Genomic DNA, 144,179 nt, shown 5'->3' with positions numbered 1-144,179 from the left:
TCTGGATTCGTAGGGGATCGCGAGGCCGCCGATTTTGCTGATACTGTCGTATGGGCAGAGAGGTCTGGGTTCGTATGGGACCGCGAGGCCGCCACTAGTGATACTGTCGTATGGGCAGAGAGGTCTGGATTCGTAGGGGATCGCGAGGCCGCCGATTGTGCTGATACTGTCGTATGGGCAGAGAGGTCTGGGTTCGTATGGGACCGCGAGGCCGCCACTTGTGATACTGTCGTATGGGCAGAGAGGTCTGGGTTCGTATGGGACCGCGAGGCCACCACTTGTGATACTGTCGTATGGGCAGAGAGGTCTGGATTCGTAGGGGATCGCGAGGCCGCCGATTGTGCTGATACTGTTGTATGGGCAGAGAGGTCTGGGTTCGTATGGGACCGCGAGGCCGCCACTTGTGATACTGTCGTATGGGCAGAAAGGTCTGGATCCGTATGGGATCGCGAGGCCGCCGATTGTGAGATCTTGGTATGCATAGTAGGAATCCCCTGTCCTTAGGTGATAGATTTATGTGGTTGTAGGATTGTAAATAGGTTCTAGGGAGGGGGTAACGTTCTGGCTGGGTTAGTGAGGCTCTGATGAGCGAGTTCTATCTGATCCGAAAACCCAAGCAGAACAGTACCCTAGGTACATAACCAATTGGTAAGGATCACCTTATTGGACCCTGTACAGTGTACCCTAGGTACCCAGGGCATAGGTGTACCCTAGGCCTCCCAGGGGCTGCAGCATGTATTATGCCACCCCTGGTCTGGCCTTCCAATCAGACACAACTGGCTGATCACTCAGCTGGGGCAAGGTCGTGTAATCACCCCTTGCTTAGATATAGTATATCTATATCTACCCTATATATAGACACATGTGTACCTATCAGTCACTCCTATGGCAGGCCTTAACAATCCTGGAGGCAGAGTGCTTGGTAACATGTGAGATGGTGCTCTAGCATGAGCTGAGCCTGTCTGCAGCTTTCGGAACCATGTCCTTATAGCTGTTCTATGATATAGCCTACCATATACTCTTAAAGTGCCTTATAATCTTAAACGGTTATGGTAACTATGGTTGGGCTGTATCAAAACATGTCGTGTAAGGTGTCTAACACTTTGGAATAATACCCCCATACCATTTCTGGTGATGAGGATATTATTCCTCCCTTCTAGAGGGAGAGACATGTTAAAATCCTACTTTGCTGTGTAACCTCTGACCAAAGCCTCAGCATCACAAAATGGATGCTGCTGCCACGACACAAGTCTGACCTCCTGCAGCTGGGAGTGATCCCAGCCAGGGAGGCCTGGACAATAGGTTTCCTGCTTGGGGAGGTGCTAGCACCTCCCCAGACAGCCTTTAGTGTATTGGGGCAGGGTGGGCTGAAAGGAATGAGACATGCCTGGGGCACACAAGGTGTTCCTTGCATAGTCCAGTTCAAACCGGTGCTGGGGCACTCCAGCCCCAGCTCTGGCGCGAAACTGGACAAAGGGAAGTGGGTGTAACCACCCCCTCCCAGGTCCCACCCATAAGGCGTGACCTAGCAGGTATCCCAGCCCCCCAGATTAGTATAAGAGTGGGAGTTGGGCCTCAAGACTGAACCTGCAATCTTGAACAGAAACTCTGGACCTTCGACATTCGACGAAAGAAGAAGACTGAAGAATCTCCCTTGTGGCCAAGGAGTGGCTACCCTGTGCAAACAGGCACCATCAAGAGACTACCCTTTGCTTTGTGAACGTTCCACGAGGAACCGACTGCAGAGCCCGACCAGAGCCTTGACTCTCAGACTTCTCCGACCCTCATCCACATCGTACTTAAACAAAGGGATCCACCCGCATGTATAACATACCAAGAGATTCCCATTCATACCATGTGTGTCCCACGGTCGTGGAGAATACACATCTGTTGTTAAAATACCCCTCACACACCAAAAGGGCCCTTGGTGTCATGCTTCATCATAGGGGTCTTCCCGCCCCTCTACGGGACGGGGCGTGCTACGACCAGCGTGTACGTGGGAGCACTGTTCTTGGTAGGACTACTATGTGTAGTGCAGGGGTGTGCAAGGAAGGGTCAGGAGTGAGTGGAGAGTGATGTTAAAAAATACCTGGCTTACTGGACTAGGAAAAAATTTTTATTCTGCCATCTAAGCTGGTATTAGTAAAAATGTGGGGATGGAGGGTGTATGCCTCAATGAGCTTGACCTCCTGATGTCGACATGTTTCGAAGCTTACCCCAAGCTTCTTCGTCAGGACCTAAGAAGATCCCTTCCAACAATGCACTGTGATGTGGTGAGAAATAGTGGGTGTAAAAATAAACATAGGAGGTAAATGGCCTCCAAAAGTTGGTACCGCCCCACTGGGTCTTACGTACTCCTTGTGACCTAAATGGAGAAAATGGTATGATATGAGAGACATACAGGACATTATATCATATCATTATATATGTCTCTCATATCATACCATTTTCTCCATTTAGGTCACAAGGAGTACGTAAGACCCAGTGGGGCGGTACCAACTTTTGGAGGCCATTTACCTCCTATGTTTATTTTTACACCCACTATTTCTCACCACATCACAGTGCATTGTTGGAAGGGATCTTCTTAGGTCCTGACGAAGAAGCTTGGGGTAAGCTTCGAAACATGTCGACATCAGGAGGTCAAGCTCATTGAGGCATACACCCTCCATCCCCACATTTTTACTAATACCAGCTTAGATGGCAGAATAAAAATTTTTTCCTAGTCCAGTAAGCCAGGTATTTTTTAACATCACTCTCCACTCACTCCTGACCCTTCCTTGCACACCCCTGCACTACACATAGTAGTCCTACCAAGAACAGTGCTCCCACGTACACGCTGGTCGTAGCACGCCCCGTCCCGTAGAGGGGCGGGAAGACCCCTATGATGAAGCATGACACCAAGGGCCCTTTTGGTGTGTGAGGGGTATTTTAACAACAGATGTGTATTCTCCACGACCGTGGGACACACATGGTATGAATGGGAATCTCTTGGTATGTTATACATGCGGGTGGATCCCTTTGTTTAAGTACGCTTGGTTGGGAGGAAGTATCCACCTCCACCACTCGTTGAGTGGAACCTCTCTACTCCCCCCCTTGTTTCTCTTCCCTCATCCACATCTACAGCAGAGCTGAGATCCGTGGAGGCGACGAGCGACGTGGGACCGGCTACCTGGGAAAAGTGGCTAGTATCTTCAAGCGCAGCTTCTGAGGCACCCTCGAAGTTGTGCACCGGGGATTGAGAAGCCCCACCCCCAAGCACCATCTGCACCGAAGACCAGCCCCCACACTCCACGAGTCCTACGTGGGGCCCTTCAGCATTTTCCTGCTTGCCGCATCTGTCCGGTTGCTTGCCCGCTGGCTAGTGGCCTTTGTGACGACGCACCCTGAAATCTTCTGCACTGGTTTGGCTCCTCCAGACTGGCTCCCGCTTCTCTGCAAAGAAGAAGCACCCCAGACCTTCCTGGTCTGCACAAGAAGCAAGTCCTCCGTTCTTCGTGGGTTCCGCTTGCCAAGGCTTGGTGAGTCCTAGTCCAACTTCGACGCCGCCGACAGCAAGAGCCTTCGTGGGACAGCTCGCCTCCTGGTCCTGGTTGTCCTCGACGCTTCCTGGTCCTCCTGGCTGCAGCGACAAGCTTCACCTTCGCCTGCAACTCTTCACGACATCGTCTGGTTCCTTCCTGGTTCCACGTGGTCACTGGCTAGTGACCTTGACTCTGTCCCCTCTGCTTGCAGGTCTCTTCTCTTCTTGATCCCAGCCTTGGGATCCACCGGACACTCTTCACTGACTGCCTGTCAGCATCTTTCTTCAGGCATCCATAGGAGTCGACGACGAAACCCGACGCAACTTCAACCCTATGCACCCGCAGCCTGTGGGCTAGGTAACTTGGGTACTCCGGTGCTCATCAGGATAGTGACTATCCTAGTGTCTAAGTTTCAAGTCTCAACTTCCTAGCTACTCCGGAAGTGTCCTAAATCTATCTATTTCTAAACTGTACTATTGCTAGTAACTTTTACGCATTACGCGTGAGTGTTTCCACTCTGCATACGAATCCCGTGGGCCTCCCACTTCCTAACTGTTGCTAGTACAGTGTAGCCCCAGCGATTCCCTAGGCCTAGGCCTACTCTATTTCCGTGACAGTGGTCCTTATACCACTTACTTAGTATATGGTTTGCGTGGCCCCTAGGGCCTAACTGTATTACTTACCTGTGTGACTTACTGTATGCATAAATAAGACTGTGTTGTACTTACCTCTAATCTCATAAAGAGTGCTGAGGGTTTGCTTAGAATAAATACACTTTATTTTATATATATATCTGTTGTGGTGTCCTTTCATTTGGTATTCAAGGGATTATATATGGTATCACAGCTGGCTTCACATGCCATTCAGAGTTTAGCCTAAGACTGCTCTTGTCCATGCTACCACTAGGATAGCTGGTCTATAAGGTTGACTTTACAACCAATCACCATAAGGGTATTTGGACTGATATAAGGTGTACACTATAACTAGTGACATCATACATCAGGCCAACTTCTCACATTGGTGAGCAGCGGTTGGGATCTGAGCTTGCTGTTGTAATACCATTGTAATCTTGAGATACTAAATTGAAAGATCACAAAGATATTGTCTAGGTACATATAACATAGTTTATTATACTTAAGTCCTACTGGACTTAGTAGTTGTAGGTTGAAGGGAGTAACACACCCTGACTACAACTACTAGAGAGGTTTAGTAGAAACAACTAGTGTAGGTAGGTGCACACACCACACCCTCACTAGATCATGCCTCTGGGAGGAGATCAAGTAGATGCTCTCTCAGGAGGGGCAGGTCTGCAGCAGACCCCCTCTAGGTATGATACCTTAACATTCCAGGAGATGAGACATTTGTGTACCTCCAGAGGAATAAAACAGGGTGCAAACCCTACCCTTAGACAGCTAGTGGAGCTTCTGGAGGCCTATGATGCTGAAAGAGCTGCCAGGGATGGTGCCATAGCTGTAGATAAGGGTCTACCCACCACAGATGAGTCAGAGGAAGAGGTAGACAGCCAGGGCCAAGTAGGAAGGCTTAGCCAGGCTAACCTAAGCTTACATGGGAGTTTGCATGGGGTCCCCCCATACAGACCCCCAAGTAGGCTTTCACAGAGAAGCAGGAGGGACAGATCCCCTTCAAGGGAATCCATCCACTCCCATGTCTCTAGCATCTCTAATGCTTCCTCTCACAGGGGAATGACTTCACCTGAGAGAAAGGAGCATGAAGCCAGAATGAGGGAAGCTAATCTGAGGATTCAGAGAGAAGAACTTGCCCTTGCCAAGGAGAAGCTTGCTCTGGCTAGAGAGCAAAAATTGTGTGGGTCAGAACCCACTGGTGGCAGCAACATTCCTAGAGATAGGGATAGGTCTTATGACCATAGAAACCTAAGCAAGATAGTCCCCCCATATCAGAATGGGGATGACATCCACAAGTGGATGACTGCTTTGGAGAGGGCCTGCAAAGTACAGCAGGTACCCCAAAGTCAGTGGGCAGCTATCTTGTGGCTCTCCTTTTCTGACAAAGGTAGAGACAAGCTCCTCACAGTCAGTGATGAGGATGCAAGCAATTACAAAGTCCTGAAGAGTGCTCTGATAGATGGGTTTGGCTTAACCACTGAGCAATATAGGTTGTTGTTCAGAGACACCCAGAAGACACAGACACAGGACTGGTCTGATTTTGTGGATTGTGCCACTAAGGCTTTGGAAGGTTGGTTAAATGGCAGCAAGGTGCAGGACTATACAGGATTGTACAACTTGATTATGAGGGAGCAGATCCTTAGTAATTGTCAGAACCAGCTTCTCCATCAACACCTGGTAGACTCAGATTTGACCTCTCCCCAAGAATTGGGAAAGAGGGCAGATAAATGGGTCAGGACCAGGATTAGGCCTAAAAATCAGGGTGGTGACCAAAAGAAAGATACCACCAAGCCTCAAGAGAAGGGTGGGGATAAAGCAAAAGAGAAATCTTCCTCAGGGCCCCAAAACTCCACACAGGGTGGTGGGTCCCAAGCTCCCTCCTCTACCACAGTTAAAAAGCCTTACTGCCATGTGTGTAAAACTCCTGGGCATTGGAAAACTGACAGCAGTTGTCCACAGGCTAAAAACAAAACTGTTCCTCCAACTACTCCTGTCACACCACCTATTACTGTCAGCAGTAATCCCCCAGGTGGTGGGAGTGCCCCCACAAATTTGGTTGGGTTTTCTTGGGGAACACAGGGGGATCCTGGCTTAGCCAATTCCCCTACAGCAGCTACTCTTGTCTGTGATGGTGGCATGGGGTTTGCCAACTTCACTGCCTGTCCCAACACTTTGGGTAGGTACAGACAGGAGCCCTACATCAATGGTAGAAAAGCTGAGGCCTACAGAGACACTGGAGCTAGCATCACTATGGTGGCCCATAGGCTAGTTCCCTCTGAGCAGCTTTTCCTGGTTTCTCATACCAGGTAACTAACATTGATGGCAAACAGAACAGTCATCCCATGGCAGAGGTATGTCTCAGCTGGGGAGGTGTCACTGGCCCTAAAAGGGTGGCAGTGTCTCCAACCTTGCCTGTGGACTGCTTACTGGGGAATGACTTGGAACTCTCAGCTTGGGCTGGAGTTGAACAAGACACCCATTCTAAAATGGTAGGCCTTTCCAAAAAGGGCAGTGGGGTTGTGCCAGCCACAACCCCTGTCCAAGTAGATTTCCTCCCTGAAAAGGTTGGAAGGGCAGTGGTAGCCACAGCCCAGGCACAGACAGACTTCCCTGTAGAGATTGGCAGAGCTGTGACAGTCACAGCTCAAACACAAACTGAGTGCCTTCCTGAAAAGGTTGGCAGGGCTGTAATGGTCTCAGTCCATACTCAGACTGACCTAGGTGTAGTGAAGCCTGAAACTATGGATCACTCCACACAAACAGAGAGTAGTGGGGAGGAAGAAAAGTCTCCCTCTCCCCAGACATTAGGAAAAGGTCAGCCTCCTCAGGGATCTGACCTCACCCCTTGTGAAGGAACTGCCCCAGAGGTAGCCAGGCCTGGCCTGGCAGAGCCTCTGATGTCAGTGGCCCCTTCCAAGGTGGGACCCAGTCTGGTGCAGGTAGCCTGCCTCTCTCTACCCTGCCTCAGTCAGCCCAGGGCTGCAGAGGTCAGGGAGGCCAGTGGACCCCAAGAGGGCCCCTGTCCACAAGAACCCCCCCATCAAAAGAATGAGGATTGCCTGGCTAGTAGCCCTAGCCAGGTGATGGGTAAAAACATTCCTGAGGGATCCCCTTTACAGGTAGTTAGGGACCTCCCCCAGAGGGATTCTGTTGGGCACAGGCAAACATGGGACCTTAGGGCCCCAAACCTGACCTGTCCCTCCAGTAAGCCCACAAAAGGGACCCAGCCTCCAGCTTTAGGTAGCCAGAGGCTGACCCTGAGAGCACAGTGCAACTCAGTTAAAGAAAGAAAGGCATCCATGGTGGAGGATGATTGGAGGAAGCTGAGGCCTCACTTTGAGGACACTCACTTCAGTACTCCATCTCAACACCAGCCTTTTACTTTGCAAAGACACACCCAAGGTAGAGATTCCCTATGGTGGAGACCCTATGATACCTTTAGGATGAGGGATTGCTTAGTGGACCATGAGACAGGGGGTAACCATGCCAGTGCTGGTTCTTCCTTATATGGCCACTCAGGCAATAGAGGCTTACCTTGTCAAGGCCAGCCTTATCTCCTTTCGTTTGGGGGGGGGGGGGGGGTTGTGTAGGAAGGTGGATATCTGACTATGGTTACCCCCAACTTTTTGCCTAGTGTCTAGCTGGTTTTTCGACTTAGTTGGCCTGAGATCCTGCCATTCAGGGTCTCAGGCTGTCTGCTCTCTCTGTAAAATGGACTCCATGTACCCTAGGTACATAACCAATTGGTAAGGATCACCTTATTGGACCCTGTACAGTGTACCCTAGGTACCCAGGGCATAGGTGTACCCTAGGCCTCCCAGGGGCTGCAGCATGTATTATGCCACCCCTGGTCTGGCCTTCCAATCAGACACAACTGGCTGATCACTCAGCTGGGGCAAGGTTGTGTAATCACCCCTTGCTTAGATATAGTATATCTATATCTACCCTATATATAGACACATGTGTACCTATCAGTCACTCCTATGGCAGGCCTTAACAATCCTGGAGGCAGAGTGCTTGGTAACATGTGAGATGGTGCTCTAGCATGAGCTGAGCCTGTCTGCAGCTTTCGGAACCATGTCCTTATAGCTGTTCTATGATATAGCCTACCATATACTCTTAAAGTGCCTTATAATCTTAAACGGTTATGGTAACTATGGTTGGGCTGTATCAAAACATGTCGTGTAAGGTGTCTAACACTTTGGAATAATACCCCCATACCATTTCTGGTGATGAGGATATTATTCCTCCCTTCTAGAGGGAGAGACATGTTAAAATCCTACTTTGCTGTGTAACCTCTGACCAAAGCCTCAGCATCACAAAATGGATGCTGCTGCCACGACACAAGTCTGACCTCCTGCAGCTGGGAGTGATCCCAGCCAGGGAGGCCTGGACAATAGGTTTCCTGCTTGGGGAGGTGCTAGCACCTCCCCAGACAGCCTTTAGTGTATTGGGGCAGGGTGGGCTGAAAGGAATGAGACATGCCTGGGGCACACAAGGTGTTCCTTGCATAGTCCAGTTCAAACCGGTGCTGGGGCACTCCAGCCCCAGCTCTGGCGCGAAACTGGACAAAGGGAAGTGGGTGTAACCACCCCCTCCCAGGTCCCACCCATAAGGCGTGACCTAGCAGGTATCCCAGCCCCCCAGATTAGTATAAGAGTGGGAGTTGGGCCTCAAGACTTTAGATTATCCTGAACCTGCAATCTTGAACAGAAACTCTGGACCTTCGACATTCGACGAAAGAAGAAGACTGAAGAATCTCCCTTGTGGCCAAGGAGTGGCTACCCTGTGCAAACAGGCACCATCAAGAGACTACCCTTTGCTTTGTGAACGTTCCACGAGGAACCGACTGCAGAGCCCGACCAGAGCCTTGACTCTCAGACTTCTCCGACCCTCATCCACATCTACAGCAGAGCTGAGATCCGTGGAGGCGACGAGCGACGTGGGACCGGCTACCTGGGAAAAGTGGCTAGTATCTTCAAGCGCAGCTTCTGAGGCACCCTCGAAGTTGTGCACCGGGGATTGAGAAGCCCCACCCCCAAGCACCATCTGCACCGAAGACCAGCCCCCACACTCCACGAGTCCTGCGTGGGGCCCTTCAGCATTTTCCTGCTTGCCGCATCTGTCCGGTTGCTTGCCCGCTGGCTAGTGGCCTTTGTGACGACGCACCCTGAAATCTTCTGCACTGGTTTGGCTCCTCCAGACTGGCTCCCGCTTCTCTGCAAAGAAGAAGCACCCCAGACCTTCCTGGTCTGCACAAGAAGCAAGTCCTCCGTTCTTCGTGGGTTCCGCTTGCCAAGGCTTGGTGAGTCCTAGTCCAACTTCGACGCCGCCGACAGCAAGAGCCTTCGTGGGACAGCTCGCCTCCTGGTCCTGGTTGTCCTCGACGCTTCCTGGTCCTCCTGGCTGCAGCGACAAGCTTCACCTTCGCCTGCAACTCTTCACGACATCGTCTGGTTCCTTCCTGGTTCCACGTGGTCACTGGCTAGTGACCTTGACTCTGTCCCCTCTGCTTGCAGGTCTCTTCTCTTCTTGATCCCAGCCTTGGGATCCACCGGACACTCTTCACTGACTGCCTGTCAGCATCTTTCTTCAGGCATCCATAGGAGTCGACGACGAAACCCGACGCAACTTCAACCCTATGCACCCGCAGCCTGTGGGCTAGGTAACTTGGGTACTCCGGTGCTCATCAGAATAGTGACTATCCTAGTGTCTAAGTTTCAAGTCTCAACTTCCTAGCTACTCCGGAAGTGTCCTAAATCTATCTATTTCTAAACTGTACTATTGCTAGTAACTTTTACGCATTACGCGTGAGTGTTTCCACTCTGCATACGAATCCCGTGGGCCTCCCACTTCCTAACTGTTGCTAGTACAGTGTAGCCCCAGCGATTCCCTAGGCCTAGGCCTACTCTATTTCCGTGACAGTGGTCCTTATACCACTTACTTAGTATATGGTTTGCGTGGCCCCTAGGGCCTAACTGTATTACTTACCTGTGTGACTTACTGTATGCATAAATAAGACTGTGTTGTACTTACCTCTAATCTCATAAAGAGTGCTGAGGGTTTGCTTAGAATAAATACACTTTATTTTATATATATATCTGTTGTGGTGTCCTTTCATTTGGTATTCAAGGGATTATATATGGTATCACAGCTGGCTTCACATGCCATTCAGAGTTTAGCCTAAGACTGCTCTTGTCCATGCTACCACTAGGATAGCTGGTCTATAAGGTTGACTTTACAACCAATCACCATAAGGGTATTTGGACTGATATAAGGTGTACACTATAACTAGTGACATCATACATCAGGCCAACTTCTCACATTGGTGAGCAGCGGTTGGGATCTGAGCTTGCTGTTGTAATACCATTGTAATCTTGAGATACTAAATTGAAAGATCACACAGATATTGTCTAGGTACATATAACATAGTTTATTATACTTAAGTCCTACTGGACTTAGTAGTTGTAGGTTGAAGGGAGTAACACACCCTGACTACAACTACTAGAGAGGTTTAGTAGAAACAACTAGTGTAGGTAGGTGCACACACCACACCCTCACTAGATCATGCCTCTGGGAGGAGATCAAGTAGATGCTCTCTCAGGAGGGGCAGGTCTGCAGCAGACCCCCTCTAGGTATGATACCTTAACATTCCAGGAGATGAGACATTTGTGTACCTCCAGAGGAATAAAACAGGGTGCAAACCCTACCCTTAGACAGCTAGTGGAGCTTCTGGAGGCCTATGATGCTGAAAGAGCTGCCAGGGATGGTGCCATAGCTGTAGATAAGGGTCTACCCACCACAGATGAGTCAGAGGAAGAGGTAGACAGCCAGGGCCAAGTAGGAAGGCTTAGCCAGGCTAACCTAAGCTTACATGGGAGTTTGCATGGGGTCCCCCCATACAGACCCCCAAGTAGGCTTTCACAGAGAAGCAGGAGGGACAGATCCCCTTCAAGGGAATCCATCCACTCCCATGTCTCTAGCATCTCTAATGCTTCCTCTCACAGGGGAATGACTTCACCTGAGAGAAAGGAGCATGAAGCCAGAATGAGGGAAGCTAATCTGAGGATTCAGAGAGAAGAACTTGCCCTTGCCAAGGAGAAGCTTGCTCTGGCTAGAGAGCAAAAATTGTGTGGGTCAGAACCCACTGGTGGCAGCAACATTCCTAGAGATAGGGATAGGTCTTATGACCATAGAAACCTAAGCAAGATAGTCCCCCCATATCAGAATGGGGATGACATCCACAAGTGGATGACTGCTTTGGAGAGGGCCTGCAAAGTACAGCAGGTACCCCAAAGTCAGTGGGCAGCTATCTTGTGGCTCTCCTTTTCTGACAAAGGTAGAGACAAGCTCCTCACAGTCAGTGATGAGGATGCAAGCAATTACAAAGTCCTGAAGAGTGCTCTGATAGATGGGTTTGGCTTAACCACTGAGCAATATAGGTTGTTGTTCAGAGACACCCAGAAGACACAGACACAGGACTGGTCTGATTTTGTGGATTGTGCCACTAAGGCTTTGGAAGGTTGGTTAAATGGCAGCAAGGTGCAGGACTATACAGGATTGTACAACTTGATTATGAGGGAGCAGATCCTTAGTAATTGTCAGAACCAGCTTCTCCATCAACACCTGGTAGACTCAGATTTGACCTCTCCCCAAGAATTGGGAAAGAGGGCAGATAAATGGGTCAGGACCAGGATTAGGCCTAAAAATCAGGGTGGTGACCAAAAGAAAGATACCACCAAGCCTCAAGAGAAGGGTGGGGATAAAGCAAAAGAGAAATCTTCCTCAGGGCCCCAAAACTCCACACAGGGTGGTGGGTCCCAAGCTCCCTCCTCTACCACAGTTAAAAAGCCTTACTGCCATGTGTGTAAATGTAAATGTAAATGTAAATGTAAATGTGGGTGTACTTGTAAAGCGCACTGTGACTCCATGGAGTATCCTGGCGCTGAAGACCGCTGGGGAACCCATCCTGGTTTTCCCTGTAAGATGGTCCCTTTCTGGGTATCTCCAAGGTGAAACCAGGCATCCCTGGCGTCTGTGGGGGGCCGTTGTAGAGATGAGGCAAGCTTAATGCCCAGAGTTGCCGAGTGTGTTCCTGATTAGAGTAGGTACCGAGGCGAGAATTATCGAGTCCGTTTTGACCCTGGTCCACAAAACTCCTGGGCATTGGAAAACTGACAGCAGTTGTCCACAGGCTAAAAACAAAACTGTTCCTCCAACTACTCCTGTCACACCACCTATTACTGTCAGCAGTAATCCCCCAGGTGGTGGGAGTGCCCCCACAAATTTGGTTGGGTTTTCTTGGGGAACACAGGGGGATCCTGGCTTAGCCAATTCCCCTACAGCAGCTACTCTTGTCTGTGATGGTGGCATGGGGTTTGCCAACTTCACTGCCTGTCCCAACACTTTGGGTAGGTACAGACAGGAGCCCTACATCAATGGTAGAAAAGCTGAGGCCTACAGAGACACTGGAGCTAGCATCACTATGGTGGCCCATAGGCTAGTTCCCTCTGAGCAGCTTTTCCTGGTTTCTCATACCAGGTAACTAACATTGATGGCAAACAGAACAGTCATCCCATGGCAGAGGTATGTCTCAGCTGGGGAGGTGTCACTGGCCCTAAAAGGGTGGCAGTGTCTCCAACCTTGCCTGTGGACTGCTTACTGGGGAATGACTTGGAACTCTCAGCTTGGGCTGGAGTTGAACAAGACACCCATTCTAAAATGGTAGGCCTTTCCAAAAAGGGCAGTGGGGTTGTGCCAGCCACAACCCCTGTCCAAGTAGATTTCCTCCCTGAAAAGGTTGGAAGGGCAGTGGTAGCCACAGCCCAGGCACAGACAGACTTCCCTGTAGAGATTGGCAGAGCTGTGACAGTCACAGCTCAAACACAAACTGAGTGCCTTCCTGAAAAGGTTGGCAGGGCTGTAATGGTCTCAGTCCATACTCAGACTGACCTAGGTGTAGTGAAGCCTGAAACTATGGATCACTCCACACAAACAGAGAGTAGTGGGGAGGAAGAAAAGTCTCCCTCTCCCCAGACATTAGGAAAAGGTCAGCCTCCTCAGGGATCTGACCTCACCCCTTGTGAAGGAACTGCCCCAGAGGTAGCCAGGCCTGGCCTGGCAGAGCCTCTGATGTCAGTGGCCCCTTCCAAGGTGGGACCCAGTCTGGTGCAGGTAGCCTGCCTCTCTCTACCCTGCCTCAGTCAGCCCAGGGCTGCAGAGGTCAGGGAGGCCAGTGGACCCCAAGAGGGCCCCTGTCCACAAGAACCCCCCCATCAAAAGAATGAGGATTGCCTGGCTAGTAGCCCTAGCCAGGTGATGGGTAAAAACATTCCTGAGGGATCCCCTTTACAGGTAGTTAGGGACCTCCCCCAGAGGGATTCTGTTGGGCACAGGCAAACATGGGACCTTAGGGCCCCAAACCTGACCTGTCCCTCCAGTAAGCCCACAAAAGGGACCCAGCCTCCAGCTTTAGGTAGCCAGAGGCTGACCCTGAGAGCACAGTGCAACTCAGTTAAAGAAAGAAAGGCATCCATGGTGGAGGATGATTGGAGGAAGCTGAGGCCTCACTTTGAGGACACTCACTTCAGTACTCCATCTCAACACCAGCCTTTTACTTTGCAAAGACACACCCAAGGTAGAGATTCCCTATGGTGGAGACCCTATGATACCTTTAGGATGAGGGATTGCTTAGTGGACCATGAGACAGGGGGTAACCATGCCAGTGCTGGTTCTTCCTTATATGGCCACTCAGGCAATAGAGGCTTACCTTGTCAAGGCCAGCCTTATCTCCTTTCGTTTGGGGGGGGGGGGGGGTTGTGTAGGAAGGTGGATATCTGACTATGGTTACCCCCAACTTTTTGCCTAGTGTCTAGCTGGTTTTTCGACTTAGTTGGCCTGAGATCCTGCCATTCAGGGTCTCAGGCTGTCTGCTCTCTCTGTAAAATGGACTCCATGTACCCTAGGTACATAACCAATTGGTAAGGATCACCTTATTGGACCCTGTACAGTGTACCCTAGGTACCCAGGGCATAGGTGTACCCTAGGCCTCCCAGGGGCTGCAGCATGTATTATGCCACCCCTGGTCTGGCCTTCCAATCAGACACAACTGGCTGATCACTCAGCTGGGGCAAGGTCGTGTAATCACCCCTTGCTTAGATATAGTATATCTATATCTACCCTATATATAGACACATGTGTACCTATCAGTCACTCCTATGGCAGGCCTTAACAATCCTGGAGGCAGAGTGCTTGGTAACATGTGAGATGGTGCTCTAGCATGAGCTGAGCCTGTCTGCAGCTTTCGGAACCATGTCCTTATAGCTGTTCTATGATATAGCCTACCATATACTCTTAAAGTGCCTTATAATCTTAAACGGTTATGGTAACTATGGTTGGGCTGTATCAAAACATGTCGTGTAAGGTGTCTAACACTTTGGAATAATACCCCCATACCATTTCTGGTGATGAGGATATTATTCCTCCCTTCTAGAGGGAGAGACATGTTAAAATCCTACTTTGCTGTGTAACCTCTGACCAAAGCCTCAGCATCACAAAATGGATGCTGCTGCCACGACACAAGTCTGACCTCCTGCAGCTGGGAGTGATCCCAGCCAGGGAGGCCTGGACAATAGGTTTCCTGCTTGGGGAGGTGCTAGCACCTCCCCAGACAGCCTTTAGTGTATTGGGGCAGGGTGGGCTGAAAGGAATGAGACATGCCTGGGGCACACAAGGTGTTCCTTGCATAGTCCAGTTCAAACCGGTGCTGGGGCACTCCAGCCCCAGCTCTGGCGCGAAACTGGACAAAGGGAAGTGGGTGTAACCACCCCCTCCCAGGTCCCACCCATAAGGCGTGACCTAGCAGGTATCCCAGCCCCCCAGATTAGTATAAGAGTGGGAGTTGGGCCTCAAGACTTTAGATTATCCTGAACCTGCAATCTTGAACAGAAACTCTGGACCTTCGACATTCGACGAAAGAAGAAGACTGAAGAATCTCCCTTGTGGCCAAGGAGTGGCTACCCTGTGCAAACAGGCACCATCAAGAGACTACCCTTTGCTTTGTGAACGTTCCACGAGGAACCGACTGCAGAGCCCGACCAGAGCCTTGACTCTCAGACTTCTCCGACCCTCATCCACATCTACAGCAGAGCTGAGATCCGTGGAGGCGACGAGCGACGTGGGACCGGCTACCTGGGAAAAGTGGCTAGTATCTTCAAGCGCAGCTTCTGAGGCACCCTCGAAGTTGTGCACCGGGGATTGAGAAGCCCCACCCCCAAGCACCATCTGCACCGAAGACCAGCCCCCACACTCCACGAGTCCTGCGTGGGGCCCTTCAGCATTTTCCTGCTTGCCGCGTCTGTCCGGTTGCTTGCCCGCTGGCTAGTGGCCTTTGTGACGACGCACCCTGAAATCTTCTGCGCTGGTTTGGCTCCTCCAGACTGGCTCCCGCTTCTCTGCAAAGAAGAAGCACCCCAGACCTTCCTGGTCTGCACAAGAAGCAAGTCCTCCGTTCTTCGTAGGTTCCGCTTGCCAAGGCTTGGTGAGTCCTAGTCCAACTTCGACGCCGCCGACAGCAAGAGCCTTTGTGGGACAGCTCGCCTCCTGGTCCTGGTTGTCCTCGACGCTTCCTGGTCCTCCTGGCTGCAGCGACAAGCTTCACCTTCACCTGCAACTCTTCACGACATCGTCTGGTTCCTTCCTGGTTCCACGTGGTCACTGGCTAGTGACCTTGACTCTGTCCCCTCTGCTTGCAGGTCTCTTCTCTTCTTGATCCCAGCCTTGGGATCCACCGGACACTCTTCACTGACTGCCTGTCAGCATCTTTCTTCAGGCATCCATAGGAGTCGACGACGAAACCCGACGCAACTTCAACCCTATGCACCCGCAGCCTGTGGGCTAGGTAACTTGGGTACTCCGGTGCTCATCAGGATAGTGACTATCCTAGTGTCTAAGTTTCAAGTCTCAACTTCCTAGCTACTCCGGAAGTGTCCTAAATCTATCTATTTCTAAACTGTACTATTGCTAGTAACTTTTACGCATTACGCGTGAGTGTTTCCACTCTGCATACGAATCCCGTGGGCCTCCCACTTCCTAACTGTTGCTAGTACAGTGTAGCCCCAGCGATTCCCTAGGCCTAGGCCTACTCTATTTCCGTGACAGTGGTCCTTATACCACTTACTTAGTATATGGTTTGCGTGGCCCCTAGGGCCTAACTGTATTACTTACCTGTGTGACTTACTGTATGCATAAATAAGACTGTGTTGTACTTACCTCTAATCTCATAAAGAGTGCTGAGGGTTTGCTTAGAATAAATACACTTTATTTTATATATATATCTGTTGTGGTGTCCTTTCATTTGGTATTCAAGGGATTATATATGGTATCACAGCTGGCTTCACATGCCATTCAGAGTTTAGCCTAAGACTGCTCTTGTCCATGCTACCACTAGGATAGCTGGTCTATAAGGTTGACTTTACAACCAATCACCATAAGGGTATTTGGACTGATATAAGGTGTACACTATAACTAGTGACATCATACATCAGGCCAACTTCTCACAATCCCTTATCTTAAAAACCTTTTCCTGACACACCATACAGAAAAAAATATCTGGATACCGCAAAAACTATCGCATGGTGGGGGTCATATTTCAATATTCTAAGAGCCTTTTGATGGCTGGAGATTCACAGGTTTCTACAGATCTGTACTTTCCACTTATGGCTTTACCTTTTATATACTAGACAAAAAAAAGATTTCATGGGCCTCAGTTTCTTCTGCTACTCCACATGAAGGACATTTCCTATCAGATTCCCTTGACCAGGTACTAGTGATGATGCACAAGGGGAGCGAGCCATGCATAAACTGCAAATACAGTTTCCAAGCTAGAGCTGACTGGATCTCATCTAAGAAGGTCTCGTAAATATAGCTATCTTTAATCTGTATAAAATTCTTAGTTAAGGTGCCCAAGATAGCACCCATCAACAGAGAAGAAAGTTTGAAGCCCTACAACAGCCCACAAGTTTCTTCCTAGATATTACTGGTGAGGTTGCTAGAGGTTCATGCCATAGGAATGCTACTGCTATAGTTATCAGAGTATTCCTAAGGTAGGAAAACCAAGGTAATCCGTTGGCCCCAGGTATCTCCAAAAGTTCTTTTAAAGTTTGTCTATACTAAATCAGCTCTGGGGTGTACCAGATACTCCTCCAAAAGAGGAGAGGTCCCAGGCCAATAACTTCTGAGGCGACTGAGCCCTAAATCTAAGCGGAGCGGGATCAGGGAGGTGCTGGAAGGAAGATTCAGTAACTGCCTGATAAAATTGTTTTCTGTCAATACAATATCTTTAACAGGCTTTCGCCCCGATAGCTCTGCCCCGTAGGTGATAGCTCCCAAAGATTGGGTTTTATAAATTTCCATCAAAGGGCTGATGGGCTTAGAAATGGAGGACCTGTGTATCTTGGCCAAACCAACCGTACTCTGTGCTAGTTTCAGACTCTGTCTACCATTATGAAAAAAACAATCCATGTGGTCATTGAGTGTGAGCCCCAAATACTCAAAGATGGAGACCCTCTCCAATAGAATTCCATTAAGCACAGGATTAGCTCATGTGGAGCGCACAGGATTAAGATTTCGTTTTGGCGACGTTAACCTCAAGACCCCGCAAGATACAAAAGGAATTAAACCCAACTAGTATCCTTTGCAAGCTCATGGGAGATTTTGATAAAACTATGGTGTTGTTTGCAAACATCAAGGCTGGAATTTTGGAGGAGCAAATCTTGGCTGCATTATTGTCTCTGACCCCATTAAGAGTATCCACCAGCCAATTAATACACAAATACGAGCCAAGAGCACAGCCCTGGCGTACACCCCTGATCGCCAGAAAGTGTTCAGAGAACATTCCTAATTTCCCATATCAGAACTGAGCAAAGTTCTTCTCATGCAACCTCCTAATGATATTACAAATGCAGTTGGGAACCCCCATATTGCTCAGAACAGACCAGAGTTTGCAGCTGGGAACTAAACCAAAAGCAGACGTTAGGTCCACAAAGAGCAAATATAAATTGCCACCCCACAGCACCATATTTTGCATGTGTAGGAGTTGGAGGCAAAATACCTGATCAATAGTGGAAGTTTGATTTCTAAAGCCTGCTTGTAAAGTGCCAAGGACACTATGGACCTCTGCCTCAGGGTCTGCCGCTCTAATCATTGAGCCACACTTCTTCTGAGACTGAGACCCAACCCGATTATACACGGGGTGGCCATGTTTATCTGACTGCGTTCGCCCATTACAGGCCCGTATTGAGTGATCCAGTGTGAAAGCATACATTTGTAGAGCTAGAGAAGAACACTTCTTTAAGGGAGGTATTGTTATGGCTGGGATAGCCCACTGCCTATCTTCTTCTCTTAGAATGTCGCTCTGTCTAATATCCAGTGGCTCAAATTGGCTATTAAAATCACCCCGATAGGGGGGAGGAGCCAAGATGGCGACCGGAATGGCAGCGTAGGCTCCCGGCTCCGTGAACCTCCACATCCCGCACAGATATCCTGCATGAGATCCTTAGCCTGCGCTATATCCCCGTGTTGGTGAATGAGAGCGGCAACCGATCGTGTGACTCCGAAGTTTCTGGCGGCGGTACCGCCGGAGAAATGTCCATTTGAAGTTTGCGGCCTGTGCAGCCCTGGAACCGGGACCTCGAGTGGACAACATGGCCGGGCGGCAGTTCAACAACAGCGGCCTTTGGTGACTGGGTGGAGTCGGACTACCGGAGCGGTGCGAATATCGGCCTACATTTCGCCGTGGTCGTTCCTACCACTAAGCGTAGCGGAACGAGTGCATGCCCGAGGTGGCAATTTCAAGATTCTCCGGTGATTGCCTCAGCCTTCGCCGGTGAGCTGCCCGGACGCCGCCCGTAACTCGCCCTGATTCTTGCGGGCTGCTCCCGGATTTTCGCGGGCGCTGGTCCGTGGTGGGGATGACTGTTGCCCGTGACCACACACCGGATAAATTTTTGCCTGCCCCCGGAACCCTGTTCCCAGTGACATGGAACTTCGAGGCGCTTGTCCCTGAGTCCCGGTCCCACTCTGGGTTGGACCTACCCGGCGGCCATCTTGATAGGACGAGGTCTACCATCCTGTCCACTAGGTCGCAGCAAGATTGGGAGTGTGCAACTATGGGGAGCGTAGCGGAGCGAGCGCCGGGAGCTGTGCTGGGGTACGGTGACCTTCTCGAAGCTCTCGGTGCCCTTCATTCCACCTTGGTTCACGGCGCCTGGGTATTAGGGAGTAAGCTTGATGGGGTGGCATCAGCGTCGGAACAGTTGCGGCCTGCCTGTCCCCAGGTACACAGGGACTTCCTACACTGCACACAGGAGGATAGTGTCGTGGCCGCCCCTGTGAATAGCGAACAGCTGGAAACTCCGGACAGTGAACTAACGTGTGATCGGCCGGCTGTGGGTCTGGTCTGTTCCGGAGGTCTTGGACCTGAGTGGGGGGTGGTGGCCTTGTCCCGTGCGCGGCCTCCGGCGACCCTGGCAATATACAAGCAACGGTCGCCTGCCCTGGCTGATTCCGCCTTCCTGGACCTTGTGTGCAGTTCAGATCCTGGGGCAGCACTGGGAAAGACGACCCTCCATAATGCTGACTGTGTTGGTATTCAGAGACTTCCACCCTACCTGTGTGTGTCGCTTCCTGGTCTTTTTTGGACGCTCCTCTTCCTTGTAACATTGTACATGGCACTGGGTCGATTGGTATGCATGGGTGGATTCGCAAAGAGTGGCCAAGGATGAGGCTAATCCTCAGAGGTGGTCATTCAATAGGCGGGCGGGCTCAGGGGTTGCGTGCTCTCACGGCATAACTGTTAGTGTAATAGGTGCATAATGCTCCCCATTTTTCTTTGACATGAGCGATTTTGTGTTGTTTATTGTTTGCTTTGGGGGAAAACATATTGTGCGGGAGGGAGAAGCCGGGGGCAGGTTTTGAAGGCCCTCCTCCAGTTTATTAATACTCTCTCTACCCCCCCCCGTCTGGTGGGGTTTCTTTTCTTACTCCTTTTTCTCTGTTTCTTCTATATTTCGGGTCTGGTTCCGGGGCGACAGGCACACTGCTGGGGGGGGGGGCCGTACTCATCTGCAGAGGTGCAGGGTGGGGGGTTGGGGGAGGGGGGAGGGGATTCTTTAGTCTTTACTCCCTTTTTTTTTTCTCATGGCCTCCTTTTTCTTCTCTTATTCTTCTTGGTCTTTCTTCTCTGGGATCAGCATGGTAGAACTCCTTCGTTGTTAATCACCGCATTTTCGTGTGTGCCACAATTTCCGTGGTGTTTTCTGGGTTTTAGGGCAGGGGACTGCAGGCACAAATGGCCGTGATATTCCTCCACATCCTGAACTTCCTGTTTCAACGCCATTGATTAGATAGATTGCTGTTTATTGTTGACGTTTATTATTCTGCCTGTCATTTTTCGCTGCTGGGAAACTGTTTGGCACCTGATCCTTCCATCCTCCCTTATTATAAAATGAAAACCATTTGTATCCTGGTCTCCTACTTGGGCTGTTCAGTGGCCGAGAGTGTACTAGCATGGAGATTCTGCTCCCCGAGGTGCTGCCTGTGATAAAATTTGATTTCTGTTACTCTGACTGCTTAGCGGCCGGCCCCGGGGGTTGTAGGCCCATACTTGTTATTGGTTGAAATGTCAATAAAGGTTTTTTTTAAAAAAAAAAAAAATCACCCCGATAACCTTAAGGGCATGCCCTGGGATAGAGAATAGGAGGAATGATAATTGCTCCACTACTGGGGATTCTTGGCCACTACTGGCTGATCTTGAGTAAACATTGACCAAAGCTAAGGTTATTGTGGAAATAAATTCCAGTAAAACACACAATCTGGTGACCCTGTCTGAATCTCCCTAGCCAAACAACCTAAATGGGTGGCAATCCAAGTAGTTAGCCCCCCGAGGGTCAAACTCCTCCCTCTAGTCATGGCAGGCTTGGTAAAGGCCACTAAACCAGTACACCTTAACTCCTCTTATGACCAGGTTTTCTGGAATAACACCAGATCATATTTATCTAGAAATAACCCCCAGTCACTGCAGTCCAACTTATTTTTTAAACCTGATACATTTCAGGAGGCTGCCTTAATAATATTTGTCTGGATTTTAATATCTAACGAGGCCCTGTCCATTTTGATCTCCTGCGTGCACTCTCCGGGCAGACATCCTGTGTTGTTACTTCTAGGGGCACACCTCCTGTCTGCTGCCCCCTGTTTCTCTCCAGTCCTATAGACCATCATCCTCCCCCTCTCTCAGCCCTCTGTGCACAAAAGACCCTCTTTACCATGACTAAGTGACCTCAGGACTGCGTAAGAGCTTCCACCGAGCCCCTCCCTGTCTAGAGTGCAGACCAACAAAGCACCAGTGATAGCTTCCCCCTGTTCAGCTCCACTTTAACGATGCACCCTGCAAAAACCTGGGGGATCAGGGACTCCCCGAGTCAGTCAAAGTCCCTAGAGCCACAGACTCCCCAGACTCAAGGAGTCAATCCACCCCAAGTAAAACCTCAAATCTGTTGTGTGCAAGGATGGCTTCATGCAAGGGTCAGGTGTCTGAGGAGGTTGGGGCGGGCATAGGAGTAAGACTCGAGGTGTATCAAGGAGGCTAGTGATGCATTCCTAAAAAGGCCCGATAAAAATAACCCAGCTGGAGAATCGACATTACAAAATTCCGAGGCTGCATGGATCGATAACTTAATAACAAATCCTGAACCAGCTTTGGGTCCCTGAAATCAATAACAATACAGTCCCCGAGTTTGTCTCTGGGGCCTTTCCCAATACAACAAACTCGAAGGGTTAAAATAATGTCCCCTGCTCTGGTAAGGGAAAAAACGTGTGCCTATGTAGGCATTTGTTTTTAAGGTCCTCTTGCGATTCTCTCTGATTGCTGTTCAGTTCCAGGGCTTCAGTTAAGCGCACAACATAGGGGCATGCTGCTGGGGGCAGACTAATAGCAGGTATTTTCCCAGCAGCACCCCCTGGAGATGAGCTTGAGCTATGCCTCTTTTTTGCTGGTAGCAGTTCCTGCTGGCACGGGTAGCATCGGTTGCATGCCCATTGACCGTGTTACAGCACTGGCACCAGTTTTGCTGTTAGACCCTTCCTTGGTATTTGGGTGGCACAGCCTCACGGTCTCAGCTGATGAAACTTGTAAAGTCCGGCATCCTGCACCCATACGACCCTTTGATCCTCCACACCGTGTCCGATTGGCCTCTCGCAGAGTTGGCTCAATAGGTCAAGTCGCGTCAGGAAGGAACTCAGTTCTTCACGGATGATCATTGTAACCTTCTCCAGAATGACCTTAGAGCAGGTTTCCATCCAGGGCGGTTGTGCATCATCACTCCTACTATTTGAAGCACTAGGTGTACTGGCCTCCCTGGGACCACCTACACTCCTCTACACAGCGTTGGGAGGGCTTCTTTTTAGCAACTCCCCTGGCAGAGCGACCCTCATTTTGGGGACTAATGTGATCCCCTTGTGAACCAACAACATGACTGTTAGCCGTTAGATCCTCCTCCTCAGTGGGCCTGCCGGGGCCAGATGGAGAAGTAGACATACCTCCAGGGAGTCAATGGTCGACGACATGCGTCTCTCAGTAAGCTCAATCTCAGTACCCACAGCCCCTATCGCTTTTTGAAGCAGGTTATTTGGGGGGGTTTAGGGGAGAACGCAGGTCTCCCTTGGCAATTCCTCTTCCCCATCATAATACTGAGTCAAAGGTGATCAGGTTATAAAGTTGCTAGAGGTCCTCTGGGATCCAACAGAGTCCAACAGAACCTTATCTAAAAAGTCGTAGCCGATAAGAACACCATGCGATAAGCGCCGGAAAAAAATATAGTATGAAAGTGGATCCCTCACCCTCTGCTACTTGACCTGGGATCACAAATAAAAGAGGGGTGGCCCAGCCCAGCCTTGTCCGGGCGCTCTTGGCCTGGTCAGCGCCCAGGCCATGCCTGAGCGTAACCCGCACGCGTCTCGCACTTCGGGAGGACCATGCTAATTTTAAAAGGCGCCTCCGAGAGTGACCTGGTGGCGGCTGCCCTGCCGCAGTTGATGCTGGGGGTTGGAGTCTGCCCCCACGTCCTCAATATATGTCCCGCGCTGCGGGAGGCCCACGCTGATTTTAAAAGGCGCCTCCTTGCGCGAACTGGTGGCGTCAGTGGTGGCTGCCCTGCCGAGGTTAATACACAGGACTCATTGACAGAGTATAATAACTAACCAATTAGTGTGAAGTACCAACCGTTGTGTGTTAAAACTGATTTTGGGGTTTAGGGTACCCATATACCATCTGCAGATGGGAAATTCTCACAGGTTTGTCTGACTCTTAGCACTCCCTCCATGAAAGCATACCTCAGCAGGGGAGGAGTTGCAAGACACCTGCTAACTATACTTTTCTCTGAAAATGACAATATTACCTTAGGGCCCTGGGTGATCTACAGAGTGTGACCACAATAGTACGGGGACAACATGATAGAGCCTGCATATGAGTGACTTTTTTTTTTTTTTTTAGCAAAGTCAGCCTCTTTATGTAGAACCACTTACACAAATAACGACTGGGGACCACTCTACAAGTCCCCCGGGGGCCAAAATAAACTCCCATTTTCAAGGATGCTGATGGGGCAGAAGACGCACTGATTTTTGCAAGCAAGAGCGCCAAAGGGAAGGGCATACCGTTGGCTTTACTCATATTTTGGTACCAGGGGCTCATAGTGAAAGGGGTGGTGGCGCCAAGCAGGGATTTAGCTGCTGTCCGCAGCAACACATGTATTTGGCGCCCACTGGCTGTGGCTCGAAAGGGTCTAATTATTTTATAATTTCACAGGTAGGCCGAGAGCTCAGATCTGAAAGTTTTGCCCCCATGTAATTTGGGAACTTCTCTAGCATTTTGCTCTTTCGGCGAGCAGCAAGCAAAGCGCCTAGTGGGGTGAGCCAGACCTGTGTTAATATGGGTTCTGTTTGAGGGGTATGGAAGGCAGTCAATTGTTTGAACTCTTGGGACACAGCGCTTTGTTGGGTATTTCACTGAAGGAACATGCAAGGAGCAGGCACACATCCATCCATGGAAGGAAAACCCTTCTCTCAGGAGCGGCAATAATCACAAAACACAACAGAAACTTCCCAGCACCGATTGACAGAGCAGGTATTTAACTGCTAAACTTATCACATATGAGTAAACTGCACTACAAAGTAACGGAGCTGTCAATAAATGTAAGTGCATGTCCCATCATGCATTGAGGGTGGAGCAGTATCCAAGTCTGAGACCACCACCTATGAATGATTCATATGGATTCCTCCTGATAAAGACAGAAGTCATAGTGCCAATATCGGCACAGTAGTCAGTTTACATGCAGCACAATACATCAATAAACCACACGACACCTTGTTAGTGGAGAAAATTGCTGCAGGTTTATTTGCATAACATATATGCCAACATGGTGGGTTATCTTACGGGCGATCCCAGGGCAGTCCAACCCCTATGCCGCCTGCCCGTCTGATGAGCCAAATTACACCGTGGCCGTCGCCAATCGGTGTTTACCAATACTTGGGAGGGGCCACCCCTCCCATCAGTGGACCACTAGTCCACGCCCTTACTCACGCCCCCCAAAAAGGTGGGCGGAGCGTTCCATTCAGCCCCCGGTTGCTTAGACCCACAACTGGCCGTAGGACTAACGGGGCGCCGTAGTTCTTCCAGGGGACAACGCTAAAACATCCCTGGGTATCCTTGGCTTAGCACCATACTGTGCTGCTGCATGAAGTACCCCTTGGTAACTTGCAGACTCTGGATCGCCCTGTAACTCCTCCACAGCTCTGGGGGTGGCCACCGTCACAACCAGGGCCCCCCACCAAGGTAGGCCTTTTTACTTACAACATGCGGATTACCGAGCCTCTCACAGGTCCGGTCAAAACAAGTCTTAGCCCATACAGGACCGGAGGCCAGCATGCCCCTTCTGGACAGGTGCCCCCATCCTTTCTAAACTCCCCGTGGATTTTTGACTGATATGACTTAAAACCAATAATTAGGCATTGGTCCAATGTTACCATTGTCTGGCTGAAGAGCAATACCTTAGACAAGCCACTCCTGCCAGGAAGTGCCAATGCGGGTGGAGGTAAGAGTTGACAAGCCCGCCTTACTTCCTCTTTCACTCAGATATCTGAGTCTAGCACTAGTCGGAGTATGTCCATCGCATTCCGTCAGTCACCACCCTATGTGAAGCCTTGCCCACCCAAACGTCTGCTGGTATACCAGGGAGCAGACAGGACAGAGTGAACCAGAGGGGAACCAAAGTATAAATACCTCTCTTTTTTTAATACTGGGAATGCCAAGTGTTCTTCTAATACTTTGTAGCCCAATTGTGTTTAACCCAGGGGTTTCCCCCAATCATATGGACCATATCGCCCTAGTTGGATGACAACTTCCACAACCTGCATAGCTGCCAGCCAAGGCTGAAGGGCGGGAGAAATTATACGTTATCGTTACTCAGATCAATGGTACCTGTTTCATCGAACTCAAGGACGGGATACTAAGTGAACCTACCAGGATCTGCACCTGTAACCAGAGGCCGGACCCAAGCCCCTCTAAGTTCTGCCGCTCCACCTGCCTGTGAACATGAATCCCAGGGCAGACCACAGGCATCAAACCCACGCTTAGCCTTGCCTGAGCTAAAACACTTCTGAAAGGCATGACAACAGGCTAACCACCAACATTGCATTCTGAATGTTCGCTGACAACTGCCAAGGAGAATGCGCATAACTGAAGCAACTGGTACCATGCCATCAACTTATCAATTAACCTTCTATGACTGCAAAATGCGCTCTTGTGGTTGTCCGTATTAGTGCTCCCTCTCATCCATATCAGCCCTAACCAGGCAACCCGCACCCTCTTGGCACTGGCACACTCCCGCCCCAGCAGACAGAAAGTGCCTGTTCGCATGTAGCCCCTAACCTTACGTTTATCACTGACAGTATACCCGGGTATGATGACACTCAGCTGACTCTACTGCTGAGTGCACGTTGCACCATCACAGGTATGTGTTTGCCTATTCCGTGTCTGGCTGCAAAGTTTGATGACATTGCCAGCCCCAATCCCGGGCGAAAATAGAAGCTTTACAGCTGCTGGTGCTATTGATGGTACACGTAGCCTGTTGAAACAGAACGTAATTCCCTTACTACTGTTGTGCACGAACCCACAACCATTGGCTCTCCATGGTTCAATACCTTCCTGCTAATAATGGTTTCCTTGAAGAATGTTTACAAATCTTATGTTCTGCAATGGCGGGACTGCAAGATCTAATGACTTTCTTGAAAGACACCTAGTTCACATCCACAAAATTACCACTTATCGCTGTGTTGCATGAGCAAGGGCAACCTGTCAAAGTATCCAAACGCAACCAAGAAGTCTAACCTTACCCTGAACAGTAACCCCAACTGGCCCTGAAGCGAGACAAACCATGCTAGGGCAACTCAGCAGCCTCCCTCCGACTTTCATGCTGGTTATATGCTCAACAGATTGGCAGCTGATAGCTCCGTCCCCCGTGTGACCCCTGCTTGCCATCTTTGCCAGGGGGGGTGAGCCTTCAGGACTACTTAGCATGCATCATTCTACCAGTGCCTAAAAGACCTTTGTCATGCTGCCTGGCCTAATGATTCTGGCCCTGCACTAGTGGCTCTCACTTCGGCCTTGGGTCAAAACAATTCGCCAGGAACATTGCTTAGCAGAGTGTGCTGCAAGGTACTGCCTCCTCATCCATCGCATCCAGTTATGTAATCAACACTCATCAGCCACCTACAGCAAGCAGGACTAGGACTTCAAGAGTCATATCAGGAATCACAGCCACAACGCCGGGAACGGACGTGCTCACCCCAACCTACTGATGCACAGACCGCTTGCTTACTGCTCACAGTATGGCTGAGACAAGAGAGACTGTTAATTTAAAGCCCTATTAGATGAACGTTAGACAGACCAGACAAGGAGCATCATGTGAAATGAGGTAGGGACCAACACACCCGCCTGTAAATCAGCCCCGGTGAATATTGTCATGGCCCCTACTAAGCCCTTAAAGATCACCATCAACAACCTGCAGTGGCCAGGGGGACCCCTGTTCCCCCTCCCACTACCGGAAGTGGCCGGCCGGAAGTCCCCCTGGTCCCAGCCTATGGAGAGTAGGAGGCAGACTCCAGTGCCTTCCTGCGGCACTAGGGCGGCCGCCCTGATGAGGGGCCACTGCGTGGCCCCCCGGGCAGCCTTGACATTCGATTGGGTCTGTGGGATGCACCCGGCTTCGTTCGGTTTTTATTACGGTAATTAATATATGAGCAGTTTTACGCAGAGGGGATAATTCTTTAAAGTGAAGTGCGTCTATCAAAGGGCTTTGCAGCAGAAGTGGTAAAACAAGACCCAAACCTGTGAAATGACAGTAAAGGTGCAACTGGGCACAGTGGAAGTCCACAGCTGTTTGAGCCCACTTTGTCTGGTATTTCACTGCACCTATTTACAAGCAGCACCCCGAATAGATGGAATGCTTGTCTCTTATGAATATCGAAAGCCATTACATCTGGGAGGCTTGGAGAGTTCCAGTACTGACTGGGGAAGTCCATCTCTGATGAATGTCGAAAGCCATTAAGCACAGGAAGGTTTCAGTGTTGACTAGGGAAGTCCTTCTCGTGTTCCAGTACTGATCGGGGAAGCCCTCCTCAGATGAATGTCGACGTGCGGTTCTTTTTCCGTCGGGTGTGCCCTTTCCCTTCTGTGCTTTTGGTTCCCTCCCACCTTTCTCTCAGTCCAGACTCCGCTGTAAACCCCACCCCTGCTGCAACCCCAAGCCGCGGGCACCTCTTCCCACCCTCCAGCACTGGGCCTCTTCAGCTCCTGCAACAGGGGCATTACACAGGCCCCCGCGGTGCATGGGGGCCCCCCAACATTTCTGGAGCTCTATTCATCACAGGGCCAATAGAGGAAGGCCAATCCTCTGGAGGAGAGGATGTGGCCTTACGGCCAGAGCTGCCGATTTAGGACGTGGGGGGGGGTCTCGGCATTGGCTCAGCATCCTGTGTTTCTGGACAAATCACTGAATCTCCCCGTGTCTACCAAGAAATAAACGTAGCGTATAAATAATAAAAGTAAAGTAACGGGTGCACATGTAAAGCGCTCCAATACCTTCAGGTCGAGTTGGCGCTATATAAATGTGCAAAATAAAAATAACTATCTGTGAGGAGTGGGAGACTCAGAGGCCCCTCCTCACATTCTGCAGGGGTGGGGGGGCAATGCTGGCGATGCACTGTACTTGTGCTTCTGCTGACCTCCATGTCATTCGGAAAAGTGGGAGCTGACACCTCTTATGCCCTCCTGGCTGAAGTAATTGCAGTAGGCCGAGTCTCCTTTCACCACGTTGTTACCCAGAAATGTCATTCCATACCAACAATGAAAGCCGAAGCCATCTGAGAAGAAAATCTAGAAGAACACATTTAACTTTTCATTTAAAACTAAAGGGAGTTAAGGGTCTCTGGCAGGGCACAACTCCTAAAAAAAAAAAAAGAAAAAGTAGGGGGAGTTTAGCTAAGTTAGGCAGAATGCAAGTGACATCACTGCACGTGACTTCACACATAGCATTACAGGAAGAGGACGACGGAGTGTCGACCGGACGAACATGTGTATCAGTCTCCTTATGCAGGCTTTATTATGCCTGCAAGCACTCCGGAGAGTCCCAGCGCAATACACTAGAATAGAACTTTCCTACTGACCTTTTGAACCCTTGAGCATTTTCACTATTGACATATAAGGTGTCTGAATGCAGGCCTTGCTAAGCCTGCAAGCACACCGGAGAGTTCCAGCACAGAACACTGGAAGCAAACCTTCTCATCAACCATTTGAGCGTTTGACCGCTTTCTGAACTGACATATCAGCCCTGATGAAGTTCCCCTTGAGAGAATGAAACGCGTTGGCTGAGCTTTTCGTATTACTGAATTGATTTGTGAATTTGATATAAAGAACTTTCTTGATGCTACTCGCTGGCTACTGGACTTCATTACCTGGTGCACCCCGATATCGTTGAAATCGCATTCAACTCTTCATTTAAAACTAAAGGGAGTTAAGGGTCTCTGGCAGGGCACAAGTCCTAAAAAAAAAAAAAGTGGGGGGGGGGTTTAGCTAAGTTATGTACATCACTGCACATGACTTCACACATAGCATTACAGGAAGATGAAGTGACATCACAATCCATAACCTTACAGGGAGTGACATCAGATCTTAAGACCTCGTACATATGTTTAGCGGGTGTATCATGAGTACATTTCAGAGCATTACAATATTAAACAAATTAGCTTTTGTGTAAGGTTGTGCCAAAAAATGTATGCAACTGAGACGCAAAATCTGAACCACAATTTGTACATTTATTTTATTTTTAAGTTTGCCACAAAGAAATTGGCAAAAGGAGTGAAGTGCAAGTCAATTTGTTCTGCTTCAGTGGTTGCAAATTCTGCATTTTAAAATATCTTATGGGATAAGGCACCTGCTGCAGAGATCTTTGTGTGCCCAGTATATCTCATGGAATAATAATAATTGTAAGATAACTCTGGAGGTTAATGCACTTGCTGGAGAGACCTGTGTTTTGTCTAGTCCCAGTTTAGAATAAAAGTAGCACAGAGGGTTAATAGGTCTACTGCAAAGCACATCATGTAATGTCTTCTGCAAAGCAGTTAATGTAACACACAGTTGACACCTTTTTATTTTATGTAGATGGATAAGTGGCTTACTGCTTTCAACACAGCGATCCTTTTGCTACTTGCAGTTCATAAATTGTAATCCTTCTAATATAGCACATGAGCTACAAAGGGTATGTGACTCCTACACCTTGTGACCCCCACTGTCTTATGTAACGCATCCTAAACATTGATTTACACACACGATTTATTGTCAATGTGTACATGTGATGTAAAGTGCTCTGACTCAGCATTGGGATGAGCAGTGATATAAAACGAAATAAAATATTGGTATTCAAATTGTTTTTGCGTAAATACTGGGGCAGACCAATATATCTGACATTATTACAGTGCAAAGCAAACAAGGAGATGATGGACGGAGCGCTGAAACTTTTCAGACACTCACCCCCAGTCACATATCTAAGTTGGCAGGGTATGCCCAGACGTGGGTCCCATGCTCACTTTGCCACTGGATTCAAGCTAGCCTGGCTGATGAGGGCTGTTAGCCCGAAACCGGTCCCAAGATGCTTGTTTCCGGTCCAGGGAAGGCATGGCTTGACAGTTCGGTCTGGACTGTTCCCATGAGGCACAGGGTCAAGACTGATTTGCATATAGCTGTGTCTGAACTGGGGTGGCAAATTGAGCCAAGTTTCAGCGCTCCGTCATCTCCTTGTGTTTGCATTATTACAGTGCATGCATATCTTTTACATACAGGGGCGGGAAAAAGTAAAAAGCATGCCTCTCTTAAGTACCTGTGAAGTAATAAGCTGTGTGCCTTTGTTTCCCCGCCATTTCATGGGTATCTAGGTGTGAGGCTCTCCATCGCTCCCAGCCAGGATACGGAAACAAAAGGCTGCCTGATGGCCCCTTAAATTCGGCCTTTGTTTTGGGCCCAGCTGAAATGTAAAACAACAAAGCCCCCTCGCCTGCACGATGTAGTTCAGAACGAAAGCAGACAATGTGCAGGAGTTGCGGAATGTGCCACGGCATCTGAAAATCAAACTGGGACGAGTTCACCATGTTTCGGTGGGCCCAACTTCTTGGCAGGGTAGACGGTGTCCACCTTGTGAAAAGGGTAGGTAGATGCTGCCCACCCACGTGTACCTGTGTATACCCTTGACTTATGCCCTGGTCTCTGGGATCTATGGAAACTAATGGGCTTGTGTGGAGGAGTGGGTAGGAGGGTAATAGGGCAAGCCAGTTAGTTATAATGGTGTAAAAAAGCAACTACCAAGAACTTTATCTCGCTCACCATCACAGGGTGCAGTCTGTCTAGGGTCTAAGCCAGCGGTTCTTAACCTGTGGTCTGGGGACCCCCTAGAGTCTGCAACACCTACTCAGGAGGTGTACGACTGCTTAGAAAATTAAATAATATTAAAAGGTTAATAAGTCATTTATAAATAACCAAAATGCATAAATGAACATTTAAAAACTCCTGTAAATGAATACGAAATTGGAGGCAAAAAATTAAGTTGGTATCAGTTTGATTCAGGGGAGCATTGCAAGTGCATAAAATAGAATATAGTATGGATGATGGGTGGCCTAAATTGAATTAAAAAGACTTCAACATTCCCTTTAAAGTTTTGATTTTTTTATATTAGTGGATTAAATCAAATATTTAATAATTTGCGTATTTGTTTAGTGAATACTTGTTTCAATATTCTTCTGTATTGTTTTGTGGTTCAAATCATCAAAATCATCATGAAGAATCAGATCAAGGCGGTCTCCACTGCCTACTTCCTCACTCTTCGCCTGCTCAGCAAGATCTTCAAATGGCTCCCTGTCAACACCAGACGAACCGTCACTCAAGCCCTAATCACCGGCCGGCTGGACTACGGAAACACTCTATATGCAGGGATCACCACGCACCTCTTAAAGAGACTGCAGTGCAGACCAAACAGAACTCGGCGACCAGAGACAGCCTCAACCTCACCTGGCGGACCCACATCACCCTCCACCTCAAGAAACTCCACTGGCTCCCCATTCAGAACAGAGGTCAATTCAAGATGCTGACCGACACCTACAAAGCCCTTCACAATCAAGGACCCGCTTACCTCAACCACCGTTTGAACTTCCATCACCCCTCCAGACTCCAGTGTTCTGCCTCCCTCTCCCTTGCATCCGCTGAAGCAACAGGGTACAACGCTCCTTCTCCCACCTTGCTGCAAAGTCCTGGAACAAACTCCCCCTGCACCTCAGGACCTCAACATCTCTTCAGGAAAGGACTCCAGACCTGGATGTTCAACTGAGCACCCCAGATGTACCATAACTCTCAGCGCCTGGATACCTTCGTGGGTGATGAGCCTCGCTTTACAAATCCTGATCGATTACAAATTCTAGTTGAAAATTGCTTAGGCCGGGGTCCCTAGACTCCAACAATAACTCAGTAGGGGGTCCCCAGATTCAATAAATGATTAAGGTGGGATCCACAGAAGGCAAAAGACTAAGAGCCACTGGTCTATGCCAAGACTAGGGCCTAAGCCATGGCCAGGGCTCACTTGGCTGGTGATTTTACACCTTGATGAGAATGAATGGGGTTCGGAGCACAAACGCCTGCTGCACATTTTGTCCTCTTTCAGCAAGACACAAATAGGTGGAATCCGGTCCTTCTAAAGATCGTGTAGTTTCTGCTCTGGTTCCCAACGCTGATTTGTGTTCCACTTCATTTCTTGCTTATGAAATGCATCTGTACAGCAGCAGGCAGTATCACAGCCTCGAAGGAGGGTGCATGGCTACTGCTCATATCACGAATTCTCAGCCCTGGCCGATTGGCATCATTTTACTTATTTGTCAGCTTCTTGGCTTATTGATTACTGGATCTTCTCCAATTACTCTCTTTTCCTTAACTACATGCACACAGCACCCCTCTCTCACTGTGGATTGGTTGGTGCTGAACAGCTGCCTACTCGTTTTAGTCCCATCTCTGATACCTCCTCCTAAATCACATTGATGGGCAGTGAACCCCAACGCAACATCTCCTTTGATGCTCAGACACACAGCAAAGTACTTTCAACATACAATGTCAACAAATCCAACACTGCCGAGCAGGCACTCTCCCATGGTATAGCATGAGACATAGCTAAAAATGTGCTTCGGAGCCCCACAACAGGGTATGACAGGCCAAATAAATAATATAATACATGACACCCATGAGCCTGCCATAGCCTCATCTTTGAGGTGCCTTTTGATACCTAAAAGGCTACTAAAGAGAACCACTGTACCCTATGCCCTAAACCTGAGAACCACCTGAATATTTCACACTGTCAGGATTCCCTGTTGTGATAGGTCCAAAACATGATGTACTTCCGACCTTGCTGTATGACTGCTATGTCCTAGCAGCTCACAGGCTGCTGCAGACCACTCACATGACTCTAGTTTCATCCAATCAGACAGACTCCATGACAAGAGACCGCCCTCATGCCTGAGCCTCTCTTAACTGCCCACCAGGGGCTACATGGGAAGCTGTGCTCCCCAGACTCAAACTGACCTCACACTGCTGCTGAATTCCCTCCCGGTGCCCATGAAGCAGTTGGTCTGTGTGCGCTAGGGGTGGGCAGAGCATGCCGTTTTTGGGGGGCAAGAGATGCTTGCTCCCCTTGCATAGTCCAAACTGGCAAGCAGCATCCCACACTCTACCCTGCAGCCTTCATCCTCCTCCAGTAGACTGTGCCTCATTCCTCTGCGAAAGCCATTTATAATGGCATCATTTAGTGAAAGGTATTCTTCAAGTTAAGGCACTGCATGGGCAGCTGTGAAGGGTTCGGCAGCACTGAACAAGTACAGGAGGGGAGGCAGCAACCTTTGCTTACACACCCACAACAGGTACTAGATTCAGGACCCATTTACATAGCGCATCATGCTTCCCGACGGGCCCATAAAGCGCATTAGCAGAAGGGTAGCACACTACACTGTAGGATGTACTCGTCCTGAAGGATGAAGTATTGTGGCATACGTGCGAGGTGTCCCTGTCATCTGTTGCTGGGTTGACAGATACTCTGAAGTGAGGATGTGCTTGTAGATACAGTTCTACCATGGTGCTAAAACAGTGTATATATGCAGGCATAGAAACGAAGCAGTAATCAGGCATACTCCTACTATGCAAAGCCCTAGTCTAAGTGTATCTAGAGTGTGTGTGTAGGTATGAAGCCAAAAATCCCCCTCAAGAGATGATCCAACCTCTTTACCTGGCAGGAGAGAATGTAGGAGCCCGTCTTGGCCACAAACTGGACTCCCCGCCACGGAGATGTCAGACCACTGCATGGTGAAGTCTCAGCATGCAGGGACCCTCGGTGTCAGCTGAAGTGCCTCCACTACTAACCTACTGGAATGCTCATTATTTATAACAGCAAGCAGCCTTATGATGTAAATGCAGATTAACGATGTTGTGGATATGTAGCTAGCTCTGTCACCCTGTGAATGAAGAGAGAATGACTTTTGTACCTAGTACGTAAAGAGGCCCTGTACATGATCGAAGCAATGTGATAATGTTGTGCGAAGCTAGACGTGTCAATAAAGTAGTTTCAGAGAAACGAATCCAACATTGTCGTGCTTGCAAATATGTGCAAAAGTTATCAGAAATGTTATTGTGAAGCAGAGGACAATGTAAGAAATGAGCAGCTTCGATACTTGGGCCTAATCTGGTAACAACACTTTGAGAGTACAGGGTCCTACTCTTGGATGAGTATGATCGTCATCGGAGGTCCACATCCTCTTGTGTCAGTGTAATCCTCCATCATTTGTTTGGGTACTAGGATATTTCTAATTTAAGGAAGGGATCCCATAATGTCGCTGCTTGTACCTAGGAGGACCCAGGGACATGTCTTGTGTGAAAGGGGGAGTTAGACCAGGTGTTCTCCTACAGGGGAGGGTTCTTTTATTAGTGGAGCTTTACTGCGGGTGCTTTGAAACAAGTTTCAATAAACAGGCCACTACCAGGAGCATGTGGACTGCAGAGCTACCAGGAGCATGTGGACTGCAGAGCTACAAGGAGCATGTGGAACTCTTAATAAACAAAAGGCAAATGATTGGCATTGCCAGTTTTGTGCATCTGGTAACAGCTTTGCATCAATTTAATTTGAAGGTGATGCAGCAGGGGCAAAGAATTACAATTATTTTACCAAATCAGTGAACGTTTAAGGCAATTTGAATTATAGTAGTTTGTGCTCAGCTTCACATTCCCCCAACTACAAACTCAATACCTAAATCAGGGAAAAACAGACCAGCCCGTAATCTGTCTTTCTGCAGAGCTCCCTCAGACCTGAATTAATTTTTCACAACTAACTCCGATTAATACACAAACCCAACGTGGCTTGATTTCACCAACTCACTCGGAGTATGTTCTTCAAAGCAAGGAATGTATGGAAGGTGTACGGTGCTAAAGGTATCCTAAAGTAATTCTTGTAAGAATACTTTACTCAATCAACATACGTAATTTCAGACAAATGCACTACCAAAGTTCGAGAAGACTTTCAGTCATTTAAATACGAATACAAAGCAATCACACCAGCATTTAATTTAAGTAGAAACCAACAAAAAAACGTGTTACTTACCTTTAACTCTCGTTCTCCACATTTGGTACCTTTCGTAGATTCACATGCTTGAATCCTTCCCCGTCGTCGAGGTCGGAGTCCATTGGTACATTCTAAAGCAGTGGAAGTAGCGTACATAGCTTACAATGGCAAAAATACATTGATTTTTATAGTTTATCCACATCATTCAAAAAGAACCAAACTTCCTTTACAACACTCCAAGTACAGGCAGGGACCTTCCCTCAGATTTTCAAAGACTAGTGGGAATAGTCATCACATATCAAGATGGAGAACCTCTGAGGGGGCCAGAGGTTGAGGGGAGGGGCGACTGGGTTGCATGTCAATCTACAAAAGATACCAATACTGGAGAACGAGAGCTACAGGTAAGTAACACATTTTTTCCCCAGTATTGAATCTTTCATGGATTCACACGCTTGAATGAGAATAGCTAGCAATTATATACCATATCTTGCAAATTTATATTATATAACACAATCGCAGATGGTGGGTACAAGCTGACATTTTATGAAATTAAGGGCACTTTATTGGAAAAGATGGCCAAGTACTGCTAGCCCCACAGCTGCATCACTGCACTTTGCTGAATCCAGACAATAATGCTGGGTGAAAGTATGCCTGTTCTTCCAAGTTGCAGCACGGCATATACTTTTGATAGGCACTCCAGCAAACTGGGCCGCTGCTGTAGAAACTGCCCATGTAGAGGGTGTCTTAGTGCTTTCTCTCAATGGCCTACCAGCCCTAGAATGACAAAATTGAATGGCTGTTGAGATCTATCTTGCTATAATGGCCTTGGTAACCGGGCCGCCCTTGTTATGATTTTCGTATGCCATGAATATCTTAGTCTGTAGTTCGTAGGTGCTTTGTACAATGTAGGTAAAACTTCAAGCATTTTTTACATCTAAGATATGCAAAGATTTTTCCGCAGGTGTCTGCGGATCGGGGAAGAAAGTCTTAAGCCAAACAGGCATGTTGAGATGGAAATCTGTTGGAACTTTAGGTATGAACTTGAGATTAGTTTGTAGAATCACAGTATTATTTTTGAATTGTAAGAATGGTTCGTTTATCACGAGTGCCTGGAGTTCACTTGCTCTTCTTGTGGAAGTGGGAGCTAGAAGCAAAGCTACTTTCCAAGTTAGGAATTTGAGTTCTGGCCTGTGAATAGGTTCGAAAGGGCTCTCCATTAGCTGTGATAGTACTGTGATAAGTTGCCAGGTTGGTGGAAGTGACTTTATCGGACAGAGAACTCTGAATAAACCCTTGAGAAATTGTTTGATTAGTCTGTTAGACCACAGAGAAGGAGATTCTGAATATCTTTATATCTTGAAATGGCCGCCAAGAGCACTTTAAATGTAAGAATGCAACAAGCCTGATCTGGCCAGAGAGAGCAGGTATGTCAAAACCTGTTCTGGAGATGATAGATAGGATGGACGTTTGAGTTTAAGCACCATAGGCAAAAACACTTCCATTTGAAGCAATACATTTTGTTCGTAGTATCAGCTCTGACTTTAACTAGGATATCCCTGCCGTCCTCTGAAATATTTAAATATTGAAGCTCATGGTATTCAGAGCCAGGCTAATATGTGAAGGGAAAATGGATTCGGATGAAGGACCTGCTTGCAGTTCATTGACAATAAATCTTTTTCGGGTTTTCAGTTAGATGCAATTGTCCTCTGATATCAGTGGAAACTATGAACCGGTGTTGTCTGGGCCATCGTGGAGCAATGACTATTAGCCAGCATGGTTCTCTTTTTCATTATCCTGAGAAGCCTGGGAATGACAGTATTATCGGAAACTCATTCCCCAATGACCCTTTTTGAGGGTCCCAGCTTGCGTACAACCTACATTTCCGGTTCTTTTGCGATGCAAAGAGATCCAGTTTAGGCTTGCCCCATCGTTGGAATATGATGTTCAGAATTGATTGATTTAACTCCAATAAGTGACAGCTCTGACCTGTTCTGCTTAAGGTGTCTGCCAAACTGTTGCTGACCCCCAGCAGATGTTCTGCTCTGATGGTTATCTGATGCTCTAATGGCCTTCTCATTAATTCTTGCGCCACCTGTGATAGGATCGGAGTTCTTGTACCTCTTTGTTTGTTGAGGTAGTGCATACTGGTTGTGTTGTTTGTTGGGATCAACACCGATGATCACTGGCAAGAAATATTGGAGGGCAAGTGAGGTCGCTCGGTGTTCAATGAAATTTATGTGCATTTTCGGAGATAGGAACGTTAGCCACGATGAGAGATTGCCGGAGTTTATCCACCAATGAAGAGTTTTTGTCATAGGTGGCATGAGCTGAATGATATCGTTGCATGAGCCTTCCACTTCAGCCCATTGTGTGTCCAATTCCTCCTAGAACGGTCTACTTCTTAGGCGAACACATGGAGAATGCTCGATGACATCATGCAGAAAAGTAACTTGATAAGGCGAACAGAAATGGACTTTATTTTTGAGAGAGTCTGAGCCAGCGTTACGAGATTCCTTTGTCTGTGGGCAAGAATGACTTGTCTTGTAATGTATCTAGGGTTGCTCCCAGAAAATGTATCTTCGGAGAGAGACAAGACTTTCGATAAATCACTGATAGCCCCAGGGATTGAAACGTCAGCAGGCATGTTGTTGTAGCTTTCTACACTTGTTGGGAAGATGGTGCTTTTATTTACCAGCAGTCGAGGAACGGAAATACCTGGAGGCCTTTCTTTCTGAGAAGGGCTGCCACTTGGGTAAGACATTTTGTGAAAATATGGGTAGCGGACCGGAGACCAAATGATAGCACTTTGAATTGATAGTTTTGGGTGGCGAGGGATATGGTAATAGGCGTCCTGCATATCTAGGCTCACCATGAAATCTCTGTGCATGAGATGCAGGATTTCTTGAAGCATGATCATACAACAAGACTGCTTGTTCACGTACTTGTTCATCTTCCCGAGATCCAAAATGGGGTGCCACTCTCCTCATTTCTTCATGACTAGGAAAAAAACGAGAGTAGAAGCCCATTCCCTTCTGAGAGTATGGAACCTTTTCTATGACATCCTTGGCTAGCATAGCCAGTACTTTCTTTCAAAGGAGATGGCGATAAGACCGAGGCGGTCGTTATGGTGGGGTGGTAGATGAAACTCCAAGGTATGGCCATAAGTGAGGAGATGCAGGACCCATTTGTCAGTAATGATTTTCCACCATTGATGGGAATAGTTGTAAATTCTAGCTTCCTGTCAGTCTCTCTGGATGGTGCGAAGTGCTTTCTCCTTAGTTGTTGATTAGGATAAGCTGCCGCTGGTGGTGTTCGATATGGTTGGTACTGCTGGTAGGTAGACCGTAAGGGCTGCTGAAAGGTCTGGTATGACTGATATTTCTGGTATCTTCCCAACACCGAACTGTGGCAGTCCGACAACATCTGGCAGTCGTATCTGCCTAGGATTGCTAGTGAATCTGCTGTACGATAGTCGTGCCAGACATGGCCGAGACCGCTTACCAATATTTTCAAGGTGTCTGCCTGCCTGCCTGGTCAGGTGGTGTTGAAATTGGTGTGGCTGGATTCTTAGACTGGCGCGGAGCAGCCCGTCTACTAACAAAGTTTGGTTTTGGATGACCCACCAGACATGCCGGTGAGTCTTCAGGTGCTTTGTATTTTTTGTCAATTCTTGGCAGAACCGCTGTAACTAGCCAAAGTTTTCATGATTTTAATTCTTTCCTCCCAGATATAATCTACGATAAAAAACGCTCTAACAGTTTTCCTAGATTGTTCTTTCAAATCGTATCGGAATCAATCAGATTGCTTGATCGTAATAGGAAGATGGATACGCTTGGCCATTCTCTCCATAAGGGTATGGAAACCACTGATGTCATCTGGTGATGAATCCACTAGTTACGGTGCTAGAGGGGAAAGTGTTAAGATGAGTTAATCATCCCATTCAGTGGCCACAGATTGAGTATCTTGAAATTCACCCTTCTCTCTATCATCATCTGAAGAAGATTGGTCATCTCGAGGAGACATGGCAATGTTTTCACACTGGGGCCATTATTGAAGTAGCAGTTGATGGCATAGGGTCAGGTGATGTAGGTGCAGGAGCTGGCAGATGCATTGGTGATGACTGCCCTCCTGCCAGTGTAGGTAAATGTTTATATTAGTCCTTCATAATGCCCTGGAGATCCTGTACTTGGGTTACAGAAACCTGAATCATGGCCTCAGGCAGTGAAAACTGATAAAACTGCTGTACATATTGCCTTGGCTTTTCGATGTATTGCAGTCTCTAAAATGCAGACTCATAATAGTCCCCTTCATACTCATTATCCTTGTACTTAACATGAAGTTCCTAGGGACTATGAGCTGTTCCAAAGGGGCCAACATCATCTTAGTAAGACTCGTCTACATCCAATAAGTGGCTTGGCGGCAAGGGGGGACACCTTGCTAAGCGAGGTATGCTCTGGGCATAAAATATCCTGTGCTAGTTGGTCCCTTGTTGATGGGGTAATCTACGGTAGCGTTGATGGTGCAGTTATCACACCCTGCGTTAGAATTTACAACGGTGGCTTCTTTGCCTTTATAGTCAACGACGAAGATGTCTTCTCCCTTCAATATGCCGTTGACGCTCTTGACGACAAAGCCTTTGTCGATGGCATTGGTGAGGCCATCAATGGCGGTGGTATTTTCCGCCGACGACTAGGTTGTCGTCCTTGTCGGCGAGGTGGTCGTCATCGAACAGAGCGGCGGTAGAACAGGTGGACGTTTTCGCATGCATTGCCAATGACTATGTGTAGGAAACATTCCTATTGGTGATGTAACATGAAATGTTGTGGGGGAAAGCTCTGAAGCTGGCAGTTAGTGGAAGCTGTTGCTGCTGAAGCTCACTGTACTTGGACAATAAAGAAGATTGTATTTACACTTGTGTTGTGTAAATTACTACACTATGATTTTGATGGCGTTACAGTTGTTGACGATATTGTCAGTTTGTGCTTTATCATGGCTGGTTCTGAAGAGGATTTTGTAGGCTTTAAAGCCAGGGGTAAGGATAGAGCCATAATAACAGCCTTCCTTCTTTATCTTTAAGAGTTTTAGAACAAAAAGTTCTACATTTTGCAGTTTACCTTGTGGACAGGGTTAAGGCGGTAAATACACTCTCTGTGAGGGTCTTCCGAATTGTGCTTCGCACAGGTCCCACAAGGTCAAAAGAGTTCTTATCTTGTGTGTTCTGACATGATGGTAGTGGTTGAATAATAATACAGGAGACGTAATCTGAACAAATTAAATCTGCATACCAGTTGAAGAAACTATCACACGATGTGCGGTTGAAAAGCTAAGGGATGATGCCTCTCCTGGGAGTGTTCTACAGGGTGCTATTTCCTGACTGTATGGGAGTTTGGTTCACTTTAAATGATCTACATAAGCTACAAAATCAATGTCTGTTTGCCACTGTAAGACATGTATACTACAACCACTGCTTTAGAATGTACTGTGGGACTCCCATCTCGACGACAGGGAATGATTCAAGCAGGTGAATCTATGAAAGATCAGAAACTGGAGATTAAAAAAATATATATTGCTTCTAAAACTTGACGTAATATTGAAATAAATGATCTAGCACCTAACAAAAAAACCATAATTTGTCATTCCCAATAGTTTAGGAGTAAGCAGTACCCAACGGAGGCCACTCTCACATTAAGATAGACCTTCTATTCTTTTACAATTCAACTTATTTTGACATATATTTGTATAGAATAATTTGATTACTATGTGCAATCTGAATACTATTCTTCCAACTTCTCACCAATTCTTGACATTCAAATGCAAATATTAACTAATTTGCAAGGTATTATACGGCGTAAGCAAAGCGAAACATAACATCACAAAGGAATCAGCGCCTTGAGACCCTCACGGGTAAGTAGCCGCGCTTTACAAACCTTGATTGATTGAATCTACTATATGCTGGTGGTTGACTCTAATCACAAAGTTACATACAGCACAGCATACATCCACCCATTTATCATCAATATTATTCTGGGATTCTGCCAATCATTTGCATGACTCATCCTAGAATTTTCAGTGGAACATGGCTTAAGCTATTCCACTAGCAGCAGTAGGTTAATACCAGTATCCTGACGAAATCAAGGTCCTAGCACCTCAACCAGGAGCAGGTTTTGGGCAGTACTGTTCCCCCAGTACCTTACATGTAGCAGAAGTGCTCAAGAAGCTGTATGTGATATCAACGTACTGTCAGCTTCGCTTAGACAAGTTGGTTGTATACCGCTCAGTTCCACCATTTGAGTTGGTTTCTGCTCTATTCAGATATTACATTGTGTTTCATGGCTAGAATGTGGATGTATACACATTCCTGGTTAAATCTGTTAAAAACAAACCTATAATCTGACTCAGTTGGCCTAATTTCTGACCAAGTCCCGGGCATGGGCTGTAAATTATTGCTATTCGCTGTAACTGCAAGAAGATTTAGTCTACATAACCTTTTCATGTCTCACCAGAAAGGTACACAAGAGCCCCATATCTAAAGATATTAAACAATGAGGAAGTATTTGGTATTTCACATTTACAGAGTCCTTAATGCGATTAGTAACACTGAGGACGTTTCATGTACCACTGTAAGTCATTTAAGAAATTTTTAACCTCAACTGAAAATATAAACGCTATACACATTTTGTTCGTAGAATGTTTTTACACTTTACAGAGCTCTGAGAGGAAATCCTGGCTGAAGCTGTGTGAGAAAAGCATTGCATCTCCAGATGGGGAAGCGACATTTCTACATTACCCTCCCCCATTCTGAGGAACTCAGAAGTGTAGTAATAACGCCCTAGATACACAACAAAACTGCCCGTCAGTCTTTAAAGAGTGCGGTTTTACCAGTCCATATGCCATTGGTCTTATAATCACGCCCCTAAGAGATTAATATCCCGATGCTCCATTTCACTTGTACCAAATTAGAAGCAACAACAAAAACTTGTCATTTTGCCATTTATTACTCTCGAAAGAAATCCTTTTTTTTATTTAATCGGTGTTGAATCAAAGCAGCCATGCAGTGGAGTCTCTTGCTTTCAGCCCACCCCCACAAGTGTTCTGCACACAAATGTTACCCTTATGAGCCAAACACAAACTCTCTGACGGTTTTTGAGCTCAGTAGTCTGTTTGCAAAGGACTGAAAATGATCTGGAAAAAATTACATTATATACTGAGAAATTACATCTCAAATTCCTAACTATTAGATTATCTCTGCTTCTGTGTGGTTTCCCAAAAGGACATTTATAATGTTTAAATACATTTTACAAGCAACGCATTTAAGTATAAAGGCAGCATTTTATGATTTGTTTTCAAAGGATATTCCAATAGGATCACATTATGACACTAAAAAGTGTAAGACTATAACAAACCAATTGTAACACCAATGTGCGCCTCACTGTTAAAGGGGTCTCTTAGGTGACAACGTGTTTGAGATTTAACACGATCTCGGCAGCGGTTAAGTTATCGGTGGGCCAAGCGATAGCATGAAGCACTGCATCATAAATGTGGAGGGCCGGAGGTGTGGTAGTTCTGATGACCAATGGATCTCCCTTGGAGGTCTAAGGAGCTCTCCGGAACAGAGGCTACAAGGCACAGACACATCTTTAATCTTTGAATACAGAGACTGGCTTTTTTTGTCATCTTATCTCTCACAAGGTGAATACCTTCATGCTTGTAGCACTTCCTGGCATATCTTAACATAAAAGGCATTGTTTTTTAGTGTGAGAGTTGTGAAGCCACACTGCACACAGCTCAAAATGGATTTAGTGCTCGTGCAGGAAGTTCATCTCTCAATGCCAAAAAACAAAAAAGCTGAAATTAAAAAAAAACATGTTACAAGATATTCAGTGAACAGGAAAAAAGTCAAAACACATTACTTCTCTGTCAGAAAGTGGACTTTGATGGCACTACCCAAGTGCACCAGAATATTGCTCACATGACCTGAAAACAAGGATGGGCAGAGCCACTATGTCTGGTGTCAGCTACCACACATTTGGCTTTTTCAATACTTCTTTTGTTTGGACATTGTTTCTCAGAACTTTAAAGTTGGGAATCTGCTGGGTTATTGCCAATAGCAAAAAACAAAACAGAAAAAAAATATTGGCTAAAAGCAAAAACATGATTTTTGTCTCAAAAAACGCCCATTGCGACAGCAGTTCCAGGAACTGAAGGGAAATAATCTGTTGTTGACTTTTTTACTTGTGAAAGAGCAGAATGCAATTACTCAGAGATAACCAATTGTTGAAGTGGTCGGACCCACTGTCCGAAGCTGTATGCTGTAGTGGACGGAAAAAAATGTAAATGACATAAAAATACATCGATGGATGAAGAGGCTGACTAAAAAGCCTCTATAGGCATGTTATACATATAATTTTAGTAAAACATCAAAAATATCTTCGCTATTGCCAAATAATGCGATGTACTGAATATTATGGCCAGAGAAGCTGCTGCTTGCAATAGGAGCGATGATTTACATTTCTAGTTTTACCAAGCGGTTGCCTATTCGGTCCCATTTCTTTTCAAACCTTTAGTTTTTCCCTTAGGAAGGACAGCTATTTGTAGAATCAGCAGTTTATTTCCACCCAATCTGCCTTTTTAAAGTTGAAAGTGAGTTTTATTTTTTCCAAATGTGACCTGTAATTAGTACGTTTGCAGAATCCCATTTTGGAGAACCATCAATGCTATTTATTTTGGTGTTTTATACAGTGCTGTCATCTTGCAATAACTTTGGGGTACTGAGGCTTCGGGCAGCCTCAACACCAAACTAAACACGCACACTTGCAGTTCAGATGCAGACCAAGAAAAAGTGCATTCTGGTCATTAGATACAGGGTGGTAAGAAAGATCTGACAGTTTAGATCTGTTGATCACAAACCAAAGTGCCTTCTTGTCAAAATCGTTTTAAAAGAGTTCCGTTTTCAGGAACTCGCGGAATCAGAAGTTGTTCGGTTCAGCCCAGAGTTAGGGGTCCAAAATTATCCAGAATTTTGGGCCAAATGCTCCCAAGCATCACCCTATGTGTGTCTGTCAATTAAAAGTTGCATTGGTAAATCAGGTGTGATTTGCTGATCAGGTTTGTTGTGTGGATGTAGTGAGAGTGCAGAATGTCAGGCCTTTGCTCAAAATGCCTTGAGTTAGATCCTAGTCTCCCATGGAATTTACTGGAATGCTTAAAGTGCCTGCTTGGTTCTCATGTGATCCCTTGATGTATCAATATTGGCCAGAGCTGCGAAGAATGTACCAGAGCCCTGATGGCCCAGATGGAGGTAGAGAAGGACTGATCAAAGGGAATCCAATCTTTGCTGTATTTATCCCATTCCAGACTCATGGAGTTCCAATACAAAATAATGCAAAACATTGTCTATAGACTATCCTGGCAGAATCCCTTCATCACTGACATTTTTTTTTAAGAGACAAGCTCATGCATAGTGAAACCTCCAGGAAATAATTTTCTCACATACAGTTTCACTGCTAGACGAAACCCTAAAAAAAAAAGCTTAGAAAGCCCAAGAATAAATCTTTAACATAAATCTAAAACAAATACTGATTGCAGGCTGTCCATTAAAGCTCCCAAAGGCTACATTTCCAACACAAATAAGCAGGGCCGAGCCTAGTGCTCAAGACCTGCACCGTGAGGAACAGTTACTAATGTGCACACAGGCCGATCAGTTCTTTGGAGCCTTAAATTGGTGTCAAATCATTCTTATACGGTGCAGTGCTTTTCTGCCCCATTTATGGCTACTCTATTTTTGAAAGAAAATTAATTACAATGGGATCTTAGCAGTATAGGGACTTTGTAATGTCACAAAAATATTTGCAGCCGGAGACCCTTGCAATAAAAAAAAAAAATCCCCGGGTAGGAATGTGTTCACCAAAACATTACATCACAAAGATGAGTACCTTCTTATACATATTGGGTTCCAGCATCATGCATGTGGGCAGAGAGAATACAATCTTTATGAGCCCCAATGGAGATCTCATGATGGAGTAACGCAACTTGCCCAGTTGCGGCCACAGGCTTTGGTGGCTAAGCATACCAACAGCACTACAGTAGAGCCCGATGTAATCATTTCAAAGGCCCATGCTAATGGTGAGCACTTCCTTTCACATCAGTTAACTACACAATACAAAGGCATTGCTTCAGAAAAGCACTGGTACTACCGGCGAAGCATCATAACAAACAAGAAGGCATGGCAAATTTTTCACTGTAGTCCTGGACAGAGTTTCAAACTCAGTCAACGAGTAAGAACACTAATGAAGCCAAAAGAAGATTGTGGCAAGTATCACAGATAGACACATGTACAAGATACAATTCGAAATGACCGTATCAGCAAAAAGGCTGCCCCTTAGAAACAGAAGGGCTTAAAAACAGACTGAATGAATTGTAGATATGCATACTTAAATAATAGCACGTCTTCAACGACTGAACAGAAACAAGAAAATAATACCTCCTGAGATAGAAAGATCTGCTTTATTATTTAACCCCAAAACCTTACGTCTTTTTTTTTTGTTTTTATTGTTTTATAGATACACAGAGTTTTTAACTCCAATATTTAGAAAACATGTACATATATGGCATTATGTTCGTGCGCAATACTGAAACTCATGGCCGGCAACGTAATGCAAAAAAGCAAAAGCGCATTGGAAAAAAACCCACAAAAGATAGAAAAGAAAGATCAGAATTGAATGTACTTTAATGTTTCATTTTTTTTTTTTACTCTTATTGAGTCCTTGCAAGCACAGCTCGTCCTGAATTTATTTCCCAAAGTGGCATACAAAAGGGATCCGATTGGTATTGCGTTCACTTGGGAGCCCAAGACTGGCATCGTCTTTAGGGTTGCGATTATCGGGTAGCAAGTGCTCCAGCATTTGGTCGTCTTCTCCTGCCCCTGAGCAGCGTCAACGGGCTGCAAAGGTCTTTCCCCTGTTCAAAGAGGGATAGAAACAGTCAGTTAATGCTTCTAATACTTTTGATGTACAATCTGTAATATCATTCTCATATCCTTTTGTTCCAAGCCCCACAAAATTGGTTCTTTGATGCACTGAGTGTCTAGTAAATCTGGCATGCTCTTTACCTGGGAAACACCGCACCCAAAATATTTAGGGATCTTAGGAATCAAACCAATAAAGTACAATTAAAGTCAGTGGGAGTGTTGAGACCAGCCTATGCAAGATTCAACAGCAGTTGGTGTGAACTAGTCTCTGATGAAAACTTGCATTTGGGGTCAAGATGTATTCTTCTTCCTCCTGCCTTATTTACACTACCCTACATACATATGCCTAGAGTCCTGATTTGAGGCCAGTGGAACAAAAGGACCCACATTCAGAAACTGCTAGTTATACCACAACCACAGGATGATACCTGCTCCTGTGCCACATAGGACATCTTGTTTCTTAAACTGCTACTCACTTTTCTGCTGCTGTTTAGGTTTAACTAGCAGCTGCTTGTGCTGTCAACGAAGGTGCATGCAGAAGTACATGCTTCCTTTTTTGCTTCTAAGCCTTCCTGAGAGTAGCAGCAAACCCCACACCTGGGGTCATGTCCTCATTCCTTTATACCTATCTGCGTTCCTCATCTCCTGGCCTTAACTGCACTGTCTGCCTTTAGTTTGCTTAACGATGTGACCAGTCTAGCACCATTGCTGCACTGATGCGAGATGCGGGGAAAAAGCCGGGAAAAGAAGTAATTCCTGTAGAGGAGAAAAGCAAGAAAACAAAGCATATTTTGGCTTAGGGTGACAATCAAATAAAGGAAATCCAACTTGATTAGCTCGCTCGAGTGAGTTAAAAAGATTAAACAACATACCTACCTGGAACACAATTTCTCTAATGCTGAAATCTGAGCAGGGCAAATAACTGACATGCACTGTTTTAACAGTGAATGTGGGTAACTGCACCACAACAGTCATCAGTGTGGCCCCATGGTATCTAACCATGGGGCCACATGGATGACACAGTAGGCCATAACTAGGACTATCCTTCAAATAAACACGCTATCTAGTGTGCGACAGCAGAAAGTGCAGGCAGATGTATCCAAAAGCTATACATTTCCATGGTGATCAAAGAATGAGAAGACACTAACAAACAGTGCACAAAACACAAGTCCAACCCAAAACGTTCTCATCTAGCATTAAGGAGGTTGCAACACTGAAAGATCAAAGTTGGTAATGAGGGCAGGAAACAAGTATAGGAAATATGAACCCTTGATATTTAGATTAAGGGAAATATTTTAGGGCTCAATATCCTATTCTTTCCCCAGGCTCACTTTGACTGAACTCTAGAAAAAGTGACACTCATACTTGGCAGAAGATGTATAGTGCAAACTATTCAGTCCAGCTCTCTGACAAAGTGAGCTTTGTTGAATTTGATGGCTATTGCCATCTGTCAACAAGGGAAGACTTAATCTAAATATTTAATGAGGTTATAAGTCTTATAAAGCATTTTTTTTTTTTTTTTTTGAAAAACCTTTATTGATGTTTCAATCATTTACACGTATGGGCCTACAACCCCCCGGGGCCGGCCGCTAAGTAAGCAGGATAATAAAAGCAAATGTCAACACAGGCGGCACCTCGGAGAGCAAAGTCTTCAATCCAATATAGTCCGGCCAATGAGCCGCGCAGGTAGGACACCAGGAGAGAAAGGGTTTTTCATTTTATGATAAGACAAAACAATAGGATCAGGTGCCGAACAATTTCCCAACAGCGAGAAGGTGCAAGGATAAGAGACGTAAACAATAAGCAGCAATACATTGAAACAATGGCGCAGGCGCGGGAAAGTACGGATGTGGAGAATATCAAAAATAATTGCGCCTGCAGATCCCCGTACCTAAAGCCCAGCGAACCCCCCGGAAACTGTGGCACACATGAAGAGCAAACGATTCACAATCAGGGTAGTGTATCGCACTGATCCCAGAAAAATAAGCAAAAAGGAACAGAGAAAAAAGAGGAGGCCATGGAAAAAGAGATAAAGACTAAAGAGTCCCCTCCCCCATCCCCCCACCCTGCACCTCTGCGAATGAGTATGGCCCCACCCCCCAGCAGTGTGCCTGTCGCCCAGGAACTAGACCCGAAATATAGAAGAGACAGGGAAAAAAGAGAGTGAGAAAGAGCCCCCCCAGACGGGGGGGCGGAAAGAATATAATAAACTGGAGGAGGGCCTTAAGAACATACCCCCGGCTTCTCCCTCCTGCACGGTGAAATCTCCCCCCAGCAAGCAATTAGCAGCACCAAGTCGACATATCAAAAAAGGGGGGGGGGGGGGGTGGGGAGCATTATACACCAACTATGCGAATAACCACGAGAGCGCGCAACCATGAGTCCGCCTGTCTACTAGGTGACCACCCCCGAAGGATCGGCCTCAGCCTTGACCGCTTTTTGCGATTCTGCCCTTGCCTGCCCCTCGACCCAGCACCATGTCCGATGTACCAAGGTACAGGAGTGTCCAAAAACAGTCGGGAAGCGCCGCACACGGGTGGGGTGGAAGTCTCTGAGCATCCGCACAGACCGCTTCATGGAGGGGTGTCTTTTCCAGTGCCGCCCCAGGATCTGCGCTGCACACAAAGTCCAGACAGGCTGAATCAGCCAGATGAGACACACGTTGCCGGAATTGTCCCCGGGCCGCCGGAGACCGCGCACGGGACAAGGCCACCATCTTCCGCTCAGGTCCAATACCTCCGGAACAGATCAAGTCCACAGTTAGCCGATCACACGGTAGCATATCGTCCGGAGTGTCCGGCTGTACACTAATCGCGGGAGGGGGGTCGCAACATCTTCCTCTTGTGTGCAGTGTAAAAAGCCACTGTGTACCTGTGGACCAGCATGCCGCCACTGTCCCAACGCTGTCACCACATCATCTAGCTTTCCCCCCAGGATCCCGGCGCCATGAGCCAAGGAGTAGTGAAGGGCACCAAGGGCCTCCAGGAGGTCGCCGTATCCCAGAGCAGCTCCCTCCGATCGCTCCGCCACACTCCCGAAAGTCACACACCCCCTGTCTCGCTGCGTCCCAGCGGAGAGGATGGTAGGCTGCATCGTGACAAAATGGCCGCTGGGAAGGCCCGACTCGTATTGGGGCCAGGACCCCGGGAACAACGCCTCAAGGTCCACGTCGCTGAAGACAGGGATCCTGGGGCAGGCACAGATTCAGCCGTTGCGCGGGCACGGGCAACAGTCGTCTCCGCCACGGACCAGCTCCCGCAGAAAGCCGGGAGCAGCCCTTAAGGATCAGGGCGAGCCAGGGACGGCGTCCGGGCAGCTCACCGTCAAAGGCAGGGGCAATCGCCACAGAGTCCGAGAATTGTACACCCGGGCAGGTCATCAGTCCGCAACAGCACACAGGCCGAGGGGAGCTTCGCTTCGGTGGACCGACTCCACCCAGTCACCACAGGCCGCTGTTGTTCAACTGCCACCCGGCCAAGGCGTCCACTCGAGGTCCCGGCTTCGGGACCGCACGGGCCGCAAAGTTCAACCGCTGATTTCTCCGGTTGTACGGCAGTCAGAAACCTCGGAGTCACACGATCGGTTGCCACTTTCGTTCACGAACGCGATTTCGTAGCGCAGAGTAAGGATCTCATGCAGGATAGCCGTGCGGGATGCGGAGGTTCACGGAGCCGGGAATCTACGCTGCCGTCCCGGTCGCCATCTTGGCTCCTCCCCCTTATAAAGCATTTTAGATGTAGCATTCAGTTGATTGGAGCTTAGTAAGGACAGTGAAGAGATATAGAAGGGAGCAAGGAGAGTATGCGGTGTAGCAGAACAAATAATGATTTATACCTCTTATCACTACACAGACTCTCGTACAATAAAGAGTAAACCACGAAGGAGGCAGGTCCATACGGGGAGGCCTTTTGTATGGAGTGATTGACTCCAACATATTGTGTGTTACAGGGTGAAGAATCAGTTTGTTCTTGTAGACCAACCTACTGATCAGCTGCTGGGCATGTAAGTCTGGTACGATCCCTCTGGAGGACGTCTATGCTTGGCTTTTTTGTACAAGGCAGGGGGACTTTAAAGTTTGATCGCGCCTTTATAAGAGCCGGTGCAAAACTACAACTGTGGTGGTGATGTGATCATATTTTTTCATTCCAAATAAGAGAAGATGCATAGATGTATTTGTTGCCTTGATTTGGAGTAGAACACAGAGCCTGCTACAGCAGCCCAGGCATGATATTCAAGGAATCAAGCAATCCATTGATGAGGATTACCACAGAAGGTGCATGTAGTAGGATTTTTTAATAACACAATTCACTTGGGTGATGAAGACTACAGTGGCATTAAATAAGATATTGATTAAATGAATGTACAGCTTACGTGCTGATGCAGCACCCATGATTACTGACCAGATAAACTGGGAGGAGAAGACTTCCCTGATCCTGTGAGTAAGACTTAGACAACTTACTCAACCCAGTTATTAATCATCCATCTTTGGACTACACATACTGCCACTAAACGGTGGCTCTTGGTCGCCTCTTACACTTACAAATAATTTGTTAGTAAATGACTCTTTAGATGCTCCGCTGTAGTGACAATAATAGGTCTGTTGGCATAAACACTGCAGTAATGAAATACCCTTTATGGCTTAAGTGTATGGAGTCTCTTCAGTCTCAGGGCGAGGATATGAGCAGAAAGTGCGGGGAAAGGTGCAGTGGAAGGGTAGAGTAGCATGCTCACAGTATAAAGAAAGCTCACGTGTAGCCCCACTCGGGCACTGCCCTGCTGCTCACATCACACTCGCTATACCCACTCGAAATCCCTCTATGTGTTCATTTTCTCCCTCTCTCTAGACCAATGTTAACTGAGATGACAATAAGTGGGGAGAATGGATAGATGAAGAATAGGTGAAGGCCGAGCTGTACCGGAGTTGTTAAGATGGATTTCCTTGTATGCCCGCAGACCTTCTTTTTCAATCTGTGTGACGATTAACTAAGGATATAACTGCCAGGAAGGAAGACACCAATAAACACTCAGCCAAAGCTACTTCTCATCATAACCTCACTTTGTTAACCTTGGTAAAAATGTTCAGCGTGTATCCATTTTTCATCTTCTGGTGGGTCATTCTGTAACGTTTGTGGTGCAGAACAGGGATTGGAAAAAAGCACATCGAAGATCTATGGCCTCATCTTGTGCTTTGACAGCCTACACAATTTAAATTCCATGGCCATTTCTGTGGACGCTATCTCGGTCACACTTACTTAAAGTTTTCTCTGTTTCCCACTCTCCTTTTTCCCCTCCCCATCTTCCCTAATAATAGGTGAGTTCATAAAGGCCAAAAGGTCACTAACTTTGAGGAGGGAAGGTCTTTGAGAGACAAGAAGCTTTTCACCATGTCAGGTAATGGACGCCTGAGAAGAGATGAACAGATCCTATGTGCAAAAACACAAATGTCGTGAGGCATGGATATTCTGAGAGTTGTGCCGGATATACAGGACAGGAGTGAAGTCTGGTTCCATCAGTCTGAGACGTAGGAATTTTGAACCCAGGTTGATGCAGCTCTGTATGTTCCCATCCATCACCTGCAATAATCTAAACTTTTGCACCGCCTGAAGAACAATCACCTGACCTCTCCATTGAGACATTGCCAAGGTGGATTTATTTATTTGAAGAGTTTTATAAAGCGCGAACATGACCCAAAAAAGGGTATCAGAGCGCTGTACAAAGGAGGGTACAAGGAAAGCGTTTTAAAACAAGGGTGCGGTACAAAATAGAACACACGTTACTAAAAAGTTACAGCAAGTGATACATCAAAAAGGACCCGTGAGGCGAGAACACAAATTAAGAGCAATCGGAAAAAGAAAGATAGTTCAGCTGGCGAAGGGAGTAGATAAAAGATGGCATCAGAGCTATTGTAGTATATGGTCGTTCAGTAATAGCCACTTGACATGTTTTTTGAAAGAGGTAGTCGAAGGGTTGGATCTGATCTCAGGAGGAAGAGCATTCCAGATTCTAGGAGCAAGACCCGAGAAGGCACGGTTGTAAGTTCTTTTCTTATTGAATTTGGATGGTTTCAAAAGTAGAGTATTAGAGCTTCTTAAGTTCCGACTCGAGCCAGATAGCTCAAGTTTTTTTGCTAGGTAGACGGGGGTGTTGTAGTGAATCGCTTTGTGCGTCAGGCAAGCAATCTTGAAGCAAATCCTTGCTTCACCCCTTTTTGGGTCATGTTCGCGCTTTATAAAACTCTTCAAATAAAAGTAAAATAGCCAGTTAAGCTGAATTAAGTCCGGGGTGATATGGTCATGAATTATTGGGGTAGATCTCGCACTAACTCCACATTCTGACAGTGATCTAAAAAGATTAAGCTGGTTCCCTCGTCGAAAGGGAATCACAAATCAGCTGCTCCAGGTTCTATAGGCTTTTCTGTGTCTCAGCAGCAGAAAGGACAGTTTCATAACCCTTTTTGAAATCTATTTTGGCAAAGATGGGCCAATGATGACCCTCCAAACTAGCCTGGTGTCCCGGGCAGGAGACAGTACCAGGAACAGTCAATTTTGAGATGTGCCGACTGTAGTTTGTAGTCAGGACCTTTCTGTATATCCAGGTTCCACTGGAGATTTCATAGTGGTGAGTACTTCTGTCTCTAAATGACCTGAGCCAGAACAATTACATGTGGACTTAGCAAGTGTTTTGGCGACTCTTATTGACAGCGAGTTAGCCCTATGCATATAAAAAATGGGAGGGAGTTTAAGGACAGCATGGTCTGATCATAACAACACTACTGAAGTGACCATAGAGTTGGGCACCTGGTTGATCTCAGAAATGTTGTCACAGTTCAGGTGAGATGACACCAGATGGTCCTCCCTGAAGTAGCAGACTATACTGTGACATGCTTGATCAGGCCAGTCTGCCTATGCAACAACAACAAATGACCAGGATAGGGAGCCGGTGGAAAATGAAGCACATTACCCCTTATTCCTAGAAACAAAGTCCTGGGAGTCCAAAATCCATTAGGATCAAAAGCTTTGAGAAAGACAGACTGCCAGAGAAGGCAAATCTTGAAGGTTCGTGGAGTGCAATTCTAAACACAACCATCACCACTAAGGAGCAGCTTCTAGTTATTGAGACCTGCAAGAAACAAATTCATCAAGACCTGTATAAGTAGCGGTTCCGGAACCAGCAGAAGAAGCTGGATGGCAACAGAGCTTGGAGAAAAGTCTCCTAGAAAGGAGTTCAGGGTATTAACTCTGCAGTCGTTTGTGACTGGAAATTTCCTCTATCTAGTTACAGGTGTTATTCTCAATAATGGTGGAATGAGAAGCTGTATTGAACGTGCTGGAAGAATTCAGAGCCTCAATAAAGGTACAGGTAAGAGTATAGTAATACAAATACACACTGGGAAGAACCTACTGTCTGCAGTGAATTATAACTAAAACAGTTTCCAATCAAGGCAAAACAAAACGTGAAACCCTGGTATATTTTTCCTGATTGCTGAGTAAGCAGATAACCACTGGTGTGCAGTAATGTCAAAAACAGGATGGCAGATTGGACCAACAGCGTTGTTGCTCCATACTCTGACAGCAACCTAAAGTATGCCAATACTTATCCCCAAATCCCTGCAAAATGTTGAACACAATGAACGATCACGTGCATTTTGACTCCATTTGTGATTTTATATTAAGGACTCACAAATTCAGTTTGAGACAAATTATTGTGCATGTTTTCATGAACTAAGTTTTTGCATTAGAAGCGATGCATATTTGCCAATAGTAACGCCGAAGTCAGTCAGGCAGTTCTAACAACTGTACGATTAGTTAGGGGACTCAATATTAGTTTCCTATGATAGCAATGTTTTGAAAAAAAAAACAAATGTAACAATGTGTTAGGATTCTCAAAGCTAGAGTTGCACATTTCTTTGAAGGCACGTCTATTTTGAGATACAAGATTGTACCTGTGCAGCGTATGCCTTAACCTCAAAGAGCAATTGTTTGATGTCATGGCCAGGTATAGACATTCAGGTAACTGGTGTCACCAGTAATACTTTTATCGTTACAAAATACCAACAAGGTAGGTTTTGCTGACACACAAAATGTTTCCTCAGTAAAGGATATTTTTATAGCACATGCTCCTATCAAATTCTATCTGGAGCCTGGAAACACCGCTTGGGATGATAAATCTTAGTATAGTCTACAGAGATACCATGATGGATGTAAACGTTTACTAGTAACAATAGTTTTGCATCTTGTAGAAGGTAAACATTAACATGCTTTGAATGCCTAAAAGTCTAGTGCTTATGGACATTACCAGTTCTGTTCTCCTAAATTAAGTTAGCATTTAGAGGTCTACAATCAAATTTAGCATTGGATGTCGATCTTGGCATTGATAATAAACTGTAATTTTGTTGTTGAAGGGCAATGCTAGTCCTTGCTGTCTCCGTAAAGAACATTGGAGGTTTAGTTCTTGCATCTATTAATGTAAATAAAATTAGATTTTTATCCTCACCCGCAATCACAACAAATTCAATCACAACAAATTCAATCAGGAGCCAAAGACTGCATAGTTAACATCTTTGTATGTTCATTGTTGTTAGCTAATAAATCCATCCATGCGGAGTTGATTTAAATACCATCTATTCTACAGTTTCTGATGCATCACCGCATTTATTCTTCTCAGCAAACAACAAATAAGTGTAATGTGGTGACTATGTATTGGATTCTGAAAGAGTCCTCCAAAGAGAGCCCATTTTTTTTGTCCCATTCTAAAAAAAACGCTCCATTATTCTTGCGTCCATGTTTTATTGCTTTCTATATACAAGTGAACTAGAGCGGAGCATCCAAGGCCATACAGTGCAGGATCTTGAATTTTCTTGAAGTGCCATTATTTTTGCCCGGTGTCCACTGGTACTTACGTTATAGTTTTCATCTCCTTCTTCTCAGCATCTGGACGAGCGCGGTTCAACACCTTCAGGAAGTCGGACGTCTTTGCCCTCATCCGTGTATGAATATAAGCCTGAATTTCAATACATACAAAATACAGCATTACTAATGTACTCTAACAACTGTTAATGTTGAAAAGCAAACCCCAATAGGGCGTCTCCATAGTAATGCAACAGAGGGATAGGCAGGAGGAGGTTTTTCTAACTCAACCTGCATATGTACTAGTTACACAGGATTGTTGTACTTATCATTATGTCTCTTTAACAGCCTTGTTATCCTCTAAATGTATTGTGTATCAGTATTATTCTAAATATAGAATGTGGGGTACTTGGGAGTGGACTGCCTGGGCTGAAGGCAGGTCCTGTGCTGTTGCTGTAATAAATCTTTTTGTAATAGCCTTGGAGAGCATGGATTTACTACAAAATTTGGCGACGAGTTATGTTACCTTTCTAGAATTAACAGCACAGGGTTGGCACAATTTTTGAGGATAGGCCTACTTACGCGGTTTGGGATATTCTATTCCCTTGCTACAGATAATTTCAACGTGACTTTCTGCAACTACTTCCTGTAATTTAGTTTATCGTTGAACAACTCCATACAGCTGTACTTTTGCCCAAAATTACAAACAAATATTTTTCAAACAAGGGTTTCTGAATGGCATCTTCTGTAGCGCGTGCAATCTGACGCCTTTACCTGCATCATGTCACGGTGGAATTTTTGCCTGCATCATTGTCGACTTGCTGTTCAGTCTTTTCATCACTGGGGATGAAGCACGCAATACGTTCAACGAGATCAACATGCTCATGCATACCGCCATTTTGGGAATAACCGCTCCAGTCTCTACTCCTGTTTCTAACACCGATGCTTACAGCTTGGGAGAGTCAGTCAGCGCTCTATTCCACAGCTTATACAATGCACACCTCGGAATTTCCGGTTTTTAAGATGCATATCAAAGGGTGAAGACTGAGGTTGGACCTTACTTTGGAGTACATTAAGCTCCTTCAAATGTTTATGCGCACAGCGTCTTTCTCACTGATGCACACAGCTATTTGACTAACCTTTCTGCATTATTAGTTATGTTTTGCTGCTGATGTAAACAGCATAAACAGACTAAAGTATTTGAGTTTTACACAGATTTTATTTATTTGATATATTTATTATAGAAAACGCAGTTCAAACCTCCTATTCAGTTTTTACAGTGTTCGGGTGATCCACCCCTACCTTGGGCAAGATGGAAAGAAGAGTTTCTTACTTATGAATGGTGAATCCATTGTTTAGTATCTGAGGGTCAGTTAGTTTTCAGAACGTTGCCTGCTGTAGCATCTCAAGGGGAGGGGGAGCAAAATGCTTTTGAATGAAGTGCTTCAAAGGATGTATCTGAGGTTTAAACTTTCATCTGTTCTAGTGCTGTATAGATTTGAATTCTACACAAGAGCACAAAGAGATGGAGAGATTTTGATAATTTAACAGCGTTACAAGGTTTTGGCTGTACATTGTAATGTTGGTGCATTAACAGAAGAAATGATAAGAGATCAAATTATAGTTAATGCTAAGAATAAAAAGGCGCAGGAACGTCTGTGGGTGATGGAAGATCCAAATTTGCAGGATACTATTTCCACTGCCAAGGCTATAGAGCAATCTGAAATTTGGATGAGGTCTGTAGAAGATTCTACTTATAAGAAGGCAAAACCTACTGATGAAGTGTGTACCAGGGCTGTAGACAACTTGTAGGAAAGAAGTATGACAAAACCTCCCCTTTTTATAGGTGTGGCAGTCCTAACCACATTGCTTCGTCATCCCATTGTCCTGCTTTTGGAAAAGGATGTAGCAATTGCGGACATAAACACTTTTCACGAGTATGCAATGGGGAGAAGAAGGGAACTATCACTTCCGGTAGTAAAATGGAAACTACAAAAGAATCTGCTTGTGTGAAGTGAGGATCAGATACTGACATGGAAAAAGGCATAGCGTTATCCCTTAACCATGAGGAGGAAACGGAAGTGGTTAAACCATCCAAGTGCAAGGTTCACAAACTGAATAGAGAACTAGAACTTCTGACTAACCCAGGTTCGCCGAGGACTATAATTACTGTGGAGTATTTTATGGAGCGGTTTGGTAGCATCAAGGGTTTGGGGGATTTGGTAGAATCTGACATTATGGCTCAAAGCTGTGATGGAGCGGTTATTGATATGGAAGGTTTTATGGCAGTGGATGTGGAGTTTAAGGGTAGGGAAGCTCACATCAAACTTTATGTAGCAAAGAGAGGAGTTAATGTTCTAGGGTGGGAGGACCAGTGGAAACTAGATATAATTCTAAATCCACGCAGCAGAGATCCTGTTTTAGATGTTGGTTTTTCAGAAAAAATTAAAGGATTTATGTCACAGTTTCCTTGTGTATTTTTGAAGAAGTTAGGAAAGTTGCAAGGATACTTCCACCGCATCAACCTCAGGAGCGGGTCAAATCCTTTTAAACAAAAGCTGATGGGAGTACCCATTAATGTACTCAAAGAGCTCAATAATGTACTCAAGAACATGTTAAATGAGGAAATTATCGAGGAGAAAGAGTCTTCAAAGTGGGTTTCTCTCATAGTTTTGGCCCACAAAGCTGATGAATCTTTGAGATTGTGCACTCATCTCAGAGCATTGAATGCCAATATAGTGGTGGACTGCTCTCCTCTACCCAACAACAATGACATGGTTAGCATGCTAGAAGAGGAAACTGTTTTCTACACTAGATTTACGTTCGGCATACCATCAGATTGAATTGAGCGTTGAATCTAGGTCATTGACTGTCTTCATAACTCCCATGGGTTTGTTCCAATTCGAGAGGATGCTGTTTGGTCGAGCTTCGGCTGTATCCATTTTTCAGCGGCCAGTGTTTCACATATTCAAGGGCATGGAGGAATTTGTCAAGTGCTTCCAAGATAAAATTTTGATTTGCTCAAAAAACAAGCAAGAGCATCTGGAACATTTGAAGAAGGTGTGTGAAGAGTTGGGTAAGCAGGGGTGGACTCTGAAGGAAGTCAAATGCAAATTGTTTTAGGAATCTGTGGCGCATTTGGGTCACACCTTGTCCAAGGAAGAAGTTGTGCCAAAGCAATAATTGGTGGATGCCATTGCTAATGCCCCAGTGCCAAATAACAAGGAACAGTTACTCTCATTCTCTGGACTATGCGAGTATTGCAGTAAGTTTATTAAGGTGCTCGCAACTAAAATGGAACCCCATAGAGAACTCACTCGGAAGAATTTGAAGCTCCAGTAGACTAATAGACACCAACAACCTTTTGAGCTGGTGAAATCTGAAATTGTTAAAGCGCCCACGCTTAAGTCATTCTGAGTTAACAAAGAGTGTATAATTACCCTAGAAGCCAGTCTTTATGGAGTGGGAACTGTGTTTTCCCAGAAGGGTGGGAGCGAAGAGTGGAATGTAGATTTTGCATCAAGAACCCCTAGTGAAACTGAACGAAGATATGCATTAATTGAAAGGGAGCTTTTAGCATGTGTGTGAGCTGTAGAACACTTCAGGATTTCTGTTTGGGGTGCTCGTTTCACCCTTCAGACAGACCATAAGCCATTAGTCAGAGTACTATCTTCTGGTGGGTGGGGGAATGGAAGTGGTGCCATTGCACGTATTGCCCGGCTTGCGTCTAGACTTCAAGAGTACGATGACAAAGCTGAATATGTACCAGGAAAAGTAAATGTCACTGCGGATTGTCTTTGTAGGCTTCCCAGAGACTGTGGGGAGGAAAGTAGGAGGATGAGACAGACTTAGTTGCCAGTATTTCTGATGTTATGCCCAAGGAGTTTGAAGGGGTAGATGAGGAGATGTGGAAAGCTGCAGTGAAGGAGGATTTGTTACATTTGAAATTATGGGAATTTGTGAAGGAAGGCTGGTCTAGAAAAAGGGAAGTTCCCACAAAACTATACCCCTTTCTGGAGGATTTCGGAGGAGCTAGAAATTGAAGACATATGTTATTTAAAAGTGGGAAATGTATTCTGTCCGTGGGTTTATGAGATCGCATTTTGAAATTGGCACATGAAAGCCATTTAGGCATGTTGTCTATGAAGAGACTTATCAGAACTTATTTTTGGTGGCCCGGATTGGATAGACGTGTGGAATTGAAGCATTGTCAGGCTTATCTGCACCACTTTTGCATCATGTGCAATAGCTCATTGGATACCATGGAAAAGAAAATAACGACAGACTTTTTAGACGGGAGGTCTAACTAAAACAGATAAAAATGGTACGATTAGGATTCCCATCGACTCCATTCTTGTTTCATATTTGCGTTACACAAGGACAAATTCATTTTTGGTAGCCACGGAGAGATTAAATGCTTTGCCCAGAATCACAGGATGTTGAGGCGACGATGTAACTCGAACCTGGTTCCCCAGCACCAAATCCGGCAGCTCTGTCCCTTAGGCCACATCCTTTGCCACCGAGCGTAAAAAGGTTTAAAGCGAAAACCGCGGCATACTATTCGGAAGCAAAGTTGGCATTAGATTTGTATGCCGGACCAGAATCTGTATTTACAAACCAACGCCAAGAAAAGCTTGTGAGAGGAGTAGAATGAGCGACAACGTCAGGAGTTGTGCTGAGGTCTAAGAGTCATTCTCTTGCTGCGATGGCATCACGGAAAAAACGGCCGGGTTACAGAGCGGCCAAATCCGAATACAAGGACCAAGACAATGCTACAAGCTCTGTAAAACGTCATCACCTCCTTAAGTCAAGTAGGATATCGAGAAAGAAAGCATTTGCATCACAAGACCACAATTAACAAGTAAACAGCTTGGTGTTATAACAGCGTCGCCCATGCAAACAGCTCCCTTCCATACACTTTAATTTTTATTTAAGGCAAGTTACTGAAATACGCATACCTACAACGTTAGGCATGTGTCGTGTACACAATAGCTAACGTTATACAACATAAAAGCGGGGAAAAACAAAGAGTAAGAAAAGACAAAAAGACCGCGAGTGTTGCACGCGCACTGTAACGAATTTACTCAGAGAGGCCCCGGGTGGAAACATAAAGAGAAAAACAAGAGCACGAGTAGTGCGCACGCACTGTAAGGAATGCAGCAGCTAGCCTGCGCGCCGCTGCTCGCTCCCGCAAGCCAAACAGTGTGGGAGCGAGCATTTGCTAAAAAGGTGGATCATGCGCCCGCATTTAGCCAATTGAAGGCTACGAAAATGAATTGACACAGGCAACAAACAACCTAATGCGCGGGGGAATTCCTAGCCACACAGAGAAGTTTGGAGTGCTCACAAGAAGCCTCCCATAGAGCAGTGCATGTGCGCTGCGCTAGGCTCGACCTAAAAAAGGAATTATAGTGAAATAAAATATTTGCCCAAGTGCTCTTTGCCTAAGAGGAGTATCTCTTTTCCTCTACTCATTAATGTGTCTTATTTAATACTTGTTGTGTGCTACACAAGCACCTCTGTTGGGTCTGAAATAAACAGACTATAATGTTGCACTGTATAGGAATCTAGGCCACATTAAGGGTGCATATGACAACAGACTTGCCTCTTAATTCACTATTGACATTGTTGTCAAGGCGGGGCGTGGGAGCATGAATATCTTTAAGGTAAAAATATGTCCAGATCAATACATGCCTCTCAATGCAGAGATATAAATTGATGTACTAAATTTAAACGCTTATGCATGTTCGAGAAATACACTTTTTTGAATTTTCAAGAGTCTTTAAAGTATTTTTATATGGTGTTTGTTGCCCAGTTTACGAGCGAAACAATCTTTTTAGAGCCCAGCCAGAATCTTGGCTCGACTCTCTCTGCTAATTTGTTTGCTCTCATACTTACAATCAGAATCATACTTTCTATTAAAATTGGATCCCAGGTACTCTCTTGGCCATTCGCCCTCTAAATTCCTGCCCAACCTTTATGATATAATAACATTCAACAACACTGCCCTAGCCTTTTTTCCTTGCTGCGCTTTCCAAAGGACATTTGAAATCGTTAATTTGTAAGGTCTTTTTCAGTTAACTAACATGGAACTCTCGATTTGTATAGGTAACTCTAGGTAGGCCACGTTATCTCTGCATGCAGGAGACATAATACTGAGTGATTAGTTCCGATATATCGACACCAGAAATGTGGTGAGAGAGAATTGCCCAGAGCAGATTAAGTGCTTTGAATGTAGAGATGGTGCATAAGAGTAAATCTTTCGAAACCTCATTGCGATGTATGTGCTTTCTGACAATTTAATTTAAAACTGACCACACATAACGCATACGATACCTCCACGATTCCTTTATAATCATAACTCAGTATTTTCCATTAACAAACACTTCCAAGTTGTTTTCCTCAAATTTACCTATATTATAAATCTTTGGATTAGTGAAAGGAACACTTTACTAAATTGACAGTTGGATTAAATGAATACACAAAACAGCATAAATACACCACGAAAGGAGGAAATAAATTAAAAAATAAATACTGGAGATTAATGTGCAAAATAAAACAATCAGATGACTGATAACTATTAACTGATCTTGGTAAAACACTAAGCACTTACTAAGTGTTCTTCTAGGCAAGAGACAAATATTTTTGGGAAAAGAACCCTACATTAACCTCTGTCTCAGTAATACAATATGGCAACACAGAAATAAAAATACTAATACCACTTATTAACATTGCCACATAATTTCAAGATGTTAAGACGTGATCTAGCTTGGACTTTCATTTTATAATCTAATATGTGTTGGCATTTGCTGTCTGGTTTGCTTCCGTTGAGCCAATTAGCATGTCACACCTTTGCACAACAGAAAAGTGAAGCACTGGAAACATTTTGTCCTAATGGCATGGGTAAAGTGGAAACCCTACTACATATTCAACACATGACCCAAACATAGCTACGACTTACAGTGACACCTCTATAGAAACAGGGCACACATTTACATGTCTTCTCTCCATAAACTCATGCATAAACATAAATCTGCCAGGTTTTGTTGTCGAACCAGATGTATTGTAATTGCGTTTATATAGCGATTACTACCCCATACGAGGCGTCAAAGTGCTTTTTTTGGCGAGTAGCACACTACTCAGGAAGTCATTAAAGATTAGTGGTGAATTAGTATAGTGAAATATGAAAGTGTGAGTGGTGGATATGTTAGTCTTTTATTTGGATTGAAATGGAATAGTGACCTTATCATGGATTGAGAAGAATAGTGGAGGGAAAAGGTTTGCATTTATATAGCGCTTGCTACCACAGATGACGTGTTGAAGCGCTTTTCGGTGAGAAGCACGCTACTCCAGAACCCAAACAGGATTAGTGGGGATTAGCATAGGGAAATATGCAATTAATTTAACTGGTGGACATGTTAGTCTGTTATTTGAATTGAAACGGAATAGTGACCTTATCGCTCATCTGCCTTTGTATTCCATGTGAAGCAGGCATGTTGGTCATATCAAATCAGGATCACACTGAATGCAATTCATTTATCAACCTCGGGCTCACAAATTAAGCAGCACCATCCGCATCCCATTCCTTGACTCATCCGAATATATCCTGCAAGCCCTGTCCTTAATGCTGTGAACATACCTTTGAACATTTTATGTGGTAGTGCAGGTAGTCTCGGAACGTGTGGATCAGGTTGATGGTATTGTCCTTGGCATTGGCGTTGGTGTGGCGGGGGAACAAAACTGGAGATATAAAACACAAGGTGAACTTGTTAAGTAGCAGAGGTCTAACATCTCAGAAAGAGGATTCTGTGCATGGGTACACCAATGAATGTTCAAGAGAAAGGGCACCTGAATCAGTGAGTAAGAGGCTATGCAAGGTATTGTTTGAGGGCACCTAAGACATTTATGGTATATCACAAGAGAATCACTACAAACACATTATGGCAATGTATATTGAGAAGTTATTCACCTCTACATGTAGATTTGGGCATGTACATCCTCTCTTGATTAATATGATGTAGGTTTCTTCTTAGATTTAGCGGGTGGATCTGTAAAAGCTATTTTGGTACCTTTTTTGTTTACTGGGATCATTTTAAGCTCAACAATGCCCTGAAGCGCCTTGGTTTTACCATACTGTTGTCACTTTATTGAAGGAACGCCCAAAATGCTTTAGAAGAACATTTATTGTACAGAAGATTTGAAAGATGCATGCCACATTAACACTCCTGAAAGCTGCGGTGAAATCACACAACAATCTGAGGAGGATATGTATGGAGAACTACTGGAAACAAGCATGGATCCCTCCCCAGATCACTATGCTGCAGAAAAGAAAACTAAGTATTGAATGTCACCCGTTGGAGCGTCACAAAAACTTGGCACAATACCTAAACTGGTTTCTTTAGCTATGCCTTCTCCCCTTTTTCATCAGGATTGGCACAAGAATAAAGTTAACTACTGAAAAAGGTCCATATGTTTTTCTATGTAGATAGTTTGCTGAATACATCTAAGTGACTAACTCCTTGAGTGGCTTGTCCACAGTGGAGTATTGAGTCTGGCATTAAAAGGGCAGCAAAGCATTGTACAGATATACAGTTATACAGGGCATGCGAGAAAGTATACTTTTAGATACACCCCAATCTACGAATCTGACATTAGAAAGGCAGAAGGGCATTGAACAGAAATATAGGGCATGCAAGAGTGGATACCTTTACTTACAGCCCAATCTAGCAGTCTAGTGGAAGATTGTGAAGCCATTTTAGGGAAGAGATGCAATGCCAAAAGGGAGAGCTATTCCCAGACTAAGCGTACACTAGAGTCTTGCCCGAGCTCTGGCAGCAGATGAGTCTCATCTCGAGCTACCCGTCTGCTTCCCTCATAGACAGACCCTTAGAAGGGTCATCCAATGAGTAGAGGAAATGGGATCTGGGAAGAATAGAGCATGAAGCAGCCATTGCTGCCTGTGTGTGTACCTGTCCTCATCACTTCTTGTCTCACTGCGTCCTGGCTATCCTGTTACCTGCACCTTTGCCCGTGAATCCCCAACGTCACTCCTGCAAGCCCTGCTCCATGTAAGTGATAAGCCGCATCAAGCACACACATTCAGGGGGGGCTTGCCAGGAGGGGACCCATTAAAGAACTAAGAGTGAACACTTTTTGGCATTTAACTAACTTATTGCACTTTATTTGACCTCTTAGCTACTAAATGAGATTACATATAGTTTAGATGGTAATTATTTGAGCCACATTGTGTGCGAGGAGTTAAATTCTTTTTGCCAATAAATGGTAAATATCGGAGTTTAATGAAACCCGTAGCAAAGCAGTTGTGAAAATGTATTATAAAATTACTCAGGTTCCTTTTGACCTATGGGGTTGCCCTTGACCTTTGTTACTGCACATTAGAGAGAGATGACACACCAACACCTGTAAGGCAATCTTTTCAAATTTTGAATAAATGTCAGTCAGTAAAATCAAGGACTGCTTAAACTACTTTTTCAAACTAAGACTAACTGAACTAGCCTTAAGAAGAGTCGCTCGCCTACTGACACTGGACCGCGAAGAGATGTCTGATTCACCAATGCAAAATGATGGCACCTATTGATGCTGGTTAACTTTGACAACAAAACACTATTGACAAGTCATGCATATGTCCATTCACTAGCGAAGTTTAATCTACGCCTCCCTCTGCGGAGGTACAAGATAGGACAGTGTTCTACCACCACATCCACTGATCTCAGAACTTGAATCCCTCTGAAGGCACCCCTCGCTTTCGTCTTTCTGGGTTATGGCATTTAGTCAGCTGAAACTTAATTTACAAGGATGACAGCAGGTTCACAAGTGCTTTACATCAAGATACAAGACGAAACATTATTCTTTTGCATTATTTAGAACTAATCGTTCTCCAACAAGTCTACTTGACGCCCCCTCCGGTTCCCCTTTGGTTTCAAGTGGTAGTGGACGCCTCACCTAATTCCAGTAGATCAAAACATTGTAGGTATTGTAACCTTTCAGATACCCAAGAGAGATTACACGACTATACAAAACTGAAACGATTCTTTACGCACACAATTTCAAAGCAACACTGATAATGGCTTTGGTATGCACTGGCTTTTGGAGACCATTTCTCGACACAGAGGCACCACGATCACTTGTGGCAACTGACGCCCATGGTATAGATACCTTACCTATAGGATCACATTCTCTGGTTTTACAGAGAGAAACCTCCTTTTTAAGAGGAAACAGGATGGTTTGGAATTCCACACAGACAGATGAAAAACAAAATGGGGATTGTTGCAGACTGTCACAATTAACACTCTTCTTGGTGGTACAGTCAAAAAAATGTACATACCCCTGTCAATTTCTAGTGTGGTTTTCACTCTTGAATAAGTATATATCTACCTATTGTTCCTATGAATAGTGATTACTTTTATGAACTGTTTCTTTTTTTATGGTTAATTACTATTGACATTTGGTGCCTACTTTTAAAAGTATCACCACACTGAAACTGTTGGAATAACAAAGATGTGACAGATTTTCAAGGATGAAAGAATAAATCTTGCATGTCTGTCCAACTTACCAAAGGTGATGTACCCAATGTTATCCCCCACTGCAGCATCTGTGTCCTTCAGCTCTAGCGGGGGTTCTCTGTGGTTGAATAGAACCTGTGGCGCTGTGTGGCTGGCACGTCGGCCTTCTTTAAATTCCTGGGCAAAATATAAGACAAGAGTTGAAAAGCTTTCAGAGGGAACGGGTTTACTTATTCAGGTTGCCATCTTTGATATGTGCTCTAATGTCTTCCTAAGAGCTACATATCTTCCTACAGTACGGGACCAGATTTAAGTACAGCTTGACCTGTGGTCCAAATGTATTTTTGGTAACTAAGTCAAGATCACCACTTGGTTGATTCCTCTAAAACTCCTTGATTTGGGGGGGATGCTAAAGCACCTCATTTGTAGGGGCTGGCTATCACCTCATAACTGCCAGCTAGTGCCTTCCAATGCTCTAAGCAGGGAATAGAATACTGTGAAAACGTGGCACATTCTTGCACCATCTATAAATCAGGGTTTTGTGTTCTTGCTTCAAAATCTTAAACTGAATATTAAATCTGACACATTCAAATGTAAAGAAATAAAAGAATCTGACGACTCGTTTCATTTCCCTTTTAGGAAAAAACAAAACAAAACGGTTGTTGGACTCGTTATCCTTAGGGTTATCTTCACCGACCTTTTGCCTACTTCCCTCCACTTTTTGCCGTTATCTTTTTGTGGGCTAACCAGTGCTACAGTGCATGTGCTTTGCCCCTAAACAAGTTGACATTTGTGTATACCTGATCGGCATACTTAGTTTACCAGTAAGTCCCTTGTAGAGTGGTATACCATGTATCCAGGGCCTGTATAGTAAATGCTACTAGTGTGCCTGCAGTACGGGTTGTGCCACCCACACAAGTAGCCTTTCAAACCTGTCTCAGGCCTGCCATTACAGGGCCTGTGTGTGCAGTTTACAATCACTTCAACTTGGCATTTAAAACCACTTGCCAAGCCTTAAACTCCCCTTTTATTACACATAAGTCACCGCCAAGGTAGACCCTAAGTGACCGTAAGAGCAGGGTGCTGTGTCACTAAAAGGCAGGACACTTACTTTTACCTTTTACATGTCCTGGTAATGACAAACAGCTAAATTCTATTTCACTGATGTGAGTCCTACTCCTTCAATAGGCTAGCATTATGGATTCCTTAAAACACCTTTTAAGCTGTAATTTCTGATTGGAAAGGAGTAGCTACTTCATGTTTAATATCTTAGGAATGGTGGTGATAAATCCTCGTTAATGGTCAAGTTGGATTTAATATTACCATTTTAGGAATGCCACTTTCAGAAAGTGCTAAATAATCAAAAGCATCTAGATGGCTATTTGATGGGCTGCCACTAATTTAAGCAGACTCAGACCAAGCTAACTAATAAGATGGTCTACATCATTTATTTATACATATTTGCTCATTATTCTTCATTTTATAAATTCAAAAAGACAGATATCAATACACTTCTCAAATAACTCAACATCTAGACAATGTTAGAATAACAAATAACTAATAACAATAAGTTGAAAGAATGTTTCCAGTCAAGAACAAACAACAATAAGTAGCCTGCAACAACAAATTCAAAGGAACAACCACGGGTTACCAACCAACGGGGGTAGACATTTCGAGCAAGAGAGGATATACATTTTTAGTAAATGTTTTATCCCCGGTCGCTGTATATATTTCTATTGAAACTCTTCCCCTGATGGTAAATGATGCCAACGCATTTCAAATCCCTATTTATTACGAGGGATTCTCCTCAGGGCTGTGACTGGATTCTGATTGTTCGGTTTTGAAGATCGTGGCGCAAATTATAAGTGTTTCCTTAAGGAAGAACTCCGCAAGTCAATCCTATAAGATGCTTCACTGGCGTATTTTTATGCCAACTGGCGGTGAACACGCAAGCGTTATTTTCTTGCAGTATGTTGTGTTCACCTGCGAGTGTTTGCAAAAACAGATTGGAAAGAAAAACAGCTTTGTTGTTTTCAAACGTCGCAGACGCTTCCACGTCAGTTGTCTGTAAATTTAAATACGTTCAAAGGTATTAGCATATGCGTGGCGTCTTCATATGGTTTCAAGTAGATACAATGTTTCCTACGCGATGACTCACTTGTGCTTCAAAAGCGACCATCAATCATTCTTCCCGGTCACCGTTTGGCTTAAAAAAAAAAAATGTACAAAAAATGTATATCCTCTCTTGCTCTAAATATCTACCCCCGTTGGTAACCCGGGGTTGTTCCTTTGAATTTGTTGTTGCGGGTTACTTGTTGTTTGTTCTCGACTGGCAACATTCTTTCAAATGATTGTTATTTGTTGTTCTAACTTGGTCTAGAGGTTATGTAATTTGAGAAGTGTATTGATATCTGTCTTTTTGAATTTATAAATGTTATGTAATTTGAGAAGTGTATTGATATCGGTCTTTTTGAATTAATAAAATGAAGAATAATGAGCAAATATGTATAAATAAATGATGTAGACCATCTTATTAGTTAGCTTGGTCTGAGTCTGCTTAAATTAGTGGCAGCCCATCAAATAGCCATCTAGATGCTTTTGATTATTTAGTATTTATCGGCCCATTCTAGCAGTGTGATTAAGGGCCCACCCCTTGTATAACTAACTTTCAGAAAGTGGGCATATCTCGGTTCTTAACTTTTCCCTGTGTGCCTGCAGCCTGCCTCCAATAAATGTCTGGGCTGGGTGACAGCTACACTTTGTGCATTACCTCTACACAGCCACAAGACATGAAGGGCTGGGTGTGACAGAGGATTTATCTGCATACTGATAGCCTTCCTGGGCAAGAAACAGGAGAGGTGGCTCACACTTGCATCTCAACGGGCTGCGTCCTACTGTCACACAAAGGGCTGATTTATCCCCTACTGGTAGTCTAGAGCCAGGGCTCGGTGGAAAGGGTTCCTTGTGCACTTCAGAGAACTCCTTTGAAGTCAACCCCTACATCAAAGGTACTTTTGGGTAGAAGTACCAGGGCTCTGGCCCCATCAAATCAGTACACTTCTGGACCGGGGTTGAACTCTGCTGGAGTAAAGACTGCTGTGTTGAAAGGACTGCCACTTTGCTGTGACGGTCTATTGTCAGGAACTGCTTCTCTGCTTTGCTGAGCTGCCATGCTGCCTGCTGATCCATGCCCTCCTGAGGACAAGGACTGGACCATTTCACCTGAAAGCAGAGTGACCTCAAGTGCACACTGGCTTGCCTCCTGTTATCTGAAGTCTCAGGGACACAAAAGTCTACCTGCAATACTGCTGGTGCTGCTAAACTGTCATCTGTGAGTCCTACCCTTGCCTGAGGTGGCCCCCCTTCAGTCCTGGGCCTCAGAAGTGGGTTCTGCAGCTGATTTCTGCAAAAATGAAAGAATAAATGAATCTGCATTTCTAAAGTGCATGGCTACCAGAAGGCCTCCCAGCGCTAAAAGCGGAGTAATCGTTGAACTACAGACGGTCTTCAAGGAAACAGAAAAGTTTTCAGGAGTTTTCGAAAGTCAGATAGTTATCCTCAAGACTAATATGATTAGGTAGCTGGTTCCACAATTTCGCAGCATTGTAAGAGAACAGACGTCCACCACTCCGGTACCTTTTTATCCTAGGAACTACTGCAAGATGCTTATTCCCTGAACGCAAGGACCAATTGGGACAGTAGGGAGAGATGATTAACCGGAGAATAGGTGGACCCTTAGATGACAGTCTTATGAGTGATGCACAGTGATTTAAACTGAACTCTTTCCGCGACCGGGAGCCAGTGGAGGGTGGCAATAGAAGGCCTTGCAGATACCCGATTTGGGGCCTGCATAAGGAGGTGTGCAGCACAATTTTGTACAGTCTGCAATTTTTTGATAGTTGAACACGGAGATCCTAGATAAAGAGCATTGGCGTAATCAAGTCGAGAGAGAATCAACGCTTGAACCAACAGTCTCCTGGCATGAAAGGCAGCAGGTGGAGGATTTTTCTTATCTTTAAAATCCCATAACAACTACCTGCTACTTTACGTACTTGCTCCTTAAAGATAAGATCGTGGTCCAGCCAAACACCAAGGGTCTAGATCTGTTATTTAGGAAGGGGCATTGGGCCCAGACACCTGGGCCAGAATGAGCTGGCTTTCAGGGGGTTGGCTTTACCAAAGAACATCAGCTCTGTTTGAGCCCCATTGAGTTTCAAATAAGAGCCTTCCATCCAGGCAGACACCCTTTCGAGACATCCCGCTAGATCAGTTTCAGCTATATCACATTGGTTTAGGGAGACAATCAGCTGAGTGTCGCTTCAACTACGTGAACATTTCTGCCGCTGTGCTGCTTCGACGCCAACAAGGAGTTTGTTTGCCGACGAAGAATCCACAGCATGTGGGGCTCAGTGACGATGCAAAAGCGGTTTGACAACAAAGCTTTGCATTCACTTCAACGGAGCTTGACAACGACGCAGTACACTCTCTGCACGGCTTGACGGTGATACAGAAGATTCTAAACGTCCACAAAAGATCCATCTAAGGTATGTCTTCAGCGGGACCTGTTTGGGTCCTGTAGCTGGACTGCCCTCCATCGCGGTCAGACCAAACTTTTACTCTGCACCGGTCCCTCGCGATCTCAAGTAACCTTTTGACAGCTAGTGACATCTAAGAACTATTTTTGGTTTATTTTTTAAACATTCATATCATGACTGCAGCTTGTTTGTGTTGTTTCTTGTTTTACTCAGATAAATATTCTCTATTTTAATAAACCTGTGTGGAGTCTATTTGTGGTGTATTAATTAAGTTACTGTAATTTAAGTGTTACACTAATATTTTACACATTGCCTCTTAAGTTAAGCCTGACCGCTCTGTGCCAAGGTACCAGAGGGTGAGCACAGGTTAATTTAGGGTGTGTCTCTGACTTACCCTGACTACAGTGGTGGTCCCTACTTGGACAGATGCAAATCTCTTCCAACTAGAGACCTCACTTCTAACAATGGTTTAGTCCTAGCAGGACACAGTCCAAGCAGGACCGCCTTCTCTTAACAATTACAGAAAGTTTGTGCACCTATAAATGGTTTGTGCTCTCTATTACTGACATCCTATGTAGTATAGTTAGAACATAGTAGTTAGGCTACCCGCATTATCTAAGTGCAAAGAAGTAAAAAGAAAATAAAGGATGCAAGAGGACATTCATGCTCAGAGAACTTTAGCAACGACTACAGTGGACTCATGCAGAGGGATACAAGATTGACAACCACAAGGTGAGTATTTCAAAGTAGCCATCCACCTCTGAAGGGTAACAAGAACCAAAGGGTGTTATTGTACTACTACAACAACCACAAAACCATAAGAAACTGGGCTGCTTAGAAAGACCTGGTCAAAAGCAATGCAAGGTTCGTGAGTAGGAGAGACCATCTTTAAAGAAAATGTTGAAATAGGTAGATTTTGGAAAAACCCTCAATATACTGAATACTAAAACTGCTTCATCTCTATGAATAGCTATCTGCAGAACCCAAGAGTATGAGAATACAAGGGATAACATTAGGTCTAGCCTTCTTCCACTTCAACACCAAAGGGTAACCTACTCTGCATGAACACATAAAACCTGACATAACATAATGTTCCCCGTTTCTTCTTTTCCCATCCTTTCTAATGCTTTTTTGTTGATCTGTTCCTTTTCATTGCTTCAAAGTAGTACAAAAAAGACATGAACTTTATAAAAAACAACAGCATAACATGTTCCCTCATTCCTCTTCCTGCTCTCCCCTTCCCCCTCAGGTCCTCTCCTTCCTTCTTTTAGTCACACTGAACACCTGAAGAGAACATCACGCTATACAAATAATCAATGCCATAATATAACATTAACTTATGATGGAGCACAACATTGCCCCATCAAACTAGTACAACCAAAATACGCTACTTACATTCTAGATGGATACTTCTATGCCATGAGTGTAGTTGAACGACTCTGAAGATCAGTTCAATATTCGGTCTGCCCCTTCTCCAACTACCAAACAAACTCCTAAGCCACTTACTAGCACTGATAACTTCAAGTCTCTGCTGCTCTGCATCCCCTAGTAAACAGAGTCTGGTAGGCTAAAATAACATAATTTTACAGGTATGTAGTAATAAAGGAAAATTGTGTAGCTCCAATTGCGTTTTTTTTAAGATGTCCGACAATCCAGAGGAATAACTGCACCACTGAATCCATGTGGTCATAGTGGTGGTCAAACAAAAAGGCCAAGTGCTACAGGTAATCGGAATGTAGAAAGATTCAGCATACCAGAACAATTTAGAAGCCACTAAACCAACAAAGTCCAATCTGCAAATTTACATAACACAAAATGGCTATTTAAATTGCTAAGAAGAGCACCAGTGACCTATGCAGTGTAGATTTGCTGCTTTGAGTATATCTAACCATGCTAGAATTCAACCTGTAATAGGTTGTGAGTCAACAGGACAAAAATCGGACAGAACTATCTATGCTGTCTAATGACATTAGTTCTTGAAAGCTTCAGAAATTCTGTTCTATCCACAGCGAATTCTTATGAAGGGTTTTCAAGTTCATGTAGGGATTGGCAGCCCAAGGCATTTTATGTTTATGGTAAACAGACTAGCTGTGCTGGACCAGGGCCTTATCGGTATTATAAGACCATCCAGATGCCGGTCTCAAGTTGTGTGGTGTAGGGCTTGGGCAATACATCTGGGCGAGGCCGAAGATAACAGGCAATCTGCCCCACGCAGCCAAAGCAATAAGAATGCAAGGCTTATAGCCCACCAAATGTCACTGCTTACAGACATCCCAATGCTTTGGGAGCCAAAGAAGTTGAAAGCAGACCGCCTCTACAGAGGTGCAGAGAGGAGAGGGGCAGACAAAACGCAGCAATGTGCACAGGACATTTTTACAGATGATGGAAATTGAAGCCATTAGGAAAGATTTATTATTTGTTCAAGAGCATACTTGCCAACTTTGCCTATTTTGAATGAAGCCCCTCTCTAAATTAACCAGCTATCATTGACATTTAGGAGGATTTTCTCTGTAAAGTTTCCTAGCTTATACAATACCCATCTAATGCCTTTTTCGCTGTTGGCTGGACAGTGGTTCTTATTATTGACCTCAGCATCCACGGTCCTTCACTCTTCTAGCCTCAGTTTCCCACTTAGCACTTTGAAATGCCTTAGAGCAGCACACATAGTATATAAGTTACTAATAAGACGTGTTCCATTGTGTCCCCTACACCCTCCTCTCCTCGTTCTTTCCACCACCCTCTCATATTCCTCTTCTGCTCCCATCATCTGTCCCCCCCTTATTGCTTTGAAGTGTCCAAGGGGTACAATAGTGAAATGCAAACAAACTATATTCTGAGGAATTTCACTTTTGAACATTTGGTTTTGCATAGCTGCTGTTGGCTGAGCCTAGCTACATAGGCTGAACCCCAGCATGCTCGGTGTATAATTATATGCTCACTCCGTCAATGGGGCATGGCTACTGCGAGACTACATTGGCCAGGGGCAGGACTAGAGACTGTCACTAACAGGTGTAGTCTAGACTAATAACTAGCATATCTTAGATTCACTGTAGTTGTGTATTAGGTGGTAGACATTCTTATCTATGGAATTACGCCACAGAAGCTCTTTCACTCCAATAAAGGGGGATACCGTTTAAGGGGCTGAGCGTCAACTTAAGCTGCAGCTTCGTTTACTCAGAACATATTAAATCATAGTTAATAAACTTCGCAGGTACCGTGGTAGTGAAAGGTATGATTATTGATGTACTATATTGACTGGGCTTAAACACACAAATCCTAAAACAGATTTTAATTTTAACTTTCCTTGAATATATTTTCCCAGCCAGATAAGTTTTTAAAAAGGGTACTTTTTTTAGAAAGCATTCCTCCATCTGCACTTCTTTCCAAACGTTTAGTGCAGGAAAGAAGTGAATTTTAGGGATATCACAACAGGTGTGTGGTGTAGTAAATTAAGTAACATTGGCCAGTGCATTTGACCCAGTCGCATAAGAGTTTTTTCAAAATGGTCATGCACACTAGCGCTTAGAACACACGCATTACACACACAGAGTTCCTTTTGCAAGCGGCAGGACATACTAGATGACCTGTACAGACCTTACAACTGAATTATTCTGGTTGAAAAGGCTTGTGGCAAGACTGACCGATTATTTGAACTGATCTAAAAGAAATTCATGATCAAGTGTGCTTGGAAACTTGGGACGTGGCCAGGCCGCATACCAACATGGCCGCACAGCACTGAAGCTCCGGCGAACCGACCGCACACATTTAGATTATCCCCCGATATTGTGATGTGGTACCAGCCTGTTGCGGAGATGTGGTGGATCTAATGAGGAGCTCCCGAGTTGTGGCGGAGAAGCCTAGCCATGGCTGGATGGCTGGAGAGGGCTGTAGCTTGCCAAGGAGGAGACGCCATTGTGACCGGCAGAGGGGCGTGGGCCCGGCGTGATCCCGAACCTCTTGTAGTTTGGCGATGCACCGCTCCTGCCTGCCCGCCGAGATGACTGCGTTAGGCGCAGGTGACTCCCTCCCTCCCCCCCACACACACTGTCTCCTCAGTCCGCGGCAGGCAGAGTGCGCATTGGGCGTTTCCGTTGCTCCCTGAGGCCCCGCGGGGACAGGGCCCGCGGGAGAGCCGGGGCGCAGTCCCTGGGCCGCGTGAGTTTGTACCGGGGGAGGCGAGTGGCGGAGCTAGCTGCGTGCTGCACCCGACCACCCCGCATGAGGCTGTGCGATTAGTAGGGCTACAGAAAGTACATCGCCTCCGCCGCATCAGTCCCCTATCGGACGCTGCCCCGACATTAGAGCCTTCCTGCGTTTGCCATTTTGAGATCCGGAGCTGCAAAGCCCCCATATTGGAAATCCCACAGCGCCGCACTGATAATAATCACGCTACAGTATTGTTAGACTGAGGAGACATCCCTGGCTTCAGAGTGCTGGATGGCAGATTCGACTCTCTTGGCAAACAACCAGAAGGTCTGGGGGGGGAAATTGAGGTGCATGACAAACGTACGCATTTTGGGGGTGCCAGAATCCATGAACACTGGCCGCATGGACACTTTTGTCGAAACAGTAATCATTGACCCATTTGGCAGGGACGCTTTCACCCCAGGGTTTGTGGTCGAACGCGCCCATCGCACCCTGGGCCCTCGGCCTAATCCTGGCTGCCCACCTGACCCATCCTGGCCCGCATTATGAACTACTGAGATCAAGACACTGCCCTACGACTGGCCAGGGAGCGGGGGGATACGACATGGCAGGTGTCCCGGATAGCCCTGTACCCGGACTTCACAGTTATGTTACAAGAGGCCAGACGAAAATACAACGGAGTCAAAGCCACACTCAGGAACCTTGGACTCAAATATGGCATGCTCTATCCGGCGAGGCTGCGAGTGGACATTAATGGCCGGCCCCGTATTTTTGACTAACCCAATGATGTACAGGAATTTTGACATACTTCTAAAAAATAAGGGCGGACAGCAGATGGGGCGGGGCCCTTTTTTCCGTGGCGGGGCTCGAATGCTAGCATGGAACTCTTCTCCACTGAATTAACAGGCATAAACGCACTGCAGCTTGAGATACTCAATGTTAACGTGTCTACGACTTATATAGTTTCATTGTGCTGAGTATTTGGCGGGGCCTTGCCTACCCCTCAGGTGTTAACCATGTTGATCTCACTTTGGTACCTAGTCAACTATCGCTTCTACTTTCTGCACCAATTTGAATGTTCCTGGGAGGTTTGGTATCGTTGGTTATTGGCTTAGGTATTACCTGATGGAAAACGGTTATATTCCCCCTAACATCTAGCATGGTACAGTGGGAGTGTGAGTTCCCACGTGATTGGTGCACAGAATCTACCAAATATCTGGGCGTGCACATCCATCTGGACACTGCCCAAATGCTAAGGCTTAATTATTGCCAAGCGGTTCATAATTTGGAAGCACAGGTTGAAAAATAGCTGCGCCTCCCCCTCTCCATCGCGGGATGGATCGCCCTGATCAAAATGATTGTGCTGCTGAAATTTTGATACCTCTTTAACAACATTCGATACCTTTACCTGTACCGAATAGTTTTTTTTTTTTTTAACACTGCGCTCTCATCTGATTCGACTGACGTGGGGGGGCAAGCGATTGAGGGTGAGGTGGCAGGTATTGCCCTACGATAGGGGTGGGTTCAAAGTCTCAGATCTCAAGCTCTATTATTTGGTTGCCAAGTGCAGTTATGCATATGCTTGGTATCATCCTGACGCTAGAATTTCTTATCTGCGACCAGAGGCAGACTTACTTCTCCCGGACAGCTTACGTGCGGTGTTGACCAAGGGCCTGGCCAGAGACCCCAAGGACATCCAAACTGTTTCCATCACTAGTTGGGCTTGGGATAAATTGCGACGCATGGCATTCCGCCCCCCACTTGTACTCCTCGGCACTGCCCAGCCCTAATAATCGTTGGATACCCATCATGGGGGAGAAATTGGTGCAGCGCACATTAGCCAAATTTAACATTACTAAATTTGGGAACCGGTTCCCAGGAGGACATGTCTTGAAGGTGACGGAAGAGAAGCGTGTTCGCTCTGCCACATTAATGGACAGATTTGTCATGAAAAGGGTGCGCTCGGCTATTAAGGAGACTTCACCCAGTTTCCCTCTTGAACCGGACTCGTTCACCCCCCTCACGATGACGATAGAGACTGACAAGGGCGCACACTTAATTTCTAAACAATATCGCAAATGCTCGTCCACAATCCCAGTTACAAATGACAAAATCCGTAGGGCTTGGGAGGAGAACCTATGGCACCCCATTCTCAATGACCAGTGGGACAAATGCTGCTCCATGACAAAAACGATATCTTTAAATGGCCGCCACAAGCTTATTCATGATAAATTCCTACGTAGAACATACGTTACCCTGGCGACAACCCACAGATTGGACCCGACCAGACCGCACAGCAGTTTAAAATGCGGGGCACCACAGGCAGACTTCGTTCATCTCACTTGGACATGCACCAAAATACGAGCCTACTGGGGAGAAGTGCATAAGGCACTTGGGGACATGATAGAATTAAATGTGGTGCCCACACCAGAGGTGGCACTACTGGGCTATGTGACCAACTTTCCGAAATCAATTCGGAAATTCGTCGCCCTCAGCATAGTTAGCGAAAAGAGAGATTGCCTTACCCTGTGAGCGTAAAGCCGCTCCTACATTTAAGAATTGGCTGAGCAGCCTAACATATTGCAACACAAATAGCGACTTATATGCCACTACCTTACCGCGCTCCTCGCGGCCTAAAGACATTTGGGGTCCACTCAAGAACTACGGGGCCACGAAGAGGGTATGCCCATCCACACCACTTGAACAGAGCATAGACCCAGCCAGGGTGGGTTAATGCCATTGATAGGCTGGATGGGACATCTTTTATACCCCACTAGACATGGTATTCTAAAGCTACATTCAGGGGCCATGAGAGTTACGCCGCACGACATTGTAAAGACCGGGGGAATACTGAGGCGATTGCAAGTAGCCATCTGAGACTGTGTTTGTTACTCTTTTGTGATAACTGTACGTGCCATTCTTATGCGGACGACTTGCCACAGTGAGCGCCATGGTTTTCTTTTCTGATACTGTACGACATAAAATGATGAAGTTAAAAAAAAAAAAAGTGTGCTTGGAAACTTTGCCATCTGCAGAACCTCGGCCTTGGAGGACTGGCTTGTGTGAAGATCATGCAAGGAGAGACAAAGCTGATGATCTGTGCTGGATATTTCAATAACTGCAATGCTGAGATCACGGCATGACATTACTAGCCAACGATGAGCTGGATCGGTTTGGCATTGCTTTCTGTGTTCCAACAGCCTTACAACTTCAAGCGTTTCCATTTAGAAATCTTAAAAGGTAACGCTCTATATCTAAGGCAGTGAGACCTACAGACCAAAGTCGCCTTATCTGCTGTTAACCTCGACTTTCACTTTCAAGTGGACCATTTGTAATTAGTTATAAAAATTGTTGACGGTTGGCTGGAAACACTGACAAAAACCGTCCAAATTTGTGAAGTGGAATTTTTGGTTATCTGCAATTTATTTTCTTGCTCTTTGGCTCAATACATTTTATTGTTTACTTTTCTTTGTAATGGCTTTTCTTTTTTCTGGTTTTCCATAAATTCTGAATGTACCATCGTATCATGGTGAATAGTTAGTAGTGTTATTTTTCGCTTGCTTTACAACATTAAACCCCTAAATTCTTTTGTTTTTTATTTAGGAAGGATCGATAAATCAAAGTATTTAAAATATTTTATATATGCATAATCAGCTCCGTAAAATAGTGTAATGCCACCCAATTATCAGATCAACTCTAAATAGGTAGCAATTTGCTAACTGCTATTGGCATGTCTCTAATTTCAACTAAATTAAGCAGGATCAATTAATAAAGGTCTGTCTGTTGTTTACTTAAAATTAACAATCTTTCAGGAGATGTAGAAACTGGTTTGCTGAAATTCGCAGATTATTTAGCAGATGGAGGATTATGAAAAAGGTGCTCAATTATTTCATGATTTCTATAGGCCGAGCTCTTGCAAATAGGGCGAGCTGTCAGTCTAGCAGCAATTTAAATATTTTCAAGAGAAACTTCTGGATGGCCTTAAGGGGATAAGGAGGGTGATATTAAAAAAATCCCAAGAGTTTTATTTTTCATACCTGCATGAAGACCTTTCCAATCACCACATCGTCGTCATCCTTAAACACTGTGCTGAAAACCACCGTGACTCGATCCTTTTTAGACTCAACATACCTTCAAAGGAAAAAGCAAGATACGTAATTTACTCTGAATTAAGTTATACATAGGTCATTGGACGAAAAAACACCTAACAGTGCAGAAAATCCATAATCCCAGTTGTGTGTAAAAAACAAAGAAACTCACTCTTCTCCACAAAGACAAAGGTGGGTTGGCATGGGTATGCTGGTGGGGCATTTGTTTTGTTCAGGTATGTAGGTACTTTTTTTGGGCATACATTGGTTTCAGGGGCGAACCACGCTCTTGGAGTTCAATAAGGTATTAAAAAAGATTAACGTCTCGAGATATTTCATGTAACGTTTTTATTTTAACTGAAAACAAATGGTCCAAAACAAGCTTATACTCAGTCTTTGACAAAACTATAATTTTCTACACAACAGTAGCGGGATGACTGTTACATGTATATGATGCTCGGCAAACTGCTGAACTAAAATGCTGTACACAGCAATCGCCACAAGGATCTGAAGCTGGGAGGTCCTTGCTGTGGTGGTGGCCAGTCGGGTGCTTTACCGGATGCATTGCCTACTTTTCAGCAAACACAATGTGGGTACGCTGGATAGATCCATGTGCAAAATCTCAGATGTATCCATAAAGCATTCTTTCTTGCTCCATGAGACCCGGGGCCCTTGTCTCTCTAGTTAATAGATTTTGAATACTTGTTCAGGACACTAAACATATTGGAGTGGGTAATCATTGCCAATTGTATATCCATTATTATGTACACAAACAAGGGGCCACGGGAACAGATACTGTCTTGGGCTATTCCATGCCAGAGGAACACCCACAAGGTTGCCCTCTCTCCCCTTGTTATTCGCTACTGTCACTGACCTTCTAGCCCAGTGGATGACCTTTCGTCTTCCTTGGTTGACAAAATGATTCAGGGATCCTAGACCAACCTGGGTAGGACTGTCCAAATTCATTATAAATTGAGCTCAGGAAACGTGCACAGAGACACTATGGGACCATGATCTAAGGGTGGAATCAATAGATTCATATATCTGTGAAGTTAGTTCTTGAACACTCCAGAGCAATGCTGGTCTACTAATATTCCCCCCTTATTGATTCTTTGACGAGGAATCTGGTGATTTAGACACCTTTTCTGCGATACCTCTTGAGATACATCCCAAGCACGAAAATGATCTCTCGAGCAAAGATGTTTTACATCCTTCCAGATTGCACCTTTGTCTTATTCCCTCTATTTTCAGGAAGGTCAAATCACTTATCGCTTTTAAGGGGAGAACAACCTAACTCCCCCCCCCCCCCCCACACAGGGCCATGGAAAAATGCCTTAAATCCTCGTATGATGGAGGCATCTGTATGGTGGACATAGTGTCCAACCATCGGACCTCTCACTTATTGTTTGGATTCAAGAGTCGAAGTGCAATCCAGCATACACGATGAAAAGATGGACAACTGGCGAACCCTTGTCCCCTACAGGACACCTACAAGAGCTCACGCCAGAAGGCGTGTGACAGGGATGGACTGCGAACACTTACATGGTTTCGTCGTCTCTGTAGTGGATGACGGCTCTCTTCTCACCATCCTTCCCCTCTTCTTGGAACTTGAAATACTTTTCAAACACAGATGCAAAACAGTTGCGCTTCAGCATTCCCGCTTGGTGGATTGCTGCATCCTTATTTGTGGGAACGTTTTCTAGGTCATAGACCAAGGAGACGTTGTATCCTAGTAAAGCAGAAGAAATGCGTTGGACACATTTTCGATATATTGCACCTGTACAATTATGTCTATACATTTTAATTGCAAAAAGACTAAAACACCAAAAAAACTTCAAGAGCGAGCGTTTTAACTTATGCTAAAGATGCAGTTCAGTGGATCAGGCAGAAATAGAATATACAACCTGCAGGAGCTGCAACGTGTGAGTTTTTTTGTAGACAGACACACTCTTGTGTTTAGTCTTACCACTTCCTCTCTTCCTAGCACTGCCTTGAAAGAGTCTAAAACAGTCTGCATGAGCAATGATATTGAACGCATGCAGTCCAAAGCATCAGAGAACATCCAGACTAAAACTTTGCATTATGACAAAGCTGAACCATGACTTCAAAGACTTATCAAATTCCCAAAACAGAGCGAAGTCCTGGGGTAGTTTCGTTGGGCTTCCCATTATCAATGTCAGATAAAAGTTGTCTACAATCACACCTTGAATGACAACTTCAGGTAAAAACAAACTACATCATAAACTAAAGAAAGCTTCTCAGGTTCAGGGAAAGTAGATTTTACTATTAGATTAGAATGAGAAGGGAAGACAGTTTGGGGCAGGTACTTCTTAACTTCAAAACACTGTGCAGTGATTTGGTAAATGCCACCAAAAATTAGAGACTTCAAGCAGACAACTTACTAGACAGCCACTAGTGCCACCCTGATTTAAACTGGAGTGCTCACTAGTGTACGAAGAGCAGTAGTTCACCACTTCTTTAATTTACAAGATATCGCCAAATGCTGCAAAACTGAAGGAACTATCATTGTGCAAGAGAAGATAGAATACTACAAATATAATAACTCCTGAAGTTGCACTTTGTAAATGTGGGACCGTCTACAAGTGTTGGAGGTAATGGGAGTATGCCCAAAGAGAGCTTTGATAATACCAGGCTGTGTGTAAGAGAACATCATTAACAAAGGACAAGGCGGGAGGAGTGTTCCGCAGTCCGACCGTAGGGTACCCTTCAGTTCTCTCGTGTACCGGCGTGTTTTTAGCAATATTGGCTTCCTACCTATATTCGGATGCGATCAATGTTGCCCATTAGATGTAGCGAAGTCCTTCCTGACCCATGTATGCATATTCAGACCTCCCAGACTCCTTATGTCTGCACCCACAATGCGTCTTCGTCCAGATCGGGAAGTCAGGTTGGTAAGGGCCTTCCTGGGGGAGCAGTCATGGGCACAGCAACGCAGCCGCGAGGAGCGCGCCACCCACAGACCGAGCCGCGGCCGTCACATCAGGCCCCCACTCCCCCGGCAACGGTGTCTGCCGTCCGGGACCCGGTTGGGTATGGGGCGGGCAACGCAAGCCTGCTCCGGACCCCCGCCGCTCCACTGACTTGCCCAGGCTGGCTGGAAGGGAAGTCAGACCAGAGGAAGGGCTCCAGAGCCAACATGAGACGGAAAGAGCCAGATCATCGAGAGGAAGCGACTCCGCAGGAACATGTTGACCAGGAACTACGTACTGGGCGCACATGGAGATCGAGGTCCAACAGCCCGGGCCGTGCGCCAAGATAGCAAGACTGGGAAGAACAGGGCTTCCTTGCTCCCGCCAGGGGAAGACTGCACAAAACCGTAATGTACAACTTGGGAGGCTCTATCTTAAAGGGCGGTAGAAAGTGGGCCCGCAGTTTTAAGTAATGATCGTATGCCTTTGTTTTGCACCTTGAGGATGCTGGGGAGATGCAAGTCTACAACAGAAACAAGAATGTCCCTATTAGGAAAGGCCTACGGATTTATCCTATCAATCAAGTGTCTGATGTTTACCGATTCTGTTGGTTGTCTCACAAACATAGTATCAACATAGAGTCTACATACAGTAGCTTGTATATGCACTAAAGAAATTTAAAATACTAATCAGTAAAATTACAATTATTTATTTTGTAAATAAGCAACATAAAAATATCAACATAAAAATATCCTTCCCTCCCAGAATGGGTTACAATCTTTTAATCAAATTCAATTAATCATAATAAAAATCAATTTACGTGAATACATGTCACAAAAATCATCATCAAAGTCGACGCGGCGTTTCGGTGATTTCACCTTCTTCAGGACTAAAAAACAGTATGATCAAATCTCAATTGTCTTGTAATGGAAGGGATAGACGTTTTAATAAAATTGTCCAAATGGAATAGCCCTTCACGATAGAGGCATCTACTGTTGAATAAGCCTTATTTTCAGTTGAGTTAGGAATTATATGTTATGTCCGTAAGAGCCACCGTGGATATACTCGTATTATTCGAGAGAAGCCCACTTTAAAATTTGGGGAAAATATCTCACAAGATTCAAGGGCGTGTAAATCCTTTTCGTTTCTTCAGCTCTAATCGTTAGATAAGGAATTCACATCTGACAGGCCAATGAAAGTAGATTTTTTCAATTAATCACTTTCTTGTGTTCAATCCTCAACCGGACAAGACGGCCTCCCTGCTCTTACGGACTCCTCGATAGCAGCAAGTCTACGCCCTGGTCTCATTTCCTATATCTGTGGGTGGGCTTAGCACATATTTCACTGCAAAACGGGGGAGAGGACCTTGGGTGGCTGGGCTCGGCTACTGACCACTTCCCAAGGACACAGTTGTTCACTCTTTGGGGCGATAGGCACTCTGCTGGTTGGGGATGTGGGTAGTTTGGAATCTACGTGGCAGGGTAGCAGGGAGGGGGGGTTGGACGTCGGAGTTACTATATTTGCGGTTTGGAAATAGTGGGCGGTGGGCTGTGAGGGGAGTGGGGAGTTATCGTTTGTCATGCAAATTTAGTGTTCGTACCAGGGACGGTAGGCATGGTACACGAATGGCTCGGGAAGAACTGTTTTCACACCAGACATGCACTTGGATAAAAGTCTTACTTATAAGCTGGAACGTGAACGGGTTTGGTGACAAAATAAAAGGGAGTATTGTGCTGCAGCACCTTAAAACGACACTCCCCAGAAGTGGCACTACTACAATTAACACCTAATCGGTAACACATGTAAAGCGCTCAATAGGTGGGGCTATAAACTGGTTGCACATGCAGGGTTCGCTACTGGGTCTAGGGGAGTGGGGATCCTCCTTCGCCACACTCTCCCCTTCGAGGTTCAGCGAACCTGGACTGATCCGTTTGGACGCTTCGTGGCGGCCGCGGGGCAGTGGGAGGGGCGCACACTCATACTAGTGGCGGCGTACATTCCCCCTGGATTGCAAGTTCAATCCTATAAAGACCATGGCGCCTTTCTACTCGGGCTACCGGAGGGACACCTCGTTATTGGGGGTGACTTCAACTCCGTCCTTTCGGGGGCGCTGGACAGGCACCCACCCCGAGACATAGGACCGGGGCAGCAGTGGCTCCCTAACTTCCTTGAAGCCTTCGGCTTTGTCGATCTCTGGAGGAAGCGGCATCCCGAAGGTAGAGAATATACATTCTTGTCGGGGGCACCCCGTACGCTCTCGAGAATTGACTACATCCTATCTCCAGTACAGGCAGACATGCTCACAGCAGACATCAGGCACTTGCCTAGAGGAATCTCTGATCACTCACCAATATGGGTCCACTTGATAATTAGGGACAAGAGAGTCAGAGGTATAACCCCTATAAATCCCTGGTATCTGAAAGGTCCAGAAACCAAAGCCGCAATGTGCAAGGTCATTGAACAATACTTCCACGACGAGCGCACTGTGGATTCCCCGACTACTTTGTGGGAGGCATTTAAGACGGTGCTCAGGGGTCAGGCCATCTCAGTGGTCGCAGGCAGACGTAAAGATAAAGAAAAACAGTTGATTGAGGTCGAACGTGACATCGCTCGGCTGGAGGAGAGAGCAGGGTACGGTCTAGACGACGACATCACCCACCAACTGCAACTAAAAGGGGTGGAGTACAAATCAATCGCTACAGACGTGGCAAAAACCTTGGCGCGTGACAGGGATGGACGTATCTATGATAAGGGTGACAAGGCGGGCAAGCTGATAGCCTGGCTAGATAAAAAAGAAAGGGCGCAGAGAGTTGTGCCCGAACTTAAAAGTGCTTCGGGTGTCGTCCTCACTGAACCACACGATATAGCAATAGAATTCGCTACACACTTTGAGAGGGTGTACCGGAGAGACTCTGAGTTCACAGAGAGCGACTCTTCTGACTTTTTGGCAGACATTAAGCTGCACACCCTCACTGAACAAGATTGTGAAATGATGGAGGAGGACCTCACTACGGAAGAACTGGCCAAGGCAATAGGAGATCTTAAGGTAGGCAAAGCGCGAGGGCCCAACGGCCTCCCTATTGAACTGTACAAGATCAAGCCAGATAAGATAGTGCCTCATTTGAAAGCTATGTATTATGATAGTAGGAAGCTAGGTAAGCTGCCATGGGATCAGCGCATAGCAACATTGGTCACCATTCCCAAACCCGGGAAACCGAGAGATGAATGTACATCGTATAGGCAAACATCCCTTCTAAATGCAGAGCCTAAGATACTTGCCAAAACTTTTAGCAAACAGACTCCGGCTTATCATAACTAAGCTAGTACACCCGGACCAATCGGGATTTATACCCCATCGAAAAACGGCCCTCAATCTACGGCGCCTTCATTGAGTGCTGGGGAGCTGCCCCGGAATCCAAGAGTATGCAGTGGTGGTCTCGTTGGACGCAACCATGGCTTTTGACACCCTTGAATGGGCATACCTCTTTGCGGTGCTTCAAAAGATGGGCTTCGGGCCCAACTTTATAGGGTGGATACGGCTTTTATATGCCGACCCGCTAGCACAAGTAACGGTCAATAATAAGATGTCGGACGTGTTCACCCTGGGCAGAGGCACCAGACAGGGATGTCCTCTTTCGCCGCTGTTTGCCCTCTCCCTTGAACCGCTCACGGCATGGATACGAAGTGATGTCTGTATCCGTGGACTTCGTTGGACCGAGGGTTGGGAGGATAGAATTTCGCTTTACGCTGACGATATCCTTCTCTAGCTTTCTTCCTCTGCGCGTTCCCTGAGAGTAGTGTTAGATATTTTTGCCAGTTTCGGACGAAACTCAGATTTCCGAATTAACTGGAACAAGTCGACGCTCTATGTGCTCCACAGAACCCCTCCCTCCCTTCCTAGAGACTGCACGATACAGGTTGCGGTATTTCGATATCTGGGCATATATATATATATATATATATAACCGCTGATGCCAGGGCTAGATATGAGAGGAATCTGATTCCCCCCCCTGCAGAGATTACGAAGAGATGTAGAAGTCTGGAGGAAGTTGCCCCTGTCCCTGCTCGGGAGAGCAGCACTGTTTAAAATGATGGCTTTGCCTAGATTCTTGTATGCCCTCCAGAACTACCCGGACGTGGTACCTCATACATTCTTTCGGGAGGTCGAGTCCCTGCAGAGAGATCTGCTATGGGACGGTAGACCGCGTATAGCACTCGGTAAGCTTACGCTCGGATGGTACGATGGGGGTATCGCCCTGCCTGACATCAGGAAGTACTACTGGGCAGCACAGCTGGCTGCAATCAACCAATGCCAATACGGAAATGGGGATGACCCAGCATACGGAATGGATAGGTGGTTGTTGCCTGGTGGTGACTTCACAAGAGCACTGTACTCCAGACCCACCAGGTTCACACTCACAGGCCCCACGAAACACGCGGTACAGTTATGGCACGTAGTCAATAGAGCGCTAGGGTGGGCCAATAGGCTCACTATGGCCACCTCCCTATGGGATACTGAACGGCTGGGAACTTTGGGGCGAACAAAGGGTTTTGACAAATGGGACCCTATAGGTATCTCACATATAGGGGACCTCTGGGGGAGGAATGGAGTGGAACCGTTCGCGACACTACAACAGACATACGAAATGGCTGAATCGGAGCGCTTTCGATACGCACAGATTAAACACTCTCTGCAGGCCAACATCCCAATTGGTACGGAGCTGCCTGAGGCATCCCCACTCGAGGACCGACTGCTCGATGGGCATATGCCAGAAAAATGCATATCCCTCACGTATAAAAAGCTTATTCACCACACCCCTGACCCCCTCACAGCACTTAGAGAGAAATGGGTAAGGGATGGTCTGGAAATTGACGATGAGGAATGGCAGGAGGCACTTTCATCGCCGAAAGAAGTGGCCATATCGGCTAAACTCAAGCTGGTACAACTCAAGATCCTACACAGGGTTTATCTCTCAGAGAAGCAATTAATGCTTATGGGCAAAAGCGTGGATGGGCAGTGTAGGAGACGGTGCGGGATGGAGGGCGGGTTCCTGCACATCCTCTGGGAATGCCCGTTAATTCAAGACTACTGGCAAAAAATCCTGAAATGTATGAGTACGATTTGGGGGGTCCCTCTGTTGCCCGAGGCCAAGAGATGCCTGTTGAACATCTGGGAGCCCACAGATCTGAATGTGAAGGGGAGGATATGGGCCACACTGGGGCAGATGATCGCTAAGCGCAATCATGGGGAGCGGCCGTACCACCGACACTGAAGAAATGGAAAGAGGACATGGACTGGTGTATGGTGAGAGAAAACAGTCTATGTAGCTCGGGGATGTCCCAAAAAATGGATTGCAATATGGTCTAAATGGAATGTTTATCGGGGGGAACTGTGCGAACCCCCATCTATCCCAAACCAGATGATCACTGTATGGTGTAAATCTCACTGCATAACTGGTAATTCTACACGCTATTACGAAAGTAATGTACTGATGCCTTTAAAGAACTCCAACTATGGTAATGTACGATACACTCTTCTGTAACGCATGACTCTTGTTGTTTGAGTTCAATAAACAGAAATATTTAAAACAAAAAAAAAAAACACACGACATTCTCCCCCCTTGCTCTCACTCTTTGTAATAACCTTCCTCTCCAAACGAGGCTGGCCACATATCTTTGCCTCCAGAAAAGAGCTCAAGATTCTTTTTTTCCGTCCATCTGCACTACACCAGACTCACGCCCCGCTCTACCAACTGCTCCAGAACCCTATTGCTCTTGGACTACATACTGGGCAGAATTCAGTATGTTCCTCTCCCAGTCATGCATGTATGTATGTATGTGTGTGTGTGTGTGTGTGTGTAGGAAAAGCTCAATGTAGCTGGAAAACCACTGAGTACGGTCGGGGGGCATATAAAACGATTCAGGACTCCGAACAGGTGAGTTTTCAGCTACTTTCTGTACTGCAGAAATGCTAGGGGAGTTCTGATGCCAAAGATTATGCTGTTCCAGACCACAGCAGTAAAGATGGAGAAGGCTTATCCCGTTTTGTGTTTTTTCTTTCCAGTCTGGTAATATCCAGGCTTCTCCTCTGGAGTTTACATGTACCTATTTTCTTGGGCGAACAAGAAGGTGGGCAGTTATGTGTAGCCCTGCATATGAAGCAGCTGGTCTTCAAGATATTCTAAGCATGACTGTACCTCTGGGATTTGCCGACTGTCCCTCAAGATCTGAACTACACAAATACCTTAACAGCAATACAAGAGCTAGGCTTGTAAAGGAACCAGTGGTGGGGTGATATGGTTAGACTTATCTGGGCCTTTCACAGGATTCGCTGCAGGCTGTGTTTTAGAGGATGAATGTAGTGACAGAGAAACAATGAAGCACCATGATGATGTGTATCAGTCACCACATACGCACACCTATACGTCATGATGTTAGGGTGACTGCAGCGAAATGATGCATATGTGTAAATAAGTCATAAAATGGTAGCCATTTGATAAATGAGCTGGGGGTGGGAAAGAATCACCAAGAGTGCGGGGAGGGCAGCACACAGGTGGAAGGGGCAAATGCAGGAAATCACAAACACTTTTATGGAGTGCTGAAAGCAAATGAAAAAAGGCAGTTCACTGAAAGTAAGCAGTGGATGGAAACAAGTCATCCAATCAAAAGGATGTTAAAGAAGATATACTCACAAGGGGGAACAAACAAGAAGAGGCAGGACAGCCATCAAATAAGAAGCAAACATATGAGGGACTATAAAGCTGATTAGCAAAGGCCTCACCCACTTCAAGTATCACTACTGTACACAATAGGTCTTCAACAGACAGCGGAAAGCTGCTTGTAGGCGAGACCTAACCATGGAAGAGAGGAGGGGCAAGGGTCTCAACTGGCATCGATGGTTATGGATGGGGAGGGAGTGTGAATTATTGAATGTTGAAAACAAAACAGCAACATGGAGTAAGAGAGCACGGGGCCTACAGAGAGGCGGGTTCAGGAGAGTCACTAAATACTAGATACAGTAGATACAAAAGAGAGTGTGGGGTAAAACCGGGGAAGCGAAAAGGTGTGACTAGAAGGAGATTAAAAGAGTGTGTGAAAGAGGTTGGAGAAAGGGGTGGGGGCACCCGAGAAAAAGAAAAGGTTCGAAGAGAGGGTCAGGTTATTAAAAAACAAAAAACCTGGAAAAGACCAAGCACAGGCATGAGATCTGCACCCAGTACATTAACCTTATTGGTTTTCTCACCCTGGTGAAATGGCCTTAAAGGTGAAATATTTGTGGAACCCGGTTCTGTGAAAATAGGTCATTGAAAAACGGCTTGTTTATCATATATGTCATATAAAACTGGTACAATGCAGCCTTGGATTTCTTGGCAATGTACACTTTAAAGGAGAGATTGGTGTCAAGGATGAATCAGAATGATTCCGCGTCAGCTCCCAGCAGGGAGATCCAAGCATGAAATGATGGTTACCTGTAGCTTTTAACAAATAGGAAGAACTTTGTCCGAGATCTTGACCTTCCGTTATGGAGGAGTTGGTAGTGGTGGTTGGCTAGGTTGGAGGTGAACCACTACAGAATTGAGTCAGAGAGTTCAAATTTCCAGTATTTGCATCAGTGCCTATTATTCTGTTACTCCCTACATCTAAGGATTTTTTGATAATTTACACATGTGCATCTCTAACCAGCACATCTAGCGAATACTCTGCCTGTCCCAAGTAATATATTCTGCTGCCCTTCGGCAGTTAGTTTATCATGATAAAAAACACAAACGGAAACAGTACTGCAACGTGGACTATCCCTTTTCCTGCATTATGACCATGTGCATTCTATTCTTCTTCTAAGATCTGTGCATATTCTCACGCTACCACCCCACTTTACCGACCAAGCACGTCTGATTGCAAATTCATCAATTATTTGTGGGGGAATGGAGGGCGGAAGGCACAAAAAGTGCTCGACAGTCAGTGCCTTCCGGTCAATCTTGGCTTTGAAGTTATTTTGTTAGACTTACGCTGAGCTTTTTGGTGTACCAATGAATTTTGTGTGTTATGCAATTTTGAGAATGGGAGGACGCAAATGATAAGGTCCAGCGAATCACATTTCACACGGGTGGGGTATGCACCATGTAATGTGATTAAAAGAAAATCTCTTAGCCCTTGTGTTGGTTCTCAAGAAGACTAAAGTTAGTTTGCTAAAAAGTGATTTTTATTCCTAGGTCGATGGGATATGAGACAGAAGGTGTAAGAGGCCAGTTAGGCAGAGGCATTCAATAATAATTAGAAGGTGTGTGTGTGTACATACACATATAGGGTGTCGCGGAGTGTTGACACAAAGTATCATATAATGGTCTCAATCCTTCGAACATGAAGACAATAAGACCGTGCCCTGAACGCTGCTACAACCTTTATGAGCCACTTATCAATTACGAAAGCCCACAAACTGCGAAACGAATTCCCCTGACGGTAGATCGAACCAGAAATGTCTTGTTCTGATAAAACCCTTAGATTTAAACCCATTAAAACCCACGAAAAAATAAGTGTCCCGTGCCAGAACTTGTCCTTCATATGTGAAACAGATCCAGAGGCAGAAGAAGTCTCACCTGGTTCAGGGGGAACTAGGTAACTGCCGTACACATTCTTCAGTACCTGGAAAGAAAAAAAGAAAACATTTTCATAACGTTCTTGTTATTTTAGTTACATTTTAAAATCTCCCCCAGTTCTGCAAAATGTTTCGGATCCTGGAGCTCCCTTCTGTAACAAAGATAAGTTAACAGATCTATCTAAGCAACAGACAAAGTTATGTTGCCAGTGACTATTCAGATCTACTCAACAAACACAGGATACAAGTGATTTCAAAACCTAGTAACAAGACCCATGGCTTGTGGAGTTCAGGGGTAGGTGTTCAAGTAGCCCACATACCCTGTCTAATGTACCTTTACAAAAAGACCCAGCACCAATCATTTGCACTGCACCAGTCAGGAAACACTGCTAAGCGCGCTAGGGTGAAGCAAGCATTAAACATATGACAAATTCAGAAACTAGGGTGCAAACGATAGGCGTTTAGTAGAAAAGGACCCCTTTCAGTAGCAGCGAAGGGAAACGGGGCTCACCAAAGCAGGCAATATAATAGGTATGGAAATAAAGTCCTGTGGGGTCTTTGATATATACATACACCAATCTGCTAAGGTGAAGCAGCAATTGAAAGAAAGCTAGATATAAGAATACAGTTCAATGTTAATGCCTGCTGCCACTGAAAATGATAATGAAGGGGGTATTCCATCTAAACAGAAATACTCTGCATCAGGAAGCCAAACAGGCTACTTACTAGTGTGCATTCTTCATTGGTCAAACACTGGAGGCAGTTCCAAAGACCTGCTCTCAGTGCCCTACCCCGACCCCCACCGTCTCTTTTGTTCATCTAACTCTACTTCTTCTTCAAAACCTGTTGCTCGGTTACTTTGGTCTTTGCCTCCTTTCCTCACCCAGCCATGGTGTTCCCTCCACCCCCGCACAACCTGGTGCTTCTGCATCCTGCTCTCCAACACGGCACTGGTGATCCAGCCACAGATTTACCGGCGGTCCAACCGCCCCATTATGAGTTGGGGCGGTCGGACCGCCCTGTGACTGTCGCTGCCACCAGGGAACCACCGTTCCCTGGTGGTTTTGCAGCGGTCAGAGGCCGCAATATGCTTGGCGGGACCGTCACTGTCCCACCAATCTTATTACGAGTTTCCTCTCCGCCGGCGATGTCATGGAGGTTCCCCCTCCATGACAACACTGTGCGTAGTGGAAACAAAGGGGGCCCTCCAGGGCCCCCTATGCCTCCTCTGCATGTGGATGCACGCAGGGGGGGGGGGGGGGGGGCATAACATTTGCCTCCCTATGTGCATGCACACCAGTTCCTGCATGGCATGGTCTTCGAGTCCATGCCGTGCAGGAACCTTATTGTGCAGTCCCATTGCAGGTCTTTTTTCAAAGGAACCGCCGCCTTTGAAAGAGGCACCTCAGCCCGTCCGCCACGCCGCCAGACCACTTTTAAGTCATAATCTGGCAGGCAGGTGGCAGCAAGTCTCTGCGATGCGGGGGCGCGGCTGTGGCGTACCGCTCACTCCAGCATTGCCGAAACTCATAATCCGCCCCCCTAGTGATAAGGCTTGCTCAACCAGTCCCCCCTGCATCTCTACCTGTTCCCTTTACAGCGATCTCACCAGCTCATAGTAATTAGAGCCAGCTCTAAACCCCTCTGTAGCGCTACCTGTCCCCATAACTGTTCTCTCTCACTCTCTACCCCCTCGTGTCTCTACCTGTCCCCATTACTGTTCTCTCCAACTTAGTATTTAGCGCCAACTCTATACCCCCGCACATCTCTACCTGTTACCTTTACAACAATCTTGCCAGCTCTTTGTATTGAGAGCCTTTTTATACCCCTCAGTAGCGCTACACCGCCCCATTAATGTTATCTTTTCGGCTCTTAGTATTTAGAGCCAGCTCTATACCCCTCTGTATCTCTACCTGTCCCCATTACTGTTCTATCTCACTCTCTAACCCCTATTATCTCTACCTGTCCCCATTACTGTTGTGTCTCGCACTTAGTATTTAGAGCTAGCTCTTGATCCCTCTGTATCTTTACCTGTCCCCATTACTGTTCTCTCACTCTCTACCCCCTCATGTCTCTACCTGTCCCCATTACTGTTCGTCCCAACTCTTAGTATTTAGTGCCAGCTCTATACCCCCGCGCATCTCTATCTGTTCCCTTTACAACAATCTCACCAGCTCTTAGTATTGAGAGCCTTTTTGTACCCCCCCTGTAGCGCTACACGTCCCCATTAATGTTATCTTTCCAGCTCTTATTTATTTTTATTTATTTTGTACGTTTTATATAGCGCGAACATGACCACCGAGGGTATCAGAGCGCTTTACAGATTATGCAACATTCTGGTAAAGAAAAAAAAACCAAAACAATATACATCGTAGTGTATGAACATGACCACCGAGGGTATCACAGCACTTTACAGATTATGCCTCAAACGGGTAAAAAACAGATTGTATATCATAGTGTAAGAACATACAAAGCACAATAACCAAAGCGACAAAATAGCAGTCTAAGACTATCCACCACTATCATGAGTGCAAGGAGAGCACACCATCAGGCAAATGAAAGACTAGAATTGTCCGACCTAATCGTGAACCAGGTGCAAGAACCAGAGTCAACGCGTATGAGCCTAGAAACCGATGCAGGTGCCAGGCTAAGGCAGAAATTTCTTCATCGGGAGCCCTTTGACCTCTTTCTTGAAGAAGACAGTAGTAGGATTCACCCGAACTTCGGGGGGGGGGGAAGGGAGTTCCAGATCCTCGTAGCCATCCCCAAGAAGGCTCGGTTATAGGTCTTCTTTTTCTTGAATTTCTGGAGGTTTAAGCAAAAGGGTACTGGCGCCTCTGGAAGCTCTAGAAGCGCAAGACAGTTCCAGTTTCTGCGCTAGATACAACGGGGTCTTGAAGTGAATGGCTTTGTGAACCATGCATGCAATTTTTAACTGAATCCGAGCTTCATATGGAAGCCATTTCAGTTACCGCATGCTCGGAGAGATGTAGTGGAATCTTTGTGTACCAGTTAAAAGCCTAGAGCCAGCTCTATACCCCTCTGTATCGCTACCTGTCCCCATTACTGTTCTCTCTCACTCTCTACCCCCTAATATCTCTACCTGTCCCTATTACAGTCATCTTTCCAGCTCTTAGTATTTAGAACCAGCTCTATACCCCACTGTATCTCTACCAGTCCCCATTACTGTTCTCTCACTCTCTAACCCCTCATATCTTTACCTGTCCCCATTACTGTTATCTGTTACACTCGTAGCATTTAGAGACATCTCTATACACCTCAGTATCTGTCTTTATCACTATTTTCACTCACTCTCTACCCCCTCTCTACATGTCCCATTACTGACATCTTGGACTGTCTATCTGTCCCCATTACTATCATTTTTCACACTTTTAGTATTTAGAGCCAACTCTATACCCACCATGTGTATCTACCTGTCCCCATTATTGTTATGTCTCACACTTTTAGTGTTTACAGCTAGCTCTATACCCCTCTGTATCTCTACCTGTCCCCATTACAGTGATCTCTCACACACTTTGTATTTGGAGAAAGCTCTAAAACAGTCTGCGTCCCTACTTGTCCCCATTACAGTTCCCTCTCACCCTCTACCCCCTTGTGTCGCTACCTGTCCCCCATTACTACTCTCTTCAGCGCTTAGTATTTACTGCCAGCTCTTTAACCCTCTTTATCTCTACCTGTCCCTATTAGTTATCTTTCCGGATCTTATTATTTACTGCCAGCTCTATACCCTCAGTATCTCTACCAGTCACCATTAATATTATGTCTCACACTCTTAGTATTTAGAGCCAGCTCCTTATCCCTATGTATCACTACCTGTCCAAATTACTGTTGTGTCTCACACCCTTAAGGGCCTATTACGCATGTCCGCCCGCCACTGTAACGGAGCGCGGGACCGCCCACCGAAGCTGCGGCGGTCCCGCCATGCACATTAGGATGCGCCCACCACACTGGCGGGCGTATCCTGTGCCTTTTCCATTGCGGGTGGATCTGCTGGCTGCAGACCCGCCCGCAATGGAAAATGACTGTGCACATCATTGCCATGCACGACATGGCAGGAACCACGTGGTGCTTGCCACGTAGTGCATGGCAATGATGGAGGTACCATAGGTACCCCCCATGTGCGCCCCCCACCCCTTTCACCCTGGGGGCCTGTAACGGGCCCACAAAGCACAGACCGTATGCCGCCGTGGAAAGACATACGACCGCCAGCATTATAATATGGATGGCGGTGTCTTTCAGACACAGACACCATGAGCAGGCACTTTTTCCGCCGGTCGACTCGTCAAGGGACCACACTGCTTGTCACGACTTTCAGAAAACATATTTTAAGAAACCAACTCTTATGCGTTTTCCATAACAAGCGTACAGTTTAGTCACAAATAGCGCTTCATGCCAGACTCATGGGGTCCCATATTTGACCCCTGTCAATCTTTGCAGAGACCAGAGCTACAGAATTAAAGTGATGGCGCGCTTCGCCTAGGATCACACAATTTGTTCAACCAGTTAGGGCAGCTGCCTGCATCAATGAGCACCAAGGCACAAACACACAAATCAGTGGAGTAACGCAAAAGGATGGTGTCCCCTTACATAATATGATGTGGGGCCCCTGAGTATCCCATATCTCACAGGTATTAGTTAGCCTTAGGCTGAATGGGGGCCTCAAAAGGGTTGTGCAGGGGCTGCGCTATAGAGACCAGTGTTGCCCCCTAACACAAGTGAATCTATAGGTACCCCGAATTCGAAGGTCCCCAAGCATATCCGTGTGGCATGCACTCATCTAAGTTCACTACAGTATTAAGGCGCAAGTGAATTTGTAGATCCCGCCAAATCAGGGCTTCGAAAGAGGCTCCCTGTGCCAAACCACCACCAGAGGGCAGTCTAGCAAGAGGCAGTGTTGGCATACTAGGCATGCTTGCCCCATCGATCACAGCAGTAAAGACAATACAATCACAGATTTCTCCAAAGCTAGAAATGTCCTGGTGGGAGTGGAATGAATGATTCTGAAGCAAAAGAAAGGACTGTGTCCCTTAAACCTTGTGTTTGATCATCATTTATTTTTCAATCAAACCTTCAAACTGCATTTTGGAAGTCTTTGATTTATTCTGGTAGGAGAGGGCAAGGTAGTTAGCCACTTGAAAAGTGTTATACTAGAAAGCTTTCTCTGGGCCCTTCGGTGCACATGCGAGCGCAGACAGAACACTGACTGTCAACATTAAATCTAGGATAAATTTATCAAGGGCAGTTTGCAGAGCTTTCAATTTCGTTGAATCGCACAGACCTGCCCACTTCCCCTTCCTCCTCCATGGTCTGCTAAAAAGCCAGAAACGAGGCCGCTGGAGTAATGTTATGCCAGCCAGCCCTTTTCAACCACAGCCTAAGATATTCTGTAAAACTACACACAGGAACTGAGTCATGCTCCCCACATGTACTTCTGAAAGTCCTTTCATTGCAGCCATAAAAGGGTTTCTGTTAGAAGGACACCGCCCACAGGAACTCAACACAGATTACAGTGCAGTTGTAGATCTACCTTTGTTAGATGGCAAACAATAAGGGAAACATGCATTTAATTATTTATGCATATTTATACAGCACAGACATGCCCGACGGCGTTAGAGTGCTTTACAAATAGAAAATGACAACTTTACAGGAGAGTAGGCAACTGAAGGTAACAAATTAACTTTGCGAATACATAGAAACACAAACAACGCATGGAATAAAAGTAAACACTAGAACATTGCTGACAGGCAAAATTGAGGTGAAAAAAGTCGCTCCGGGAAGAAGAAAAATGTGACATCAACCCTGGGACTCTTTAGCAGGCAATATACAGGGGTTTTTGAAATTAAGTTTAAGCTCTTCCTTGAAGGTTATCAGAGAAGAGATTGTATGCAGAGCGGAGTAAGAAAATTCAAAATGTAGGTCGTGGTACCAAGGAATAATCGTGTGCTTGTGCATTCCATTTTAGCTCCGGCTTCTGAATGGAAGTGCCTTTTGTGTCACTGATAGGTTTAGGCACTCAATAAGTTATAACGCATGCACTGTGTCACTCATCTTTGAACTCATGCATCCATTCACACAGCCACTGGCTCATGCTTGCATTCACCCCTTGACACAACTGCAATGAAACAAACACTCACAATATGCATCATAAATTAAAAGAATACAAGTAGAAACAAGCACTGGCACAGCCAATAAGTCTCGCGTTCGGGACCTTATAAGTATTTAGTTATGCAGCACAATATCCTTGGTGCAACAACATCAACTGTTGCATGGCTAAACACTTATAAGGTCCCAAAGGCGAGACCTATTGGCTATGCCAATGCTCGTTATAAATTGGTGTGGATCTTCTTGTTGAGTCATGTGTATCATTTGGTGTTGATTTGAGGTGAGTGGTATGGTGCGGTATGGATTTGCATGTTGTGTTTTGTAATATATGGAGTATAGTGTTGTTTAGTTCAAGGGTGTAGTGTTATGCTGACATTAGTTACGCTAGCACGTGACTATACAAGCATACGTAGTCCATTTGAAAACACGTCCTGAAATGCATAGATGCAAACCTGAAGAACACAAGGCCGGAGATCCCATGGGTTTGTTCTTGGATTTCATGCTGATGGGGGGGGGGGGGGGGGGGGGGGGGGGGGGGGGGAGAGATATTAGATATCTAGCTTTCCTGTTATTTCTTCATAATTACTTCTTTTAAAAGCAAACTGTCTTCAATGGAATCTTGGCGCTACAATATTATAACCTAATTTACTGTAACAGCTACATGAACGTGCAGCATTTAGACCTGTAGATCGCAGCATCGGTACCTGGCTCATCTACTCGTTTGATAAAATGAAATGCGCTTCTTTCAATTTTACAGGTTCTTCTACACTTCCCTACACGGAAAGCGTCAAGGTTTAATATTGCTCTACATTACATAAAGCACACGAAAACTTATTCAGAAAGGAACATGGGGGAACATTCAAAAAGGGGCAGATACTGAGGGGGCATGCAGACGCAGGACGAGTGGGGGAGTGGAGGGGAGACAGAAAAACACAGATGGCCAGGCATGGTGTGTAGCTAACGTTCAACCAGATGCAAGCAGTGAAGGAGGCAGGAAGTGGTGCAGAGTGACCGGTAGGAGGAGCAGGCACTCTGAGCCCAGGAAAGGGAGATCCAGTAGGAGACTAACCCAGAGGAAGGGAGCAGAGACAAGTAGAGAAGAGGGACAGGCAGAGATGGGACCAACAGCAAGGGGCAGCAGGAAGGCACAGGCAGAGTGGTAGACAGCAAAAGAATTACGAAGGGGTAGTGAGCAGAGACATGGCAAATAGCTGGGAACAACATGAGGTGGACAGAGTGCCAATGCTTATTTTAGAGAGGAGGCCCTCACCCTTGGCTTGAAGCAGAAAGAGGTTTATGTACGTCAGCCAGAAAGGAAAACAAAAGAGGATTGGTGAACGCAGTCCTACATGGGCACGCACTATTGATCATGAAGTGAAGCTGAAACTACCGGAAGATTAATAAAGTCAATGGGGGGTTTGAGTTGGTGCCAAGACACTGGTACAAAATAGGGTACTTACCAGTACGACAGTAGATCTCTCAGAAAAAAATCTGACTCTTAAGGGAGCCCGTAAATGAGCCAGAGGGGAACAATGGGGAGGGTCCACCCTTGACTAAAGCACAGAAGCGAAGTTACAGTAAATCAACGTAGTTGTTTTCCCTGACAGCTGGGCAGAAGATCAAAGAATATGGCAAACAATGGCTTACACTTTCTGACCCTCTTCCCTCTGCGTACCACTTTAGTTGCACCGGTCTGCTATGTGGATGATAACTCAGGGTAACAAGCACATCTCCAAGCAACTGCTGCGCCCATAATGTGGACAGGGTGTCTCCCGAAATCCTTGTTAACATATTTCGCGAGATCTCGACGAGAGTACTTTGTGTCTTTAGTAACTAGGATGTAATATATATATATATTTTTTAAAGTATAAGTGAGAAATAGATTCTCAGTATGCAGTGGCTGGAGAAACACAAGGGACGAGGCATAGCTCCAGGCAGGTATAATTTAATGTGCACTTTGTGAGTATACAGTCTGCCCAAACACGGAGGAAATATGTTGAATTTGAAATGGATTAAAAATAGCGAGAATACAATGTTAAGGAGCATTTCATTTTAAAACCACTTACTTTCCTGGTGTGTCCTATCTCTCTGGCGGAAGGGGGCTTTCGTGGCTCTCTCGCTGGGCTGATTGGACAGGTATGCATACAAGGACGCTATTGCCCTTAAGAGTTCGGTTACCGCGTGCGCACACTAGCATGTTGATGGCCTTACACGAGTGTGCACTAGGGCATGTGCATTTGAACGTATGTGAAGTGTTGGGGACTATGGCCAAGTGTGCGCCAGCGGGAAGAGTTAACCCTAGACGTGTTTGCACAAGTATGTTGACATGCTCATGTCTGATGACCGCCGAGTGGGTACAGACATGGGTGAACAAGGGTACTGGCAGAGGGGACTGATGCCCAGAGTCCGAGCATCAGGGTGGTGGTGCGCTGAGTGAGCGCCCAGGACACTACAACTACTTACCTCGCAACACCGGCTTGTATAAACAGGTCTCTGGTGGGTAAAACTACAGTGGCACGATAAACATGGTCATAAAAATAAAGTAAACGGGTTCTGTTAAGAGGGAGATGCGGGTGACACACACAAACCCTTGCTGTGGCGAAAAACACAGCTGAAGGCGTTATCAGGCCTGTGAAGAGCTTTTAAAAATGCGGTGGGAGGCAGAGCGCCCTGTAGGGTTGCAAGAGGCTTAGGGTGAGAGCAAGCCACAAACAAGTTAAAGCGCAATGTTGCTGGAGCACATAAAAGAAAGACGGCTTTGGATAGTGAGGCAGGACTTACTTGGCGGTCGTTTAGAAGAAAGGCTCACGTAGGGTCCTCGGGTAAATCCTCAATAACACAGAGAGTGAAAGAGCTGCCCGGCCGCGAAAGTGATCGCGCTCTGTGGTGGGGGAGGGGCGGAGCGAGGCACTTGGGAGAGCAAGCGAGAGGAAAGCCAGATGGCGCCTGATCGCATGCTGTAAGGGTGCCGCGAGAAAAGCCAGATGGCGGCTGTGCGCATGCCCACGCGCGTAACCGCAAGCTTTAGGCCTCAAGCAAAAGCTTGTGGTCGGATTTCTGAAGCCCACTCACTAAATGTCTCATCAGACCAGCGCATGCACTGGCTCAGGCGAGACCTAAAAAGAAACCATGCTGTATCTAAGGAGGGCGTGCTTTTGCCTGCTATAACGTAACAAAGCAGGGAACTGTACACAGTATATCAGTACAATACACTGTAGACAACGGCATTACATAATGATCACCTCGATTAGAGGAAGTGCCCATGTGGGATGTGACGCACTGAGGAGGAAATGAGCAACAAACAGGTGACCCGTTAGCACTACCTAGAGAGCAGAAAGTATTACTTAAGAAAAATTAAAATAAAATAAAACGTGGAGAAGCAAGGAAATGAAAGGGGACCATTAGAACGAGAAAACTGAAATCCGAAGGACTGGCCTACCAGCCCGACACTCAAACACACTCATTTTCAGGTGTGTGGGCAAATGTGATCAGAAATTGTAGTCGTTCACTAGATAGGAAAGCGAGTGATTGATGAGGACAGTCATTATTCCATGCAGTATGCTGTTATGGATGAAAATTGTTAGACCTGTCAGCCCTTTGGGTGGTCCCTCCTCATCATTATTTATTTTGTCCCACTTTTGCCTCAAACCCTGTTTGAATTTTTCCTTTTCGGGAACCACCAGACTTTTTCGTGTTGCTGCAGATTCAGGGAGCCATTTTATCTACCCCTGAAACTTCTGTCTGAGGGCCTGGAGCACAAAATGGTGGCCACCTGTGACATCACCAGCATCCACTGGAACCTACTAGCACCTTCCAGAACATTCCAGAACCCTGTGACAGTTGGAGGCGGTTTAGAATGTTGGGAAGCTAAGACAGAGAGTTGGCAGTTGGAGCTGGCAGTTGGCACCTGACTGGTGAAGAGAGAGCAGCAGAAACCTGAAGGAGGAAGGAGTGAGGCAGCAGGGGTGGAAACTTGTGCCTGGAGTGGGGTCCATAAACCCACCCTTGATACTAGTCCCTACTGACTGAGCCCGGCCTGGAGCCCTGTGTGGGAAGAAGTAAGAAAAACCATCTTAAGGACCTGGACAGCAGGAACAGGCCTTAGGAACCAAGAACAGCAAGATCCTGACCTGGATACTGGTTTCCCTGGAGCCGGACGTCGAGTAGCCTGGAGACCTGGAGCCTGAGGTGGAGAAGCGGCGCTGACTGGAAGAGCAGACGTCGTGCCCAGAGCCGCCAGAGATCGTGAGAGGGCGCCGACGGAGGACGTGAGGTGTACCAGAGGTCGAGGAGGAAGTTAACCAAGGTCGAGTGAGCGGTGTCGACGGGGGAGTGAAGTCCGCACTCCGGAGTCGCCGGAGACCGAGGTGAAGTGTGCCGGAGGTCGGGAGTGGAGATCGCACTCCGGAGTCGCCGGAACCTGAGAGAATCGTGCCGGAGGTCGGGAGTGGAGGTCGCACTCCGGAGTCGCCGGAAACCTGAGGAGAGGAGCACCGGAGGTCGGGAGTGAGGATCGCACTCCGGAGTCGCCGGAAGTCGACATCGAGCCAAGGCCGGCCGACGTCATCGAAGCTGAGGTCGCCATCGGATCAGAGCCGCCCGAAGTCGACATCGAGTCAAGACTGCCCGACGCCATCGAATCGGAGGTCGAGCCGAGGCCGCCGACATCGAACCGGAGCCGCCTACCGGCGTCGTCAGGAACTGACATTGTGCCGAGGCCGCCGACGTCGAACCGGATCCGCCTCACGGCGTCGACACGACTCCAGCGGCGTCGGAACTTCAGAAAAAGGGCAGTAAGTGGAATAGAGGGCGCCAAAGGCCCTGTGGAATCCTAAGAGACTACTCTAGGGGTTAGAGAGGTGCTGGAACCAGCTGGACTGTGCCAGGGGTGAGCTGGGACTAATCTAGAGGGGTTGTGTAGAGTGAGAGAGCCAGGTCTCTGGTATTTCCCCCTTGATCTACCTCAGTTTAGGCCTCAGCCTTGTCCAAGCCAGGGAGTAGACACCCTCAAGCCTTCCACATCCCCACAAGCTGTGCCTGGGCCAAATTAGCCCATAGTAATCTCAAATGTGATCTGATTCTATGAGTGTCACTGTCAGCTTTTAATTATTTATTAGGGGCACTGTATTTATTGTATTTAACCTATTTATTGCTTAACTGTATTTATTGGTCCACAGTATTTATTGATGCACAATATTTATTGGTTTACAGTATTTATTGCCTCAGAATATTTAATTGCCTGTATGTATCACACTTCTATTTATGCCTTCATTATTTATGATCACCCCTATTTATTGAATCATTAAGCCAGTATTTATTTGACCTGCACTATTTAAAAAGTTTGTATATTGTGATTGTTATTTATTTATCTAATCAGCAACTAAGAGAAAAAGAAGATAAAGAAAGATATTTTCATAATTTTTACGGTGTAGAGTCGTTTTTGGAACGGATGCACGCATGGTTATTGTATGGGTATAACGTATGCTTAGCACGGTGCCTGACCCCTGACCACTCGAGCCAAGCTACCACTGTGTGTCCCCGGAAATTACTCCGTTACCTCCAACCCTTACCGGTGTGGGAGTGGAGTAGTTTCCAACAAAAATAGACAGTAATTGACACTCGGGCAGACCAATGTCATAAGAAGGCTGACCCAAAGGGCTTCTATATATCCTTATGGCTACATATTTATATATATGGATGTATTTATTATTAAATGATTTAAAAAAAAAATTAAGAATCTGGCAGACATCTAAACCGGTCAGGCCCATCGAAGAGATTCTAGCAAGAATTACTACAGTGGAAATTATCACTCATAGGGTTTGTCAGAAGGGGTAACCAACACCAAAATCTGTAAGATTTCATGTAACAAAATACCTATTTCCCTGTGCAACAATCTGGCACATAAGTGTTACAATGACACCTTACCTTAAACAACTCAGGCCTACTGTACTGAGTCCAAGTTTTCTCACATGGCCATGAGACATTCAGTTAAAAATGTACAAATTAATACAAAATTAAAGTTGGCAAATCAAATTGCTCTCTTCTAAAAGAGACTAATAAGGATTATTGTAGTGGATATCTTTTTTTTACAAGTGTTTGTTTGGGTGGGTCACCAGCACCAAAACCGATGCCTACTATGGTAATCTGTGAGATTCCTTACAACAAAATGCCTTCCTGTTAGCTTTAGCACAGTGTTAAAACAATGGGCTTTTAAGGATAGATTGTTCTATCACATGCTTTTCACAATAAGTGGGTCAGGCCTACTGGCGTTTCATAATAAACAAAACCTATGAATCCTGGCATTACTTTTCCAAATGAACCGCTAAGGCCTACAGCCTTTACAATTGGCTGCTGGTCCGTCGAAGGCGCTGTGGTACAGTCGAAGAGCCAGGTCTTGTAGTACTTCCTGAATCGAGGCAGTGACGGTGACTGCCTGAGGTGGAGAGGCAGGATGTTACAGGTCTTTGATGTGAGGTAGGAGAAGAATCTTGCTCCTGCTGTGGTCTTGAGGATATATAGGACAGTAGCCAGAGCCAAGTGGGCGGAGCGGAGGTCTCTGGTGGGTGTGTGGAATGCAAGGCGGTGGTTGAGGTAAGCAGTTAGTGTGTCGTGTAGAGGTGTGTGTGTGAGGATCTTGAAGGCGATTCTTTTGTTGACTTGGAGTCACTGAAGGTCTCAGGTGGCTGGTGATGTGGCAGCGGCAGGGGATGTTGAGGATGAGTCTAGTGGAGGCGTTCTCAATATTCTTCAGTTTCTGGGTGATGCCGGCGTAGAGTCGGCTGCTGATGAGTGCAAGGCCAAATCTAGTCATGATCCCTGTCCAATGCAACTGCACTATTTGCCCGGAGGAAGGCCCCAACATTGTAGTCAATATGACCGGAACAGCAGCATTGCAACTAAAGAACCATGAAAGGCTCCTTAACCTCATCCTTGCCAAAGCCACACAATAACGAGTCACACTTCATACCACTATAAGGACTTGCATCCCACACCCAATTTACGGATGCAAAATCTCCATTAAAGTCGACATCTCAGCACTCACCTCATCAGCGCCGTGCTCCTGTAGTTCCTTATAGAACTTCAGAGATATGCTGATCATGACTTTATTTTTGTCTCCATTAGGATTAGAAATGTGATAAAGGACACCATCGAAGTCTGCAAGGAAAGAAGAGGTGTTAAGGACAAAAGCACCGAGCAATACTTACTACTTCTGCCATTTGAAAATCTGATGCAAGCAATAAACTAAATTATCCCTAACGGCGGATGGAGCCCATTCTTCTGAACAGCCAGACTTCCTGCCACGGATTTTGGTGGACGAGGCAGAACATAACATAATACAAAAGCACAGGGCCATATAAGGTCTAGATATGAACTGATGCAGGCACGGAGGATACACAAATTGTTTTTCTGTGCTCACTTTCCCACCAGACAATCAGTGATGGATTTACAGAAACCTCTGTAGAGCATGGCTGTGGTTATTATTTGGGGGTGGAGGGGTGACCATCCTGACCGCCCTCCTCTTGTGACAGTCCGGTGAGGTCATTTGGTGGTTAGTGCTGGCTTGTGACAATGTTACCAAGCAGAATTCATACCCTCTGCTTTCTGCATCTTATACATTAAAATTTGATGTTATGTCCTATGTTCTTGATACAGTGTTTCTTTCTCGAAACGCAACTGGTTTAAAACAATTAAAAAACATTAACAATGTTAGAAAATAACCAAAAGAAAGAGAATTAAAAACGCAAAAACCATGCACAGCGATCAGCTTTGCAGCTCTTAAACTAGGGACACCCCCCAGCAGTGAAGTAATACACATTAGCACTCTGTTTTGGATGGACTGATTATAAGCTAATACTAAGATGACAGATGAATGAATGAATGAGGGTATTTGTAAAGTGCAACGTTCACTCCAAGGAGCATCTTGGCGCTAGCAAGACAGTATCTGATACTCTGTGATAGGGGAGAAACCAAGTTAAAATACTGAAATCAAGGAATTAAATGAGAGATAAAACAGTGTCATCTGGAAAGTTAAAAATCCAGGTCTTTAAAAGCTTCTTAAAAGTGGGTTCAATGTGGGTGTGTCTAAGCTGGGTAGGCAGGGAATTCCATGCTTTTGTGGCTAACACCGCCATTGTCTTTCCCCCTCTCGATTTCAATTTAAAGGAGGGGGTGCTATTATGCTTTAGGGAGATAATCTAAAGAAAACATTACATTTAACGTGGCTTGGGCAAAGAAACAGCTAAAACATGTTCAACAAAAATAAGACACATATTACCTGGTTTAAGGCTCCTCCATCGAATATGAGTCAATATGAGTCAGATGCTCTAAAACAAATCACACTTTGTGGGAACTCACACCTTTGGCTGGCAAATCACATTTAAAGTGTTAAAGTCTTTAGGTTGGCATTATTCTGAGGCCTTGTGTGGAAAATCTGGAGAAAAATGAAGGTGGTACCAAGTACAAATGTTCACACTTCTAGCTTGTCCAGGATTCTCCAGCGTAAACTCTTCATAAAGATTGCAGGGGGGAAGTCTGCCATGCTGATGATAGAGGGAGTGCAGGTTCTATACAGTTTTTAATATATTTACGTATTTACATTTTCCCTTTCTTATTGAGATTTAATCCCATGTTTATGTTGGTTGGAACTAGTATATGGCCTTATTTAACTGATAAACATTAACACTTTGATGTCTGTCGGAATGCATTCTACTGCTAGCCTAAAAGAAATAAAATAGTGCAGTTACCTGTAATAAAATGCATCACAAAACTAGAACATGGATATATTTGCAGTTACTTAAGATTCATCCACATAGCGCGTGATGGCTGGAACGCACAGACTAGGGTGTTTGAGATGCTTGCAAAGGGAAGCTTTATTCTCTAGCCCTCACTGTCACCTAGGGTGCTGGTGCCCAGAGCATGAAACCCAGTTAATGAAGCCCACAGTGCGCACTGCATGAAAACCATACTGCTACTTGCTGTACATAAACAGAGCAGCGACACTTGTAATTGATATTAGTGATATGCAATCAATTAAAAACTTTAGACAAAATAGCCACATTGATCCAAAATTCCAAAGCCAGTATATTATAAATCAATATGGACGTGAGTCGTCTGTCTGCTTGCAGTGAAAATAATTGCTTTAGGGAATTGCCGAACACGGCTGTTCACCGACTTGTGGGGCCGGTGTGAGCGCACTTCTAGGTAAACCAAGATAACCTTACAATTCCTATCACAAGACCCTCTCTAGGGATATTTTTAGGTAGCTATGCTTTCCTCCTTGAATTCAACGAGGAGATATTAACAATGGTCGGGTGATAATCAAAGTGGGTGTCCAGTCTGTAACATGTGAGTTGAGTCTGAACTACATGTGGGTTTTATTGCACGGGATATCAACTAATGAAACAAAGATGGTTGGTCCAGCTGTGTAAAAATCTAGGCACAATCCACTGCATGGAAACATTTAGAATTTTAAAATACAACACAGATTCCCATATAGGTTTTGCGGTTTCACGTTTCTTGAATTCCATGTGGTGGGTCAGGAGAAACTGCCTTAAGATGCAAAACCAAGGCCCTGACTGTGACTGATTTTCCTACCATCTTCTTAACCTAAAAAGTACTACTTTAGATGAATTGTTTTTATCTCTTTATCTTATTTAATAAACAAAAATTATCTTATTTAAATCAGTTTAATTGTTTGTATATATCTCTGTTTGTTCTTTTATGGTGAACAACCGAAATAAAGAAAGATTGGATTGGATATTAACATTGGCACTAGAGTTCCACATGCAAGTGTAAACATCTGGGCTAAATTCTACTTTTCAAAGCGTTAGTGTAAAAAGAGGGAAACCAATCATTTTAAAGGGAACGTACCTGCAAATGTGACTTCAACAGCTTCTGGCTTGTTCCTAAAAGAGAGAGAGAAGAGCATGTGTAAGAACAGCCACACGGGCCCGGGGTGTCCTATCCCAGGAAACCAACATATCTTTCTACCTTAAGGGATTAGAGTTTGCTGGAACAAGCTCGGCACAAAGCACTGGAACCTACTCATAACTCAGTCCTGCAAGTAGAGGTCTAGACCAAAGAAACATACATGCTAGACTCAGATACATACACACCTCTACACCACAGGGTCATGTACACAGGTATTCCACCTCCATGGGGGAAGGAACTGTCCCTTCGCAATCCAAGGTCTTGCATCCGACACACTAGACTCACAGAAAAGATACTAAATCTACACATCAAGAAGATGCTGCGAGTATAGAGGTTAGACCTAGACAGGGAGCAGAAACCGTGCCTATACACATTAACGCCATGCTCGAGTCAGGTAAGGATCATACAGACTCACATACCTACCATTCACAATTTAATGCACATATTACACTAGTTACAATTCTACTTGGAGTCACAACTGTGTAAATGTAAAATATTCTATCGTACCTATGATTCAGGCGTGCTATTCAAGAGCTCCTTTCAGGCTAGGGAGGGTTTGGAACAAGGTTAGGTCCATGTAGGGCTTATTAGAGACAGATGGCTGATCTCAATAGACAACCGAGCCTCTTCGCTTTCATTACTCTTTATATGACTCCAATACCTTAAAAATGTCCATGAATCACAATCTTATAAGAGACCATTGTGTCTCAGGGTGTTTTCCTGTGTTCAGCATTAACTTAGTTAGGAGACCATTCTAATATTCTGGGGGTGCAGCTTAAGTCACAGTGATGAGGACTGCTCTTTCAAACACAACTTGTGTTGATGGGAACCCAAACTCTAAGCCTGATGCAGCCTGCTGCGCAGACTGTGGCAATCCCAGGCTCTTTATCATCACGGACTCGCAGCCTTCTAAAGCGGTGCTATCCTAGCCTTCCGCCAGGTGCTAAAGTAGTCTCGCCTCTGACATGTAAGCATGGCACAGCGAACCAATTGAACACCAATACCTCGTAGGAGACCATATACGCCCTTATTTGGCGATTTTTTACATTAACAAAGAAATTATAAATTAGTTGTAAAATATAGCTAAAGGTAATTTTAATATTTTAAATGTACTTTTCTTAAACCTTAAATAAAATCTTACAACCCTTCAAAAGTAAAACACTGACTGGACATTTAGTTTGTATCACTTTCAATGACTGGATCTACAGTCCCCTTAAATGAGCTGATTGAAGCTGCGACCTTTGAACAGTGAAATGCACAAAGGATGTATTGACTCTCCATTTTCAATGCATTAGTATTCATCAAAGGCCCTGGGTCACTTGTAGTAATTACCAACTCCCACAAATAATACTGCCCGATAACCACAGTCTCTTGTCCTGGGAAAAAACACAAAATAAGCCCACATTCAGCACATCATATTGGAACAGGCATGTTCTGTTAGCAGGAGAAATGACCACATCAATTACCCACCAGGCTGATGACCAAATTTCCAAAAATACTATAAATTAGCTCTTTAACCCCTTCAGTGCATCGAAAACGGGACATTCCCAGATTGGTTCGAATTAAGCATAACAACATTTGCCTACAAAACTGAATGAGCTCAAAGAATCTCACACGACCAGAGAGGCTGTGACAGATAGGAAGAGAGTGGAGTTACACAAACCCAACGAACTCTAAGAAAAAAAATTGGAATTGAATGCAATGTGTATAGTCACACAGTCTGATAAGAAAAGAGGGGTGTGTGGTCTCAGAAAACTTTGCTATAATAGCGTAACAGACTCCTAAATAGCACTTGAAATTTATGATGTCTTAAGAATTATTCAGATGAACAATTGGTCCTTGAATTAGGACTCGGAACCTGCTCAAAAGAGGAACAATGTAAAAAGTGGATATTCACATAAGTATCTAGGAGACTGCAAGACATTGTTGCATTAGTGAGAAAAGAATACAAGCTTGTGCAAAAATGGATCTGCCCGATCGCAACTTGTGAAGCATTTCTACTGCCTTCTAGTCTATAAGTGATGGTCACCACAGACAAAATCACCAAGAGATTCACTTTGGAATATGTCTGCTACAAACAATCTTGCCAATCGGTCCGCTCATGGGGAGCAGTGAAAAACAAGTAGTCATCTCAATCCCCAAACAACATGAAAGTCACAACGCTCACACAGGCTTTGTATTACAGTTTCCTAAATGCATTCATTCAATTTCACCGACTCATTTACTTCTGAAATGCAGATCAATATTCAGGGGCCCGTTACATGGAGTCATTCTCCATGGCCCACTTCAACTACTTGGAATAGTCGACAACTTTCAAAGTAAAGACTAAGAGGGAATGTTTTCTCACCTTGAAGTCGTCCTCCTCTGCTGCTAGTGCTGCTGCTGCTAGTGCTCTTTAGTTCTATTACTACTAGCACCACAATTACGTTTACTGGTGGCTAATAGCAGTACCAATAGTAGCCTCACACATCCTTTAACAACCAGTACTAAGACAACTAAAAAACTAGACCTGCTGCTAGTATCACTTCAATAGTCCAGGCTACAACTTCTGCTGCTCTTACTATTACTAGTTCTGTCACTGCAAGTATGATGACTGCACTAATGAGTTCTCACCCTACTTTTAGTAAGCCTATATGTTCTATACAGACTGATATTTTTAATACAATTACTTTCAGTACTATAATGTAAGAAAACAACCAACTTTAATTGGGAGAGGTCAGCAAGTTAAGCAGTGACATTTAATATGCTTACTGTTTGCTCAATTTATTTTTTCATAAAGTCTATGAAACGGTCATCTTTCTTGAATAGGTAGTCTGTGTCACTCTGGAACTGGCTTGATGCAAAGGGTGCTCAATAAGACTGAACTCTATACGGTAACCAGTGCTCAATCATGGAGAACAGCTAGGACCATCGTCAAGGTGGCCCCCGGCTCCACATGATCTGTTGTCCTTTCATGTGAAGATAGCAGTTAACGCAGTGACAAGGCGCCTGCCTGCAATCCGCACAGCACATTTCTTCAATGGCCTCTGTATCGAAAAACATCCACTCTAAACCAAAGTGACTGCCAAGTGCTCGAAGGGGCACGACAAAACATGTTTCTAAAAGCCAGGAACCACAAATAACACAACGGTTTACGACAGAATGGATCAGAAAACAAGATGCTTAATTTATCCACCAAGCTGGAGAAGTTTGTACAGTGTATCATACCAAGATAGAGAGAAGGTTTCAAGCAGCAGCAATCCCTTTCACAGACAGGGGATTGTCCAGAACCACATACTGCGCCTCCTAACAATATGGCTGGGCTGCTCAAAATTTAGGAGCCCTGTGTTCTAAATGCACTTAAATGTATGGTGTTGGGCATGTTCAGCTTGTAGGGATATTAATAAGCCTACAGTCCACTTTTTCCCCTTTTGATTTTTACTGCACTCACTTATGTTAATAATATGACTCCACAAAGATCTGCAAAGCCGGCTGATGAAACACATTCTGACATACTGCTTGATCGCTGCCATGTTTTATACCAGTTTTACTTCATTTTATGATTGCAACCAGGGGTCTTTCAGTGAGCAGAGGTGGGACCACCAGAGACTGAGGACAATAAGAACTGAAGAGTTGAAAACAGGAAGGAGCCTGTGACCTGGCAGCTGGTTGAACAGTTATGGGGAATGGACCAAGAAGCTCCCGTCATGGGTGCCTGTTCTCACATCGAGAGATGTTCTTAGCACCAGACTCCATGATGATCCAGGATTAGCGATTAAAATGGCTAATGAAGCTCTCATCACCCAGATGCAGAAATTCAGGATTCGGACCCATAACCACCAGGTTATGGCTCCGAATCCTGCATAATGTAACTTGGCCTTTCACCTTTCTGTGGTAAATAGATCAGATACCAATAATTTGGGTGATAAAAAACAATTATTCACTGAGGTTATGCAATTGAAAAAAATGTGAAAATGAGCACTACCTACAGAATATATAAATATTCACAGAGCAATAAGCTATCTATAAATATTGTGGAGGGTGGGGTCATAACTCTGGGAAGGAGAGGCCTTTAGCGCATCAGGATGTCTACAGAAAACCTATACAAACTTGGCTTTATCCATACATGCACTATTCGCGATTATTTTGTTATTTGACAAGGTACCAAACAGGGGAATGCTGCACTTAATAAAATGTTACTACTGTGTGTTTGGATATAGGTTACCTAGAGTCTTAGGTGGGAAATTGCTTTCAATTAACAAATCTCAAACACGCTTTTTAATAGAAGCTTATTCATTTTCTCTATTTTACTGGCAGCATGTGATGCAGTCACATAGCTGGATTTGGAACCTACAACTGTGTCACGGCAATAAACTCCCAAAACGTGTTTCTTCTCAGTATACCAAAATATAAGAAAATCAGAGCAGATTAAATTGAGTTACTTAACCATTTGGGGATGCAAAAAACATAGATGCTATCCACAGACTTGACTTAAGGTGTGAGGGAAAGGACTGCCCGATTTAAAGCACATTTATTTATTACTTTATTTCTAAAGCCGAGATGAATACTGGGCAAACACTAATGGAAGAAGGCCAAAATGTGGCGTTCTGTATCTTTTCACTGCAATAAACGCCCAAAACCCCCAATGAACCACTAATTGCTGAGATGCATATAGGAAATGTATAGGCGGTCGATACCACCCCTCCCAGGTCTATGAAGAAACTGGTTGTCATCAAAATCAGACTGTAAATTACCTGACGGATTGAACAGCGCTAGATGAATACAATGAACAGGAAAGGCAAAAGGGATGAGTTATGTGGAACGTCAAAAGGTAAGACTCAATTGGAAACAGAAAAAGGCAACTGAGATTGACTGAGAGGGTGCATAGAACTGCTCCATCTACGTTAATACGAGGTTTGCTGCTCCAAAGACTTTGAAAGCGGAGTACCACATGTTGAGGCGTTGCCGTTATTCTAGGGAAAACAGTAATCCACTAAACCATGCCAGGAGCAGCTACTCCTCCGGAGCATCGCCCCACTGCTCTCTCGGCAGCGCACACAGGAAAAAGAAAATCAATGTTATTGTCATTTTATTTTTCTTCGCTGTCACTCGGCTGACACGACAGAGGAGGAGTGGTGGGCACTTGGCACGTATGTCGGAACTGTACGGCCGTCTTAGGATGGCCAAGCTGACATGCGCATTTGGGCTTTCTCCAACCCGAGCTGAGTTGCACTGCTGGGTGGAGAACCTGCACAGGTTTTCAGTCCTTGTCTGAGTACCAAACCAGGCCTCTCAGACCAATCCTGGCACTACTCTCATGCTGGTAATACCACTACCAGCATGAGAGCGGTGTCTGGATTGGCCAAGGGGTGTCTGAAAACCTGAAGATTGGTTGCTGGGACCGGACAGGTGCATAAGAGGAAAAGACTGCAGCTGCCAGCAGGTAAGTAATCATTTTTTCCCAAATTGTCCCCCCCCCCCCCCCCCCCAGTTTGCCTTCACAGTAGCTACCCATGCATGCCTGGGGCACATGTTGAGATCCACAGAAGAATAATACTGGGTAATTTCACACAACCTTGTTGGAGACCGGCACTACATGAGGTCAGCCTCTATAGTTTGATAACCATCCACATATGAAATAGTGTTCTGAATCTGCACAGTACAGATTCAAAGAACTGCACTCCGTGAAACGGGTCTGTCAGTGCTTGACTGACAAGGAGACGTGCTTGATTTGCCCTGCCTACATCTGCTCGTCTCTCAAAGGATCTGGCACAGTGTGAAGATTTCCAATAAGCCAATCTGGGTCTTAAATGCTGCAATCCTATTTGAAAAAAATCTTAAAGATAAAATATCTAATGCAGGAGTTCTTGACCCGAGGTCCGGGGACCCCCGAGTTCAGTGAAGTTTACTCAGTGAGTTTGCTAAACAGACCGATTTAAAAAGTGCATATAAATAAAGAAGCAAAACGAACAATTGAAAGTTTTAAAAAATTCTGTAACTATGAAGGAATTAGAAATTGGAGGCTAAAAATTAAATTAGTATCCTCAGAATCATTGGTGAGAACAGAGCAAGTGCCTCAAACAGATTACAGTATGGACAAGGAGTGGACTCGATTGAAATTAAAACAAGCATTTACAATGCAATGGTCTCGGCATTGTTAAAGTTAGAGCTATTGGCATTGCTCATGACATTAATTTTGTTTATGTTTTTGTTTTTAAAACATTTAAAGAAACTGCATTGTTATTTACAATGTCAATAGCTGAATTACTCTCAAATGCGAGACCTATTGCATTTGCACCCACACACAGAGCCACACACACAAAGCCACCCACACACACAGAGCCACCCCCACGCAGATATAAATAAAAATGCATGATGTCCAGGAGTTCGATGGCGGGGGGGGGGGGGGGGGGGGGGGGGGGGAAGGTTGTATGCAGGAGTAAGATGCGAACATTCCACAAACTCCTGGAAGTTACATAAGTGGTCATATTGAAAGATCACGAAACGTTACCCAATAAGGATACCTTTTTATGTCTTTTCTCGGAAAAACCATATTGCTAATTAAAGGCTGAACTGAATATTTAGAACTTTATTGGCCTCATAAAGAGCGGCCTTTCTTCGACTCATAAAGAGCGGCCTTTCTTCGACGAATAACAAACATGGTTTATGGGTTCTATGTCGATCAAAGCATTTGCTTTGTTTTACCTACTGACACGTGCAATCTACTACCTGTACATTATATTATACGGGATCTTCAAGAACAAGCAAACGGTGCTGTTCGTTACAGACTTATAACTGGGCTACTTTGTAATAGGGATGTATTTCCGAGTTGTGCAAATGAGCATAATGACATGAGTGGTGGTGGTGGAGTAATAATATAAACAATAGGGTGCAAGGGTGGTATTCCACGCTTTGCAAATGAGTGGCTGTAGACGCCTGAATACAGTAACTATAGCACATCGTACGTGAATTTCGATACCTTTGAAAATACACCGATGACTAATGCTTTCTCAAGGGCTGCCCAATATCCCTATCTATATTACAGGAACGTCGCCCCATTAAAGCCCTTATCTGCCATATTTCTGGACGAGGACAAAGCCTGGGACACACACAGTGGGCAGCTTCTGCAGTCAGGCAGTGTTGCGGGATCTACCGGGGCAGGATCTCCGCCCATCTCCCAAGTTGGGAGTGCGGGAAGTAGGCTATTGTAGTAGGGGAGGTTCCTCTTGTCTGGACGCAGGCTGGAGAAGGAGGGCAGCCTTACCTCGGAGGTTGTTGTCGTCTATGTACGGCAGGGCCGCCCTTCTAAGAAATGCAGGTAATATCCTATTCACATGAAAGAAGTGCAAAATACTTGTTCGAACTTGCCCATTTAAAACATTGCAGCGTTTGGTGAAATGTAAAGCACGCCGTTTATAACGCAGATTCTCAAATGCCACTATAACGTGTGACAAATTCTAACTCCTTCCGTGTTTTGCACGTACAGGTTGTGTCCCGTAACTAATAGGGCGGAACGAAACTACAAGTGCCAAAATACAAAGCGCTATTTTAATGATCACAGCTCTCACTCAGTTTACAAAGTAGCTCTTAGCCTATGTACGGAGGGGTATGAAATGCAAGTACGGTTGAAGTAATGTTGGAAGCTCTGCGATACGGTGAGGTATTAGTAATCTCTCCAGGGTGAGTGCTGGGATGGAACTGCGCAACAGAGGTACTACTAAGGTGAAACCTAGGCTTTACCTTTAGGAAGCAAAAACCTGCTCGGCTCTGCCCTTTCTGCTCTCCGATGAACGCTATTGATGTGCAGCGTGCTCAGTTGAGGGGTTAAACTATGTGCGCCGGGCTCCAAAGAAAGCCTAGCACTTCTGTACCCCAGCACGTAGTGGCTGGCCACCACGATCGCCAGGTGAACGCTCACTACCGGATTCACCGATGTCTCCGACCCTCAAGGAAGAAGTTTCTGTTTCTCCGTATCAGAGCTCAGATGACTCCCGTGATGACAGCAGGGAAACTCCGCAGTGTAGTCAATGACGTTTAGGGAAACAAACCCAAACATCCTCGACCCACATAACGACGATATACAGGCACACAATAACATTAAAATGTATTGTTCAACACACATTGAAAAACTCCCGCACAGACTTGGACTTTGTGAGCTGAGAAGGTGTGAGCCCTGGGGACCATCTCTAGAGGCCTGCAGGGGGGAGAAGGTAAGGGGCCTGGGAAGAGTTGAGAGGGGTGGACGGAGGGGCTGCGGGGAGGGGGTGTCGGGGGGGGGGGCATTCGTGGGGTTCTTTCCGCTTCAGAACTCTCTCCGGATCAATGAGTGTCTGGACTCGGGAGGACAGAGGCGCTGCGCCAGGTTCAGGGCTGAAATGGAGGCGGGAGGAGGAAAGGCGGACCAGCTACTGAGCTGCGAACTATTGGGAAGAAGTCCTGGAATATACCCCTTGGTTGTATTTCATCAAAATATCGTACATTTCCGTTTCCCCGTCGGTCAAAGTTGCGAACACAGGGCATGCATACCAGGCCACTGCCTTTCTCCGAGGCGAAGCAGAAATGCCTCGGAGAAAGGCAGCGGCGTTTCCGGATTCGGGGGCGTGTTTTTCTGTTCTCTCCTCTTGCCATTGGCTGGAGGAGATAATCAGAAAAGTAGCAAAAAACACGCCCCCGAATCCGAAAAGGACAGGGCCTGTTCGGAGAGACAAAGCCTCTCCTCCAATGGCTGGCCAGCATTAAAGAGGCCAGCCAATGGAGAAGAGGGGAGAAGAGGGGCGGGTTCAAGCCCCTCTTCTCCAAAACATTAAATCTCCGGACTTCCGGTTCTGCCTTTGGCAGACCGGATGGTCCAGAGACCTAAAAAGCTTCATCTAGTTTCTGTGTACTGTTTTGCGGTCAGTTCATTTCATTGAAAATACTCAGGCTGCTCCCCCCACCCCCGGCTACAATTAATGATTAAGTGGGGGTCCAAAGAAGTCAAAAGGTTAGGAACCACTGGTCTAATGCATACCTTTCATCGCGCTAGGAAATACAATAGAGATGCAATAAAAACTAAACTTACCAAAAAGGTAGAAAAGAAAGAACATATTGTGACAAGGAGGGACAGGTAACCAATCGATTCTTAAAAAGGTATTGATTCATAAAGCATCAAAGTTAAGGATTGATTAATTACATCCTTCCAGATGTTGGCGTCACGTCCTTAAAAAACACAGAGTGATTAATTTACGGACATTATCAACTCATGACTTTCCAAATAATCAGAGTGCTAAAGGGGTGGAAAGTAAAGAGAGTGAGGAGTCAATTATGTGCAATAGGGAATGGAGGGCGAGAGAGCAGATGCAGGTAAGAGGTTGCCGTCAAGGGGATGGATAAGGGAGAGGAGTGCAGGTAGGAGGGAAATGTGTGGATTGAGGATGAGTGGTAACCGTTGACGGGGCAGAGAGTTGGTAGAGGTAAGAGAAAAGATAAGAGGGTAGGAGTTGATTGTGACAAAGAGAAGGAACGCTTAAGATGAGCTGCTGAGAGCAAGAGAGATTAAGTTTCAGATGAGTAGAATGCAAATAAATTGAATCAAGGCAAAATGCACAATGTTTTATGTTATAATACATAATGATCTTGTTTGTGCAAATATATTATTAATTCCTACTCAAATGAAAGTGGTCGATCCTAAAAATATCTGTTTTCGCCTACAATATTTGGATCAAGAATCAGTAGCTCATGTGCCAATAAGGTGGCCTGAATCCCGCAAAGTCACTTAACTACGTCCAAATGAGACAGAGAGCTCAAACCACGGCCTATGAATGGCAGCAATGTCCCCGTCGTACATCTGGTGCTCGTGAAATCCAATTGATTTAACTATTTTAGTCACATGACAACGTTTTGCATTCTTTGCCCACCCAGGAGCGGCTGGCACCAAGCATGCATTGTACAAGGGCACAGGGCATGCAGCAGATATGAATTCCTCTTCAAAGTATGTTACACTTCGGTGGCCTAAGACAAATCAGGCCAACCTGTGCCTATAAAACACTTTGCTGAAAGAATCTGGGGCAACTGTTCTGTGCAGTTTTTGGTGCCTTTGCTGAAACGAACGTTTTTCCCACCATCCAACTTGAACTATTAACAGATGTGACAAGCTTTCTGACTCTAAAGGTATCGCTTCACCAGAGTGGGAAAAACAGAACAAAAGTAATCTTTTTAAAGGTAAGATAGGAAAGTCATTTAATATCTTGCAACAAACAGCTTTTAGCTGCTGTGCCACAGGACCTTTGGTGGACAGTATCAAAACCTTTCTGTAGGCCTACCACTTACCACTGATTGGATTTTTTGTCATACATTTGCTTGGTTCTTAATCAATGGCTTTCCTTCCTCTTCTTGTGTTTGTCCTATCTCTAGAACACAGCTTCTTTATAATCCTTTTGATTGGATGACTTGTACTTCCACAGTTCACATTCAGAAAACCATTTTCCTTCTTTCAGCACTCTGAGTGCACGTGTTTTCTTGTTCTTTCCCTCATGCGCTGATCCCACCCCCCCCCCCCAATACCACTGCCATATGCCCTGTGAAACTTGCTCATTCCCAATACCCCCAGTTTTTCCACTGCTATCACAACCTCGTCTATTTTGGTGCTTATTGTTCTTTAATCACCCACTTTCTCCTCTATTACTCCCCACCCTCTGTGTGGTTGACTCAAAAAATCGTTTATCCAATTTTTTTGAGTGGGCGGCAACTGTTTGCTAGGCTAGGCGGAGTTCGCAGAATTTTACTCCGCTGAACTCTGCCAAGTGATAGAAAAAATCTGTTGTGCTCCGCAGGGTTCCGCAAGCGGTTGAGTAGGTTAGGTCATGCTGCTCGCCATGATTTTAAGCACTGGTTGTTTGTCCCACACTGTGAAATCAGCACGAACTGCACTCCACATTATGCCAGAGGATGGTGCGCTTTCGAGATCAGTTACGACCTGCCGCAATCACCCACATTTAGAAATCTCGCAGAGAGGAGGTCCATAGCGATTTTTGGCTCGCGAGCGCTCATCATCTTACCATTGGCAAGCAGTGCAAGAGGAAAAAAACTATGCATTGCTTCGCAGAGTTTTGAGGCACTCCGCACAAAGTGGGCAAAACTCCACGAACTCCGCTGGCAGAGCGGAATTCTTCACCCACCCCTACTGTTTGCTGCTGCATTTTTTTAAAAGAGCGTTTATGCTAATTTATTTATTTATTTTTTCCTTTTTAATTTACCACTTCAATCAGCATTTGCCATCTTGGAATGGTGAATAAAAATGAAAAAATGCACAAAATGGCAGCCATGTAATGCCATATAGACACGCATACATCATTACACTAGGTTAACGTAGCTTTTTGACACGATCATGCTATAATGCCATTGTGCTTAATTTTCAAATTCACCCAGTCCAAAAGGTATGACCTATTGACTTTGCAAATGCTTGTTTTGTTTAGTTTAATTAAAACCTCATAACTCATTGGTCATATAATAATCTTGCATTTAATACCCAGGCGCAGAGCTCTTGGCTTTGGTGCAAAATTCATTCAAAACAAAATTAAAAAAGGATAGGCAATGCATTAGTATGTAGGCATGGGAAGAAATGCATCTCTTTTACTTTCGGACAAAACAATTTAAAGATGGCTACACAAGAGTGAGCATGCATGTGCACAGACAGATGTACATAGTGCGGTGGTTTTTAACAAAGAAACAAGTATTGCCAAAGCCAATAGGTCTCTTCAGTGCAAGAGCTATTAGCTTTGCCAATGTCTTTTAGCCATGTTGTTCTCCAGCGTAGCGGCTGTTCAGCTTGGTTAAAAGTAAGTCGCGTAGAGGAGAGTGGGGTAGAGTGTCGTAGAGAGGAATGGCGAAGAGTGGAGTAGAATGTTGCAGAGTGGAGTGGCATGTATTGGAGTGGCACACTGAGATGTCGCGCAGAGTGGCATCCACAGGAGTGGTGTAGAGTGGACTGGTGTAGAGTGCATTGGCAAAGAGTGTTGCAGAGTATAGTGGAGTAGAGTGCAGCAGCATAGAATTCATTGGCGTACCATGCAGCGTTGTAGATTGGAGTGGTGTAGATTAAAGTAGTGCATAGTAGTGCGCAGTGGCGCAGAGCAGAGTGGCACCGAGCAGAGTGGCACCGAGCAGAGTGGCACCGAGCAGAGTGGCACCGAGCAGAGTGGCACCGAGCAGAGTGGCACCGTTGAGTGATGCAGTGGTGCGAGTAGAGTGCAGTGGCGTAGAGTGGTGCAGAGTATAAGGCTGTAGAGTGCAGTGGCGTGGAGTGGCGTGCAGTGGCGTGGCGTGGCGTGGCGTGCAGTGGCGTGGCGTGCAGTGGCGTGGCGTGGCGTGCAGTGGCGTGGAGTGCAGTGGCGTGGAGTGCAGTGGCGTGGAGTGCAGTGGCGTGGAGTGCAGTGGCGTGGAGTGCAGTGGCGTGGGCAAGTTTTCAATGAGTTGCTCTGAAATGCGGTTGCAAACGACTGATACATGGAAGGAAGGGGAGGCTAAAACACTCCATGGAATGGCTCCGGGTTTAACCTCTTCAGTGCCCATGACGAGATGGTCTCGTCATGGGCCGCGGTTGCGCTGTGCCCATGACGAGACCATCTCGTCATGAACCCCGCCCGCTAATGCAACGGCCGGCACAGGGCGGGGAAAGGGCGTGGCACTGAAGGGGTTAAATAATTATGTTGCGACCAAGATTCCGGAGTGAAAGAAACAAATATCTGAAGGAGGCTGACCCAAGGCTCTTTCTGAATGTATGCACTATACGTACGGCTTGGATGGCACATACACATCAACCTCAAAAGGATGGCAGCAGAGGGAGTTACAGCCTGCTCCTCAGACAAGCATTCACGCAGTCTGGACCCGCTGTGAGGCGCCATTACGGTGAAAACTGCACAATCTGGCGACCTGATCTGCATTGTTTCACTTGAAAATACACTGGTTGGTCAAATGGAAGAGAGAATCTTACACGACTCAAATATATTCACAGTGTTGACAATTCATTGTCATATCCGAGCTAGTGCACCAGCGAAAAGAGATCTTTGCGTAAGGAAAAAAAACATTATGTTTCCTGTTATCATTGACAAGTAATGTGCATCGTTGTAGTATGTCCGGGGTCCAGGAATGATTTCTCTCTACTCTTAAAGGCCAATTCACTTTAAAATAGGATTTTGTCTTTTCAAGATGATATACTGCACATTGTCTGGCATATTTAGAGACATATTTGTTGCAGTTTTCTAAAAAAAAAAAAAAAAAAGTTTTACTTAAGGTGGACAAATCGTCCAACAGATCACAATAATGTATTGCCTCCTACCCGCCTTTGCTTTATTGTACATTCGTTGCAGCAGTGGTATTTAAAGGGCACTCGACATGTTCATATTTCCTTAAATACTTGTGTGCTCTGTAGGCTGTGCTGTGTCTTCTCTATGATTTATACATGAATTTCATCTGTAATGTCAACCCCATGTCATAGGTCGCAGTAAACACAAAAAATGCACGGATCAAAACGTTCCTTCTTTATAGCATTTCACTGTTACTCAATATCCCGACGTCTTAAAAATGATGTTGCTTCACTGGTGTTCGAACCTGCAGCTTGTAAATCACAGCAGATGCCAGCAGCGAGCGTTTAACTTGGGGAGCCATCTAGCTGAACAGATATCAAGCCATAAGGGACATCAGCTACACCAGCTTCTACACATTTGCTATCGTTTTATTCCACAGTGTACCTGTGGGAAGCTGAAGATGGCAACCCTTGGAGTTTCCAAGCAATAAAGGCCCATTCAGGCGTTAAAGAAGAAGCTTATCGTATTTTCCATGTGTTCTGTGCAAAATATTTAGACGGGTTTCATCCTTCTGCGGAAGCCTAAGATAGCTTGTGCTGTAAAACCCTGTGGGAGACGGCTTTCCCATGACTGACAGGTCAGAGGAGAAGAGGCGGAGGCACGTCTGTGTTGTAAATACGGACTATAACCCACGCTCCCAGCTTGGGTGAGTCTGTGCGCACTAAATAGTCCATTGCTTTATGGGGACATTTGTGTATTTTTCTGTTCTACCTACAGCCCAGGCCATTGCACATACCAACGTTTTAATTAAGGCGGGTGAAAGAGTGCCGTTGAGAAGCTAATGCTGGGATCACCGTGCTAGCAATGCTTCCGAGCCGCTACAAATAAATATTCTTTAGAACACGAACCTCCAGCAGGCAGCACCTCTCCACACCTGTAAATAAGATATGTGATATGCCTATCACACGATCTGTTTAGCTGAAGAGCCAGGTCTTGAGGGTCTTCCTGAAGGTGTTAAGGGAGGGGCCGCGTCTGATGTCTGCCGGTAGCTCGTTCCAGGTCTTGGCTGCAATGTGAGAGAAGGATCTTCCACCTGCTCTGGCTCTGTGGATGGTCAGGGTTTCGCCCAGTGCGAGGTTGGATGATCGGAGGTCTCTTTTGGGTACTTGGAAGTTGATTCTGTCATTGGGGTATTTGGGTCCATTGTTGTGTAGGCATTTGTAGGCGTGAGTGAGGATTTTGAAAGTGACTCTTTTCTCCACGGGGAGCCAGTGGAGACTTCGTAGGTGTTGGCTGATGTGTTCGTGTCGGGGGATGCCGAGGACGAGTCTGGCGGCGGTGTTCTGTATTGTCTGGAGTTCGCTGAGTAGGGACTTGATGACGGCGTAGAGTGTGTTTCCATAGTCCAGTTTGCTGGTGATCAGTGCGTGGGTGACTGTCTTCATTGACTCAGTGGGGATCCACTTGAAGGTCTTGAGGAGGATGCGGAGGGTGTTGATGCAGCTGGAGGTGACGGTGTTGACCTGTCAGTTCAAGCTGAGTGATGAGTCGAGTACGATGCCGAGGTTCTTGGCGTGGTCTGAGGGGGAAGGTGGGCTTCCGAGGGCAGTCGGCACCAGGTGCTGTCCCATGCAGAAGAGGTGGTATCGAGGACAAGGACTTCTGTCTTCTCAGCGTTGAGCTTCAGGCAGCTGTTGGTCATCCAGACTGCGACGTCTTGCATTCCTTTCTGGAATTTGAGTTTGGCAGTTCTGGGGTCTTTGGTGAGGAAGAGGATGGGCTGGGTGCCGTCGGCGTAGGATACGATGTTGAGGCCGTATTGTCGGACGATTGCTGCAAGGGCGGCCATGTAGATGTTGAAGAGGGTGGGGCTCAGGGATGAACCCTGTGGGTCTCCGCAGGTGCTTTTCGTGGGGTCGGAGCGGAATGGTGGGAGTCTGATCCTTTGGCTACTTCCGATGAGGAATGATCGGATCCAGTCTAGTGCTGTTCCTTGTATGCCTGCGTCGTGTACTCTGGCGATTAGTGTGCGGTGGGAAATGGTGTCGAAGGCCGCTGATAGGTAGAGTAGGATGAGGGCTGCGGAGTGGCCTTGGTCCACGAGGGTGCGGATGTCGTCTGTGGCGGCGAGTAGGGCGGTCTCTGTGCTGTGGTTGCTTCGGAATCTGGATTGGGAAGGGTCGAGGATGGAGTTCTCTTCAATGAATAGTGTCAGTTTCCTGATGACTGTCACACACTATGAAAAATGTCATACGCATGTTACATGATAAATCGTTAACTCGTCACATTTACTGTGCATTCAAAGCCATGGGGTCAAATGTCAGGATGTGTTATCCAGGGTGCCAAGTGTTTACTGTGCTTTCAGCGGACTTCAAAGTGAGAATGTTTATAGTATCTCCCTGTGGAAAAAACCCGTGAGTTGTGACATACAGAGTTGCTGCCGGGGGCTGTTCAAGGAGGAGGCTTGGCCCAGGAAGCAGTGGTGTAGAGCTTCCAACAGTAGACCTCAGTGCACCACAGAGAGGGGTGGAGGGGGGGTAAATCAAGCAGAGAGTGCACGATCTCTGCTACTACGATGGCACCGCCCTGAGTGCACTGAGCGCGCCGAGTGAAGCTGCGGAGCCACCATAAGCCCAGCCAGCCCGGCCTAGACAACATCGCACTTGGTCCTTAGGGCTCCACAGGAGGCCTGAAAAGCACAGCCAGAGGGAGCCCAGACCTGACCAATTCAGTCCACTTGGACCTTGCACCGATATCTACAGTGAGTGGTGTACACCAAACTAAAGAAGATAGCGCATACAGTTTAAGACCTCCAAGTGTATAGAAGCAGCCAACTTAGTGGCTGGTGCAGCTTGTGCGGGGGACAGGCAGGGGCGGCATCTGTCTTCCCCCTACATTGATTCTAGAATGTTTTAATAAGTCTGTGACCGTCTTTTGTCATACAAACAGAAGTAGGAGTGTATATGGTCGCTATTTTCCTAGAGGTAAACTGGCAACAATACTCTGTTTAGAAAACTGCCCTCACCCACAAGAATTTGTGGCATGCTTCATCATAGGGGTGCTGAACACGCCTCTGCGCAAACTGACGCAGGAGGTGGAGCAATAGGGTGGGGGAGACAGTACAAACATAATTCTCTTAATCTTCACGGCGCCTGGAGTGACAGATTGTGAGCAACGGACTCACCTTGATGAAAGTGTGACTACAGGGAGCTGTCCTCGCTCCCCCGCCTCTTCAAGCCTGATTATGGATAAACTGGATTTTAAACAGAGTGTGATTACACGAATTGAGTAAAATTACACAGGCACAAACTTCGGTCTCCTTACTAAGGTAGGAGGGGAAATAGGTTTGTTACAGGGATCTATTAGTCCTGAAGAAGGCTGGGGAAGACACAAAATCTGGCTGAAACATGTCGATGATTTATGCATAGTGGCTGGGTTAATGGTCCATAATTTACCACCAACCACCGGGTAAACAAGACCTTAATTTTTACTCTAACCAGGAAATCCACGAATGAAATGGGTACCTGGAGATCCCTAAGTTAGTATTAACTTTCTTAGTCTGCACTGTATTTTTGCTTTGATGCCCATGTCTTTATATGTTTGTTCTGTCTCCCCCCCCACCCTATTGCTCCACCTCCTGCGTTGGCTTGCGCAGAGGTGTGTTCAGCAGCCCTATGATGAAGCATGCCACAAATATTTGTGGGTGAGGGCAGATTTCTAAACAGAGTATTGTTGCCAGTTTACCTCTAGGAAAATAGCGACCATATACACTTCTACTTCTGTTTGTGTGTGAGAATTATCGCGAGAGGAAGTCAGAGTAGGAGTTTTTCCTCTTTCCCCTTATTTGTGTGTGGTACTTCTTTTGTCACAGACACATCTCTAAAACTCCAGGTGGCCTCTCGTATCACATCAGCATGCCGCAGCTCAGGAACCGGACAAGTCATCTACCCCAAAAAAGACAGCTTGCTCATTCACCTGGGGGTATATAACCAAAACGACAAATCACTCTCGGAAGTGTCCTCCTTCTTTACGGACCCCATCAGCATTCCAGGCACACAAAGACAAATATGCCCTTGAAAGAATGACCTTTAGCACAGTTTGGCTTCAACTACTACAAACTCTGCAATTCAAAGTTTCTACTTTAAGTTACCATTCTGACAAACTAGATGTGCAAGTCGATCTTCTTATTTCTTAATACACTGGCAGTGTTCACGGCAGGAACAGAAAACAAATTGGATAACCCAAACAAACTGATTGTAAGAGCGTAATCAAAAATCAATTCAGCGCAATCAGTATGCTGCTGCTCTCCAATCATCGAAAGTCTGTCCTCGCTCCCAACGTTCCTTAGTACAGTCTTGTACAGAAATCAAGAGACATCCTTGGGGTCCCGCTCAGAGCCAACAACACACGACTGCAGCTACCTAACGAGCGCTCAAGGCACACAACAATGTAATCCTATCTCCAACATTGGAAATGAAGCCCCCCTGCAGAGCTACAGCACCCTGGAACCATGGAATCAATGGTATTAAGATCTGATAATCCCCTCCCCAGCACCATGAGTGCAAAGCCCGGAAATGAATATCAACTCTCCAGACAATGTGACTCTGACCAGTCAGTGATATTGAAAACAACCCTGACTCCAGTAAAGGCTCCCTCTGTGGAAATGAGATAGCACTGGGCAAGATACTCAGAAACAATCCCACCACCACCATGACCCCTCAGGAAGAGGGGAAGGAAAAGGCTTAGAAAACAGCGCAACATGACAAGTTGTGCCACCTTACCTATGACTCGTAATCTGTTCCCAATATTTGCAAATAGAAGAGTAGAATCCGCTGCCCCAAATGGGGTAGAATGCAGCACATCACAGTTTAGCGCACTCTACAATGTTGACCTTGGATACCGTTGCAGAATCCAAAGACACCAAGACGCTGGAAAACCGACCCAAGGGTGAGCTAAGGAAACATTCAGGACACTCAGGCTTTGTCAAAACAGGAACATTATTCAAACCAGCCATAGCGGTAGCGGTCAAAGTGGGGCAGACCCAACCACCCTCACTCTAAAGCACCAGTGGAGCAGGAGTAACAACAAGACCAACTATGAAAATCCGAGTGCACTGAACCAGCAGTCCCGCAGGGCCCTGAAACCAGCGACATCTCTCTTTTAGGAGAAAGGGATTAGTTATAAGTCGGGGCATCCATTCCACCTCACCTTTGCCTGGCGAGGAGAAAAGCATGTGGATCACACATTGTCAGAGGTAGCGCCAATCTTGGGCCTAGCCCTGGAGGGGTCGGACTCACAATTGCAGCAGGTGTCCTCCTCATCTTCACAGGGTAATTCGGACCGCAGATCCAGACCTCGGAAAAGAAGAATACGAGTGGCCCACTGGCGGAGGAGAGTATCAGAGAGGTCTGCCCTGCTGACGCAGCTTACAAACAAGGGAACGTCGCTGGACTCTGCGGTGGAGTGAGGTATTGGAAGCCACCCCCCCCTTTTTAGGTCTCGGCTAGCGAAGCCTGCGCTTGAGCAGTCTCGCTTGCGAGATTTTCAGGTCTCGGCTAGCGAAGGCTGCACTTGCGCAGCCTCGCTTGGCGAGATTTAATATTTTTCAGTAGTGGGGCTTGAACCCGCCCTCTACTCCATTGGCTGGCTTCCTAAACGGAGGCCAGCCATTGGAGGAGAGGGGCTCTTTTTCGGATTCGGGGGCGTGGTTTTAAGTTTCTTTCTCTCCTCTGGAATGTAAACATTCTGGCCAATGGGAAGAGGAGAGAAAGAAAAACACACCCGTGAATCCGAAAATGACGATGCGTTTCTCCGAGGCATTTCTGTTTGACCTCGGAGAAAGATGGTGGTGTTCATGGCGTCATCCCCGTCCATGGCCCGGCTGGTGCTCGTCCCCTCCCCCTGCTCTCGGCTCCCTCGGTGCTCCTGCGTCCGGCTGCTGCTCTGGTCTCCTCCCCCTGTCCTCTCAGTCTGGCGCTGTTCGCTCTCCTCCCCCTGGCGCTCGGGGTCCTTATGTTATTCTTGCTGCAGTTAGGTTTAAAAAAGGAAGCTACTCAGCGTGGGTGTCAGGCCGAGCCGCCGTACCGAGCAGCAGCAACCAGTCCAAGAGCACACGGATGCATTTCCCCGAGGAGAGTGTCACGGGAAGCATGATGCTGTGGTAATTGGATATCTAAAATGACTGTTGGTGCGTTCATCAGACTAATTACAGGAGGGCCAGTCGGGTCAAATGCAGAAAAGGAAGCCCTTCAGAAAAGTTGTGCATTTAGCGGTCGCATCTGTTAGATGTTACTATTGGTCGCGCATAGACAAAGCAGCTGTGAAAAGTATGGCTTCTTTATGCGTTCCTGTTAATTTGTCTAGGATGTACATTTCACAGTGATTTCTTCCTTGGTTAAGTCAGTCGCTGTGTGGAAAGTGGCACTGGTAGCTCAGTCCCCCCACACACGTGTAAAGCGCAGGGACCCGTGTGGGCAGTGCACGTGTGTTGTGTGTCGAGTCGGCTCTTTTGTCTGCGTCTGGCACACGCTGCAGGGAGTCGCTCTGTTCTCACAGACAGATAAACAAGTGGTTAGAACAGGATGTTCTGAGCTCGGAGGCCATTCCTCTGAAGGCAGAAAGCGAATGAGTGTGTGTGTGCGCTGTACAGAGGCAGTGGAAACAATGAACACCAACAGCATTCAAAGCGCCTAGCTTTTAAACACCATTTCTAACCGCCCCAACCTTCCGAATTACAGCTCCATGACCCAACCAACTCCTTTACCCCCCACACCCCCAGTCCTTGTGGGTCCTCCTTTGTACCTTCTCGAGTTTCTCTTCTTTCACTCGATATGTTCCACGAATTTTCCTTGAAAGACACCATCTTTTACTCTTCTCGGCCACTCTTGCCCCAAATATCTGGATTTCTTACCCTCGCTCTTTTTTTCTTGTAATTTCCTACACTAATCCTAATGGGTGCTGGAGTAGCGTGCTACTCGCTGTAAAAGCGCTTTGACGCCTCGTCAAGTCGTCAGCGCTATTTAATTGCAATTACAATACAATACACATTATTGCTTCTGCCCTCTCCACTTTTTCGCCCGCGCCTCTTCTCTTCGTATTACAGCTGCACGCTTTCCTCTCTTTGAGCCCTGGACTGCTGCCTTTTGGCCATGCGCCAATCATAGGCTGAGTTCCGCTCTTCTCCCTTCCCCCAATATCTCCCTGCCCTTCTGTCCTTCGCCCCCCTACCCTCGTCTCTTGTCCCAAGTTCTTGCCTCTTGTCCCAAGTTCTCGCCTTGGCTTCCAGCCCTTCCCTATTCTTTGGCCCTACATGCCCCGCTCCACCCTGACTTTGCTCCGCTCCTCACATCTGTCTTGGACCTTGAAGTCACCCCTCCTTTTTAGGTCTCGGCTAGCGAAGGCTGCGCTTGCGCAGTCTCGCTTGCGAGATAAAATGTTTTCTAGTAGTGGGGCTTGAACCCGCCCCTCTTCTCCATTGGCTGGCCTCTTAAATGCTGGTCAGCCAATGGAGAAGAGCTTTGTCTCTCGAAACAAGCCCCGTCTTTTTCGGATTCGGGGGTGTGTTTTTTAGTTTCTTTCTCTCCTCTGGAATGTAAACATTCCAGCCAATGGGAAGAGGAGAGAAAGAAAAACACGCCCCCAAATCCGAAAATGACGCTGTGTTTCTCCGAGGCATTTCTGCTTGACCTCGGAGAAAGATGGTGGTGTTCATGGCGTCATCCCTGTCCACCATGGTACCCCGTGGCTCTATGCGTGGTGGCTGTGTGTGTGTGTGTGTGTGTGTGTGGGTTGCTCTATGTGAGTGGCTCTGTGGGTGGCTCTGTGTGTGGCTCTGTGTGTGGGTGGCTCTGTGTGTGGGTGAAAATGCAATAGGTCTCGCATTTGAGAATGATTAAGCTATTGACATTGTAAATAACAATGCAGTTTCTTTAAATGTTTTTAAAACAAAAACATAAACAAAAATAATGTCATGAGCAATGCCAATAGCTCTAACTTTAACAATGCCGAGACCATTGCATTGTAAATGCTTGTTTCCTAGGGTCGCTACACTGGTGCAAATTTGACTCTGTCATTAGACTGACCTCTTCTGATGACACATGTTTGACTCTGGGGTGCGGTGCTTGTTAGCTACCCCTCCACCTCCCCTGGAGCTTGAGATGCACTCCCCTCCCCCACCGAAATGACTGGAAACCATGATTTCCTGCTTGTGTCGGGGCTCATGAGCACTCAAGTCTACCAGCTACTATCTGGAAGGATTACCAACAAAACTAATCTCTACTCCATACCTGTTGTTCTTCACCTGTTGGTGTGGTTCATATTTCTGCATTATTTATTTTTGCTGTTATGGATGCTTGCAGTAGTCTCTATACTATACTCGTCTTGCGCTGCCATGCTTAATTACGACACCCATTTGGGTCGTGGGGTGGGATGAGCCGGGGCCAGTTATCCTAGGCTCTTTCTATTTCTAATAGATATGGTTAAGAACCAGAGTGTACATTTTAGAGGCTTTAACACCCCTGTCAAAAGATTGGCTTTGCTGTCTCAACTGAAAAACTCCCAATGCAATATACTTTTATTACAGGAGACGCTTCTCAAGACTGGGGTCGCCTGAAGTCAAAGTGATTCTATCGTCAATACTGCTCTTCAGGCCCTGGTATGAAGGCTTATGTGATTCTTTTGGCTACACCCTACCAGGGGCAAGTAACTCAGACACACTCAGAGATTGCAGGCCACTTGCTTTCCCTGCGCTACTCTCGCCACAACCACTGCTTAACAGTGGCATCCGAGTATGTACCAAGTGATAACCAAGAATCTTTCATACGCTAGGCGACGTCCTTAACTCCCCGGATGCTAATATCCTGATCGACGGAAACTTCAATTTGGCACCTGAATCACTTCTTGATCGCTCCATACAAAGGGCAGGACTAACTGGGATCTACACTACACAGGGTCTCCAGTTGTTGAGCGAGGCGGGTTTGGTGGATGTGTAGAGGTCCTTGAATCCTGGCTTATTCGTTTTTCTTAGCGGCACACCAATCTAAAACAAGAAGACTATATCCTCGCAACGGCGTCCCTAGTGCCTGCTGTGTCCCACACAGATAGAGGGTGGCGGCCCTTTCCGATCAAGCCCCAGTTACGATTACTCTAAGCCTACCTATTCGCAACACACGATCACAATTATTCCATCTTAAACCTAAACTCCAAGCATTCGAACCTACTATTAAAAAAATTGAAGAGGTGATTCAGAGCTACCTTGACACCGACACCCCCAGACACCGGTGGCTATACTATTGGATGCATTTAAGGCAGAAGTCAGTGAGCGTATATAGCAGAAGCTGCACAGCTCAACAAAGACCGTAAGCATAAACACTCTGCGCTGGAGGCTGAGGTAACAGCACTTGAGAAGGCCCATAGAGAGATGGGTCCCCACAATACGCACAGGCAACTTACAATGGCGAGGAAGCAGCTCAGGGCACTGGCCATGGATGAGGCGCAACACGCATTGCTCCGCACTAGACAGAAGTATTATGCAGGGGGTAACAAGGCAGGTCGACTTCTCTCCCATTGATTACAAGCACAGACCCATCGCCAGCGAATCTCGGAGGTCTCGACTTCCTCTGTCCAGGCAGCGAGGGGGGATGAAGAGATCACTGAAGAATTTGGCCATTTTTACTATATACTGTACCCCGCTAAAACACTTAATCCAAATTACATTGATTCTTACCTGGCACAGGTGCCTTTGACTAAGCTTCTGGAGAGAGCGGCGTCCGCACTGGACGGAGACATCACTGTCCAGGAAGTTTTGGGATCCATAGGGAGACTCAAATCAGACCGGGCACCCGGTCAGGACGGGTTCACTGCTGCTTTTTAAAAGACTTTTGCTGCCCAACGGGACCCCTTGTTAATGAAGTTATACAACACTTTCTCTTCCAAGGGCTCCATTACTGACACCATGAAATTAGCTATTATAACGGTCCTACCTAAATAGGGTAAGGACCCCATTCTCTGTGCCTCATATCGGCCTATTTTGTTATTGATTGTGGAAGTAAGGATCTTTACAGGGGTCTTAGCTACCCGACTGGCGCACTATATGCCTGGGTTAATAGATCCCGACCAGGTAGGCATTATACCGAGGCGTGGTGTGGCGATAACACCAAGCGACAACCCCATCTCATTGATAAGACCACCCGCTCCAGGGCCCCTACCCTACTTATCTTAATTGATGCTAAAAAAGCATTAAATCGGGTACACTGGCCCTTTCTGCAATCAGTCTTGATGCCAATGGGGCTGGACCCCGATTTTGCAGCTGGATTTGTTTTAGCTATTCAGAGGCTGTAGCGTCTGTAAGAGTCAATGGGGTGTTGTCATGACCCTTCCCCATCTCTATAGGAATGCAACTGGGTTGCCACCTATCGCCGATCCTCTTCGTTCTTTAAATGGAACCCCTCGCAGAACACTTACGGAGGCAGGCTGACATTGGGGGAATCTACATGGGAGAGAAAACTCACACAGTAGCACTCTATGCAGATGACGTGCTCTTGGCTGTTACCAGTCCTCGCCAATGGCTGCCCCCGATTTTGGAAGAACTTGAAAGGTTTGGGGGGCTTCGGATATCAAGGTGAACCCCTGTAAGTCACTCGCCCTAAACATTCCACGAACAGAACAAGCCTCTTGGACAGCGTGGTTTCCTTTCACCTGGGTGACACAGGTGGTACCATACTTGGGGGTTCAACTCCTTTGCACACTGGACAAAATAGCAACATATTATTTTGAGGCTCTGCTCGTGGTGGCCCGCTCCATGGTTCAATCTTGGCATGGGGGGCCCATTTCATGGACCAGCCGGATGGCTGTGTTCAAGATGTCCCTGCTTCCCAAGATCATGTACCTCATGCAGACGTTACCACTTTTGCCTCTGCCACATAGTCTGCAAAAATTACAACGGCTCATAGAGACCTTTGTTTGTGGCGGCAAGAGCGCACGCATGAACAAGGAGCGCTCGTATCTGCCTGTAGCGAAAGGGGGGACTAGGCATCCCACATTTGCTGAAATACTACCAGGTTGCTCAATTACACTTTCTGGCGGAAAGGCAGTGTCGGACCACGAAGAAACATTAGTGCCAATTAGACCAAGCAGTGTCGGGTTCCCATATTTGGAAAATCCCATGGCTCCTGCAAAAGCATCGACCGCCGGGGGTATACAACTCCCATGTGGTTCGAGCGACACTTGGAGTGTGGGATAACTTGTGTGTGCCAACCCAGTTTTCCTCCCAACTCTCCCCTCTCATGCCCATTATAGGGAATGCTGACTTCCCACTGACATCGCACGGCCCATTTTTCATCCGTTGGCAGGGGGCCAATTGTAAGAGGATCAAGGACCTATTGGATGTTCTAAACCTCTTAAACTTCCCACAGTTGCAAAGAGATTTTGGATTGCCCGACAATACAGAGTATTGGCACTATATTGCAATTCACCATTGGGTAATGCTCCCACAGGTGCGTCCTCATGCGAGCAGGCTACTTACTCCCTCCGAGCGATGGATCCTTTCTCTGCGGGATGAGAAGCGCTTCCTCTCTGATATTTACACATTTTTAACAGGGCATAGAGCACCTTGACCTCTCTTGCACGAACATGATGGCAGACGGTGTGTGAACAAAAAATGTCCGATAAAGAATAGTTGGACATTCTGCAGTGAACCTGAAAGTCTGCCTGCAGTGTGTCAGGCAGAGAAACCCTTCTCAAGCTTACTCACTATTGGTATTTCACACCAGCATGCGTACCTCGGTGGAGGAGGGGATATGATAATTGCTTCTGGCGCCACTGCACAAGCTTTGGGATCTAATCAGTATGGAGTAGTTGACCTCTATTGTAGAACATACTATTGCTACCTTTGAAAAGACTTGAGGGCCGTGTCTGAAATTTCTATCTCATACTTTTTTAGAGCATTCTTGCCCAGTGTATCAAGAAGTACTCCATCTAACTGTGGATTTCCCGGGGTCACCTTGATTTCTCAGTGAGCCGATATGGTGTTTAAACATGGCTACTCAAGGAACTGCATGTATGCATAAAACTCAATAAAAAAATGATGTTATCGTAAACCAGCTATCCCCCTGTAACAGTCATGGAACAACTCCACTCGGGTAGTAAAATCTTTAAAGGACCCTATCGGAGTAACAATAACACAGCATCAGGGTGCGCAGACCCCTCAAGTGGAGCCAACAAATAAAATTGAGTAGTTACAATACGTCCCTCAAGAGGTGCGTCAGTAGGGAACAACACTGGATCCATACAAGGCAGAGCAGGCCCTGTGCCGGATCGGGGGCCCAATCAAGGACACAACAATGAAACTGCTTTGCCAAACAAAAACACCAGGCTAATGTTCACTCCTGAGCACCCTTCACATGGTCCCCTCAATATCCTAAATAGGGGAACATCCTATGGTTATTTAAGTCCATCCCTGAACTGAGTAGATTGGAGTCTAGCAACATCATAGCAATAGAATACCTAAAGGCCATCAAACTACAGAACCCACACTAGCAACATTTACTTTGAGAACAGTCGCACAGCTAATATTGTCCAGATCAGAGCGATTCAGCTCATAGGGTATCACAATCATCCCGTTTAAAGAAATAGGCTCTGCAGGAAGAAGCCATTTTCAATTTTATAAACCACAACGGGCTGTACTATCACAAACTACAGTAAACAAAGTGTGCAAACCACAGACTACACAGGGGAAGACTGGCCCTGGCTGTCCGCAGCACTATCCAGCAGAAGCCTCAACTGAACTAGCCCCTAAGCATCCACCTGTTTCAATCCACCATCTCTATTCTTGTGTTCCTGGAACGCCACCTGCCTTACTCACAAACTTCATTCTCCTGCCGTGACTATGTTTTTTAAGAACCACAAAATTATAGTTCTACAGAAAACATGGGCAGAGACAAGCCTAACGATTGTAGGCTACACTGAACATTGGACACCGGCCTTTAGGGTACACAAGCACGACAGATCAAAAGGTGGGCTAGCTATCTATACCAGAGGCAAGTTAAAAGGGATCATTAATACAGTAACACTCGAAGAAGACTGGCTGTCCGGAATCAAGATTTATAAACCAAGACTGCAGCAATTGATATTACTGATAAACACTTACATTTGTCCAAACGCAAGACAGAAAAGGTCAAAATTCAATTGTCTAATACAAACCCTGTGTGACCTAGCTAACGATTTCCCAAAATTAGCATGCTTGATCACTGGGGATTTCAACACAAATCTCTTCCAAGACCTCCCGGAAGACAACGACGCACTCCCCCCCAAGGAGAGACTGAAACATCACTGAACACGCCAAGAGGATGCCCGCGTAGCAAGCTTGGCGAACACATGGCACTACAACTCAGCAGCATAATACTGAAAGGTTGCTTCGCCCAGGATAAGCCGCCAAACTGGACGAGAACCAATGGGAAAATCTGCTCCTTCCTTGATTACTCCATTTGTAATGTTGAAACCTTTGTAGAAAAATAGAACATCACTTCACAGGCAGAGTGTGACCATTGCCCACAAATCATTACGCTATGATTCAATCTGCCTTGGCACGGACGACATTTAGCGGAATGCAGAAGAAACTTAAACGGTTCAAAAGGACAGATTCCATCAGTGACATCCTTATGGCTGTATGAAAGGTGCATCTAGATGAAAAATTTACAAATAATGTATCCCCTACTACGGAAAGGATGAATTTTACCACGCAATTGCTTACAAACTTCCACCGATCCACCGTGTCTTCCAATGAAGTTTTCACTTCAACCACGATAAAGGACCTCAAGAAAACAAGCAATAAATCCTTGAGGCGAGTTCGGAAGTCTCCAGGCGACAGGGAGCATCTAAATGCATTCAAGCAAGCGCAGAAAGCCTTCAGGCAAGCAGTCTTCTCAGAGAAGCACAAACAATCTGAGCTCTTCTGGGTAACACTGCTTTATGCCAATAAGAATCCTAACTCTAGGGGTTTTGAGTCCCTAGTGAACAAACACATCAACAGCCAAAGGAGCCTGGGCTGTGCAAGCATACCTGAAGTAGAATGAGCAACCTTTTTAACTGCGCATTTTGAGGCCACAGAGGAGGAAGCTAGCTCCATGGATAATATTTTGAAAATGACATCTACGTCACGTTTTGGAACCCTTGCGCCTTAATGTCATTTAGGAGGATGTTAGCCCCACAGAAAATAGTGTGCAAATGGCTCCCTCATCCGAAGATGGAGTATACCATCAAGATCTGGACATCCCACATCCCAAATCCAGGGACTCTGCCTCTCTTACATCCTGTAAAGTGCATGCCCTAACAAAAGGAAGAACGGATGGGGCCCCTGGGCCCAACGGTTTGCCACAGGACTGTTTAAATAAGACATTCCGTTTTGAGATTAACAGTTCACTAGGCTATTTAATTACCTACTGCCAGAAGACCACATAGATACCAGACTTAATGGCATGCGCTATAATACATCCGATCTATAAAGGCAGTACAAGAGCTGATCCAAATATCTATAGGTTGATAGCTCTCCTTGACAATGATGCCAAATACTATGTCAGCCTGCTCCTGGAAGACTTATAGTAATGGGTAGAACAAAATCGGCTAATCCACTTCAATGGAATGGGGTTTATGGCTAAATCTGGGATGTTACCAATCTAAAGGCAACATCTGCCCTGATGAATAAAGCAACAACCACACAATCTTTGACACACTGCTGCTTCGTCGACTTCAAGGCAGCGTTCGATTGAGTCCCAAGGGGGGAGCCCTGTGGGCCAAGTTACACAGATGTGGAATACCCCAGATTCTCCTTTAATACACCTACAATGGGAAACATGGATAGCTATCAAACTGGGAGATGGCACGCACATATCCAGAAAAATCATGACACCCTGAGAAGTGAAGCAGGGGTGCGTATTAGCCTCTTTGCTCTTTAACCTATTCATTGCAGATCTACTGCAGACACTTGATGCTACTAATAATCATAGCCCAACAATAGGTGGCAGACGAATCAGCAACTTGTTGTACGCAGATGATCTTGCCCCATTTAGTCACACAAGGGTAGGCCTCCAACGACTACTTAAGCAGCTGTACACCTATACAATTGTTAATAAATTAGAGATGAACCTGATCAAATCTAAAGTTTGTAACTTATGGGCTGAATAAATATCAGGTAGGAGATTGGTCCTACAACGGCAACAGAATTGTATTGGAACATTTCTATAACTACCTAGGGGTTTACATCGAAACCACTTCAACCTATGGCCAGTAAATTTTGTTAGGCAGAGATAACAGCCAGCTGAACAAACTTGTTAAGATATACAAGCTGGTCCTTCGATTACTGAAATCTTCATCCGCTGTACAGGTCAGGCTTGAACTTGGCCTCCTCGATCAATGGCAGCAGGTGCCAGTACCTTCCTTAACCTCTGTCATAAGTTACAGAAGGCCATGGCCGGTAGCCCAGAGGCATTGCTATGGTCCGAAATCAGCTGCAGCCACCCCAGCCAAGCTCAAAGTCAGTTCCTAGAACACTGTCAGTAACTCATTAATGCGAAAGATCTCTGGGTCAGCAACCCCATTCAACAACACTTCAAAATGAGAATAAGAAAGTGCGTTCTCCAATGGTTACTTCATTTGGACAGGGCACTACTCGCCAAACGCAGGCATGCCTGGGCAATTATTAGCAGGTATCGGCCATCCACCCCAGCACCAAATATTTCATGAACATATGCTGTCCATTGGGAAGTAAGATTCATGGGCCTCAGGGTAGGCAAGTGGCCATTTTTAAAACATCTAGCAAGCTGGTGTTGCCCAAGCGCGAACACAACCTGCAGGGGCTGTGGTGGCTGCAAAGAATCATTTGAAAATGTCATATACCTCAGCCCAACACTGCTGAGCGAACGCAGGGCCAGACTACGAAGAGAGTGGAACAGTGCTGGAGTTCGCACATGTCCGCAGGCTATCGTCGCCTCTTTAAATCCTGACAATACAGCCTTTTACTGACGAACTTTGTCACCACTGCATCCAACATGCTCAGCCGGCTAGGGGTCCCAACAGCTTGGTCTCGTACACTCCTCTGAACCATCTGTGAAAAGTTGTGTTCAACCAAAACAGCCCCTGGAGTGATGCATACCTGCGTGTGCTTGTTTTGATGACCATTCTGCTGCTATTATTGGTTGTTTTTAACATCGCACCAGCATGTTGGTAATAGGAAGCAAGATGCTGCTATTCTGGTTCAAGCCAACCAGATGAGACATAGTATTGCATTTGTACTCTTGCTGAATTTTGTGCTGTTACCATTGGGGAAATACCAGATGCAGTGTTTTATTTTCTTATTCTATGTCAATTATTTGTTAAAATCAACCAGCCACATTAAACTGCACTCAACAACAATAGAAACAACAGATCATGGACTGATGAAAATCCGTGAGTTCAATCAACCCTGACGATCACTCGGCGTCACTCGTGGTTGTTCTAATATTGTATCAGCACTTTATTAGGTTACTGCTTGGTTGGTAATGAGGACCAATTTATCACCCATCTGCTCTGTAAAAATGATTGTCTCAAGGCATTTGCACTGTATCTAACCTTTGTGCTGCTATCAATGAGGAATAGCTAGTTAGTAGTCATCTAGGTGACTAGCGTGGCAACCTCAGTATGTTTCAAATTGACGATAATATAGTTTTAACATGTATGAATGTAATCTTTGTTTTATTGAGTCGGTTTTCAAACTTTAAAGGTTTTAAATAACCATAAGCAATAAAGCATATACATATTGACATTGCCATATACATTGTCTCTTTCCTTGAGTTCCGGGGTCTCCATATAAATTACATCACAGATTTTATGGCGTTCTGAAGATAGATGTGTCATCCTGCACTTTCAAATGTATAACATCCCACGAGAACACACTAATTATGTGCTGTGTTTGCCTATATGTTTTTGCTTTTGTGAAAGAAAAAACATCCGATAATTCAAAAGACTGATGCTTTGATCATGCAGGATTCTAAAAACCCTGAGTACTTTTGTCAGATTGCCATATCTGAGAAGCACATGATTGATCCGCAGGTCCATGGGGCTCAATTCTAGACTTGGATCGGCAAAGAGAAATGTCAACTACATGAGTCAGTCTAAACATGTCTGATGATTACTCTATAACTTAGAGATTTCATGTACATTCCAAAATAACTCAGAGATGTGCTTCCTAAATTCAGAAAATAGCTCAGTGTACGATTTAAAAATAGTTAATGCTTGACAGTAAGCAGCTCATCTCAACGTAAAAGAGTAAAGGCGGAGAACAACCCCACTTATTCACCACAGGAACGCATCGTATTGCACATCTGCAGGTTCACATTCCTGTCGAGTTCCTCAGCAAGTCGTAGCTCGAGCCACACGTGTTTTAAAAAAAAACAAAAAGCAGAAGTTGGCCTACTTCCTCCCTGATGGGGGATGGAGCAAGAAAGCTGCAGGCATCATTCATTTAGCAAACAACCCGGTATCAGAGTGGTGCGCGTGTACTTTGATACACGTTGAGCAAAATCAAGCAGTGACTTTACAGTGGCAGGTAGAAAACATACATTACACAGTGGAGAGCTTAAAACTTTCAAAATACTGCAGTTAGTAACCACATCCCAGCAAATGAGATATATAGAAGGTTATATGCAGTTATATGATAGATGACCTGGGCGTATGAACTGTGGACAACTTCTAATTGTAAAGTTCACACTGTAGTACGCCGGATATGCTCTGTATGCCACACTAACAATAGTCCCAAAAAGCTGTGGAAAATCTGAGTAGGGGAGCTTTAAAAAGCCTCAGAGAGCAATGTGTGGAAGAAAGGAACGCACCGCCTGTCACACGTCATTGACACTGTACCACATTAAATGTACGAGCTAATGCTTCTTTTGTTTCGATAATTACATTTTGTGTAGAAAAGCGTGAGCGTGCGTTGAAGACGCGAGATATACGCCCACCTCCTTTTTTCTTACAGGTTTTTATTTTATAGCAATCGAGGCTCTGGATGTGTGAGAAAGGTGTGCTTGCGCCCATGGGCACCAAGGGGCCAGACCAGAAAGCCACGGCGATGTCTTGTCCCTCCTAGGGCAATTGATTGATGTTGGAGAAGGGAGGCTTCCCCACCCCAGTGACAGTACGCGGATGGGTAAACGGTGCAGCTTCAGGAGGGGGATTCTTTCTAATTCCGTGCGAACTGAGCGCCTCCCTCATTCTTGCATAAGAGTTCAGACCGCCCCTGTTGGAGGTCGTTGATAATACCCGCCACTATTATTTATTGTTCATTAGTAGAGCATTGTATGCGTTCATTGTCCATGTTTACATTGCCCTAACTTTTTCGGATCTTTACAATATTCTGGCTACCTTCATCTATGTTGTGGATGTAACTGTATGCCATGGAAATGACAAAGAAATCATTTGATTTAAATTAAGGTATTCACTTGAGTGACAACTATATTAAACCGTTTAATTTCTATCGCTGAATAAGAAATCCCTTCCACTCAGCGTTTCCTTTTCACAGAAAATTGCACGGATACAAAACGAGCTAAAACAAATCATTTCCATTCGCACTGGGTTAGAAGAGATTTGGTGCCCATTTAATTTGGTAAAGTAACTAAACACAAAAACAAGCACCGACAAAGCCAATAGGTCTCACTTTGGGGACTGTATGGCTGTGCAAATGTTTTTTAGACAATCTTTACAGGATCAGCATGGCTATATAATTTTAAAAAAGCCTTTGATGAGCCTAGCCACGTTATTTTGTAGGTATACCCACACACACACTTACAAAATGACACAGCCACTTTTTTTTAGATCACAACCCGAGTTGCAGCTACCTAAAAAACACAAAAAAATCCGAAAACATTTTTTAAGCAGTTGTGGGCAGCAACACCAGGTTGAAGCAACATGTGGAGGAGGCAGAAGCAAAACAGAGGACGCAGGTGGGAATGAAGCAAAACATAGCTTAAGTAACCTGGAGGGCGCAGGTAAGGACAGCAGTATCAAGGGTTGGGGAAGAAGCAACATGAGGAGCACGAGTAGGAGAAAAGCAAATGTACAAGAGAGGGGACTATGAAGCTGTCCGGGAGAAGCACATGGGTGAGAGAACAGAACAGAACACGGCGAGGAGGATAGAGAAGTGCAAGAGGGAGACAGATTAAAAATACATGCACTCTTGTAGAGTGCTTTAACAAAAAGAAAAAATGCATGGCAAGCGAGCATTGGTATGACACAAGTAATGTGTTCATGATCCAGGGTAACGAAAAACACAAGAGGAAGGAAAGCGCAAACATGATGACGAATAAGATGCAAGCAAATGCACGTAGCAATAAAGCCAACCCACGGTAAGCAGTGGGGGAACTGGAAGGAATGTACAATGCAGGAAACCAGCAGTTCATGTTTGACCCATGGATCTGGCATGCTTTATTCAGGGATTTGGTGGCAAGGACTAGGTGCTACAGAAAGAAATAAAACCGATGCCTACCTTAATCTCCAGGTACAAAAACTCAAGCCCCTTAAATCTGGACAAAGGCACGACACTAGCAAACCCATCCTCAAGGTAGCCACTCATATCAACACTCCTTTAAAGACCCTTATTCAATCTATGACTTTAACTTGCCTATCGTAGGATACACTCTGTTTTAGGAAAGGCTCTCCCCACCACCTTTACTGTGGTAAAACGTCACTGATTCCAACCTCTAGTTATGCTAAATTTAAGAGGGATTACCCATCTACCCTACTAGAGGTTACACCACCTAATGCAGAGGAAAACATACCACTCCAAGCATTCCCTGGAAATTCAAATTTCAGACTCCCAATAATTTCACAAGGTCATATCCTCCCACCTTCAAAATGGCAGAATAAGGTTCAACAAATAGATTCTGGCACCACAATCTGAAGCTCTCTCAACACAACAAGTCCTGTATGAGTAAGGCTTTCCAATGACAATATCGTTGTTACAATGGTTATGGCCTCAAAGAAAAACTCTTGACATTGATTTTATCCACTTGTCCCTCATTCCACTCTCAACAGATAGATTTAAACACCCCCCTTATGTATGTGTTCACAGTGACAAACTTCAATGCTCAGTTTCCCACCCTTCCCATACCTTGCTTTAACTGGGATGAAAAGGATGGAGAGGTGGGGGCACGAAAAGGAGTATGGCAAAAGTAGCATCCATAACTAGGACTCCTTTCCAAGAAGGATGACATATGTAATTTATTATAATCTTGTCCTTCAAAGCGGTTGCCAACTGACACCTATTTGGATGCCTTTCTGAGAGATTTGTTATTGCATCCAGACATAACACAACAAAAACATACACATAAAACAAGCAAGACTTACTGGCTTTGCCAATGTTTGTTAGCAGTATCAGATAAACAAACAACATTGTCGGTAATAATTAGAATTGAAAATATTTAAATTCTAAATATATGAGAATTAATTAAACATTAAGGCCAGTGGAAGGAGTGGTGATCTTCAGAGCGTCTCAATCACTCCTGCACTAACATCTTTCTGGAACTAACCTTCTGCATCTCACACGTCATCTCTTTCCACTCTGCCCGTCTACATTTATTTCCTTGTGTCAGATTCTCTTCACCATGCACTCTTCTCTCACACACATACACTCTTCCTTTCTCTCGGCCCACCTGAAAACAAAGCATTTTCTTTGGTCTGCCAATATTTTAACAGGTGTGTATAGTGTTCATATTATGTACTGTGTATAGCTCCTTTGTACTTTTTCACAGAATGGTTATTGCAATTGACACAAATATTACCATCACTCTTAGTACTCTGCAGAGAGGTCATGGATTGGATAAGCATGTAATGTGAACACCTGCGTTATGAAAGATACACTGACAGGCACTGTCAAACTTGTGGCGCATAACAAACACTCACACCCTAAAATCAGACAGACACCCAAAGTTAAAGCAGCTTACAGCATGAGCTATACAATCATAGGGCAAATAAATAAGCTACGGAAACATAACCACTCAAAAACCTGTGCCCTTATGGAACGCAAGATGAAACAAACAGTGACAGCATCGCTCCATGGACTACTTACATTACTTGGTTTTTACAACCACGGTTGCTGAACTGATCAGTGTTTTGCCAGTAAAGGACATGAACATAAAGCTCGGTAAGGAACCGTTTCAAAGGCTTATTTAATTACTGCTAGGTATGACCCTACTTAAAGGTCTGCTCCAATCTATGCATGAGTTCTTATTGTGTGCTGTTCCATTAATGGGCCGACCCTGGCCAATTCAAGATGCCGCTTGTGTACATCCTCTTTCACAAGTACTATTTCAAACTAACAATGTCCCTAAGAAGATAATTACACAATCAATAATACAGAAAATATCAGTTACAATGTTTTAGTAATCAGAAAGTTACAAAATAACGTGTATATACACATAAAGTGACAGTCGAGGGCAAAACGGGCTTGGTGCTTAAGTGATAAGGAGTGTGTGATATGTGTATAACATAACGTGTATGAGGCGCACGTTCACCCAAGGGTATCTTGGCGCTGAATAACATATGTGTATACTGGTTACTCAACTAAATGGTATCAATTGTGTGCAGCCTGTATTACACAATTAATCATATATGAACAGGTCTGTGCACCTAAGTCGACGGCGTTTCGATCCATAACTAATGCGGTATCATCATCAGGACTTGAAGCCCGAGAGAGACAAAGGTAAAACCCACGTGAATTATGTACAATATTCACTGAATGATGGATGCAGGTGCATCAAGAGTGATTTTTAATGGTGTAAGGTAAGGTCACAAGGAGCCAAGAAATGAAATTCCAGGCGTCGGGAACCATGAAGTGCTGTTCTCGCGCCAATATCGAGCGGGAAAACGGTCTGAGCGGATAGATTCTGGCCAGAAGTGCTTACAGTGTTTCTTCTGTATTTCCATTAAGAACTCACCATTTAATAGCTTGGATCCTTGTAACCTGATCTTAATTATTAAAACAGTTTTGCAACAGACTTATTCTATATTAGAGATTTCATAATTATCTTCTTTGGAACCATTTTACGTTTGAAATAGCCAATTTACCAGAACCCTGTGAATTTCATGAGTGTCATGGAACTCTTTCACGAGTACTTGCACTGTCCCCGCCCAAAAACGTGTCCTGCCTGTGTCTTCCTACCACGCCCCTTCACTCAAAAGGAACAGGGCGCTACAACCGTGTTCAGTAATGCACCATCGCACGCTTTAGTCCATGCAACCCGAAAGATTTCCACCACTACCTAGTTTCAAAAGCAAATAAAAACTTAACATTGCTCTCCACTGACAGACTCGTGAGTCAGTTGAGGCTCATGCTTCACCTTTAGTATTATAATGCATCTCGACACCCCATCGTCAGTGGCTAGACATCCTCACAGCGCAAGCAACCCCAAGCTTCATAGTCCCCAAGTGTTGGGTCTACCCCAATCGCCACTATTCGAACGCCTCGTATCACTACTCCCTTTAACAGCCCTCTTCCCCAGAATTGCACACGCCCTCTTCCCGTCCAAGGTGTGTCCCTCATGGTAGCCCTCCCTATCCGTGACTTGTCCTCACCCTGCCTGCGCGCTCTCCAGCTTCAGGCCGAGGGTCTCCTCGATGATGCGGTTGTTCACCTCCAGCAGGATCATGGTCGGGCAGTGGGGGCACGACAGGGGATGCGGTATGGGAGAAGGCGGGAGAGCTGGGAGATGCCCTGAACCGGAAAGGAGTCCTGCCTGTAAGGGGACGTAGGGGGCACTCTGGCTTTCTGTCCTTTCGGGGTGTCACTTCACCGCCTCCGGTCTCCACCCAAGCTCAGCAGCCGCCCGCTTCCGCTCTTGCTGTCACAGCCAGCGCGCAGGCGCAGAACGTCCTTAGTCAACACTTCCTGCTGCTGTCACATCCGTCGGCTGCCAGACCGCGGCGGAAGCGCTTCACTTCCGAGTGTTAGAGCAGTGTGCGCATGCGTCGCGCTCTGTTTCCGCATTTTCTCTTGTCTGACTGTCTGCTTCCGCTTCACAAATTTCGTACCGGAGAATGTCTCTTCTTTCCGGGTTCTACTTCTGGACTCCACGGTATTCAATTGAAGTATAACTGTACACTGCCAGATTACAAAACCTACCTAGCCACTGCAACACCCGCAGACACTAACGTCTCACCAGAAATGTATGACAAGAAAATACTATCTAGTGAGACCATGGCGATCTTCGCGGGACAGTGACTTTGGCACAATTTTTATACTTGTCTTGACAGGCATTATTGAGCTAGTTTACCTGCATGCTGTACTGACTTAATATTCGGACAATGAAATAAAAGAAATACTTTTTTAAAAGAGCGATTTACCACGATACCGAGTTTGCTAAAGTTGTACTATAAACCGACTACGATGATCACTATCGAAACTCTCTTTGAATTTTAGATGTTTTTAGGTTAGTTACCACGTGTTGTTTTATTTATATTAAACATAGATTTTTAGAAAGCATCCTATAAATTGAATACCGTTAAGGCGAATAACGTATACATATAGAATAGTGTACATTTGCTTCTTTGCTATAGGAAAGGTTTCGGTTGAAGATCTGCCGTCGTTGTAGTGTCTCCTCCCTTTCCTTCTTATGACTAGGGACCACTCTAAGATGGCCGATCATTTACCCCTTTAAAAGTATGCGGCGCATGTAGTCTGTCTTTCATTTTGACTGTTGGATTTGTTTTTTTTTTGCTTGTGTGCACAGGGCATTCCGTTTGAGTGCACAGTGAAGCTCGCTGCTGCTGATTGCAGATTTCCAGTCAGCAGTTGGCCGTCGTTGAGAACCTTAACCCCCATCTCTATTTCCGGACGTATCCTGTTGAAGGTATCCACTGCCAGTTGACCATGCTGATGACCTAAATCTCTGCAGGCGGGCGCTGCACCGGGGGCTGGCCTTTCTCTAGGGCTTGGCTGACTTTTTTTTAGTTGATGGGCTTCCCCATACCGCAGGAGTCCTGCTGACTGTTTTTGCTCAGTCATCGCACCAAGAAGAGGATTGAACATTACTTTTTGTCTGATCAGCTACTTACCCCTCAAAGGCTCCTCCTAGCTGTCCTGGCTTAAGAGCCCAATATCACTGTGGACGCGAACTTGTCTGTTTTTAGTAAGGGCTACCTGCTGCCATTGTAGTCCTGCTGACTGCTCTTTGAATAGGGATTTCACTGACACTGCAGATGGGTCTCCCTCAGAAAAAAGCTTTCCCCTATCGGTAATACGGTTATCAGACTTACTAAGTGAATCTACTTAAATGGAAGGAATCCAGTTGACTGTCTATCATGTGGGAGTTGGCTGTTGAATGTCTGCACTGCCTACTAGGGTTCCATTGTGTAAGGCCTTACGACCCTGTTGAATGACTTGGCCCTCGGAAAGAGAGTCTATGAACAATCTATGTCACACGGGTGCCTTAATTGTGGAGGATACGTGTTATTATTGAAATTGTGTGGAAGGATATTCCTTTTGACTCCTATTGGTGGGAAAAAAGAAAAGTTACGCAGTGAAACCTTCCCTGTAATTACCTGGTAGGATACAATGGGCCAGCAACATCAGGTCGTCAGGTGCTGGTTTTAAATCCAAAGTGTTCGCCATCTCTTCAAAAGTATAGTTAATTCCAAGTGACAAAACAATGTATCAACCTATAAAATGAGTTGTGTTGAGGTCTGAGTTTGATATTCTCACGGTTTTTCAGTTATAGTACTGGAGTCTGGTCGCCCACTATGTTTCTGACCTCCTCTTTGAGCTATTTGCAGTAATCTGTTATAAAAACGCTGTTCTATAAACTCCCTCACTTC

The 144,179-nt window shown here is 45.6% G+C and overlaps 1 protein-coding gene across 1 annotated transcript; it reads right to left on the bottom strand.

The window, feature by feature from the left end:
* Positions 1-45,890: 45,890 nt before the first annotated feature.
* ARPC2 (actin related protein 2/3 complex subunit 2) lies at positions 45,891-142,667 on the bottom strand. Its single transcript, XM_085650014.1, has 10 exons — positions 141,942-142,667; positions 106,027-106,061; positions 103,199-103,311; positions 90,035-90,080; positions 80,053-80,239; positions 78,460-78,553; positions 65,792-65,918; positions 62,858-62,958; positions 55,272-55,372; positions 45,891-46,362 (listed from the first exon to the last, which is right to left on the bottom strand). Exons 1-10 carry the CDS (start codon positions 142,013-142,015, stop codon positions 46,338-46,340), a joined length of 903 nt encoding a protein of 300 aa, XP_085506140.1. The 5' UTR covers positions 142,016-142,667; the 3' UTR covers positions 45,891-46,337.
* Between the last annotated feature and the right edge of the window lie 1,512 nt (positions 142,668-144,179).

This window comes from Triturus cristatus, chromosome 3_2 (assembly GCF_964204655.1).
Source record: "Triturus cristatus chromosome 3_2, aTriCri1.1, whole genome shotgun sequence".
Lineage (NCBI taxonomy): Eukaryota > Metazoa > Chordata > Amphibia > Caudata > Salamandridae > Triturus > Triturus cristatus.
This window is presented reverse-complemented; position numbering and strand designations above follow the sequence as displayed.

Bases quoted from the DNA above. Each gene is read 5' to 3' on its own strand.
- ARPC2 (XM_085650014.1), bottom strand. From the start codon at position 142,015: ATGATCCTGCTGGAGGTGAACAACCGCATCATCGAGGAGACCCTCGGC. The intron at 106,062-141,941 runs GTGAGGACAAGT...TCTCTCTTTTAG, and splicing joins CTGGAGAGCGCGCAGGCAGG to GAACAAGCCAGAAGCTGTTG. The intron at 78,554-80,052 runs GTAAGTGTTCGC...TTTCCTTTGAAG, and splicing joins TACAGAGACGACGAAACCAT to GTATGTTGAGTCTAAAAAGG.